General features: G+C 41.0%; 1 protein-coding gene across 1 annotated transcript; it reads left to right on the forward strand.

Annotated features, from left to right (window-relative positions):
• Window positions 1-49,920: 49,920 nt before the first annotated feature.
• On the forward strand, window positions 49,921-104,421 carry LOC148033868 (uncharacterized). Its single transcript, XM_087681872.1, has 6 exons — window positions 49,921-50,271; window positions 50,526-51,093; window positions 83,773-83,891; window positions 103,489-103,528; window positions 103,623-103,767; window positions 104,009-104,421. The coding sequence occupies exons 1-6, from the start codon at window positions 50,199-50,201 to the stop codon at window positions 104,126-104,128; spliced, it is 1,065 nt and encodes a 354-aa protein (XP_087537998.1). The 5' UTR covers window positions 49,921-50,198; the 3' UTR covers window positions 104,129-104,421.
• The last annotated feature ends 39,758 nt before the right edge of the window (window positions 104,422-144,179 follow it).

Consider the following 144,179-nt stretch of genomic DNA (forward strand, 5'->3'; position numbering starts at 1 on the left):
TGCAGTGTCAAGTCCTTCGACCGATAGAAAGTGGTCATGTCTTTTGTTGCCCTTTAAGCATTCACTTGTGTAGATCAAGCATTAGTTGATCTAGTCACATTAGGTTACACAGGTATACCCTTGGGCTCAGAGATACGGGTGGTGTCATGTCCCACCTCTTGGACATTTGAAAGCTTAGATAGAGATAGAGATTGGGATTGAGCAGCTACACTTGATGACTGCTGTTGTGCTTCCTATGTCCGTTTCGGGAAAGAGGGTGTAGGAGATCTGGGATTCTTAGGTGGACTTGGCACTAGCTGAAAGATTTGCTCATGGCTATTAGGCGATTGTGCCATTTTCTTTGTTGAGCAATCAGTCTTCTTATGAGCAGCGTTGTGCCTGTGGCCCCCATTATCCTCTTGGGAAGTCAAAAGCTCCTTGAGCACTAGTGGTCTTTGTGCACGCTCAACAGTTACATCTAACATCTGCTTATTAAGCATGCTAGGCTGAGGCTCTTCCTTTCGAATACTCATGTTTGGTTTCTTGCCCTGAGATCTGAAGTTCCTCTTAGATTTTCTCATGTGCTTCTTTGCTTTTGATGCAATCTGGCCTTCAACTGATAGAGGTGGTCTAGCAAGGGGTTTTAATACCCAAATCCATCGGTTACCTGCATAATACCCTTGAGCACATAGCAATGCTTTGGATATCCATCACGGCATTGTGCTCACTCTCCTTCGATACCTTTGTCTATAAGGCGTGGGCTTCTTTTATGGTCTTCTACAATATTTGTAAGTTCAAAGCCTGTCCTGGAAATTGCCTCCTGATCTGGGCTTCTTTTGTGGTCTTCTATGATATTTGTAAGTTCAAAGCCTGTCCTGGAAATTGCCTCCTGACCTGGGCTTCTTTTGTGGTCTTCTACGATATTTGTAAGTTCAAAGCCTGTCCTGGAAATTGCCTCTTGACCTGGGCTTCTTTTGTGGTCTTCTATGATATTTGTAAGTTCAAAGCCTGTCCTAGGAATTGCCTCCTGACCTTCTTTTTTCAAGCATGGCCTCACTCACTGGTTCTCGTTGTTCAACCTGTGCTTGTATTAACTCTTTCAATAGGTCCTTGCTCTCATTACTAGGCTTGCCTGTTATGTCAGCACCTTCCTTTCCTTTCCCTCGAGGTTCGATAAGGTCACCCTTCCCTCGAGGTGACTATCCTCACACTTGGTAGTGTCAAGTGTATCCTCTTTGCCACATAGTCGGCGTCGCACTTGGTTGCCCTTTTGAAGTGTCTTCCTAGGAGGGTTTTCTTTCCGCAATTAGTACTATTTGGAGGAACATGAAATAGAATAGGCAAGCTTTCCGTTTCAATTGTTGCAAGGATTTTGCACTTCCCTATAAGTGCTTGTGGGTGTCCCCCATAAGGACTGAGTTGTAATAGTCAGTGTGAGCTCTAGTTGGCCTAGTCGAGTCCATGCTTCATAGGTCAAGATATCAAAATCTACTCCTTTATCAATCAGAGCATCAATAGTGTGCTCTCTTTTCGTGATGAGTTTGACCCTAAGATAAGCATGCGGTACTATGTCTTCATCTTTCGGGTCTTGGCTCATAAATTTAAGCCTTTTAACAAATGCCCTTGAGTCCCCAACTGCACGACCAGATGTGGATTCTGCGCTGATATCTTGGATCGTCTATGCAGTGCTATTCAAGGTGCATCTATCATTAGGACTGTCATATCTAGTCATCCTCGCAATTGTAGCCTGATGTTGTTGCTTTCTGCTTTGACTAGATACAGTCCAAATGCAACACGTACGTGTTTGTGCAATGTGGCCTTTTTGCCCTTATTGACTAGATTGGCCCATTGAGGTTCTAGAGTCTCTGTTTGTCTTTGTTCAGGTATGGGCTTTTGGTTGCTCTTTTGCAAGTGAGAATCCATGCTTGTGTAAAGCCATTACTACACTAGGGTCTAATTTGGAGGACTTATCACGACACGATTTTCTCTCCAACCCACTTGGGGAAGGTGCGGAGGGGACAAAGCCCCCTCTGCGAGGGTCCGGGGGTGGGGGGGCAGTCCCCCCGACCTGCATGGCCATTACAGTGAATACCATGTGTGATTTGAAGGACCGTTTATAGCCAAGTTTTGAACTACTTACTCTAGATTTCAGTCCAGTGATAGATCTATGATGTGGTTTCAGCTCTATGGTCTTTCGGTCAGTTTTAGAGTCTAGACATCAAATTTTGAAAAAATCCAAATTTGGCCCAACTCCAAATTACAGGGGCCAAAAGCCCGATTCGGCCCGTCCGAGTGGGCCGAGGGCCAAGTGGCCAAGTCAGGTGGCCAAGTGAAAGGCGTCCGAGTGTAGTTGGCCGAGTGGGCCGAGTGGTCAGAGGGTCGAGTGGCAAGTTGGGCCGAATATTAAGTTCATTCGAGTGGTCAATTCAGACGGGCCGAGAGGTGGGTGTCCAAGTCGAGTGTGCCGAGGACTAAGTTAGGTTGGGCCAAGTCAGCAGGGCCAAGGGCCAAATTTCGACACGTCCGAGTGTAGTTGGCTGAGTGGACTGAGTCAGGTGGCCCGAGTGGTAGTGGGCCGAGGGCCGATTTTGGGACTCGGCCCTAAATCATCGTCACTGGGACTGGCCAAACGCGGCGTGACTTTGGCCGGTGCAATGATAAATCGCTCGAATCACACGATTCAAGTCACAACCCATCAAACACACCTCTAGATCAAAGCTATGGATGGAGGGGAAGAGTTGTATATACTTGGAATAGCCAATAAACTCCAAAATGCAAATCGGCAACCAAATCAAACCCTTATGCCTTGTTATGACAGCAGAAACCATGATGCTTGTTTTTCTTCTTTTTCTTTGTTTTTTCCTACCCTAATGCATCCAAATCACAAAGCAAATACCTACACTAAATGCTTTTCAAAATCCAAAAAACCAAAAGCCTACTTGCTAAGGAGATCGAATACCTCTTCAAACTCTCTCACTTTCTACCTACCTACCTCAAGCACTGGTTTGGGGAAAACCATACTTCCATGCTCGATTCGAAGCGCGCAAGCACTTAAGGCTTGAATCCATTTTTCCCGACAATAGAACCAAAATGTGGGAGCTTTCACTCGCCAAGACCCACGGACAACTTATTGCTTCAAGCATTCCAAGCTAAGAACTAATGGCTACCTCTCACATAGCCGACGAGCCATCCATATCTATGGGTGTAGTGAGCTCACCTCCATGACGATCAAGTTACCTCCTCTCCTGTGCACTTTGATAGCTCCACGATCCAAGTGCAAGATTCAAGCAAGCTCCATCCTCATGCTCCACGCTCCAAGCTCCATTACCGCGAGTAAGAGAAGAGAATAGAAGAGAAGAAGAGAGGAGAAGATGGAGAGCTTCTCCTCCCTGATCCCTCACCCTCACACAATTACTCCCTCACACTCTCACACTCCCTCTCTCAAGCACAAGCTCAAGCTAGCAAGAAGAAGAAGAAGAAGAAGAAGAAGAAGAAGAGAGCCACTTTTTGCCACACACAAGAATGAGCTTCTCATTTACTTTTTAACTTTATATACAAAACCTTAAATCCCTTTTGGACAGTCATCCCCTTATCCCCTTTTTTACATGGCCGGCCGTGGCCTAGGCCCTTTTTCCCATTGTCCTCCTATCTTCCCAGCTTCCTTCCTACCGCCCATCTACCTTTACAAATTGCATGGGTGAGAGCCCGGCGCTCTTTTAAATTAAATTATTATGCGCTTGTGCTCTTTTATAAAAGTATTCACTTATACTTTTTCTTGTGCGCCTTTTTCTTTTATTTAGGACTTTTCTGCAATTCTTGTGTTTCCATATTTTTCTTGGCGCGTCTTCGTCTTCCGTTTACTTTTGCCCTGGTCTTTGTCTTCTACTTTAGATTTTTTGGATTTTCCACCTTGTTTGTCTAAGGGTTAATAGTTTTATCTTATTATTTTCTAACAATTGTGAATGCTTCAATTGATGTGTAGACCAGGCAAGGTGGCGTTGGGAAGCACCGGGTGATGGTGTGTATTTAGATTATCTAGAAGAATTATTAATTTTGATGGGCGCACGTCTTATCACTAAAGGCGTAGCATCAATATTTACTTAGGTGCATTTATTTATTAAAGCGCTTGACAAATATTTATTATTTTTTATGCGCATAGACGCTCGGTTTAAATATTTCATTATTGGACATTGTATTTGGGCACAATCCGATTTTTGAACGCCCAAACGCTTTATTCTTTATTTGGGCAAAAGTAAACACAAAAGCCAAAGCATGCTAATTGTAAATTGGGCTATTTTTTAGCTTGGAGATTAATAAATTTATAAATACATGCCTTGTGAAGCACTCACACAAGGCATGGGGGGAGATTGTACCCAGTTTGTATTTTTGTCTCATGTCGTGCAAACCTTTCTTCTTGCTTTATGAGCTTTTCTAGAGTTCTTTATCCTTGGGGACCTTCCGGTGATCACTATGCACGCATACAGCATCCAATTTGCGTACCAGTGATATCAAAGCAAAGCTGAGATCAAGGGCTTCCAATCGCTTTACCATCTCTCACAAAGGCAAAGCTCCTGGAATGAATGGGCTCTACAGGTAGAACCGTCACTACCAGCGTGTTCCTGGCGGTGAAGAATCCCCTGCTATGCTGTCGGATCGCGAAGAATCACTCCCAGGAGGTAGAAGACCACTTCTCAAGCTCCTTTATCAAGTCATTTATTCTTAGAGAAAATAGAGAAGAAACCTTTTATTAAGTTTGAGCTTCTAAGCTTAAAAAGCTTAAGACAAAAGCCTTAAGCTCTCCAAAACTCAACGTCAACGGCAGCAGCACGTACTCACTGATGATGAATTTGGCATTAACATATCGTTGTCCTACAGCGAATTTCAAAATCCTTTTAAGCTTTTTAAAAGCATAAAGTTTTCGAGCTTTACTAAAGCTTAAAACTCAATCTATAATCTCCTATCTAGCGGGTACTCACACAGAATCAATCCCGAACTTGTTTCGCAACTCCAACAAGCATCTGTTCCTACATGTGCTTTGGTAGAATTGATTTCCAGCAAGTAGACTATCGCACACAATGTATTACCCATTTGGAATAAGACCGTCATCAATTGCCGTAACCGTGAAAGAAGCAAGATCGTAAAAGCCATTTTTAAAAAAAAGCAAGCCTTGTAAACCCAAAATTGAGCTACGCTCATCCTTCTAATGAGATTTCGAGTGTGTGAGGTTGTTTGAGATTTTTGCAGGATGTCCGATCAAAACATGGAAGATTTTATGGCTGAAGGTGATTTGCCAGAGCTGACTTTGGAGCAAAAATTGGACCTAATCATGATGCAACTTCAAGAAGACGAAGAGCACATCAAAATTTGCAAGCACGATTGGCTACACTTCAATGATCTAGTGTTGGTCAAGACGGAGCACAATCTGAAGATGTTATTCGATGTACGATTGATGCAACACTCGAAGCACAGTCTCTCAGAAAAGAAGCCAAGATAAGTAAAGAAATTTTAAATACCATACTTTTAATGGGCAACATGATGGAAAATTTATTCTCGCTTTCATCAGTCAGTTTGATGATTATTTCCATGAAGAGCAATATGCTGAAAAAGATAAACTTAAATTCATCACTGACCATCTAGCAGACAAAGCATTGTTATGGTGGACTGTTGTTCGCAAGAGTTTTGATTGTCCCTCTACTTGGGAGGCCTTTCAAAAGAAATTTTTGTAGAATTTTCTTCCACCTCAGTTCCATGAAAAAGCAATTAAACAGTGGGATCTTCTGCAACAAAGAGATCATGAATCCATTCCACAATGCACTGAATGTTTTTGGAGTGCCTTATTGCAACTTTGAATGCTTAAAGATGTTCCTGAGGCAATCCACAAGCGCAAATATATGTACGGTTTACTTGGTCACTTCTATGCTGGAGTGAATATGTTCAAGCCAAAGACTTTGGAGGATGCAATTTCTTCAGCGCATAATGCTGAAGAAAACATTCATGGACGAGAAAAGTGACCGTAATAATTTTTAACTAATGGTAACTTTGGTACAAAGCAATTTAATTCTAACTTTCGAAGATTCAATCAAAATCACTTTGTTCCTTCTTCTTTCTGTAAGCCCTAGACTCGATCCCTTGCTTTACCATCAAACACAAATTCAAACCCTAAGCCTTCTCTCTAGCCAAATCCCAACATACCCAAATTTCCAGCCCTTACCAATAATGTTTCCAAAGCAAAGCCTATAGTTTGCTGTAAGTGTCAACAACCTGGACACTTAGCAATGAATTATCAATCTAAGAAGCCAACTGTTCAAATCGATTACTTGGGAGCAATTGAAGACGAAGACAATGAAGATATGACAAACTTTACTGAAGATGATGATGATATCGGTGATGCTTCAGATACTCTACCAGGTATGCCAAATCTTCATTTATTATTAACAATGAAATGTTTTGTGCATGGTCAAGAAAAGATTATTTTGCATAATGATGGAAGCATGCATGATTTTATTTCTACAAAGCTGGTAAAAGAATTGATTTTACCTACTTTTCCAACTCATTATCACATAAAGGCTGCATTCTTAGGCACTAGATACAATGGTATACAAGAAGTTCATGATTTAGAAATTAAAATTGGTGATTATGTTGAGCATAAAAATTTCTTGGTTGTGCCTTTGCAAGCTAGTGATATTATTTTAGGAATGCCTTGGCGTCACAAATATAATCTCGACATAGATTATTCCACACATTACATGAAAAATCATTCTAACGAAAAACAAATCACATTACATGGGATGCACACCATTGATAATTTTTCCTTTCTTAATCACACACATGCTAAACATGCATTGAGAAAAGATAGCAAGATTGTTTTGTTGTTGATTTACCACCTGGTTTACCACCTACATGTCCCGAAGATCATAAAATAGACTTAATCCCAGGTTCTCAACCACCATGTAAAGCACCTTATAAACATAATCAAATTGAACAAAAAGAAATCCGAGCACAAGTTGAAAAATTGTTGAACCGAGGACTTATTAGGCCCAGTAGTTCTCCTTTTGATGCACCTGTCCTATTAGTTAAGAAGAAAAATAATACCTATAAGATGTGCATTGACTATCGTTCCCTAAACAAGATCACTGTTAAGAATAGATATTTGATTCCTAGGGTAGACGACCTCATGTATAAACTACAAGGAGCCACTATTTTTAGCAATATAGATCTCAAATCTGGATATCATCAAGTACAATTGGATACACCTGACATTTTCAAGACCGCATTTAGAACTCAATTTGGTCATTATGAATTTCTTGTTATGCCTTTTGGTTTGACCAATGCACCGGCTACATTCAGTCGTATGAAGAATCGAATATTTTTGAAGTATCAGAATTGTGTGGTTGTTTTCTTTGATGATATATTGATTTTCAGTAAGAATGAGAATGAACATTGTGAACATCTATCTTTGGTTTTCAAATTGTTGAAAGAGAATCAATTATATGCTAACCCTGACAAGAGTAAATTTTTCCAAACCCAAATTAAATACTCGGGTCACATTGTTTCTTCTAATGGTATTTGTGTTGATCCTAAAAAGATAGGAGCAATTTTGAATTGGCCAATCCCTAACCATGTGCATGAGTTATGTTCTTTCTTAGATCTTGCAAGCTTTTATAGAAAATTTGTGCGAAATTTTTCATCACTTGCATTGCCTTTGACAAAATTGTTAAAGAAACGTGTTGTATATCATTGGTCTGACAACCAACAAAAGTCTTTTGATTTATTGAAACATGCTTTAACACATACACGTGTTTTGAAATTACATGATTTTAATAAACCATTCTTTCTAGTAGTCACTTTTAGCTGATCAAGAATAGGAGCTGTCCTTATGCAAGATTCACATCCCATAGCCTATTCTAGCATCAAGATATCCAATAGCCATCAAATGAGCATCAATCTCAAGAGAGCAGGTGCTGCCTTGTTTATTACAAATCTGAATACCGTGTATGTTAGACCTAAAGCTGAATGTATATCAGCCCCAAGTGTAATACTACACTTCAATGCTCAATGCTAAGCATTAGATGCAAAGTCTAGAGCACAACCATGATGCCAAATGAGGAGGAGGAGCTGTTGTAGGTCCTAAGCATGCTAAAAATTTGATTTGCATACCCATGCTGATGGCGCCTTCAACCCTGAAGGGATTAGAATGCTGGTCAAGGTGTTGGAGATGATGGGGAGGGTCCCTAAATGGCCAACAATAGCCGCCAACAAGCTCGAATGAAGAGGGAATCTTCAAGCTTCAAGAAGAAGCTTCAAACCTTGCTCCCCTGCCTACAAAGTCTTCACGGTGAACTCTTCTTCAACTTCAAGCTCCTATACCTGAAGAAATTCCAAGTTCCTGATTGCCTGAACCAAGCTTTGATACCAGTTTGTTGAGATAATTGCAATGGAGCTTCTGTGTAGAGATGTAGGTTGAGGGAGAGAGAAGAGATAGAGACACACGATTTGTGGTACTGAAGAGTACTAGTACCTCAATAATGATTTTAGATAGGTATATGTACTATGTATAGCCTAGCCCTTATGGGCGGACACGAGCACTGCCCTTTATCCTAACAGTATTAATGGTTTGACATGGAAGTAGTAATAATTCATACATAGTTTGAAAAAGTAATGACTTGATATGCTCTCGTGGGCTAATTATGATCATTTTCTCTGAGTTTCATTATTTCATTGGTCTATGAATAGAAAAAAGTTAATATAAAAAATATTTGGAAAATAAAAGAAAGGTTTTGTAAATAACAATAATGAGGGGAAAATTAGAAAAATGCTTATGAATCTATTTTGCATCATAAAACACATAATTTAATTCAATAAAAATTTTATTACTAAAAATTAAGCATATAGAAAGCGGATTGATAGCACGAGGGAAACGAGGATTCTTTTTTTTCTATTCTTTTATCATTTTTAGGAGTGGTTTTGTGTCTTCGTGAAACCTATGATAACACAACAAGGAGATCTCAATACCTAATGGCATGTTCGAAAACCAAACAGTGAACAGTCACATTTGTGAAAAGAGTGAAAAGAATGCTTTCATACAAGCACATTGACTAATTTAAATTTTTTTGGGAACAAGGCATCTACCTTTTGCATTGTGTTTCATTCTCATACAGTATTGCATAGCAATTGTTTGATATTTGGTTGAGTATATGAGGTCTCCTGAGCTATAGGTTAGATTCAGTAGATTCTAGTTTGAGGCTCGGAGAGGAAGAGTGGAGCATTGTTGTGTACATTAAAAATGTGAGACAAGAATGATGTGTCCTAATCTCTCAACTATGTAGAAACAATTGTTCTTAGGAGTTATAGCTAGAGACTCGCATTTCTAATAAATACTCCAAAGTCAAGCATGTGCCTAATTGAAAAGGGAGTTTGATTAAAAGTCCAAAGGTTTAGTCACATAAGACTCTTTTGTGAGTGAATCCCTTAACTTGTGTGAGGGATTGCACCTAGAAAGGGCCAATAGAAGAATACATTATGGGTGTATGTTTAGTGTAGGCTCTCTTGGGACCCACCCTCATCAAGACTAGTTAGCATGATTGTCTTTAGAACTAGGCCTAAGGAATATATAATTAGTAATCCTTGTTCCTATTTGTGGCATGTGTTGTTTTATCTTATTAAGGGCTCAAGAGATCCATTCCCCTTTGTTCTAGTAGGAGATGACCACAAGATTAGTTCTTAAGAACGAAGGGAGTGAGTTTTAGCTATATGACATCGTGATTGTAGTGGATTGTTTTATCTCATTAGGTCAAGAGGACTCTTTGGTTTTCTCTTTAAGTGTAGGTGCCTAATCCTTATTGTTTTCATTGAGTTACATGTGTAGGATTTTTGGACCACATTTAAGGAGGTTTCAAGAGCTACTATATGGATCCTCTTTACATAAGGTGTCTCTATCTCTTGCCTTTATATCTATTGCTGTTTTCTTATTGAAGTGAGGGGTAGGGACTCTGTGTTATTACACATGAATTTAATTATGTCATGGGGTTATTTTTGCTTACATCCCTCCCAAGAGGGATATACCTATTGGAGTCTAGTCATGATTTCACCTTGATTTCATCGTGCTTGAATTGCAACAAGGGGTTTGAATTGCAATGGTTTGCTAATCATGCCTTGGCATTGCCTCTTGGCAACATACCCCTAGGTCAGGATAGCAATTTTCCACAATTGCCATGCCTAGACCCATAGGCACAAATGAGAATAAGAGTTAAGAGTATGAGCTCAATGTCTACATTTTCATATGGAGAGTAAAGAGAATTTGAACAATTTCAAAGGAAATGAACATGTACAACTAGTAAGAAAGTAATATAAGAACACAATTAAGTTATGAATGCATGGAAGGTCAAAAGTTTTTGTTAAAATATAAAAAAAATATTATATTACAAATAACATCTCTAAAGAGATGTGTTTAGTGCTACAAGCTTTTTGTGGACTGCTTTATAATCACTACTTTGTTTGGCCAAAATAGTGACATAAAAAAGCATATCATCTTTGGGATAATTAATAGCAAAACAAGAGATAGACTAAGGCCAACAATTTCTCTCAAATAGCAACTTATTACTATAGTTCTAGATGGCTTTGACCATAAGAGCCCATATATCACTAGCCATATCTTATTGTGGGCTAAAAAGGTTGTCATCTAATTTGGCCTCATCGAATAATAAGGCCCATTAAGTGCTATGGTCTCTATTGAGTGAGAGCTTTAGAGTTTTTTTAATGATAAGTTCTATTTTTGGGATAGTATTTTATTCATTTAAGCTATGATTGTAGGGATTTCTACTCTGCTGATATTTGATCTCTTTATTTCTCAATTTGCAAGGATTTTTGGCCATTAATATTTGGTCTCTTTGTTACTTAATTTCCTTTCCTTGCTTAGGTTTCACTTGATTGGTTTTTTAAGTTAGCTAAGTTGTTCTTCTATAGTTTCTTTCTTTGATTTTTTTCCTTATATGTTTTCTAACCCTTTGCATGCAACCTGTCATTTTACTAGCGTGTGCAAGTGTATGTAGGTGCACCATTCACAACCACGCTTTTCATTTTTCCATAGTCAGTGTGACTCAATGCAATGCACCTTTGTGATGCTGGTGCTCAAATAGGTGGTTTGCTTTCCAATTCTATTGTGATGTGCATAAACCAACATGTAGCCACAATTCTTACAATCACACATTGCACAGTCTAGATACTTGCTCTCTTATGATCCACCACTTTTGCGAGTGCTTTTGTTGGTTAGCCTAGGGAAAGATCACATTCTTCTAAGGGTCGGTTGTCTCTTTAGATGTGGTCACTCTTGGTGGTCTAGTTGTGCAAGACCCCAAAGTTTGACTTTACTACCAGTCAACACCTCCACTCAAGTCGTTTTCATGCTTCAAATTTATTCTAAACCTCTTTGGTTGCAATTGATTGAGTCCTAAGTGCAATGCAAAACTTTCCAAGGCCTAATGGAGCTAGTCAAGGTGATGGGATGTGGCCTCATAAGATGGCTTTAATGGGGCCTCATAAGATGGCATTTCAATAGGATTGTGAAGTGCACAATCAAATGATACTATGCTTACAAGGGTAATTGTGTCTCTAAGTCACAAATTTTGACTTGATTGATTGCCAATCTTAGTCTTGTGCTAGGCTCAAGGTTCACCTAGAGCTGCCAAGAAGCTTCCTCTAGAGGTAAACCTTTCATTTGATTAAGTATTTCACTATATATTTGGTTTGAATCTTATTTTTCCATTGGCCAATGACATTCTTTGAGATATATTGGATAATACCCTCTTCATCCATTGGTAACCAATCCATGCATTCATTGAGATGGAATAAAATGAAGTGGTAACATGTGAAAAATCATTCTTACCTAGATCAAATGGTACATGCTCACCCGAGTCAAAAGGAAAGCAAACTAATGGACCATAAAACTATTATTTATTACTTTCCTCCTCATAATCTTCAATTTTAGCATGATTCGTGATATTTGGATCCTCATCCTCATGTTAAAACTCTTCAGTGACAAACATGCTATTAACTTTGCCCTTTTTGTAAGCACATTTAGAGGCATGGTTTGTTGTATATTTCTGTCCACACTTAAAACACAATAGGTCCATGGGAATAAATTTTTGATTGCTTTGAGAAGTTGACTTTTTTAACTTGATGTCCACTTATGTATATTATTCTACTTTATAACTATTTGTTGGTTTGAAATTACTTTGAGGCTAAAAGGCATGAAATTGTGGATAGATCGGTACTCTTGTACTCCTACTAGGCATGGTATTGTTTTCATAAGTGCTATCAACTTAGCCCTACTTTAAAACAATCCTTGGCTATGCATAAGTGGGCTGAAATGTAGAATCTCTTCTATACTTTCTTCCATACCTTTCCATAAGCCCTATAGCCTTGAAAAGGATAATAGAGTTTAGAGCCATGACATACATTGACAAAGTAGACTCTAAGCCATACACGTACTTATGTACTTTTGCATCATCACTTATACTTTCCACATATATAGTGAGGTTAAGAAATTGATTGGTGTACTCATGCATGGTGAGACCCCTTTGCTCCAATCCATACCATCATCTAGCAAGCTTCCCTTTCTTCTACTAGAGAGACAAAAATTTGAGCCATTAGCATCTTAAATGTTTCCTAGAAAGTCCACTAAATTGATTCTCCCTTTTTATGTTGTGTGCAATTATGTATGGGCAAAACCTTCTAAGTGTAAGGTGGCAAAATAAAAAAAATTGGTCATCATTCCTAGGGAAGATATCAAAATAGTATTCCAACTTTGCACCCACTCCTCAAGGTCAGATGGAGATTTACATGTTGTACTTTGCCAAACAATTTTATCCCTTAGCTCTCTTTCGTGAAAAGGTTGCTGTCCATTTATGAATTGGTCATGATAATTGCCCATTTGGCCTCCAATATTAGAATAAACCCTTCCATAAGGTGGGTAAATGCTTTGTTGAAACTTGCATGTAGGTAGAGGACATATTGGTACTTGAGAATTCAGCCCGTGTACTTAAGAATGTATGGTGCTACCAATATAGCCTTCATTATTTTGAGAGGGTTCTCCAACTTTCGATTGACTATTAGGGATGCCCCCATCCAATAATATCTTGGCAGTTTGAGTTGATAGGCCAAGAAGCTCTCATATCATTGCTTTGTTGAGCCTTCTCTTTGTTCTCATTATCCCCCATTTGGAATTGCATCCATTGAGAAAATTGAGATATGATTTGGATGTTGTATTCAAAAATTTTTCAATAAAACCTTTGGTTTGGACATTGGACTTAACAAGTTTAACTATGGATGATTTTGTTTGACTACTACATATAATACCATATGCTCCATTCTTAATAATAGTTCAACATGCCTATGAGCGTGTCTTGTCACATATTTATACATCTTTGATAGGAAGGGAGGGTCACCTCTCTTTTGTCACACTATCTTCCCCAGCATCCACCTTTTTTCTTGGTGGCAATTTTAACATGGCAATGGTATTCTACCTTATGCAAACAAGAATTCAAAATTGCAATGGGAAAGGAAAGAATCGATCAAATGAAGCAAGGACTGGAATACAGAGTACCTCTTGGATGTGACTCATTGTCCATACAATATGCTTACTTTCTTTTATGAGTTTTTATCAAGAATACAATCACATGGGTTATGGATTAGCAACAAAATTTGCAAAGATAAAATCACTCTTAATCAAGCTTTTTTAGGTAAGATTCATGCCCAATAGCAATCCAGAATGCATACAAGAGGCTTCTAATTCACTATTTTGAACAAGAGGCTCAATATAATAATGAATTGAAGTAAGATTTGATGGGAACTCCAATTCTTTGATTTCTCTTAACAAGTGGGTAAAGCTCAGTGAAAAGATGAACGAGAGAGATTAAATATGAAAGAAGAATACCTCTTTCAATTAGTTGGAGGAGGCTTGAATGCTCTCAATGCTTGATAATACGTTCCGATGGCCAATGTAGCTTGCATGTCAATCAATTGTCACTCATTGATAGTCTTGAAGCAATATCCAAGCATCAGAGATAAGAAATTGATGCATTATAACCATTTGCCCCAAATCTTGAATTCATAAGAGACTCCATTGATGAAATCTTGCCAATATTGCTCAATGTCTTTAATTTCTTCAAGAAAGCTTGATGTAGATGAATCACTGAGCTGAAATGAAGTATTTACTCAAGAAATCATTGAATATTTAAAGCTTGCAACCAAACTTTCATGGCTGCCATGTCTAGGGTTTACACGAGCTTGAAGAAAAAGAAGATTAGTAGTCACCTTATTGAGAATGAAGAGGAGAAGCTTTCACAATAGTTCTTGAGTCCTAGAAGGCTAGGATTTGGAAGAGAAGAAAAGATCTATAGATCCCACAATGAAAGCTATGGGAAACCTTGAGTAAAGGAAAATAGAAGCCTTGACATTCAAAAGTAGTGATCACTTATAGCTCTACTAACCTTGGTTAGCCTTCTTTCTCCAATTGTTTGTAGAAATGCCAAAAAAGTGGCCAATGACCTACTATTTTAGCCAAAATGATGCCAAACTTGTTCATGACTCTTATAGAGCCCTCAAAGATAGTCACTAGTACATGTAGAAGAAGGTTTGTAAGTCCCTACAATGTGTCTGATGTACCAACTACCTTGGATTATTTGAAGTAAAACAAGAAAATGGATATGGAGAAATGGAGAAATCAAATGGATCAAAACCCTAAGATTTGACACCACTTGTAAGGAGACTGACAGGAGAGAGAAAGTTTGAATGAGAAGAGATAAAAATTAGAAATATAGAGAAAGACAAGAAGAAAAGAGAGAAAGAAGAGGAAGCCATGGAAATTGCAAACAAGAAGGTTGGAGATGTAATGTTCTTAAAATGATCCTTGTAAAACTTCATAGGGCCTATTGACTATCATGCCCAATCTAGACACAATAGCGCCTCAAGCTCGTTTTGCCAATAGTTATAGATGATCCTTCAAATTTGTTCTTTATTATAAATAGTCAGTATAAACCCTTCAAATCTTATTCTTTAGAAGTTGTCAATTTAGAATCTTCAACTTTTGCTTCCAAATAATGAACTTCCCTCTTTATTTGCTGCAATGGCACCGACCTTTTTTTTCAACATCTACAATTCCATTGACAATTCAACATTGTTCTGTATAAGTAACAAATATTTCTCTTCTAGCTTAGACTTTAACTCAAATTATTGAGTGAAAATTTTATCAAAGAGTTTCCCCAGCATTAGTTGCTATTGTAAATCCTCAATTAGACATTGCATTTTCTCTATCTCCTTTCATGGTCCAATTGAAATTTCTATAAGTATGTTGACAACTCTATAGTTTTAGAGACTTCATTTTCATAACATGTCTTCAAGTCCACAAAGGCTTTAGCATCCCTAGTTGATTTATTGGTTATACCCCATCGAAAATGTAGAGACTTGTTCAACAATACTTAGTGCCATAGGGACTTCTGTAACCTACATTTGTTGCATTATCTACATCCCTTGGCCCATAGACAAGCCATTGATATTTTTATTAGCTAATTTTCTAATAGCAATATCTCTAGTTGAGGTTGATATCACTCTTGCAAATTTTTGCTCAAGATTTAGCTTTCCCCATTTCAACTTTGCCTTTTTCAAACTAGATTTCTCTTATTGGTCCACTTTGAGGCACAGTGCAAATCCAAGTCAAGTAAACTCAACATTTCTTAGAATTTATATTGCCTATTTCACCATGACTTCATGTTGGAATCTAAAATAGCCCCATAGTGGCTCTCTAACACAAAACATGCTTGGGTCTCACACTCTCACACAAGCAACCCCCACGTCCCTATTGCCATGATCAACTAGCTAGCCAACAAAAAGATAAACATTCATATTGCATCCCTGTAGTTCTAACTAACTGCCCATCCCAAACTCCTTAGTTTCTCACCAACAAAAAGATAAACATCCATATTACATCCTTGTAGTTTAACTAATCATCCATCCCGAACTCCAAGCAAGGAGCTTTCCCAACAAATATGATGAGAAGCATCTCAACACACACATATAAAGCACCCCTTAGTGAATAGCCAATACAATTCCTAAGAATGGGCATTTCTACATGGTTGAGGGATTAGAACTCACCATCCCTATCTCACACTTTTAACATATAAATAGCCCACTCTTCCTCTCCAAGCCTCAAACTAGGATCTAGCATATCTAACCTATAGCTTGGGAGACCTCTCACACTTCGACCAAATATCAACTATTATGCAATGATATATGAGAATGAAACATATAATGAAAAATATGGATGTCTTGTGGCCAAACAAGTTTAAATCAGTCAAAGTGCTTGTGCAAAAGCATTCTTTTTCCTCTTTTCATGAATGCAACTCTTCGTAATGTAGTGTTGGAACACGCAACTATAATATCAAAATCTCCTCTCTCATGCTATCATAGTTTCATGAAGACAAAAAACCACTCTAAATATGATAAAATAATATAAAACAAAAATTCCTCAATTCTTTTTAATGATCCATTGGTTTCTCACACACTTTTTGGACACTACAAGTGGCATCGAGGATTCCCACGTGCTATAAAGTTGTTTTTCTACATGCTTCATTTTTAATTTTCAAATGTTTATTAAATCAAAAGATGTGTTTTCTAATTAATAATATATTCATAAGAATTCACCTAAATTTTCATTTTTTTTTCCCATAAAATGTAACTATTTTTTGAGCATTTTTTCTATTTTTCATGTATTCTTCTTATACAAAATAACATTTTTCTACTCATAGACCAAGGAAAGGAAACACTCAAATAAAAAAATCATCAACAGCCAATAAGAACACACCATGCTTTTTATTTGCAAACTTTGTAGGAATTATTCCTCCTTATGTGTAAAATTGCTAATGCTCACATTTTCCCATAAAACTTGAAGATGTTATGAGACAATCGAGAATCATTGGCACTTCTTTTAGCCACTAATGCACTCCTTTGAGTCTCCTTAACATTGTTGTACTTCAATTTTTACTTCTTCTTATATGTCCATCATTGTTCGTGGACTCGTTAATGTAAACAATGTATGCATAAAAATCAGTTTCAACAGAGAGATGGCTTGGGGGGGGGGGGAGAGAGAGAGAGAGAGAGAGAGAGAGAGAGAGAGAGAGAGAGCACGTAGGATAGAGAAAAATAAAATCCTAAATTTGTAAATACTCTATTACATTTATCAAAATTGACATAATCTTGTTCCTCTCATCAAGTAGGATAGGAATCTATAGTTTATTGTCAATAAAGGCGATGATTATGACAACCATGAATGAAAAAAGGAGAAAGGGCACCCTTCTCCCATCAAGTTTTTCTCCTTGGTTGCTCTATTTTTCTTTCTTCATGATGTGGTGCATGAAATGATGTCCCTTTAGGCATCCACCTTTTCAAGAAATCAAGATGTCATTTCGTTTTATCTACTAAATGTGCATCTCATGTTATTTGTATATTCCCCCAATTCCACATTTTCTAAGGTAAAATTGACTTCTTTTTTTTTTTTTTGCAAATGTGTTGACATAGAATTGACATTGTAAGTCTTCGTTGTTGTTTACTACTATGATTAGTGCTCTATTCCACTTCCCACTAGTAAATGCTCTTCAAAACATTCATTTTCCATCTTTGAGTACTACTATGATTAGTGCTCTATTCCACTTCCCACTAGTAAATGCTCTTCAAAACATTCCTTTTCCATCTTTGAGTACATGTTATCTCCATTTATTTTTCATGAGCTTTAGGATTTAACCATGTTGCAAATCCTTCACAATGTCTTCATAACACCATAAAAATCACTATAAAGTGTCTTTAAAATCCCCTCTAATTGGTAGTCTCACAAGATAGGGCGATCCTAGCCTATTGAATCAATGATTAATTTCTACTAGAATATAACAAAATGTGAAAATATATTGACAAAGAATAAATAGACTACAGATATCAAAAAGTAAAAATCCACTCATCCCATATACGTATAGAGATTAGTAGAGCACTTAAAGCTATGGTTCTATCCACCCAAGGGAAAGACACATAACAACTCTCCTCCATATCAAGTGAACCTAAAATCAAACTAGATGACATCTCTCACTATCCCAATATGCACATAGGAGTCATCCCTCCCCAAATAAAGCACTGAAGACTAGGGAAATGCCTAGACAAGCTCCCTACTAGTCAAGAAACCCTAATGAAAAAGATAACACTCAATTCCAATTATTGTCCCTTAATTCTTGCTTTTATTCAATAATAATTTATTTTATCTTTATTTAATGGGGTGGCTCATTTATTGTTTTATTTTCATCATGTTCCAAGGAGACCAAGGTATCAGAGCTTGACCCAAGAACATGCTAGGATATCACAAGGCAACATGTAGATTTTTCTTTCACTTCATTTTCTCCCCACAACTAGGTCTCATCCTAGGGAGGGTAGGGCATCAACCATAGGCCCGAGTCAATAACCCAAGAACCTACCAAGACCTCACAAGGTGATGAGCATATTCTATCTTATACATTTTTCCCCCTTTTAATAAATGGAACATTTTACTTTACTCTTCTTTCACACTTTCCTCTCAAACATCCTCTCCTTATTACACTAAGAGGAACTTTATTCTACTAACAAGAACCTAAGTAGACACACATAGCTAGCCAAGCTACCTTAATAAGGGAGTCAGTTTCCTATTGCCTATTAAGGATAACTTAGAATAAAATTCCCTTTGGCTCAAGAACACCCATAGGAGAGGAAAAGCAAGGCATTTATCTCCTCAATTTTTACACTAGACTTACAAGGAATAATGTTGCCTTGCACTTTTCCCTTGCCTTTCTCCTTGCGCTTATCATTGCACATATTATGGTATTTTGGCCTAATATGTCCCTACTTCCCACAATAATGACAAATAAGAGAGGCCTTACGACCACATGGAGCCCCGAGAGGAACACCAAGGAAAAGGGAATTCTCTTGCAAGAAAATCTATCTTGTAACCTCAACAAGCTTGTTTTTCATATTTCATATGATCACAATGAAGAAAAGAACACCAGGCACAACAAATCTTCATGCAGCATCATGTAGATCTCCCACGGTTTTTAATAGAATCAACCATATTCTTCAATATCTTCATAAAATCCATCAATAGAACAAAGAAAGCAAAGGAGTACACCATCTTTGAATGGAAATACATCACATAGTATTCATCTTCAATATCTTCATAGTCTTCTCTCTCAATCTCTCATATACAATCACTTTGTTTGAGTAGAATTGGTTATCTCTGACTCTCTCTCTCTCACTCTATCAATAATACATCATATCCTCACTACAATCTCTCAAAAATCACCCTCAATAATCACTCTTAGGTCGTGGATACCCCTCCCAAGAGGTATGTCTGATATGAAGGGTCACCAGAGCCACTACAGTGTCTCTTCATAGCTCACTACTATCACTTCACTCTAGTCTTCTCTTGAGTCTTCAACAGCTACTTCTTCCACTTCTTTCAGCTCTTTTGCACTTGTATTCACCTCTTTCCAAGGCTATAAAACTTTCCCAAAGTCACACATACATTCCACAGAACACTTACAGAAGCATACAGAACAGTCTATAGAACAGTACCAGAACAGCTACAGTACAGAACAGAAATAGAACAGAACAGAAGCAGAAGCTCTACAGAAGACCTACAGAAGGTTACAGAAGGTCATCAAAACCACATAACTCATTCTCAAATCATTCCAAACTCTCACAAACCATTCAATAAGCTTTCACAAGATCTCATTCTTCATCAATCAATACTCCTTCCCTCCTTACAGAAGACAATCAGAACAAAACAGACCAAAATAGAGCAAAACAGAACAAAACAGAAGGTATACATAACCAATGAGAACCTATCAGAACATCACAGAATCATCAACAAACATCATGAACTTCCAAAACACAATCATTATCATCTAAAACACTCTCAAACCACTTCCAAATCAATCAATCATCCCATAAAATCAACCATTCAGCTCTCAAAAACAACAAAAATCATCCAAAAAACAAGTCATTTCAACACTCAACACCACATGACTTATTGCAAGACTACTCGTGAGATTGAGATCTCTACGAGTCTCTACCACGATGGTTAACCATCAATGCATGAGAGGTATGGGCTACATCCACCTTCTTTCAGTTTATGTCCTCTGTAAGTAAGGCACTCTCAACATCTTAGAGTTTTAAACCATCCTTAGGCATATTAACACACATGGCAAGAATCTAATACCGTATGCAAAAGTTATGACCAAAATACAATAGTGCTATCAAGCTATCATGTCTGTCCACAACTTCTACAATATGCTCTATATCCACTCAAAATGGATAGAATGGTTGCTTCTTAGCTCAATAAGCACTCAACAAGGCTCCACGAAGCCCTAGGAAGCTCCTTGATAAGCCAAAACAAGTAGACAGAAGGGAAGACTCAAGGCATACCTCATGAGGAAGAAACGGTGGCTACCATGAAACCTTGAGCTAAAGCTTTAAATCTAGGTTGAAGCAAAGGATGAAGAAGCTCTTCAAATGGTTGGCTCTGATACTAGTTGAAAAAGGTAGAGCCTGAGTGGTAGCACACAAGAAAAAGCAAGAGCTATGGTGGATGGAGCAAGTGAGAAAGAGAGAGAGACATTGTACATGTGAACTCCAACAATTACAATGTGTATGACCTACCTTTCCTTATTCAATAGTCACTCAAAGAATAAAGAATAAAAGTGACAGTGATGGGCACCCACCACTTGCAGTATACAAGTGTGCAGTCATGGTGTGTGAAGTAAATGCAGGGCAGCGTAGGGATATGTGTCTTCACCCCCAACAATATATTCCAAGCTAAAGTAGAGGCAAAATCTTCTTTTATCAATAGTAAAGTGCCTCCCTTTCCTTTCTACATGTTGTAAAGAAGAGGTCATACCCATTAAAGGAGAACTCTCTTGCTGAAGCTTCCATGGTATTGGAAGCATAATTGAGGAAAAAATAAAGGCTTTTCTTGAGATGGTGGCAACAGTGGTACTGCCCCTAATCTTCCAAGCTAGAGTGAGGGCATAGTCCTCTTTTAGCAATAGTAAAGAGCCTCCCTTCCCCTCTCTACATGTCTTAGAGAAGAGGGTATACTTGTTAAAGGAGAGCTCTCTTCTTGAATCTTCATCTAGTGTCATTTATTGTAGACCAATGATTTTGGGTTTGTAACATCTTATAATGTTGTAACAAACTTGCTTCCTTGTCTGAATGTGTAGGCTTCAAATGTTCCAAGATAGGATGATGATCCTTGGACTTTCTTTTCTTCTTCTCAATATAGCCCATCTACATTTTCAATCAATTCCTCACCTCCATCAAGAGGAGAAAGGAAATTTCTATCTACCAAAGGAATTTTGGTCTATCTTCTCGAGGGAAATCTTACCTTAGTGTTTCCTTTTTCCTTCTGAGTGTTGCATGTAGGATCAATGTTTTCCTCGCCCTTAATGGTATGCTCTTTGGCATTTTGTTGTGTCTGTTGCTTCGATGCTACCTCTTATATTTCCTCTTTTCTAGCTTTTTGTTGGTGTTATTTCCCATTCTCAAGAACTAGCTAAATGGGGCTCATGTTCCTCTCCTACACCTCCTTCTTCTTAGCCTTTTCAATGTCCTTCTTTTTAGCCTTTGCCATCTTGGGTATCTTCGATTGCGGAGACCTCTTAGGACATAGTCTCCCAAAGTGCACGCTCTCTTTGCAATGGTAGCATGCATCTAGGAAGGGTGAAAAGCATACCTCAAAAGTGAGCTCACACCTATTCAAGTCCTAGATCTCCAGAAAAGTAGTTGGCTCATTGCGCTTATCCCCCCTAGGATATATGCCATGTGCTTTGTTTTGAGCATGCCTAAAGGACTAAAGACAACACACACATACAATACCTTGCCCAAGGTTTTAGCCAACTTAACCACCTTTCATCGAGCCATACATGTAGTTTTGGAAAAGAGGTCCAAAGGGAAAAAGAAAAGCACCAAGCCATAGCATAACTTGGGTTACCGAAACCCAATGGTCAAGGCAAGAATCCAGTCTTGTTTAGCTTTGGAGCCAAGCAACACCATGTAGAAGCCCTTGCCAACAAACTTGAACTATATCAATGAGGCTTTGCTTTAGAACATTACCTTGAATGATTGTACAAACTCTTCTTTAGTGGGCAGGCATCCCATGAAGTATAGATAAAGCTATGTTGGCACAAGACAATATATTACTACTTAATGCATGCCAAGAAGAAGGCCACTGACACTTGCTTGCCTGATTTGACAACTTGAGTCTTTCTAGTGGAATTGTATTAAATGCAAGTCAACTAAGGTGTTTCTCAATCCAAGACAAATTAATGCGAATTGCCTTGGCGCTACCTATAGATAGTCCATGCATTCTTGTTCAGCCCTTTAGGATCTCACTTTGCTTTGCTCTATAGGCCCATTAACTTGTTGATGCTTTCCTTCTTGTAGCATGCAAGCCTACAATGTTGTGTTATTGAATGCCTTACCTACCTATCATAGTCACATCACCCGCATTGTCTAGCTTGCAAGTTACTCTAGCACAATGCCACTTGCCCCCATTGTCATCTATTTTACTTTGTTGTTGATATTGAATCTCAAGTTTTCTTGCAAGAGCTCACATGTTGAAGATTGAGAGATATCACCATGAAAGAAGCCAACGACTTGAACGTTGTGAGTCCTACTAGTTCTTTACTTTTTAGGGGGGGAGACTTACCTCATAGGACTGGACTTGATGATGTAATGTCCCCGCCCTACATTCCCACAGAAACCCCCCCTACAAATTGAAAACAAATGTTAAATGTTAATAAGAATTTATTTATTTTTTGAAAAAAAAATTAACCTCTCCCTCTCCCCGCTGTCGCAAACTAAGAGAGAGAGAGAGAGAGAGAGAGAGAGAGAGGGGCGAGTATTACCATCTTCTAGTGTGTGGGGGGGGAGCCTCGATACCACCACCTCCTCCCCTTCCCAATCGCCCACTCCACCTTCCCTACCAGGTGGACGGCCCATTGGCACCCCGCCGCCATGCTCTCCACAAAGAAAGGGGGGGTAGTCCATACTGTAGCCACAAGGGAGAGGGAGATCACATATCACCTCCCCTCTCCTCCCCCCACTTATAAAAACCCCTCCCCTCTACTCTCATGGTGTTTGCATCGATCTGTGAAGGAGCCATCTCCCCCTTCTTCACACCGCCCAACGTTTCCAAAGGAAGAAGAGGAGGCTCTAGAATCTTCTAGAACAATCTCTTAAGGAGGCTTTCATGCACTATACATCAAAAACTCTTGTGTGCTCTTCTCTCTTCCCCCCCTGTAGTCAATTCAAGTTCATACGAGAACAAAGTACCTTGATCCAACAAGCAAAGAATTTCCTACAAATTTTCAAGCAAGCATCTCTCGAGAAAGAAGACCCGCACTCTAGGATGAATTCTATCTTAAGACCACAACCAAGTTATTCCGCAACCCCGCACGCATCCATGGCCCCCAAGCGAAATATCTCTCCAAATGCTGCAACTCCAACCACAACCAATGGGACTGCAAACCAAGGGACTGCAACTACGGGAAACGCATCTCTTATCAATCAAGTGCACCCCGTTGTATTAGAAAAAGAATTTTGAAGAAAAGAATGTTTACATTAATTATCATAATTTAATTGAGCATGTTTTGATATAGTAAGCATACCGGGAAAATTTTATTCATCATATTCATCTTAAGTGATCTATTAAAATTGCACTTAGAAGCCATTAATTTGCACATAAATTGCATTGAGATTTCATGCTAATATATACTAAAAGTTTCAAGAATACGCATTAAACTGCAATTAAGCCAAATAGATTTTACGCATACGCATCTTGGTTGAAATAATAGGAAATCTCATTACATCTCATAAAATATAGATTGAACTTGTGTACATATGGGGTTAATGCATTTGCATCAAATAAATTCACAAAGTTATGATTTAAGCACTTACATTAGAAAATGGAAAAGAGACTTTTTGCATTGTAAAGTATACAATAGTTTTGAAGGCTTTTTGATAACTCCTTTAAATTTCACTTATATTATGCATTAGATAGAATGCGCTTGTGCAGCTACACCCATGAAAAAGAAAAGAAGATGAATGCATATTCTGCAAGTAGGTGAGATTATCAAAACTTAGAATATTTTAGGCTTAAAATTATGTGTAAACTATGGTGAAATAAACTTACTAGTCAATTGAATAATTGGAATAAGGGTTATGACGTTCAGATTTAAACCTAGATTCCACACCGTACAATAGTAGTTAGCCATTAATCAATGATTAAGAATCATTGGATTCTTTTCCTTGTGAGCAAAACTGCTAGTACCAATTGTGTTAGCCAATATCGCGTGACCCATGTAACTTCTGATAAAGATGCACGGATTGTATTAATTTGTCCTTACTAGGCCTCAAGTTTGCTATGATTTTCTACTATGAAATTAGAAGCGTATTTGGTATGGAAAAACCCTAATTTCAGTCTCCTAGGAAGTTGAGAGGATTACAAACCCTAAAATGTTAGGAGTAAAGGATTTCTTTTCAAGCCCTATCTTTCCTAAAGGTAAAAGGAATTCAAAACCCTTATGTAACTTTATAAGTTACGTGTCAAACCCTAATTCAAGGAATGGGTAGGATTTTGTTGTAGGGAAGCTAATGTCCCAAATTGCAATCATCATTGCAAGGATACTCCTTCATTCAAAATAATGAGGAAATTAAATAAGGCTATCTCTAGAAATATCAAATCATAACAGGAATAAAGCCAAGACTAGATGTTATCGTTTCAAATCGAAATTTTTGTTGGTAGAGAGAATCAAGAATTGTCTAGTACAAATTGTGCACTTCTGCTTATGATTGTACTTACGATCACCTGTTTGGAAAAATGAGATATTTGATAGAAAGATTGATAAAGAATTCTTCAAATTAGATTCATGGTGAACACCTGGGAGAGGTGCGCTGAGCACCCCTAGCTAGCCGCCAACCCTATCCAAGGGGATTTTTGATAGCCATGTCGAGAATGTGGACCGAGCCCATCGTGAGAGGTCTCTCCGTAGAAACATCTATTCCATAGGAGGATGCTCAGGTGTCGAGGGGGCTCTGGCTATAAATTCCCTACCTCCAGGATCTACTCAGATGGTCTGCGTGACTCGGGAATGAATCTCGAGGCCCTGTTACTAGTGCAAGGGCAAAAACTTGGAGGAGAATAAGACGCATCCTTATGGATTGTGAGAATCATCCTATGGACGGGATTTATATATTAGTTGAAATTTACTTTCAAGGAAATTGACTGAACTTTTTTCGTGTCAATGCATAAAATTACGTAAAAGAACATGTGACTAACGGGTTAATTAGGAAGGTGATTGTATGTGTTACCACTAATGTGCCCTTAGGTAAGTAGAAAACTAAAGCTATCAAGGGAAGTGGGTGGGCGGAACTCCCCCTGATGGGTCTGTCCTACGGCAGGGTGGTCCCAGAGAACTGGGAGGCTTCTCGACATTCAAATCACAATGACTATTGACCTTAGATATTGTAGGGTAGAACCTTGGCTCATATTGTTTTAAGGGACCGGAATGGGACTTTATCCTATTGTAGAGAGGTCGAGTGATGCATCCCTCTCGTTTGCCATTCTCTTTGAACCATGTGCAATATGAGTCCGCTTCAATGTAGATGCTCTATGTAAAGCTAGAAGGCTATAGAATGACTTGACCGTTAGAAACCCAAAAAGATTCAAGTCGATCCTAAGAGGGTTGGTCGATATGTTTCGTTGCGGAGTAGACTCGGGAGTCACTAACTAACAAACCTTGTGACATTTCGTAGGAGTGCCAACTTTCAGATCAGACTCCCGATGGACTACTAAAACATGTCACGACCCAGGCACATCACAGTTGGTATTAGAACAAACCGACAAATAACATAATCAAGATAAGAGAAATCAAGTAGAGTGAAGTAATGTTTTCATTAGAAAATATTTTTTTGTTTAGTCACATGAGGATTGTTGTTGCATCTAGACCTACGAGGCATGGAGGAGATTCCTCATATTTCATATCATGTTCAGGACTACTATGAGCTCCTCAAGCTATCCCCAAAGAATCGACATGATGGGGGTCTTGGATTGCCTCTACAACCCTTCACCGTTGTATGTGGAAAGGCATTGGACATGGAGTGCAAGTTACTGCTACATAGATGCCAACTGGTTTGCTTAACTTCAAAACAATTTGAAGAGCTAAAATGGTTGGAGGGCTTGAAGATTATCAAGTTATTTATGTTCCATGAGGCACTTGTGAACTTGATCCTGCACATCGAACTCCGGCAGGTAGAATAGACTAGCTACATCTATGAAGAAGTGGTCAAAGTCTTGCTGGCAGATAGAATTAAAGTAATGGGGGGATACAAATGTCATGGCTATCAAAAGTCGGGAATTCGTGAACTTCCCATGACTTACAACTTCCTAAGAATCCATTCCCCAAAACCATATTACTAGTCTGTCCTTGTAGAAGAATGCAATAAGGAATTGTTCTCTTAGCGTTGATGTATCTTTTGAACCGTTATCTAGCCTATCTCTATCTCCCTCGAATGATTGTACTTGAGGCTTATACCTCTTTGAATAAATGAGAATTTTATGATTATCTAACTTGTTGCACAGTGTTGAAGTATATGTGATTTAATCATAATCTACACATTGAGACAAGTTGTGAAGAGATATGTAAATGCAATCTTAACGCGGAAATTTTAATCAAAATCAAACACAACCCCAAATGTAGAATCAAAATCGTGTTCCAACACTAAGCCCAGTAAAGGCACAAGAGAAGAAGTTTCTTCTCAAACAAATCAAACCACTGGAATTTGATGCGAAAGGGAGGATTGTTGAAGACAATGCTGAAGTATGGATTGAATCCATGGAGGATTACTTCAGTGCGATAAGAACATCACCTACAAACTAGGCGATTATTGCCAAGCTCAAGCTGATCGGCGAAACTAGGCTATGGTGGAGGCAGTGGTGCAAGGACCAAGCAGCAATTGAAAGTACAATAACTTGGGATAAACTCAAAGAAGTAGTGTAAGGGAGATATATGCCACCTGCATATAGGACTTAGAAGATGAATGAGTTTTTTAAGTTAAAGTAGTTTGGTCTATCTCTAGAAGCATACTACTCAAGATTTGTCTCCTTGCTAAAGTACGCCTCGACTATGAGCATATCCCAACAAGTTTCCAAATTTTGCGATGGGTTAAATCCACCAATGAATACCCGATTGGAATCTATGCATCCTACATATTTACAAGACACATTGATAAGACTAGGTCCCATTGCCCAAGAATTTCAGCCCAAATCCAGGAATAATAGATCTTGGTCTTACAAAGACCAGAACCATGGAACAACAAAATCCCAATTTAAAAGGGTACAAGGTCAAGGTCAAGGACAGCGGAAGAAACCAAAGGCAAATGCAGTCAGTGACTTTGTTCCTACACAGAGAAATGATAAAAACTTGTTATGTTTCTACTACAAGGAACCCAAGCACTTGAAAAGAGAGTGTCCCAAACCTTGTGAGGACCACCACCAAGGACAATTCTGTGGGCAAACGAGAGTTGTGCCTAGTCAGGGTCAAGCAGCAATGGGGAGGGCAAGGACTTCCAATATCACCAGCAAGGAAGTAAATGAAGAGGAAGAACCAATTATGGATGCCGCTCTCCATCAAAAGGGATAGAATCGCCAATTTTCGATGATCCAAACCCCTTCAAACTACCAAGGTATGAATTTCAAAACCTTGATTAATTGTGGAAGTGCAAATTCTTTTATTTCTCCTGCTTGTGCAAGGAAGTTAGGAATAACCACAATAAATGCATGCACTTTACTTGTGGAATTAGCAAATCGGTGTGAAATCACTTGTACTAGACAAACTACCAAGTGAGATTCCTACTCGGTGGAAAGCCAACATTTGTAAAATTCAGAGTAATGAACTTAGGGGCTCATGAATGCTTACTTGGCATAGATTGGTTAATACCCAACGATGCCCACATTCACTGTGGAAGGGGCCAAATTTTCTTTCGAAGTTTTGAAGGGGAACTAGTCACAACTCAAGGGGAGGTTGGTAAACCCAAAATCCAATTAGCAAAGCAATCATGAATAGTTAAGGGAATGCATAAGGGTTTGCCCATCTACTTGATCAAGGTAAATAAACTAGAGCAAAGCAAGGAGTCTGACGAAGAACCTTCATGGCTGAACAAGTACACACATGTGTTTCCTGAAGACATGACAGAGCTATCGCCCCCAAGGGAGATCGATCATGAGATCAAACTCATACTAGGCATCACTCCAGTTGCAAAAAGACCTTACAAAATGTCTATTTCTAAAGCCATTGAATTAAAGGAGCAGCTCACACAACTTTTAGATCAGGGGTTCATTCGGCCTAATAGTTCACCATGGGGAGTTCCTGTGTTTTTTCAGAAGAAGAAGGATGGAATGCTTCGGTTATGCATTGACTACAGAGGTCTGAATCAAGTAACCGTCAAGAATAAATATCCTATCCCAAGGATAGATGAGTTACTCAATCACCTATAAGGGGCAAAAATCTTCTTAGAAATTGACTTAAGGCCAGGGTATTACCAAATCTGCATCAAGGATGAGGATATTCCAAAGACAGCTTTCAACACCAGATATGGTCATTTTGAGTTCATAATAATGTCCTTTGGATTAACTAATGCCCCTGCTACATTCAATAGGCTAATATAAGATATCTTTAGACCATATCTTGACGATTTTGTACTTGTTTTCTTAAATGACACCTTGGTCTACTCCAAGGAAGAAGAAGACCATGAACCTCAACTTCTCATTGTCCTTGAAATCACGAGGATGCACAACCTTTACGCCAAAAAGAAGAAGCATGCCTTCCTCAAACGATAGATTGAGTATCTAGGCTTCATTGTATCAGAAGAGGGAATCTCTATGGATCCTGCAAATGTTAAAGATGTACAAAAATGGTCCCCACCAACCACTATTAAGGAAGTGCATAGCTTTCTTGGTCTAATAGGATGGTATAGAATCTCATCAAAGATTACGTCTTAATCGTGGCACCCCTCACAGATCTACTAAAGAAGTAGGTTGGCATAGTGTGGACAGCCACTGAACAAGTGAGCTTCAACCAACTCAAACATAACTTAGTGAAAGCACCAATTCTGAAGCTCCCAGACTTGAGCAAGGAGTTCAAAGTTGTTACAAATGCCAGCTCACTTGCACTAGGCTATGTACTAATGCAAGAAGGTCATCCTATGGCATATTCCTCAAGGAAGTTAAAAACCCATGAGAAAAATTATGCTACTCATGACTTGGAATTGTTGGCTATCATTCATGCCCTCAAACTCTGGAGACACTACTTACTCGGCAACAAATTCTCCCTGGTCATGGACCATAAGAGCCTCAAATGGATCTTCTCCCAGGCTAACCTCAACATGAGGCAATGCCACTGGATCAAGGTGCTACAAGAGTATGACTTTGAGATCAAATATAGACCTAGCAAGGAAAATGTGGTCACTAATGCCTTAAGTCGTAAAGCATTCCTCAACTCTCTCATTATGGAGGAACCTTTGACGATTGGATCACTAGCCACCATGGTGTCAATGCCAAGCAACCCTATCCTCGAATTGGCTAGGGAGGACTCTAAACATGACCCACAATATTGAAAAATGATAAAGGAGATCCTAGAAAAGGACCAAAGTCCCAAACTCAAAGTTAAATACCAAGAGTACTCTGTCTATGAAGGCCTAGCCTACTTCAGGACAAGACTATGTATTCCTTCGAGCCAAAGACTTAAACAACGAATACTCTAGGAACCACATGATTCCCATTTCTTTGGTCATCCAAGATATGCCAAGACTCTTAACATGGTCAAGAAGAGCTATCGTTGGGAAAGCCTTAAGGGAGATGTACTCAAATATGTCACTAAATGTTTGTCTTGACAGCTCATCAAGGCAAAGCATGTCAAGATACCTGGAAAGCTACAACCTCTCGACATCCCTTAAATGAAATGGGAATTTATCAGCATGGACTTTGTTGTTGGGTTACCTCCAGTTCTAGGTGGGTACAACTCAATTATGGTTGTAGTAGATATGCTCACTAATGTTGTGTATCTCATCCCAGTAAAGACAAATTATAAGGATTTAGATATTGCTAGACTATTCATTAAGGAGATATTCAGACTCATGGTCTACCCAAAAGGATCATTGGTGAGATCGAGACTCCCTTTTCACATCTCATTTCTCGAGAGGGATATTTGAAGCTATTAGGACTCAACTATATTTTAGTACAGTCTATCATCCTCAAACTGATGGCAAACACAAAGGGTCAATCAAGTGATTGAAGATATGCTTAGAGCATATTGCTGTCGCAAACCCAAGAAGTGGATCCAATATCTACCCTTGGTGGAGTTCCTCTACAATGCTTCCTTCTAGCAAAGCATTCAAACGACACCTTTCCAAGCATTGTATTAGTGCACAGATTGGATAATATATGCGTGCGCGGTGAGCGCCGGAAGGTCCCCAAGAATAAAAAAACTCTACTTTTACACAAAAAACAAAAGAGAAGACTTGCACAACATGAAGCAAAAGACTAATTGGGTACAATCTCCCCCCATGCCTTGTGTGAGCGCTCCACAAAAGCATGTATTTGATATATTATTCATCTCCAAGCTCAAAAAATAGCCCAATTTACAATTAACACGATTTAGCTTTTGTGTTTACTTTTGTCCCACTAAGGAATTAAAGCTATTGGGCGCCCAAAGAGTCGGGTTGTGCCCAAATACAACGTCCAATAACAAATATTTAAATCATGTGTCCATATGCATACAAAATAATAAATAAATGTTAGGTGCTTCAATAAATAAGCACGTCAAAATAAATATTGGCACCACCCCTAAGATGCACACCCATAAAAAATGATAATTTCTTCTAAATAACTTGAATACACACTATCGTCCAGTGCTTCCCAACGCCACCGCAGCCTGCTCTACACATCAACTGAAGCATTCACAATTGTTAGAAAATAATAAAATTAAACCAACAAAAGTGAATACCTAGCAGTCTTCATTGGTTAGAACTCAATCCTAACCTTAATTTATTACAAGTGCGCACTCTAAACTCATAAACGTCCATTAATTTAAATATGTATTTTGCGAAATCACCTGCTATGGAATCACCCACTTGCACATTAAATTAACAAGATGCCCGAAAAGGACAGGCGTCCCCATCGACTTTTTGCACAAGGAATCCACCTTGTGTATGAGCCCTAGCAACAAATATAATTTTACAAAATCCACCACAAAATCTCACGGAATCCATCGAGGAATATGCCTCCTGGCATCATACCCCCGGGGTGGGATAGCAATTGTCCTCGATTGCTATTAGCTCAATGTGGAGCCAATAGTGAGGGGTAAGCACTTAGGTCTTGAGCGTACATCCATTGAGCCTCTTTAATAGGATGATTTTTAAACTTAACCAAACATCTAGAATATCTACGGCCAGTTCTAGTGGTCATAAAGTCAGTATTAGAATAGTTTCAAGTTCAAGGATTTCAGTTTCTTTTTCTAGCAAAGAAGGGTTTTCATAGACAGGATGTACAAGTAATTAGCCTCTAAAAGGTCGTAACAAACTAATATGAAAAGTGTTGTGGATTTTCCACTGTTCTGGTAATTATAGTTTAAATGCATTGTCATTGATTTTGTGAATGATCTTGAAAGGTCTATAAAATCTAGGAGCTAACTTTACAACAAGATGTTTGTCAACACTTTGTAATCTTCGCTTTTCAATATGTAACCAAACATAATCATCAACTTTAAAACTCATAGCTTTTCTTTTCTTGTTGGCTTGTTTTGTAAATGATTGCTGGGCTTTCACAATCATATCTTTAACTTCATCAAAAATAGTAGCATGCATATTAGCAATATCATCAACACCAGCTTGAACTTTGTTTGACAATGATGTAATAGGTGTAGGTAATCTATATCCATAAATGATTTCAAATGGTGCTTTCTATGTAGTTGTATGTGGTGTGTTATTTATTGTATGCAAATTGAAGTAAATGTAAATGTGTATCCCATGTTTGTGGTTTTGAAATTGTGTATGCACGCAAAAGATCTAAAATGGTACTATTAGTAGCTTCTATTTGCCCATTTGTTTCAAGATGAAATTCAGATGAAAAATCAATCTTTGTTTCTAAATTAGCAAACAAAGTAATCCAAAAATTATTGCAAAATCTAGAATCACGGTCAGAAATAATAACTTTTGGCAAACCATGATTAGTGAAAACAATTTTCAAGAACAATTGAGTAGCTTGAGATGCAGTTAACGTTTTTTTGCATGGAATGAAATATGCTTGTTTGCTAAACCTATCGACAATAGTCTAAATCATGTTGTGATTAGCTTTAGTATTAGGCAAACCAGTGATAAAATCCATTGAGATCTGTTCCCATGGTCATTCTGGAATTGGTAAAGGCATTAATAAACCATATTGTTTACCATGGTGTCTTTTAACTCTTTGGCAAATTAAACATTCAGATACAAAGTTAGATATATCAGATTCCATGTGTGGCCAATAAAAATCTTCAATCAGTGTATGCAAATTGAGTTGCACATTGTTGAGTTGAACTAGAGCAATTAGTGATTGATTCATGTGCATAGTTCTCTCATCCTAGTTAAAAATATTTGTAAAGCAAGATTCCATATGCTAAGGTTAGAATAGTGGGATAGAAGTTAGACTGATATTTGTGGAGAAATAACTCTCCTCTATGCACAGGTATTATGGTGTTATTCTATAAATAAGTGAGACACTTTGTGATAGTTTCCTTTGTAGCAAATTGCAATATTTGGATTATATAGTGCATTGTGTATTCATGACAAAATTAATATTTTTCCTTGGGATTTAGTGCTTCTAGTATCTTTGTAGGTGTGATTGGGATGTCAATTGAGTCTTGCATTGACACCGACAATACACATTAGATGTAGAAATAATTCATCTATGACTTTGGTATGGGGGACAATGAATTTCATGCAAGACAAATGATCAAAATGGAATAGCTACACATAATCTTTTTTCATAGAACATAAATCCATCTATGTAAGACAATGAATCAATGGGAATCTAGTTATTTGCAATTGATTTATTCCAATTAGCTTGAAAACTAGGGTCTTAGTCATAGGTATCTTTCATAAGGAGAAAAGAGTCAAAAGATATCACAAATATATTATGAATAGTGGGTCTTCTACTTAAAGCATTGACAACAACATTCTCTTTTTCGGGTTGATATTGTATGAGTGGATGAAAACTTTGAATAAAAGCAGCCCATTTAATGTGTCGGTCAGATATTTGTGATTGACTAAGGAGATGTTTAATGTTTTGTTGGCCAGTTTTGATCATGAATTTAGATCCCATTAAATAGTGTTTCCATGTCGAGATATCGAGCTCCACTCGTGATATGCCAGGGTGAGCGTTGTGCACTTATGTCATTGACTTGTTAGCTGCAGATGCGGTTGGTACACCACCCATGAATAATAGCTAGATGATAGCTATCCTTATCTACTCTAGTTCATGGCTCAGTTAGTATGCCACCTTAGTTAGTTGAGTTTGGTTTGAGACCCATATATAGGGTTCTTCTATTTCTTTGTACCTGAGTTCTTTTTGGCTTACACAACTAAGAAGAGGAAAACTGTTTTCAGCCTCCACCTTTATGTGTATTCCCCCATTGTGCAAGCAAGAAAGCTACAAGTGAGACTCCTTCCTTCTCTCCCACAATCTTGGCATGGTATCAGAGCCTTGTTCGTGGTAAGGAGCTCAAGAAAGCAAACCAAGTTCACGGTATTCTGGTAAGAGGACCAGTGTTGCTTTCATTTTTCGAGTTTGGAAGCAAGTCTCTACAGGTAGCACAGCCGAAAAGTGCAAGAGTGCATTGTCTCAGATTGAGACGCCCTTCGCGGTGTAGGAAGAGGGCAGTATATGCTGCGGGCAAGGGCTTTAGCCCTTGGTTGCCCTGTTTTTTTTATTCGAGGCCATTTCGGGGCCTGTTTTGGAGGTGGAAGTTTTCCGCACGCACTCAGGAAAATGGCCAGTTTTTTGTAGTGCGACCACTGTTCTATGGGTCGGTGAAAAGTTACCATAGAAATTGCATCGTATGCCTGTTCGCAGAGACATTGTGAGTTACAGAATCATCCTTGTTGCCTGTTGATGCAAAATCGTCACTAGGAAGTGACTGTGTGGTCAAATACCACTTTCATCAGTTTTGCAGGTTTGCCCTTGTGAGGCTGAAGCTGTGTTTTTTACAGTGACAGAATTTTTTGCAGTATTTTGTAATGGCGTCTGATTCTCTTTCACAAATTGTCACTGAAAAGCTTGACAAGAACAACTTCCAAGCATGGAATTTTAGAATGACGAATTTCCTTATGGGAAAAGGATATTGAGAATTCATTGCAGAAAACGAAGAAGAACCAGTTCTTCCTGATGTTCCCAATCAACAACAAATGCAGGCATTTAAAGGATAGCATGAGAGAGCCAGAAAAGTTATGTACTGGCTGTCTATCAGCATTTCAGACTCTATGATTGTGCATATTCAGGATGCAAGTACGGCAAAGGAGGCATGGGATACTTTGTCAAAAATGTATAGCACAAATACGCAAGCCAGGAAAATGCAGCTCAAGCAAGAGTTGCACAATGTGCAAAGAGAAAGTATGAGCATCAATGACTACCACATGAAGGTGAAGAAGATTGCAGATGCACTTGCTTCCATTGGGTCGCCAATGGAAGATGATGATTTAGTTTCTGTGACCTTGAATGGTCTAGGAAAGGATTATGCACAGTTTCGAACATCGATTTCCGTCCGTGAAAGATTCCCTGATTTTGAGGAGTTGATTGCTCTTCTAATTTCTGAGGAGCAGAGAAATGGTGGTGCATCTTCTTCAGGAGGAACTTCAAAAGAAGCTGTCTTCTACTCAAATGCTGGAAGAGGTAGAGGAGGCCGATCTAGAGGCCGTGGTAGAAATCAGAATATGCAACAAACTCAAGAAAACCAGTCCTATGGAGGAGGACGTGGTAACTCTAGAGGTAGGGGGAGCCAAAGAGGTCGTGGTGGATGGCAAAGAGGCCAAAATGCAAACAGCAATGTTAAATGCTACTACTGTGGCAAAATGGGTCATATGGCTAAAGACTGCTATAAAAAGCAGAATGACATTATGAATGGAAAATTACAACAAGGGAATTATGCATCTTCTAGTAGGCAGGGTGATGACAGAAATGAGCATTTATTTATGGTGCAGCACATGACCAATTCTGTGACAAGTGCAGAAGAAAGCAACGATGTGTGGTATGTTGTCTCAGGTGCATCAAACCACATGACAAGTCATGCAAAATGGATGCAGGATGCAAGGAAAATGGAAAAACTAGGATTTGTGGAGACTGGTGATGATACTGCACATCCTATTGTGCAGATTGGAAAAATTCATTTGTCTATGCAGGATGGGAAAAAGAAATACCTATCAAATGTATTTCATGTCCCGAATATCACCAAGAACCTAGTTTCTGTTGGTCAAATGGTTGAGCAGGGCTTGCAGGTCAGATTTAATTCTCATGGATGCTTTGTTGGGGATATGAAAAATAAAGATTGCTTGATAGCAAAAGGAAAGAAGAAGGGCAGAATGTTTACGTTGGATGTAGACATGCCTGAATTGAGTGCAGCAATGTTTGCACATGGGACCGGTGTAGTTGCAGATATTGATATCTGGCATAAACACATTGGTCATATTAATGTACATCGACTTAAATCAATGCAAGCCCAAAATATTATTGCATGATTGCCTAAATTCAAGGTTGCAGAAATGCATAAGATATGTGAAGCCTGTCAATTTGGAAAACAGGCAAGGAAACCATTTCCTAGACATGTTCAAGAGAGTAAGAAGCCATTGGAATTAATCCACTCTGATGTGTGGACTACTAAAGCTGCATTTATTGGAGACTATCGTTATTTTGTCACTTTTATTGATGACTATAGCAGAAAAGTTTGGGTGTATTTTATGAAAAAGAAAAGTGAAGTTTTTGGGCATTTCAAAACTCTTAAAGCTATGGTTGAAAAAGAAACAGGCCTGCAAATAAAATGCCTAAGGTCAGATGGAGGGGGAGAGTACCTCTCAAATGAGTTTGCAAGGTTCTTGCAGAAGCATGGCATAAAGCAGCAATATTCATGTAGTCATAACCCACAACAAAATGGAATTGCAGAAAGAAAAAACAGGCATATTGGAGAGGTATCTCGTGCCATGCTCAATGAAAAAGATCTGTCAGATTTTTACTGGGTTGAGGCAGTTGCTACAGCAGTCTACATAAAGAACAAGACTCCCATTGCAACAATACATGGCATGACTCCAGAGGAGAGGTATACTGGTAGGAAACCAGATATTTCTCATTTGAAATTTTTTTATTGCATTGCCTATGTTCATGTGTCATATGAGTTGAGATCCAAGTTGGATCCAAAAGCTGAGAAGTGCATCTTTATTGGTTACTCTCTGCAACAAAAAGGGTATAGATGCTATAACCCTTCTACTCGTAATTTTACAGTGAGCAAAGATGTTGTTTTTGATGAGATGAGTAGTTGGTATAAACCAGTAAATGTGATTGATAATGTAGATGCACAAAATGGTAATGCTGCACAGAATTCACAGCAGCAGTCACAAGATATTTATGGACCTGGAGCGTCCTCTAGCAGTGGTTCACATTCTTCGCCATGGACAGGCAGATTGAGATCAAAGCAATGCAAATAGTGGTATGCATGTATCACGAAAAGGAAAAGAGAAGGTGGATCAGTCCATGTTTGATGTGAATGCATGTCACTTTTGTGGATGGTGAATCCAGTGGCTTAGAACAGAGCATTGATGATGAGTTGGGTATTCCTTCTATTGTTATACCTGGAGTAAGGAAGACCAGGGATGTTTTGAGAGCACCTGGGAGTGAATCTACTTTGCGTAGGTCTACCAGAGCTAGGTATCCTATGGATAGGCTGAAATATGATGGATTTACAACCATTCACTATGCCTATATGGTTAAAGTGATACAGGAACCAGAACCCACTTCTTTTGAGCAAGCCATGGAAAAAGAAAAATGGGAGAAAGCCATGGATGAAGAAATGGATGCCTTGGAAGCAAATGCTACATGGGAATCGGTACCTTTGCCTAAAGATAAGAATGCAATTGGTTGTAAGTGGATTTATAAGGTGAAACACAATGCAGATGGTTCTATGAATAGATACAAGGCAAGATTAGTAGTCAAGGGTATGCACAAACATATGGCATTGATTATGAAGAAACATTCAGTCCGATTGCAAGGATGGCAACCGTAAGAGCAGTCATTGCTATGGCTGCATCAAAGGGATGGTCTTTACATCAGATGGATGTAAAGAATGCCTTCTTGCATGGTGATTTGCAAGAAGAGGTCTATATGGAGCAGCCACTAGGTTATGTACATGCTGTTCATCCTGAGTTTGTTTGCAGGTTGAAGAAAGCCTTGTATGGCTTGAAGCAAGCACCTAGAGCATGGCCTGACAAGATAAGACAATATCTTGTCACTATTGGCTTTTAGATTTCCAAGGCAGATTTCTCACTTTATATGAGAAAAACAGAGAAATGTATTATGCTACTTGTCATTTATATTGATGATTTGATTATGACAGGTGACAGTGATAAAGATATCCTTCATGTGAAAATGCTATTGAAGCAGAAGTTTGAGATGAAGGATTTGGGAGAGCTGCGTTATTTCTTGGGCATTGAGGTGATTAGATCACCAAGTGGGATACGGCTCTTGCAGAGGCAGTATGGATTGGACATGCTATCCAAATATGGGATGGCTGTAAGCCTATTTCAGTTCCTTTGGAGTAGAATGTAAAGCTGAGCACAGATGCATGTGAGCTTCTGGAAGACCCTACTATGTACATATGCATAGTAGGAAGTTTGATTTATATGACTATTACCATGCCAGATTTGAGCTATGTTGTTGGATTGGTAAGTCAATTTATGCAGGCTCCAAGGAAACCACATTTGGATGCGGCTAAACGCATACTCAAGTATATGAAGTCCACATTGTAGTATGGACTACTTTATGAGACAAGGGTTCAGATACAGTTGCATGGATACACTGATGTTGATTAGGCTGGTAGTATTTCTGATAGACGATCTACTAGTGGATATGTGTTCTCTTTTGGAAGTGCTGCAGTCACTTGGATTAGCAAGAAACAGCCTAAGGTTGCCTTGTCGAGCACAGAGACTGAGTACAGGGGCGCATCAATGGCTACATGTGAGGTAGCTTGGTTGCATAAGCTACTTTACGATATGCATCAGCCTACAGATGGGCCAATTGTCATTTATTGTGACAACATGAGTAGTATACACTTGGCAAATAACCCAATCTATCATGCTAGAACAAAGCACATTAAGGTGCATTATCACTATGTGCGGGAGGGGGTTTTACTAGGTCTTATTGATCTAGTTTATGTCAACATAGAGGATCAGGTAGCTGACATATTTACGAAGGCATTGGGCACAGAGAAGCTGCACAAGTTCAGAGACCTGCTTGGTGTGTAGGAATTGGGATTGAGCTCGAGGGGGAGTGTTGAGATATCGAGCTCCACTCGTGATATGCCAGGGTGACCGTTGTGCATTTATGTCATCGACTTGTTAGCTGCAGATGCGGTTGGTACACCACCCATGAATAATAGCTAGATGACAACTATCCTTATCTACTCTAGTTCGTGGCCCAGTTAGTATGCCACCTTAGTTAGTTGAGTTTGGTTTGAGACCCATATATAGGGTTCTTCTATTTCTTTGTACCTAAGTTCTTTTTGGCTTACACAACTAAGAAGAGGAAAATTGTTTTCAGCCTCCACCTTTGTGTGTATTCCCCCATTGTGCAAGCGAGAAAGCTACAAGTGAGACTCCTTCCTTCTCTCCTACAATCTTGACATTCCATTGACGTAAAGCTTGTACCACAGCTAGCAATTCTTTATCATAAGTAGAATACTTAAGTTTAGAGAGTTTAAGTTTGCAGCTAGAGTAGGCTATGGGATGAGAATCTTGCATAAGGATTGCTCCTATTCCAGATCCACTAGCATCAGTCACTACTAAGAAAAATGGTCTATTGAAGTTAGGTAATTGTAATACAGGAGCAAGAGTTAAAGCATGTTTCAATAAATCAAAGGACTTTTGTTGATTGTTGGACCAATGATACACAATGCCTTTCTTTAATAATTTTGTCAAAGGTAATGCAAGCAATGAAAAAATTTCTCACAAATTTTCTGTAAAAGCTAGCAAGACCTAAGAAAGAACGTAATTTGTGCACATTTTTAGGTATCGGCCACTTTAAAATTGCTTCTATCTTTTTAGGGTCAACTTTAATACCTTCAAATAAAACAATATGTCCTAGGTATTCAATTTGTGTTTGGAAAAATTCACTCTTTTCAAGATTAGCATATAATTGATTCTCTTTCAATAATTTGAAAACCAAAGATCAATGTTCATAATGCTTGTTCTCATTCTTACTGAAAACCAATATGTTATCAAAGAAAACAATGACACAATGAAAATGCTGATGCTTCAAAAATATGCGATTCATCATACGACTGAATGTGGCTGGTGCATTAGTTAAACCAAAAGGCATAACAAGAAATTCGTAGTGTCCAAATTGTGTTCTAAATGCAGTTTTGAAAATATTAGATGTGTCCAATCGTACTTGATGATATCCAGATTTAATATCTATCTTGCTAAATATTGCATATCCTTGTAGTTTGTCCATAAGATCATCTACCCTAGGAATCGGATATCTATTCTTAATAGTGATATTATTTAGGGCACAATAATCAATGCACATCCTATAAGTATTATTTTTATTCTTCACTAATAGGACAGGTGCACCAAATGGAGAACTACTAGGTCTAATGAGTCCTCGGGTTAACAATTCTTCAACTTAGGCTTGAATTTCTTTCTGTTCAATTTGGTTATATCTATATGGTGCTTTACATGGTGGTTGTGATCCAGGAATTATGTCTATTTTGTGATTTTCGAGACGTATAGGTGGTAAGCCAGGTGGTAAGTCAATAGCAAAACAATCTTGAAATTGTGAAAGAAATTGTGCGTGCTTAGGATGCATCTGATTTTCTTTAGCTTCAATGTCATTCACCCATATTAAGTAGGATTTGCTACCTTTTCGTAATGAACGTTTAGCCTATGTATGACTAAGCAATGGAAAATTATCGAAAGTGTGCATACCATGCAATGTGATTTATTTCCCATTATAATGAATCCTCATTGAATGCGTGGAATAATCTATATTGGAATTGTACTGATGACGCCAAGGCATTCCTAAGATAATGTCACTAGATTGCAAAGGCACAACTAAGAAATTTCTATGTTCAACATAATCACCAATTTTAATTTCTAAGTCATACACTTCTTGTGTCCCATTGTATCTAGTACCTAAGAATGCAGCCTTGATGCGATAATGTATAGAAACAGTATGTAAATTCAATTCTTTGACCAATTTTACAGAAATAAAGTCATGTGTACTCCCATCATCATGTAAAATAATATTTTCTTTACCATGTACAAGACATTTCATCGTTAATAAAGAATGGGGATTTGGCATACCTGGTAAAGTATCTGAAGTAGTACCGATATCGTCATTGTCTTCCGTAAAATCTGGCATTTCTTCATGTTCTTCATCTTCAATTGGTCCCAAATAGTTGATGTGAACAATTGGCTTCTTGGTTTGACAATTCGCCGCTAGATGTCCAGGTTGATGACATTTGTAACAAACTATGGGTTTGGCTTTAAATACATTATCGGTAAAAGCGAAAAGTTTAGGAATGTTGGGATTTGGCTGGAGAGATGGCTTAGGGTTTGGATTTGTGTTTGATGGTAAAGCAAGGGGTCATGTCCAAGATTTACGTAATGAAGATGGAAGGAAACGGTTTTGATTGAATCTTCAAAAATTTGAATTGAATTGTTTTGAACCAAAGTTACCATTAGTTTGAAATTGTTGTGGTCGCTTCTCTGATCCTCAAATTTTGTCTTCAGTATCATGGGCCAAGGAAATTGCATCTTCGAGAGTCGTTGGCTTGAACATGTTCATCTCCGCATAAAAATGTCCAAGTAAACCAGACATAAACTTGTGTTTATGGATTGCCTCAGGTACATCTTCGAGCATTCGTAGTTGCAATAAAGTATTCCAAAAACGCTCAGTATATTGTGAAATAGGCTCACGATCCCTCTATTGCAGAAGATCCCATTGTTTGATTGCTTTTTCGTGGAATTGGGGTGGAAGGAAATTCTGCAAAAATTTCTTTTGGAAAGTCTCCCAAGTAGGAGGACAATCAATGCTCTTACGTACAACAGTCCACCATAGGGATGCTCTGTCCACTAGATGATTAGTGATACACTTAATTTTGTCTTTCTCAGCATATTGTTCTTCATAGAAATAATCATCAAATTGACTGATAAAAGCAAGTATAGTCTTTCCATCGCGTGACCCATTGAAAGTAAAAAATTTGAAATTTCTTTTACTTATCTTTGTTTCTTTCCGAATAGATTGTGCTTCGAGTGTTGCATTGATCATACGTCGTATAAGATCTTTAGATTGCGGTCCATCTTGGTCGGCCGTAGATCGTTGCAGAATTGGCTTGCAAAGTTTGACGTACTCTTCGTTCCTCTTGAAGTTGTATCATAATCAAATCTAGTTTTTGCTCCATCGTTGGTTTCGATAAATCACCTTCAGCCATAAAATCTTCCATGGTTTAATCGGACATCTTGCAAAATTCCAAAAGACCTCACACACTTGAAATCTTGTTAGCGGGATGAGGGTAGCTCAAAGTCAGATTTACAAGGCTTATTTTTTTTAAAAATGGCTTTTTGTAGTATCTTTTCTTTGCAAATGCAGAATTTGATATCACGGTCATCTTCCAAGAAGATAATTCGTGCGTGCAGACTGCGAGTAGCAATCTGTTTGCTGAAATTGAATTCTATCAGTCCACAGGTGTGAACAGGGGCTTGCCAGAAGATTGAAGACGAGTTTGTGTTTGATCCAGTGGGAACTGCTGCTATGAAAAGATTGAAAATAGATAAATTGTTTAAGCTTTAGAAAAGCTTAAAGTCTTTAAGCTTTGAAAAAGCTTAATGGCTAAAATTTTTCTCCCAGGACGGCGGCATGTCCTCGTCACGTTCATCGCCATCGACTGCATCCTGCTACTGCCACTATTAACTTTTGGAAAATCAAGCTTTATTAAAAGCTTATTAAGCTTGTTAACCACACTAATTGAAAATTGCTTATCTCTTTCTTCTGAGAATAAAAGACTTGATGAAGAAGCTTTCCGTGTGGTCCTCCACCTGTAGAGGCCTGTCCTTCACGATCCAATAGCATAACAGGGGGTTCTTCACTACTAGGAACACGCTAGTATAGACAGATTGCCACAAGACTGATTGTAGAGCTCGATCGTTCTAGGAGCTTTGCCTTCACACGAGATGGTAAGCGATTGGAAGTCCTCGATCTCAACTTCGCTCTGATACCACTGATGCACAAATCAGATGTTGTATGCGTGCGTAGTGAGCGCCGAAAGGTCCCCAAGGACAAAAGAACTCTACTTTTGCACAAAAAACAAGAGAGAAGACTTGCACGATATGAAGCAAAAGACTACTTGGGTACAATCTCCCCCCATGCCTTGTGTGAGCGCTCCACAAAAGCATGTATTCAATATATTATTCATCTCCAAGCTTTAAAAATAGCCCAATTTACAATTAGCACGCTTTAGCTTTTGTGTTTGCTTTTGTCCCACTAAAGAATTAAAGCTATTGGGCAACCAAAGAGTTGGGTTATGTCCAAATACAATGCCCAATAACAAATATTTAAATCGTGCGTCCATACGCATACAAAATAATAAATAAATGTCAGGTGCTTCAATAAACAAGCGTGTCAAAATAAATATTGATGCCACGCCGCCTAAGATGCGCGCCCATCAAAAATGATAATTTCTTCTAAATAACTTGAATACACGCTATCGCCCAGTGCTTCCCAATGCCACCGCTGCCTACTCTACACATCAACTGAAGCATTCACAATTGTTAGAAAATAATAAAATTAAACCAACAAAAGTGAATACCTAGCAGTCTTCAACTACAAAATAAATAAATTGGTTAGAACTCAATCCTAACCTTAATTTATTATGAGTGCGCACTCTAAACTCATAAACATCCATTAATTTAAATATGTATTTTGCGGAATCACCCGCTATGGAATCACCCACTTACATATTAAATTAACAAGATGCCTGAAAAGGACAGGCGTCCCTATTGACTTTTCACACAAGGAATCCACCTTGTGTATGAGCCCCGGCAACAAATATAATTTTACAGAATCCACCATGGAATATGTCTCTTGGCATCATATGGTGCACAGATTGGATGTTGTATGCATGCGTAGCGAGGGCCGGAAGGTCCCCAAGAACAAAAGAACTCTGCTTTTACACAAAAAACAAGATAGAAGACTTGCACGACATGAAGCAAAAGACTAATTGGGTACAATCTTTCCCATGCCTTGTGTGAGCACTCCACAAAGCATGTATTTGATATATTATTCATCTCCAAGCTCAAAAAATTGTCCAATTTACAAGTAGCACTCTTTAGCTTTTGTGTTTGTTTTTGTCCCACTACATAATTAAAGCTATTGGGTACCCAAAGAGTCGGGTTGTGTCCAAATACAATATCCAATAACAAATATTTAAATCGTACACCCATGTGTATACAAAATAATAAATAAATATCAAGTGCTTCAATAAATAAGCGTGTCAAAATAAATATTGACGCCACGCCTAAGATACGTGCCCATCAAAAATGATAATTTCTTCTAAATAATTTGAATGCACGCTATCGCCTAGTGCTTCCCAACGCCATCACTACCTGCTCTACACATCAACTGAAGTATTCACAATTGTTAGAAAATAATAAAATTAAACCGACAAAAGTGAATACCTAGCAGTCTTTAGCTACAAAATAAATAAATTGGTTAGAACTCAATCCTAACCTTAATTTATTACGAGTGCACACTCTAAACTCATAAACGTCCATAAATATAAATATGTATTTTGCGGAATTACCCGCTATGGAATCACCCACTTACACATTAAATTAACAAGACGTGTGAAAAGGACAGGCATCCCTATTGACTTTTTGCACAAGGAATCCACCTTGTATATGAGCCTCGCCAACAAATATAATTTTACGGAATCCACCGCAAAACCTCATGAAATCCACTGTGAAATATGCCTCATGGCATCATCTGGTGCACAAATCGGATGCTATGCGTGTGTAGTGAGCACCGGAAGGTCCCCAAGAATAAAAGAACTCTACTTTTGCACAAAAAACAAGAGAGAAGACTTGCATGACATGAAGCAAAAGACTATTAGGTACAATCTCTCCCCATGCCTTGTGTGAGCACTCCACAAAGCATGTATTTGATATATTATTCATCTCCAAGCTCAAAAAATAGCCCAATTTACAATTAGCACGCTTTAGCTTTTGTGTTTGCTTTTGTTCCACTAAAGAATTAAAGCTATTAGGTGCCCAAAAAGTCGGGCTGTGTCCAAATACAATGTTTAATAACAAATATTTAAATCATGCACCCATGCATATACAAAATAATAAATAAATATCAGGGGCTTCAATAAATAAGCACGTCAAAATAAATATTGGCGCCACGCCTAAGATATGTGCCCATAAAAAATAATAATTTTTTCTAAATAACTTGAGTACACGCTATCGCCTAGTGCTTCCCAACGCCACCATTGCTTGCTCTACACATCAACTGAAGCATTCACAATGGTTAGAAAATAATAAAATTAAATCGACAAAAGTGAATGCCTAGCAATCTTCAGGTACAAAATAAATAAATTGGTTAGAACTCAATCCTAACCTATTAGGAGTGTGCACTCTAAACTCATAAATGTCCATTAATTTAAATATGTATTTTGTAGAATCACTCGCTATGGAATCACCCACTTGCACATTAAATTAACAAGACGCCCAAAAAGAACAGGCGTTCCCATCAACTTTTCGCACAAGGAATCCACCTTGTGTATGAGCCCCGGCAACAAATATAATTTTATGGAATCCACTACAAAACCTCACGGAATCCACCATGGAATATGCCTCCTGGCATCACACCCCCATATATTATTCATCTCCAAGCTCAAAAAATAGCCAAATTTACAACTAGCACGCTTTAGCTTTTGTATTTGCTTTTGTCCCACCAAAGAATTAAAGCTATTAGGCGCCCAAAGAGTCGGGCTGTGCCCAAATATAATGTCGAATAACAAATATTTAAATTGTGCGTCCATGCGCATACAAAATAATTAATAAATAAAAGTCAAGCGCTTCAATAAATAAGCGTGTCAAAATAAATATTGGCACCACGCCAAAGATGCACGCCCATAAAAAATGATAATTTCTTCTAAATAACTTGAATACATGCTATCGCCCAATGCTTTCCAATGCCACCGCTGCTTACTCTACACATCAACTGAAGCATTCACAATTGTTAGAAAATAATAAAATTAAACCAACAAAAGTGAATACCTAGCAGTCTTCAACTACAAAATAAATAAATTGGTTAGAACTCAATCCTAACCTTAATTTATTACGAGTGCACACACTCTAAACTCATAAATGTCCATTAATATAAATATGTATTTTGCGGAATCACCCTCTATGGAATCACCCACTTGCATATTAAATTAACAAGATGCCTGAAAAAGACAGGCATCCCCATCGACTTTTCGCATAAGGAATCCACCTTGTGTATGAGCCTCGGCAAAAAATATAATTTTACAGGATGCACCGCAAAACCTCACGGAATCCACCGTAGAATATGTCTCCTGGCATCATGTACGGGCATGATTGCCATTCTCCATTAAATTTCTCGAACCCTACTTCAAGGGTAGAGGCTTCCAAGATGATGCTATAAGAAATGGATGAATAGGTTAAGGCCACTAGGCAAGACATCAAAGCCACCAAGGATAGATAGAAGGCTTATGCAGATTTGAACAAGCAAGAGCGGCTCTTCAAAGAGAGGGATATGGTTTTCATTTGTGTACGACCCAAGAAGAGTTCTTTATCCTTGGGAGAGTTTAAAAAGCTTAGTCTAAGGTATTGCAGGCCTTACAGGATCCTCAAAAGCCTAGGACCTAATGCTTACAAACTTCAACTCTCTGAAAATGTAAAAGTTCACAACGTATTTCATGTTAGTCCACTGAAGAAATATGTACCTAATTCTAGCCATGTAATGAATGATCGACAAATTGTAATGCCTAGCCAAGGAGTCCTTGAGCTGCAACCAAATAAAATCCTAGATACTAGGGAGAGACAATTGAGAAGTAAAACTCTTGGGGAATATCTCGCCCAATGGAGAGATTATGTTGAAGAGGATGCCACTTGGGTTGAGGAAGGCTCTCTCAACCAGTAATGCCCCCAGTTCCTTTCAAGATGAGGATATCTCGATTTCTCTAAGGGGGAGAGGATGTAATGTCCCTGCCCTACATTCCCATACCAACCCCCCTACAACTTAACAATAAATGTTAAATATTAATAAATACTTTTTAAAAATAATTTTTTTCTTACCTCTCTCTCTCCCCACCGTCACGAATTGTGAGAGAGAGAGAGAGAGAGAGAGAGAAAGCCAGTTGCCGCCATTGTATGTTGTGGAGGGGAGGGAGAGCCTCAATACCACCACCTCCTCCCCTTTCCAACCACCCACTTCATCTTCCTTGCTAGGTGGACGATCCGCTAGCACCCCGTCGCTATGCTCTCCACAAAGAAAGGGGGGGCGGTCCATACTGTAGCCACAAGGGAGAGGGAGATCACAGATCACCTCCCCTCTCCTTCCCCCACTTATAAAAACCCCTCCCCTCTACTCTCATGGTGTTCGCGTCAATCTGCAAAGGAGCCATCTCCCCCTTCTTCACACCGCCCGACGTTTCCATAGGAAGGAGAGGAGGTTCTAGAATCTTCTAGAAAAATATCTTAAGGAGGCTTTCATGCACTATACATCGAAGACTTCTTGTGTGCTCTTCTCTCTCTCTCTCTCTCCCCCCCCCCCTTGCAGTCAATTCAAGTCCATACGAGAGCAGAGTACCTTCATCCAAAAAGCAAAGAGTTTCTTGCAAAATTTCAAGTAGCCACCGCTCGAGAAAGAAGACCCACGCTCTTGGACGAATTCCATCTTAAGACCGTAACCAAGTTATTTCGCAACCCCGCATGTATCCATGGCCCCCAAGTGAAAGATCTCTCTAAAGCTGCAACTCCAACCACAACCAACGGGATGGTGGACCAAGGGACCGTAACTACGGGAAACACATCTCTTATAAATTAGGTGCACCCCATTGTATTAGGAAAAGAAATTAGGAGAAAAGAACGTTCACATTAATTATTACAATTTAATTGAGCATGTTTTGAGATAGTAGGCATACTAGGAAAATTTTATTCATCGCATTCATCTTAGGTGATTGATTAAAATTGCACTTAGAAGTCATTGATTTGCACATAAATTGCATAGAGATTTCATGCTAATACATATGAAAAGTTTCAAGAAATCACATTAAACTACAATTAAGCCAAATAGATTTTATGCATTCGCATCTTGGTTGAGATAATAGGAAATCTCATTACATCTCATAAAATACAGATTTTACTTGTGTTAGAGTATGTATGGGGTTAATGCGTTTGCATCAAATAATTTCATGGAGTTATGATTTAAGCACTTACATTAGAAAATGGAAAAGAGACTTTTTACATTGGAAAGTATACAATAGTTTTGAAGGCTTTTTGATAACTCCTTTAAATTGCACTTGTATAATGCATTAGATAGAATGGTAAAATAAACTTACTAGTCAATTGAATAATTGAAATAAGGGTAAAGACGTTTAGATTTAAACCTAGGTTCCACACCATAGAATAGTAGTTAGCTTTTAATCACTGATTGAGAATCATCAGATTCTTTTCCTCGTGAGCAAAACTGCTAGTACCAGTTGTGTTGGCCAATATCTCGTGACCCATGTAACTTCTGATAAAGATGCGCAAATTGTATTAAATTGTCCTTACTAGGCCTAAGATTTTCTACTATGAAATCAGGAAGGGTATTTGGTATGGAAAAACCCTAATGTAAGTCTCCCAGGAAGTTGAGAGGATTACAAACCCTAAAATGTTAAGAGTAAAGGATTTCTTTTCAAGCCCTATCTTGCTTGAAGCTGAAAGGAATTAAAAACCCTTAAAGTAACTTCTTGAGTTACACATCAAACCTTAATTCAAGGAATGGGTAGGATTTCATTGTAGGGAAGCTAATGTCCCAAATTGCAATCATCATTGCAAGGATACTATTTATTCAAAGAATGAGAAAATTAAATTAGTCTATCTTTGGAAATCTCAGATGATAACGGGAATAAAGTCGAGACTAGATGCTATTACTTCAAATCGGAATTTTTGTTTGCAGAGAGAATGAAGAATTGTCTAGTACAAATTGATAAATAATTCTTCAAATTGGATTCAGGGTGAACACCTGGGAGAGGTGCGATGAGAATCCCTAGCTAGCCGCCAACCCTATCCAAGGGGGGTTTTGATAGCCATGTTGAGAATGTGGACTGAGCCCGTCATGAGAGGTCTCTCTATAGAAATATCCGTTTGTAGGAGGATGCTCGGGTGCCGGGGGGGCTCTGGCTGTAAATTCCCCACCTCCAGGTTCTACTCAAATGGTCTGTGTGACACCGGAAGGAGTCTCGAGGCCCTGTTACTAGTGCAAGGGTGGAAACTTGGAGGAGAATAAGACGCATCCTTACGGATTGCAGGAATCGTCCTATGGATGGGATTTGTATATCAGTTGAAATTTTAATATAAAGTTTACTTTCAAGGAAATTGATTGAACTGTTTTCGTGTCAATGTATAAAATTACATTAAGGAACATGTGACTAACGTGTTAATTAAGGAAATTGCTTGTATATGTTACCACTAATGTGCCCTTAGGTAAGTAGGAAACTAAAGCTATCAAGGGAAGTAGGTGGGCGGAACCCTTCCCCCTCCCTGATGTGGCTGTCCTATGGCAAGGTGGTCCCAAAGAATTGGGAGGCTTCTCAACATTCAAATCACAATGACAAATTAACCTTAGATAGTATAGGGTAGAACCCTTACTCATATTGTTTTAGGGGATCGAAATGGGACTTTACCCTACAGGTAGAGAGGTCGAGGGATGCATCCCTCTTGTTTTCTATTCTCTTTGAACCAAGTGCGATATGAGTCTGCTTCGGTTTAGATGCTTTGCACAAAGTAGATCACGACGCTAGAAGGCTGTAGAATGACTTGACCGTTAGAAACCCAGAAAGATTCAGGTCGATCCTAACAGGGTTGGCCGATCTGTTTCGTTACAGAGTAGACTCGGGAGTCGCTAACCGACAAACCCTGTGACATTCGGTGGAAGTGCCATGCAGTGTCTTTTAGATCAGACTCTCGATGAACTACTAAAACGTATCACGACCCATACATGTCACAGATGACCACTTGGATACTCCTCTACCACAAATGCATAATGTAATAATAAATAGAAGCCATCTAGGCTATCTCCACTTGCCAAGCAATGTGTTCTAGCATAAGGGTAGTGCCCCAATTTTGATGTGATACCTACCTTTTTTTAAAACTTTAATACAAATTATGTGCAATATTCTGTAAAAAGAAAATTGAGAGATATGTGCGTGGGGATGTATACGTCTGCATGTGTGTGGTGTGTCTTTTTGGGGGGGGGGGGTAAACTTCTCGTGATATGGGCTCTGGGCAGGACGCCAGGACGGCCCCTTTTTCCTCTTGTGGTCACTATCCGTCGACACCAACTTTCTTTTTCCTCCCCATGTTTCCACTTCTAGTCTGGCTGCTCCTGCCAACGCCGATGCCAATGTTAGGCCGTGCCGCCTCCCCCTCCCCTTCCCCCTCCTCCTCCTCCTCCTCCTCCTCCTCCCTCTCCTGCCCCTCTTCTTGTGTTCTAATCGTCGCACCTCACCTGCTTTTTCTTACCTGCACCTACCTACTTTCTGACTAACAAATCCAGACACCGCCTCCTCCAAAGGTAAACCATGTCCTCTTGCTGGATGCCTTTGCTCCATCATCGGCACACTTCCTTCGTCACTCCGCCATTCCCCGTCTCAAGTAAGCTCTCTCTCTCTCTCTCTCTCCATTTTCTATGTCTGTATCTCTGTCTCTTTTTGTACGCTTCAGCTCTGTTCTTGCATCCTGCTGCAATTCACCAGGTTTGGTGCAATGCATTTCACGCAATGCAGTATTTTTCGTTGCTTCTTTCCCTATTTGCGAGAACACAGAGAGAGAGAGAGAGAGAGAGAGAGAGAGAGAGAGAGAGAGAGAGAGAGAGAGAGAGAGCTCATCCATGCGCGTCCAATTCTCAGGTCCCACATGCCTTTTGAACTCCTTGCTTCAGCTTGGCTCTTTCTGTGAGAAGCCATTGTTTGGCATATCCCTCTCTTCATCAAGACATGGTGGCAGGCTTTTGACATCGAGCTTTGTCTCAGTTGGAGGATTTGTGAGTGCCAGCTTCAGCAAACGCTCACATTGGAGTGGCATTTGCAGGAACTTTGGTATGGCACGGTTCTCATTGGGAGGATTTAAGGGGGGTATATCGGCTATCAGATGCCAGTCAGGTATAAACACCAGTGGCTCTGTGAATAAAGAACGATCAAATGCAGCCAAAAAAGTCGCCTTCTTCGATGTGGACGGTACAATCACTCGTACAAATGTGGTGCTTGCCTACTATACACACCGTATCACTGAATTGCCATTTATCTTAAAATTCCTATGGATACCCTGGTTTGCCATCACCTGTATATTCTACCTCATTGTCGATTCTGTCAATCGGGCCATTTTCAACCGGATATTCTACCTAAGTTACAGGGGACGTTCAGTTGAATCCAAGACTGAAATGGCAGAATTCATTTACAGAAACTATTATCGGCCACGGTAAAGGCCTGAATCATGCCATTGATCTGTTTGGTTGCTTGCTTGCTCGTTTCTTGCTTTTTAATATGTTACAGGGATAGAAAAGACAGGTTTAATGGTTGCATAGAAGCTTGAATATAATCATGAAAATCGGCTGAGTATACAAGATTATTAAACGGTACTAGGCAAAGTTGGAATAATCTTGGAGAGCCCCGGCAGAAGGGCATCACATACAAAAAGTATCAGATTTTGTTCCTATTACTCTTGTGAGCCCATTCTTCATGGGCCACAATTGCTTCTGTTACCTGCTTTCTGTCTGTCATCCACAGGAACAGGCAACAGCAACAGCAGAGCTTGGGTGAAAGTCAATTGGATACTGCCTGCCTGCCATTTTGTAATTGATTACTCTCTCTGGAGGGGAAAGCAGCTGAAAGGTTGGGCAACAGGGACCGATGGCACTGAGATTCCTGATCCCACCTCTTGCCAAACATAGGGAGGTAACCCATGGGAGTGCTCTGGATTTCTGAATATGAAATCTCTAATTGTGAACGTTTTGTCAGCATCAACCTAGAGCCATAATAACCCTTCAGCATCTTTGTGTTAGGGGACCTTTTTCTGCCAAGTCTCATGTACAAAGGAGCCAATGGTACATGCTTGAGGATGACATGATTATTCCACCTGCACTCATCATGACAGGCTTCTGAATACGGAATATAAAAGTTTGAGTCACTATCTCTGGTTATGTTTGTCTTGTGAGCATCACCTCTGAGCCATAACCACTCTTCAGCATGTTTATGCATGGGATCTTTCCTGTGCCAAGTCACATGTCAAAAAAGAAGCAAAAGGTAAGCTTGATGTGATTAGTCCACCTTGCCTGGTGCTAGGTCCAGATTAGCAGTTTAGAAAGCAGGGCAAAACAGATGAATACAGAAAGTTATTCCGTTGTTTAGCTGCAAAGCTTAATTTCTTTAAGAAGGGGCTCCCAAGAAGTGCATCAAGAAAGCGATGAAGCTCTCGTGGGGCAGACTCCGTGGCTGTTTTCAAAATTTACTGAGTTGCTTCTGGCCAAATTGTGTAACTTTTCTGTTGAGGCTGAACAAAGTTTTGTTGATTGTGAATGAATCAGGAGTGTGTTCCAATCTCTGTAATAATTGTTGGGGAATGAGGAGTAGATACTTCTAGTCAGATTCTAGTACAGCTCTATGCTAGAGGTCTGAATGTAGAAGCTTCTTGCTGTCACACAATTTTCTGCCTCGGTTCTGTGGATTAGGGCCAGCTCTGGTCTTCAGTATGCCAGTACACTCCAGATACCAATCCGAATTCAGATGATGCGCTTCCAAGTCTAAGTATAGAGAGCTTGATGCAATTGTTATCCCTTTTTTAGTAGTTCAAAAGTCACTTAAAATCAGAACCTGGTTGATCGTGTCAGGCAGAAAGAGCATTGGAAATGATGACCTACTCAAGGTATCCCATTTGAGAGCTACATTGCATCATTGCTCATAGGAATCTTCGAAAAAGAGTGGAGCCAAAGGGAAGCTTTGATTTAAGTGTATCTTTTCAAATGGAGGAGTCTTAAAAGAGGTTGCAGCAGGACTCTGTTTTCTTGTAGCTAGAGGGTTACATGAAAAACTATTTGCTTGAGTAAATATCATAAGTAGATGATTCAGATGTTTCCAGAGCATAGTTACATTTTGGGTCTTCTATTGCCATTGTAGTTTCTTGGGATCTTTTCCTCATATTCCGGCATTGAGTTTTGGTAGTTTGCTGCACTCAGGATCCATTGGAGTATGCCACAGTCCATCCCTTAGCCTGCTCCCACAAGAGTGCTATCAGATAGGCCTCTGGTCGGCACTCCATCATCTATTGTATCATACCTAGTATACTTTGTTTGCTCATTGGTTTCACTTCATTCATTCTCTTTGTCTTCTTGCGTACCTGTGTCTAAGTTCATTTGTTAGTCATGCTTGTACACTCTATTTTCTTTGCGAATCCTAGTGTATCCTTACATTGTATCAAAGCTGGTGTTCTTATAATAGTATCCCGAGCTATTGTGAGTGCTGGTTTAGAGCCGTTCGAGATTACTAAGATTACTAAAGGGTATTTCTTATATTAGTATCGTTCAATCTGAGTACAAAGTAGCTGATTCTGCTTTGAAACCCTAGGTTTGAGCCACTCAGTCTCTAACTTGCAGGTTGTTCTTGTACCTGCTCTTCACAAATTAGTCCAACCCTGCCTGCTCATTAAATCACAAGTTGCTCTTATACGCACTTGCATGTAGACCAAGGATGCTGCCCGCAACAAACTCTAATGGCCTTTGGGGAGAGAGAGTGCTGCACACGGCCTGCATGCAATAGAAGACAACAAGTCTACATTGAATGGAGAAGCTTCAGGTTGTAGTTGTGAGAGTGCACAACGGAAGAGGAACACGAACGTAGATAAAAAAGGAGAAGTGAGAAGACTTGCTGGCAAGAGAGAGAGAGAGAGAGAGAGAGAGAGAGAGAGAGAGAGAGAGAGAGATCTTCACTGAATCTGAATGAATGCTGAATACAATGGCAGATTGATCTGTCCCTTCACGCAGCCCAAATCCTCAATGAAGGTATTGGATCAGGCTGTAAAAGATGACGACCTGAGATGGTGATGGAGACGGTGACAACGACAGAGATGGTGATGGAGAGGGAGTTGTTAAGAAGACTGCTAGGGTTTGCACTAAGGACACACAGAGTGTACGACCACGACAGAAACACAAAGACACAGACACAGAGGGCAAAACTCAAACCCTAAACGCAAAACTCAAAACTCAAACACAAACAGAAGAAGGGAGAGAGAGAACACAACTCTGAAGTGAATGAATGCTGTAAATGAATGCAAGAGTGTACAGTGTGCTCGAGGGCAGAGCAATGTCGGAGTGTGATGTCCACCGAAGACGGATCCCAAGTCTGTGACCACCAGTCGGAGTGTAGGAGTGCTGAATAGTGAATGGCAGCAGGCTGGTCACCAAAACGCAGCAGTCTGGAGGCTGGAAACTGGTAAACGCAGTAGTGTACCACCGATCGGGGGGCTGGAAACTGTGCACAGTTTGCTGTAAACAGCAGGCTGAAACAGTGTCTGAGAGAGTCAGGGCCTGCAATGCTGAAAACACAGGCTGACTGACCCTGGAGATGATGGACAGCAGGCTGAACAGCAGTCTGGGACAGTTTGGAGCAGTCGCCAGCAGCTAAGAGCTGTCGCCTATAGCAATGGACATGCTGAAGATGATGTGGCTGCAGTCGATGATGGCTGCAGATGGAGGTGTGCTGCAGGCTAGAAACTGGGTGCCAACCGCAGTTGAGGGTGTGTGGGTTGGTGTAACTTGCAAAACAAGGATGATTGTTGAATGGAGGTAGCCTATCTATTTATAGATGTGGAAGGGCACCCCAAAAATTAGAGTTTCCACTAAACTTTCTCGAACCGCTCCCCGTTTTAGGGTTTCCACTGAACTCTCTTGAACTGCTCCCCGTTTTAGGGTTTTACTCTAAAATAGTATTTTTAGTGTATTTTGAGACTGTTTAAGAGGCTAGTCATCAAGTAATGCATATTTTAGCTCAACAGGAGTGTGTAGCCAGCAGCCCTCGCAAATGCCGAAAAGGAATGCCAAGTCGGAGTGTGCACTTGCAAGGGGAAGAAAAGGAACGATCTGCCCCAAAGTGACCATTGGCTACATGTAGCCAAAAAGGGCTGAAAAATTGGCCCACTAGCAGCCTAGGGCCTAAAAAATGTAGTCGACTAGATCTATCTGACCTGCCCCCTTTGAAACAAAAAATGTTGCCGCCTTGTGGAAGATAGGATATCCTACTCCAATCATAGACATACTGACCGTTGGCCATTGTGAAGGTTGAGAATTGGCTGCATGCACAATGTGAACACACCTAAAATGGCTAAAAAAGAAATGCATGCTGTAGAAAGAGCTGCTTCTTCGTCAAAACACATGACAGAAATGTTAGAGCTCTTAATGTACCCATTTGACTCAGATTGAGGGTCATAGACAGGAGATGATAGTGCATGACAAACATGACAGCTAACATCCCCTCTTAGATATTGGATGTGGCTAAAGGTCGAAGAAGATGTGGATCCGAGGGTAACAAGAAGAGTGCCAATGCCAATGAAGTCTCTTGATGTAGTTTGGTGATGAAGCTGCTGCTCACGGCCCCTTAGGAATCCCAAGGTGGCATAATGAGTGCTTGGGGGTAGACGCATATACTCGGGCAGGGTAGGAAGCAAAGGTCCATGGTGGCAAGCATCGGTGGAGGTTTCGGTGATGCTAGAAGAGGAGCACCCAACCCAATGATCTTGTCCTTCTCTTGTGGAGAAGTGATAGCACCGGAGTGTCAATCTATAAAAGGAAGGGTGGGTGGGAAAGGAAGAGAAGGGTATCTCTGTCTCTGGTGATGCAGTAGAAATGAAGGGGGAAATCAGTAGATGATGTTGAACCCGCAACTTGTTTTTGCCTTGTCTGATGAACCCAGTGGTCTGTCCATCTGCCTGTGGAGAAGTCATAGCACCAAAGTGTCAACCTACAAAAGGAAGGGTGGGTGGGAGAGAGAAAGAGAAGGGTATCTTTGTCTCTTGGTGATGCAATGAAAATGAAGGGGGAAATTAGTAGATGGTGCCAAACTCGCAACTTGTCTTTGCCTTCTCTGATGAACAAGGTCTTTAGCTCTCTGAGTTCTTGTGCTGTAATACCATGTCAAAACTAACAGGCATGCTCTGATACCATGTCAAAATAACATGTATGCTTTGATACCATGTCAAAATAAACAATAGTGCAGAGAGATATTAGGGTTTGGGGAGAGTAACACAGAATGTGTACGGCAAACACTAAGAGAGAAGAGAAACTCAGAAACACAAGAACATAGTGATGATTCACTGAATCATGCTATGAGAAGAAAAGTTGATACAGTAGAGCCAAAGCTTAAAAGATAATTGCACTGTTCTGTTTGAGAATTAGGTGGTAGCACTCGTGGGGATCTGCATAGTGAAGGAAACAAAATGCAGTCCTTCGGGCAGCGGGCTATTGAAGTAATCACTTGAAGGTGAAGGAAAGTTGTAGAGGGAGCGAACCGCAACCCACTGATGCTATTGGAGATGTGGAAGATTATTACTAGTTGTCGAGGAAGCAAACCGCAACCCTTTGATGTCGGGGAGTGATCTGGGTAGCAAAACGTGAATCCTAGAGCGTTGGAGCTGTCAAATGAAGGGAGAGCAGCCAAGATGCTGATGCTAGGTGGATAATGATGACACAAGATGATGGAAGATGAACTGAGCTTTAAAAACGCAAGTCCTAGTAGCCATTGTGAGAGACGAGTGATGCCATGTGATGGAGGAGGAGCTAGGTTGCAAAAACGCAGGTCTTTGTGATAGACAAGTGACGCCAAGTGATGGAGGAGGAGCTAGGCTATAAAAACGCAAGTCTCAACATCCCTTGTGAGTGTAAAAACGTAGGTCCAAGCAACCCTTGTGATAGACGAGTGATGCCAAGTGATAGAGGAGAAATGAGGCTGCAAAAACATAGGTCCCAACAACCCCTACGATAGACGATAATGAAATCAATGACACTCTGTGATGTAGGCTATTGCCAGAGGCTAGATGTTGATGCCAAGCTGGAGATGATGATGTTAGGCAAGGAGAAGATCTCCACATTGAAAAATGCAAGTGAAGGTGCAGCTTGATGGAGAAGGGTGTTGACGCCAAGTAGATGATGGTGACTATAGGTGAAAGATGCTCGAAACGCAAGACATGATGCTGGAACAAGGCATTTGAAGCAGAAGAGAGGAAGGGTGAAGGAGCCAGGAGTCACAAACTGAAATGTCGTCCTGAAGGGGTGTGAGAGCAATGGAAGTGATTGGTGAGAGAAGGGAAGTGGTGGTGGTGACCGAAGAAGGTGGTCAAGAATGATTGAAGAGAGAGAGGTGGTAATGAATGAAGCGACTGCCTATTTATAGGCATAAGTTGTCTAGGGTGGTGCACCACTGTGTGGGCGCCCACTAGAAAACTGGCCAAAATGTAGACATCGGCCCTTTTTGGAGCTGTTTGTGAGAAACCCTAAATGAAGTGTGTGAATAGAAGAAGTGACTTCTCAACACCCCCTCTTAGGCCCAAAAAGGGATGAAAGAGAAGCGAAGAGAGATACGATGAAGAAGAAGAGGATCTTGGAGATCCAAGATTATCACCTAAAAGGTAACCTGTAGTAAGCAACAGTAGATGAGATGAACTGTAGTATATGTCTCCACCTCGGGAGAGAAGCCATGAGCTCCATAACTCCATGCTAGAAGGAATTCGAAGATCTTGTCACCAAGTTGCCAAGGCTGCAATCTAGGTGGTCTTTGAAGATCCTAGGTATCAATAGGAGAAATGACTATCCCAAGACAGCCATCCCAGAAGAGTAAACGGTGGGAGACAAACTTCATGATGAGTAGGTGCCCTCCCCTTAGTGTGGAGGTGCAAGGATCCCCTCTGAAGGTGAACAACAAGAAGCCCCCTCTGAGGGTAAAGAGAGTGCATCCCCCTCTGAAGCCCCCTCTACAAGAGGGGGAATCTAAAAACTCATGGATCACGGACTCCAAGCTGTGCCGGAAAAGGCATATAGGGGGTCGAACCCTCGGAGATGGCCTCTCAAACCTGAGTAATCGAGGGTTTTGAAAAGGGAGGCTTAGACAGCCAAGGGTGGGCAATAGTCACTGTCTCTCAGTGGAGCGTACTGCAAAGCCAAAGTTATAGAAGGGATCAAACGATCACTGTCTCTCAAAGGAGTGGACTGTGGAGGGGAGGGTATCCAACAATCATTCTCTCTCAAGGGACCGAACTGCAGAAACACAGGTTGTTGAGGTTGTATTCTTGAAACCCTAGAAGAAGTAGAAACGTCGTCTGTAGTGCATTGTGGCGGTTGCGAGGAGGCCGTGGTACCACTTGATTCTCCTGTGGCTTGAAAGGGCTTAATGCACATCGAATGCATCTTATTGCCTTGAGCATAAAAATTTGAAAGTTGGAGCAGAATAAACTCTATGGCCCAGAAGGGAGAGGTGGCACAACGAGTGCCTAGGGATAGACGCATATACTTTGGCAGGGTAGGGTGCAAAGGTCCATGGTGGCAAGCATCGATTGGGGTTCCAGTGATGCTAGAAGAGGAGCGCCCAATGGTTTGTGTATCTACTTGTGGAGAAGTCATAGCACTGGAGTGTCAACCTATAAAAGGAAGGGTGGGTGGCAGAGAAAGAGAAGGGTATCTCTGTCTCTTGGTGATGCAGTGGAAATGAAGGGGGAAATCAATAGATGAAACCGAACCCGCAATGTGTCTCTGCCTTCTTTGATGAACAGGATCTTTAGCTCTCTAAGCTCTTGTGCTCTGATACCATGTCAAAAATAATAGGCATGCTGTGATACTAAGTCAAAATAATATGTATGCTTTGATACCATGTCAAAATAAGCGACAATGCAGAGAGACAGTAGAGTTTGCGGGGAGTAACATAGAATGTGTACGGCAAACACTGAGAGAGAGGAGAAATTCCTAAACACAAAAACAGAGTGATGATGCACTGAATCATGCTATGAGAAGAAAAGCTGATATAATAGAGCCAAAGCTCAAAAGATAATTGCACTGTCCTGTTTAAATCAGGCAGTAGCACTTGTGGGAATCTGTGCAGTGAAGGGAGCAAAACGTAGTTCTCCAAGCAGTGGGCTATTGAAGTAATCACTCGACGGTGAAGGATAGTTGTCAAGGGAGTGAACTGCAGTCCTTTGATGTTGTCAGAGTCGTGGAAGATGATCACCATGTGTCCAGGAAGTGAATCACAATCCTTTGATGCTGAGGAGTGACCTGGATAGCAAAACGCAAATCCCAAAGTGTTGGAGTTGTCAAACGTAGGGAGAATACTCCAGATGTTGACGCTAGGTGGATAATGATGACGCGAGATGATGGAAGATGAGCTGAGCTGCAAAAATGTAGATCCTAGCAACCTCATGAGAGATGAGTGACGCCAAGTGATAGAGGAGGAGTTGAAAGGTGAGAAGGATCGAAGCTTGCACGGGAGAGCTATGGCGGGAGAGCAAGAGCAAGAGAGAGAGAGAGACTCACAAAGTCACAATGTGTGACCAGCCTTTCCTTTATTTATCTGTCACTAAAAGAATAAAGAATAAAGTGACGGTGATAGGCGCTCGCTGCTTGTAGTTTGCAGGTGCGGGTACTGTCAGTGTAGTAATACACGGGCGGCTAGGCAGAGGCGCCTTTATCCCCAACAACCTCCCACTTAGAGGTGAATCTGATAGTACAACATGCACACATGTACAACAAGATGAGGAAAGAGGTCATCTCATCCTAGGCCCATCAATCTCTTGAGGAAGGCAAAGCGCTCCGTAGAGAGGCTTTTGGTGAGCAGATCTATAGGATTTTGGTTAGTCAAGATCTTGATAAGGTCAATAGACTTGTCCTCAACGACCCCACGTATGAAGTGATACCTCACCTAAAAGCGTTTCGTCTTCGCATGGAAGATCAGATTCTTGGCTAACTGAATAGCACTCATAGAATTCGAATGCGATGTAGGGATAGCATCAATACCAAGGTTATGAACAAAACGGCCTAACCATATGGCCTCCTTACAAGCCTCAATGGGTTGCAACATACTCGGCCTCAGTGGTGGAAAGTGCCGTACACTTCTGTATCTTGGACATCCAAGAGACAGCACCTCCAGTATAGGTGAATGCATAGGTGAATACACAGCTAGAAGTGGACTTCCTACTATTTGCATATCCTGCATAATCAGAGTTAGTATACCTTACGACTCTTGTATCCTGGCTGCCATAGCATATGTGCATATTGGAGTACCCTTCAGGTACCTCATGATACCCTTTATGGCATCCCAATGCTTATTGCTAGGTTTAGCCATATAGTGTGCCCCAACACCAACTACAAAGGCAATATCTGGACGAGTGGCTATCATGGCATACATAAGACTGCCCACAGTGGATGCACAGGGAATCTTGGCCATCTCGTCCCTCTGCTTATCTGTTTGCGGACAATTAGCCTGTGATACCTTCATATAAGAAGGCGATAGACAGCCAATAGGTTTCACGGCTTGCATGCGGAAGCGCTCAAGGACTTTATGAATGTACTCTCTTTGTGACAAGTAGAGGAGTCCTTGATGCCTGTCGCGTCTAATGCGCATTCTAAGTACGTGAGAGGCATGTCCTAGATCCTTCATATCTTAAAACCCTTCTTAAGCTAAGCCTTAAGAGCATCTAGCTCATCATGAGCTTTTTGTGCTAATGGCATATCATCCACATAGAGTATCAAAATAAGCAAAGATCCATCATGGGCTTTCTTTGTGTACAAGCACGGATTCATAGCACTACAGCTGTAGCCCTGTGATTGCATAAAAGCATTGAACTTATGGTACCATTCCCTAGGTACGTGTTTCAAGCCATAAAGACTTTTCTTCAACCTGCACACTAGGTGCTCCTTGCTAGGCTCTACAAAGCCCTTAGGCTGCTCCATGTAGTCTCATTATGCAAATCCCCATGTAAAAATGCCATCTTGATATCCATCTGATACAAGTCCAAGTCAAGCTACGCGACTAAGGCCAAAACCAAGCAGAGGGTGGTTATCTTAACCACAGGAGAAAAGAATTCATCAAAGTCAACTCCATGCTCCTGTTTAAAACCCTTAGCAACAAGTCTTGCCTTATAAGTCGGCTTGGGGTGTCTAGGGGTACTCTTCAACTTGTACATCCATTCACATGGTAGTGCCTTCTTGCCACTAGTCAAGGAAACCAAATGCCAAGTCTCATTCTTATGCAAGGAGTCTATCTTAGACTGCATAGCCCTCTCCCAGGAGTGATTGTCACCCCTGCGCATAGCCTTATTCATAAGCAAAAGGATCTCCTGCATCTGTAACCAAGACATAATGCATCGAGGGCTGAAATCTGTCAGGGGAGACTTCTATCTCTAGTGGAGTGCCGCACTGCAAGCTTTGTTGCTTGCCCAACATTCTGTTCAACACCCTGGCCATGAGTACCTGTTGCTACTACTAGCTGTATGGGAGCTCGTGGCTTCTCCTAAAATATAACCCTGCGTATCTCCACCATCTTCTGAGGCTATCTATGCATTTTGTCTTCATGGAAGACTACATCATGGCTGGGGATGACTTTGCGCGCCTGCAGATCCCATAGATGGTAACCCATCTCTCTTGCAACTGCATAGCTAAGGAATATGCATTTAACACTCTTAGGATCTAGCTTGTTACGCTTGTCCTTGGGCACATGGCAAAATGCCTCACATCCAAAGGCACGTAAATGCGCATAAGAGGGAGGCTTTCTTGTCCATACCTTGTTTGCAACCTAGAGATCAATGGCACTACAAGGTGATCTATTAATGATATGCACGGCAGTCGTAACTGTCTCAGCCCAAAAGTGCTGGGATGCTTGCATGGCTAAGCATACTACGAATCCTCTCCTGGATGGTCCTATTCATCGGCTCAACCCTACCCTTCTGGGGAAGGGTGTAGGGGGTGGTCAACTGACACTTGATACCCCTCTCATTACATAAGTACTCAAAAGCACGTGAGACATACTCATCCCCATTATCTGTCCTTGGGCATTTCAGCATATGCTCAGATTGGTTTTCTGTCAAAGCAAGCCATCTTTGAAAAACTGCCAATACATCGGACTTTTGCTTTATGGGATAAGCCCATACTTTACATGAAAAATCATCTATGAAAGTAACAAAATACTTTGTACCACCCATAGACTGACAGGGCATGGGCCCATAGACATCAAAATGAACCAAAGCCAAGGGCTCACTTATGCATGACATACGAGACTTCTTATACATAGACCTAGTCTGCTTGCCATAAAGACTGATCATCACAAGAATTAAAATGAGAATAGTCAAGGGGCGGTAAATACTGCAAACCAGAAAGCATTTTCATTCCCTTAACGGACACGTGCCCCAAATGGGCATGCCAAAGAGATACATGAGGTAAAGATCCCATAGACAAAGCATGATCAATTGTAGATCCAGAAACAAATAAGGGGTAGAGGCTGTCAGCCTTGGCACCTCTCGCAAGCGTAAGCCTGCCACGAGTAATCTTCCATGCAGAGTCTCCAAAAGATATACGATATCCTGTGTCATCAAGCTGTCCAGTGGACATGAGACTGCGTGTCAATGTAGGTACATGACGTACATCATGCATAGCAAAATTGTTGCCAGAAGGAAACTGCAGCCTCACATCACCAATGCCGACAATCTCAAGAGACTTGTCATCACCCAAGCGCACAGAACACGAAACAGAATGGTATGAATGGAACTACTCTTGGCAAGGTGTCATATGAAAGGACACACTCGAGTCTAAGAGCTAACACTGTGCATACATAGAGTGTATCTCTGTCATTTGCGAAGCACTAGATTAAGCTGCTGCATGGATATAATCCCCATCACTATCCTTGGTTTGCATAACATTGATCTCTTCAATTTTAACACTTCACTTAGCAGGTACTATGCTGCGATTAGAAGACTTTTCTTGCACTTTCTCCTTTCATTGCGCAATTCATGACACTCCGGCCTTTCTTCCCACAATGATGACAAGTCAGATTGGCATTTCTCCCCCGAGACTTACTGCGCAACTTGCCACGCGACTTGGACCAAGATTTCTGCGAATCTCGTCCACAGCCATTACCACAGTCATTCTTTGCATTTCCATCATGTTGGCCTCTAAGTATTAAAGCATGAGACACATGAGAGGCATCCGAATTCTTATGGTTTATCTCTTCTTACAGAAGAGAGCTCTTAACATCATATAGCTTCAGAGTATTGGCAGAAGCACATCCTTAAGGCAGTGCGGAATACATCCCAAGACTCATTAAGAGTTCGAAGCAAGAACAACGGAGTGACATCCTCTTTGAAATCAATGCCCTGTGAAACCAAGTTCTTAAGAATAGCATGAAACTGGCTCAGATGAGCTGACATGGTCACATTCTCTTTTATGCGGAGATCTATAAGCTGTTTCAGCCAATACATTTGACTTGTAGGACTTTGCTTGCCATAGAGATTCTTGATCTTATCCCAAAGTTGCCAAGCACTTTGTGCTTCCTCAACCACATTGTAATGCACCTGTTTAGTGAGTGACAAGATGAGGGTGGACTTGCATAACTCATCAAGCTCCATCCATTCGTCATTAGTCATAGTTTTAGGCTACTGCCACTCAATCTTAGTGGCTTTGTCTGCGATTTTTGCACCAATACTTGCCAAACTTGGCTCTTTCAATAGGCATAATTTGTACCATCAAGCTTAGTGATGCTAAAGATAGCATTGTCAATGGAAGAAGATACCACATTGCAAGCTGATATAGTGCAGACAGTTCAAAACTGCTTGTTGTAAACTGTGGAAAATGATAAAAAAACCACCAAAACCAAGGCAAAATGGCGAGAAACGAGTATTTAATGATGCTGCCCACCAAGTACCATCAAAAGTACATCAAATCGGGATGATTCAGCATGAAAAATACATGACATTCCGGAGATATATACTTGCTGTAATTTATGATAGTAGTGTACAATGAGAGTTGACAATAGGCAAAACACCCAATATTCAAAGTCAATCACTGATTGTCAATGCAAAACCAGCATTAAGTAGGCATAAACAAGCATGTAACAGTCAACCTGACATGAGCCAACACCCAAGCACATCAGACAAAGTCCGTCATTACCCCCCAATCAACACGGAAAAATGTACATACCATTGCCAAGACCTGACACAAGTCGGTGTCTGCTTAGTGAATACAAAGCCAAATCAGCCCAAGTACATCTATACGGACCAAGATATATCAACCATACATCATCCACGAGGAGATCCCGGTCTCAAAGATCCAAAAGCTCAATATACATACCCCGCATTGCTCAATGTGTGATAAGCGTACAAAGATGCTCCCACTAGCACAAAAGCTGTAAGTGTTTAACGAATAAGCTCAAACAAAGCATGTAAGAGCACCAATGACGGAGTATCCAAGATCTTATATGTGTAAAACATCGAGCATATGAGCAGTCAAGTATCCAACGATAGCATCCAATGTCATGAAGGCAATCTCAATCAATCTCTGATGAGCCAAAGCAAGACCAAAATAAGCTATAGAATATCCAAAATCAAGCCCAAATGAAGCTCAAACAAAGCATGTAAGAGCACCAATGACGGAGTATCCAAGATCTTATATCAGTAAAACATCTAGAGCATATGAGCAGTCAAGTATCCAACGATAGCATCCAATGTCATGAAGGCAATCTCAATCAATCTCTGACGAGCCAAAGCAAGACCAAAATAAGCTATAGAATATCCAAAATCAAGCCCAAATGAAGCTCCAGTAGCATTCAAGTCCAAATAATGTAACTAACATGTGTAGGTAACATAAGCATCAAGCATGTGTCAATGAGTTATACATAGACCATAGGTATAACCTCTGTCACAAAGCATGTCTGTGTAGACCAATGTCAAGTAAATGCCAACCAATATGGAGCTCAAACAAGGCTCAAAATACATTCTGTAACCATCCAAAGCATTTGCCAATCTTCATTTGCATCCCAATAGTCATATGAAACACCTGGGAAGCACCCGTGACCAATAGGCAAAGCATAAAGTGACTAAATAAGCTTTATCCCTGGAGTATACAGCAGTGATTTACCATGTAAAACTGAGTATTTCAGGCCACTAAATCAGCTCCAAATGATGGCCAATCAATAGGCATACGTTCCCCTAACATTCGGCACCAACCGGGCATCAAATGTCAATGCCAACCAAGCTGTCGCATCAAATGTTAGTGTAACATTGTTTATGATAGCCTCTGGAGTGTTATGACAGTCCCAAAATAGTGCTAAATCAGACCCAAATCAATACCAATGCTCAATGCTTCAATGCCAAGCTCCAAGTTTCCTTCTAGGCATCAAATGAGACCCATTCAAGTGCCCAATGGCTGGAGTAGCTGGAGAAGATCAATGTCAAGCTGGGGAAGATACTCCTATAGGTCAAGTGATGGTGCAAACTGAAGCAGGGCCTATGGAAGGGCTGGGCAAGGTCAAGGCAAGGTTGGGGGGGTAGTTAAGGATCCCCAGGAGCTCCCTCTTGAAGGGCAAAGTCATTGGTAGAGTGTAGGCATCACAAGAAGCAAGTGGATATGGCTGTCCTGCTTTACAAAACCTGAGGACTGAAGTGAAATAACAAAAGAGAGCTCCAATACCTCTGAAGGAATACCTTGAGGGTGCCTAAATGGGCTGGGTAGGTGCTCGGGAAGTCGGGGAGTGATCGGAGCTCGAAGGAGTCGGATTGGTTGCCAAGAGTGAGAACCAACGGTGTAGGGATTCGAATGAATGCTAAAGGAGTCACGGACTAAGCTCGAATGCTCAAGCAACCATACTCTGATACCAGTTGAAAGGTGAGAAGGATCGAAGCTTGCACGAGAGAGCTATGGCAGGAGAGTAAGAGCAAGAGAGAGAGAGACTCACAATGTGGAAACTCCAACAGTCACAATGTGTGACCAACCTTCCCTTTATTCATTTGTCACTAAAATAATAAAGAATAAAGTGACGGTGATGGGTGTCCGCCGCCTGCAGTTTGCAGGTGTGGGTATTGTCAGTGTAGTAATACATGGGCGGCTAGGTGGGGTGTCTTTACCCCCAACAGGAGCTAGGTTGTAAAAATGTAGGTCTCAACAGCCCTTGTGATAGATGTGCCAAGTGATGGAGGAGGAGCTAGGCCATAAAATCGCAAGTCCAAACAACCTTGTGATAGACGAGTGATGCTAGGTGATGGAGAAGCTAGGCTGCAAAAACGCAGTTCCTAGTAGCCCCTGTGATAGACGAGTGATGAAATCACTAATGCTCGGTGATGTAGACTGTTGCCAGAGGCTAGGATGCTGATGCCAAGCTGGAGATAACGACACCAGGCAAGGAGAAGATCTTCACATTGAAAAACGCAGGTGAAGGTGGAGCTTGATGGAGAAGGGTGTTGACGCAAAGCATATGATGGTGATGCTAGGTGAAAGATGCTCTAAATGCAAGACTTGATGCTCAAACAAGGCGCCCGAAGCAGAAGAGGAAGGGTGAAGGTAGCCAAGCCACCAACTGCAATGTCCTCTTGAAGGGGTATGAGGGCATTGGAAGGGGTTAGTGAGAGAAGGGAAGTTGTGGTGGTGACCGAAGAAGGTGGTCGAGAATGACTTAAGTGAGAAAGGTGGTAATGAATGAAGGGATCCAATTTGAATACTAGCATTGTGGTTTCCAAGTAGATCGTAGCTGGGTAGTGTGAACTTGAAACATTGAACCATCTCCAAAGTATCATGGATGCTTTGATGGCAATAGAATAGTTTATTGTCCTTGAATTATCTACTAGAAATTACTACCTTGTCCAACCAATTCAGCACCTTACCTAAGAGTGAAGTTTTGCAAAGAAGCACCTTGCATAGTAGGCATACTTGAAGGTTGTGCAACTCAACATCTGCATATGCTTTTCTTCCTCAAGGTCCAAGCATGCTAGGCTACCACAATGAGAGATTGACCCACTTCTATATCAATTGTGTGATGTGCTGGAAAACTCACTCCCATAATCCATAGATTGGGTGTAGGCAAGTGTCATGAGAACATGTATTTTTGCAAGCCTCACTTAACGTGTGGATTAATTTTTAATCACATGTTTAAGTAAATGTTGCACATGTGAGATGCAATTGAGATTAGTACTAATTAGTGATCCCGGGACTTGAGGGAATCAGTGGATGTCAAAGGCAAAAGTTGTAGTTCGTTATGTTACTCATATACTAAGTGGTATTTGGTCCCCGTTATTGGTCTAAGTCATTTATTTGGCCATAAGTCTCAGTTAGTGACACTAGAGATGTGGCGTTAAATGGTACTTAATGCCAATTTGATGGTTAAAAATGGCACAGGGACACTCGGGAGATGAAGTGGCCCTGCCAATTTAATTATTGACTGGTCAAACTATTTTTTTGGGGACGAAAATAATTGTTGTATTAATTTTCAGTAATTTTAGATTGAAAATTAATATAATAATGTGGATAATATTGGAAGTTTAGTTTAGGAGGCTGCCATTTGGCAAAACTTACCCATGCAAGTTTGGGAAATCTGAATTGGGGCTAAAGGGAGGAGCAGGTCTCGTTTTTGCATTTTAGAGCTGTTGGGAAGAGAGGTTGGGCTACTACTGCCTACTTTTGGGGCCATTTCTCAACCATTGGAGACCATTTTAGTGAATGGGGTTGTATATTCTAGCCAAGGGAAGTTGGTGATGGGAGTTGATGCATTTTCTCCTGAAGATTATAGCCTCCGATGCTCCAGTTGTTGTTGATGAATCCATTTCGGACTGGAAAACCGTGTCAGTAGCTCAATTTCACTAAATTCTCGCAACAAATCTTTGAATTTTCTCTCTCAATAGCATTCTCTCTCTTTCTCCAACCATTTTCTAGCTTTGCTCAAAGTTTTATAGCAATCTAGCCATTGGTGGTGGAGATTTTGGGTGAATCTCTGTTGTATACCCTAATTTACAGCAAAAATTAGGGTTTAGCATTTGCCTTGGGAAATGTACCAGACATTGAAGACTCCAAGATTTGAATTATTCAGGGCTGAAGGTAAATTTTAATTGACATCAGGTGGAATACCAATCAGCCATCAAATTTGAGGTATTTCTACTCTTCTCGAAGTAGATGAAGGCCAATTGATTGCCCAAATCAAGGGGCAAATCAGATTGAAGACTTGTTGGTCACTTTGGACAGCAAGGGGAGTTTGGATTGCGAAGGGGATTGGGAGAATCCTATTGTAAATCAACTTTTACTTTAATAATGCTAAAGAATTACCAATTTTGGGGCCAACCAAGTGTCCATTGTCCAAAGGTTAGTAGGTGAATTTGTATTTTCAGTTTTGCGATAAATGCTTGGTGTTGTAATTAAGTTGTAATTAGGGAATTGCCACCCATCCATTGAAGGACGGCTGGTTTCAACAACAGCCCATCAACATATGCGAAAGTCCCAACTCAAGTCTAGGACTAAATCTTGCAAGGACATGAGCACATGCGTCTTGGTAAGTTGTAACTAATTGTGCATTAGGAGTATATGTCATTTTGCGTTTGCCCTACATGTGATTGTTTCATGACCATATGTGCCAACAACACACAAGATAGCAATATTCTCTAGTGCACGTAGAAAACAAGTATTTTCAAGCAAAGACACCTCTTATGACAATCACATATGCCCTCATTTGTGCCTTTGCAAGGAAGCAATCATCCCACACAATTCGATAGTAGTGTCACATTACTAGGACTTATGTCTCTTGCTTGGTCTTGTAGAACTTGTAGCAAGAACTCAAAAACTTATTGGTGATGCATTAATAGTGCTAGCCAAAAACAAAATGAGGCATGAATTTATATAACCTATACCAATGCTTTCACAAGCACTATGCTCCACTAGATGTCTTGATTACCCTTAATGGTTGCTTTACAAGACTTATGGTCATGGCCATCCCAAAGGACCTATGTTGCTTTACAAGCACACATGGCCATTCAAAAGGATCCATGCTACTTTACAAGGCTTACGTCCATGGCCATCCCAAAGGATCCACGACTAGTGATATATCATAAGCATGAGAAAGCATTCAATGTAAATAAGCATACGCTCAATGCAACCAAGCATGCAGTCAACATACATTAACTTTTATTTTCCTTATATGTTTCTTTTAATGATTTATGCATTGCACATATGTCCATCCCATAGGATCCACATCTAATGATAATAGCAAACCATGAACATATAAAAATACTTGATGTTTCAAAAACTCATATTGCTGAAATTAGATTGAAAGTGTTTGCACCTGAGTAACCATGGACTCATCCCCCTTGAGAAAGTTGATCATATCTTAACAAGGGAACCATAGAACTTGCCTTTTGAAACCGAAGGGTAGTAATCATAAACATAATTTGCAAAGCACTTAACCTTAATCATGAAATTGGCAATAAAATAATTACACACTTAATAGAGGGGAGCTAGAATGCTTCTACTTAGAGGCACAAAACATAGGTTGGTCTTGTTCTAGTATTTCTGTAAGATCTTTGAGGGTTGGACCAAGTGGATACAAAACAACACATAATTGAAAATTTTAAGTTTTAGTCAACAGAGTTCCTTTATCAATACGTTCTTCAATATTGGCTCTCATGGATCAGCTCTACACCATGTGGTTGTGAAGATATGCTAGGGTTTGCACTGAGGAAACATAGCATGTACGGCCAAGATTGAAACACAAAGACAGGGATAAGAAAAACTCAAACCCTAAATGCAAAACGCAAATGCAAACACAGAGACAAACAAAAAGAAGAAACTCTAAAGCGAACGAATGCTGTAAATGAATGTAGTAGTGTACAAAATGCCCAAGGGCAGAGCAATAGAGGGTCGGAGAGTGACATCCATGGGAGATGGATCCTAGCTGAAGCCACCAATCAGAGTGATGGAAAACATCAGGGGCTGATGAGACTGAAGGGTCAGATGACTAAGGTGACAACAAGAAAGGTGCTTGAGACAAGAAGCGGTAGCAAGAAGATGCAAACACAGTTGTAGAAGGGCTGCGAACAAGTAGGAGATGGTCATGAGCTGCTTCTTGGAGCAGAAAAGGGCCAAACGCAGGCTGCACACTGATGCCTGATAGAGAGGGAGGGCTGCCACTTGTTGTCTAGGTGTTGGAGTGTCGAATACAGGAAGGATGAGGCGATCTGTGGGTTGGCAAGGGAAAAGAGAAGTGAGAACTTGCACAAATGAGATAAGGTTGAATGGTGGGCAACTTGTTAATTTATAGATATTGAAGGGTGCCCCAATAAATTAGGGTTTTGGGGGACCACTAAAACTCTCTTGAGTTGTGTACCAAATTTGCGTTTTTATTAATTAAGAGTGTTTTGGGGTTGTTTAAAGAAGCCAATCAATTGTAAAGTGTGTTTTAGCTCAACACCCCCTCTTAGGCCCAAAATTGAGCCGAAAAGAAAATGCCTACAATGTTTATCCTAAGGCATTTTACTCCAAAGTAGCTAGGGTAAGGGACAAAGGGTGTATGTTGGTGGCCTTGTGGCCTACCAAGACACAGAGGCGATGGTTATCTTACCAAGGGTGACTAAGTAGTCACCCCAAAGAGGATAGGGTATCGGACCAAGGGTGCTTGTTGGTTGCCCAGTGGCCTACCAAGCCCTACAAAGGCGGATGGAACCACATCGAACATTTATTTTGTTTTTTTTTTCTTTTTGGTTTATGGGTTGAAAGTTCATTTTATGGATGGTGGTTGATTAAGTAATAGTGACCCAGAAGATAGGAGTGGGGATGGTACACCCAACACATCACAAAACAATACAAACTTACCCATCTACTCGAGGATGCCGATAAAGAGGGAAAGGTGATGAAGTATCATGTAAAGAAAGAGAATGGTGTAATCTAGTAGTGGAAATAGCTTTGGATGCGTCCAGTGGTGCTCTACATAATGGAATTCTTAGTATGCTACATGCTGAAGAATGCTCATGCAGCAAGTGTCATTTGGACAGTGTCCCTCATGGGAAAATTGTTCACTTGCCCAAGCACCCTAGTGCAAAGATGATGAAATCATGCGATGCATAGGGAAAGGTACAACAAAGGGAGAAGGCCAATATCGAAGACAAGTGTTGAAACTTGTAGAATACCAAGAAAGGTAGAAACCCCCTCTGAACCTAGATGTCCATGTCAAAGAAGAAAGAAAAGCATGATGATCTTGGTCTTTGCGTGGTCCTAAGAACCATATGGACGATGAAGTATCTTGATTGGAAAAGCAAGGATAGAAGTCACCGCCATAATAGCATTACGAGAGATGTTGCATGATTCGCTGCGGGAGGGGAATCCGCCATGTTGATTTAAGAGCAAATCCAAGTAAATAAAACCATGAAAGGAATGGCATGTAGCTCTTGTCTCCAACTTAGAAAGGGCTGAAGTGTAAAACCCTACAAAAGAGATTAAAGCATGCAAGCACAGAGGTAAGTAGTGAGATGCTCCAAAAAATAAAACTAAAAATAAAGGAAAGCAAAGCTAGGTGCAATTCAATGAGTATGTAAGTATATAGTGGAAGTCTAAAAGGGAAAAGGTTAAGTGTGTGGCCGCCATTGCGGATGTCGAGGTGGGAAAGAGGCTCTAAAAGGTGCAGTGGATGCCCTAGGAATGGACGCGTAAAGTGCAATATGTGAGCCACTAGCAGACCAATCAACTAATTCTTTAGGGTAATGAAAGATATAGGATGCTCAAGCTGTCCACGTACCACATTTCTAGTAGCCAGTCGTTGGGGTAGATGGAGTAGATGGTACAATACCGAGAGGCGTAGCCCATGGACTAGTTAGTTGAAGTGGAGGCAGTCATAGCAGTTTGCTGTGGTTTTCTAGGTAGAAGACCTTGGGCCTTGGTACGACACTTCTTGCCCACATGACCGAGCTCTGGTAGTATGCAAAACCTATTTTTGTTAGGAATTTGCTACCAAAGGGGTTGTGTTTTTTTGGTTCCGTCGGAGGAAGGGATGCTACCCTTGGTTTGACTTACCTTTGCATCTTGTGAGTTCTTGTCACTGTTGGTTTTCCCTCTCGAAGACGAGGCAACCAACCCTTGCCTCTTTGAATGGATGTGTATGGAGGACTTCTTGTGGACTTGATCTTGTAGCCTTGTGAAATGCAAGAAGTGGTACTTAAACTCATAGAAGGTCGGCAATCTAGGTAGTGAGATAATGTGCTGAATAAAATGGAATTATTTGTCAAGCAACTTGCTCAAGAAGAAGTTGACGTGATCGTCATTTGACTTCGGAGATACAGTAGTGGAAAGCTTGGCAAGTAACCCCCGATATTCAGCCAACTTTACTTTTAGATTACCTCTTAATGGAAAACTTTTGAAGCTCAAATTGAGATTGATATGTCAAGTGTGATCTCAAGCCGCATAGTGATCAATGAAATGACTCCAATGTTGAGATGCGAGGGGAAAGTGCTGTAATTGAGAGTAAAATTCAGGAAGCAATCCCTACATTAACTCAACATTGGATGTGGCATTGCATGCTCTCCATTGATGGATGTGATCAAGGTGAGCTAATGGAGGGTTTGGCATAGGCTGGTGGGTATCAACTATGAGGTCCCAAAGTCCCTGAGATTCAACCACTTGTTACATGAAGTTCGACTAAGTGGTGAAATTCGACCTATTAAAACACATCTTATCCATGAAGGCATTCTTGGCCACCCATTGCAATAGGAGTGGTAATGCTAGGAGAGGGAGACGGTGTATAATGGGGGTAGAGTGGATAGGGGAGAAAAGAGTGGAGTACACTTGGGACGCAATCACAAAGTGCCTACTATGCATACGAGGAGTGTGCACAGTGGTTCCAAATGTGGATATAAGCGTTCCAGGTAGGGTTTGAGTATAGGAGGAACCCATGGTGGAGGAATACGAACACGAGGAGTAGAGGACGGAAATCCTTGTGTAGGAGTGACTCAAGGGATGTGTGATGACAGTCCATAAGCAGAGAATGGACATACCTACGTTTGAAAGGTCGTGTGGAGGGGTTGTGAGTGTTTGGGGCTCATCACAGCCATCCCAGAGTGTAAGGTGTAGAAATTACATAACATAGTGGATAGAATCTGAGCAAGAGAAGAATAGAAACTGCTTTAATTTCAAACGAACTGATATAAAGATGGATTTGTCCATCCGTGGCCTCCACTGTGAAGCTTAGATAAGCTTAGATAGCGATTCAAATAGATGATAGGCGAAGAGCTTAAGGATAGTTGGAAGATCTCTGATTGGGTCAAAGATAGATTGATGATGGCTTTGGAGGGGTCTTCTTTTTATAGCATGAGAAGGTAGTCTAGTTGGCGTGGCTAAGAGATAAAGGAGATGGATCACAAGACGCACGGAATGTCGTGGTCCCTCCAAAATCGGGGAGATGGCTATCCAAATGGAGTAGTAGCATGCATTGGAGGGGTGTAAACTTGATTGTACGTGATGCGCAAGTACTCCTCAAACTCTTCACTGTAAGATGATCAAAAGGAGAAGAAGAAGGTGGTAAAGGTGAAAGTGTGTCTACCTCTTGTTTGAGACCATAATGCCTTCTTAGAGCCTTCAATGACGGAGAAGCTTGATAGGGCGTCATAGGATCCAAAGAAGGTGCATGAGACATATGAGTTAGATTCGAGTTGCGTGAGTCTCGCACAAAGACTAGTCTCCACAATCACTGTAGGATACTCTTTAGAAGAGGTGATACCATGTGAAGATATCCTAGGACTTGCACTGAGGAAGCATAGTACGTATGACCAAGGTTGAAACACAAGGACTCAGATAGAGACAAGTAAAACTCAAACCCTAAATGGAAAATGCATGAGAAGAAACTCTAAAGTGAATGAATGTTGTAAATGAATGTAAGAGTGTAGAATGCCCAAGGGTAGAGCAATGGATTATTAGAGAATGATGTCCACTGTATAGATGGATCCCAAGTGCTATGACCACCAATTGGACGGACAAAAGATAAGGAAAACACCAAACACTAATCATGGGAGGGTCAAATGACTGAGGCGACAGCAACGAAGGTGCCTGAGACAGGATATGCGGTAGCAAGAAGTTGCAAATGTAGTTGTAGGAGGGCTGCAAGTAGGTTGGAGATGGTTGCCAGCTGCCGCCTACAGCAGAAAAGGGCCAAATGCAGGCTGCACACTAACGTGCGGTGGAGAGGAAGGGCTGCCACTTGTCGCCTGGCTGATGGAGTGTCGAGCGCAAGCAGGATGAGGCAATCTGTGGGCTGGCAAAGGTAGATGGACCAAATGCAGTAGAGGAGTGAGAACCTGGGCAAATGGGATAAGGTTAAATGGTGGGTATCATGTCAATTTATAGATGTTGAAGGGTGCCCCAACAAATTAAGGTTTTGGAGGACCACCAAAACTCTCTTGAACTGCGCACCAAATTTGTGTTTTTCATTAATTAAGCATGTTTTGGGACTCTTTAAAGATGCTAATTAGCTGTATAGTGTGTTTTAGCTCGACAATGGTAACTAGCCACTAGTTGCTCTCACCAACTATGACTCTAAGGTATTAGATCTGACCATGTTTGGCATAAAAGCATGCAATTTCTGCACAAAATTGGAAAAAGCACTTGCACCAATACTAGATAGGTCACCAACAGCAACATTAGTGCACTTTGAGAGAGAGAAGCTTGCAACACTAGACAACATCTCTATGTGTTAACCCTTAGATGAACAAGGTGGAGAATCCAGAAAATCTAAAGCAGAAGATAAGGCCAAGGCAAAAGTGAAATGAAAGACGAAGGCGCTCTAAGAAGAATCTAGAAACACAAGAAGTGCAGAAAAGTCCTAAATTAAGGAGAAAGGCGTACGAGAAAAAGTGCAAGTCAATACTTTTGTAAAAAAGTGTAAGGCGCACCATGATTTATTTTAAGAGTACTGGGCTCTCACCAGTGCAATTTGTAAAGGTAGATGGGCGGTAGGAAGGAAGCTAGGAAGATAGGACAATGGGAAAAAGGGCCTAGGCCACGGTTGGCCATGTAAAAAAGGGGATAAGGGAATGACCGCCTAAAAGGGATTTAGGGTTTTGTATATAAAGTTGAAAAGTGAATGAGAAGTCATTCTTGTGTGTGGCCAAAAGTAGCTCTCTTCTTCTTGTTCTTGCTTGTTTGAGCTTGTGCTTGAGAGAGGGAATGTGAGAGTGTGAGAGAGTGAGTGTGTAAGGGCGAGGGACCATGGTAGAGAAGCTCTCAATCTTCTCCTCTCTTCTTCTTCTTCTCTTCTCTTCTCTTCTCTTCTCTTGTCTTGCTCGCGGCAATGGAGCTTGGAGCATGGAGCTTGAGGATGGAGCTTGCTTGAAGCTTGCACTTGGATCATGAAGCTATCGGAGGGCTCGAGAGAGGAGGTAACTTAATCAGGCATGGAGGTAAGCTTACTATACTCATAGGGATGGATAGCGTGTTGGCTATGTGAGAGGTAGCTATTAGTGCTCGGCCTGAAATGCTTGAAACAATAAGCGGTCTGTGGGTCTCGGCCGTTGATCGCCTTTACATTTTGGTTCTGTTGCCTGGACCAACAGACTCAAGCCTTGAGTGCTTGCGTGCTCCGAATCAAGCATTGAAGTAGGGTTTTCTGTGAACCGGTGCTTGAGGTAGATAAGTAGGAATTGAGGGATTTTGAAGAGGTATTCGATCTCCTTAGCAAGTAAGTTTTTGGTTTTTTAGATTTGGAAAAGTATGTTGAAGTAGTATAGGTATTTGCTTTGTGATTTGGATGCATTAGGGTAGGAAAAAACAAAGAAAAAGAAGGAAAACAAGCATTGGGATCTCTGTTGTCGTAACAGGGCAAGAGGGTTTGATTTGTTTGCGGATTTGTATTTTGGAGTTTATTTGCTATTCCAAGTATCCTTCATTAGGGTCTATTCTTACATTTTGGAAGTTCTCATAACCAAAATTGTTAGAATCGAGTTGATTTTTGTCATCTCTGAAACTCGTCCGCAGGGATTGGACACTGTTACTAGAGTTTGATTCCTAGAATTGGACTTCGACTGTCTGATTCCCAGAATCAGACGGTCCGATTTTTAGAATTGGACCAATCTATCCTGTCTGATTTTGAAATCGAACATCCCATAATCGGACGCACGAAAATCGGACCATCTAAAATCAAACGCTCAAAATCGGACTACCCAGAATTAGACACTCCAAAATCGGACATCTATCAAATCAGACGTCCGATTCCTAGAATGGGACACATGAAAATCGGACATACGAGAATTGGACGCATGAGAATCGGATACTTCAAATCGGACATCCCATAATCGGATGTCCGATTTCCAGAATCGGACGCACGAAAATCGAACCAACAAAAATCGGACCACTCAAATTGTCTGATCGGCCGACGCCTGATTTTGATAATCGGACTCCTGAGAATTGGACCCCTGAGAATCGGATAGAAAACTGTAAAAATCGGACAGGTGACCAGAATACAAATTTGACACATCTAAGCCCTGAAACCGACCCAAAGACCTTATAGACCTAAAAGTACATCATAGATCTATCACCAAGCTGAAATCTAGAGCAACTAGTTCAAAACTTGGCTACGAGCGGTCCTTCAAATCGCGCATGGTATTTAGCGTAATGGCCCTATGGGCCAGGCCTGCCCCCCCTGACCCCCACAGACGGGGCTCCCTTCACATCTCCCCCAAGTAGCCTGGAGAGAAAACATGCGATGTGACAAGTCCTCCAAATTAGATCCTGGGATAGTAATGGCTCATAAGCATAGATTTTCACTTGCAAAATAGCAACCAAAAGCCCATACCCAAACAATGACAAACAGAAACCCTAGAACCTCAATGGACCAATCTAGCCAACAAGGGCAAAAAGGCCACACCACAGAAATATGTATAAGTTGTATTCGGAATGCATTTAGTTAAAGTGAAAAGCAACAATATCAAGCTACAACTACGAGGATCATGTTCCAATGGATAAGAAAAAGAGTCTAGAGCAAATGCCCAACCAAGAGCAACTGCCAATGCAATCAGATGAGGAGCTAAATGGAGGGGAATCAGCTGAAGAGCTAGACTTTCCAAAAAGAGAGGCAGTTGTACCCTCACAATCTAGTGAGGTTGTTAAGCAGGCCGCAACTATGTCCCATGATGACATACCAGAAATAGAGAATGTTGAGGCCTGACCAAGCACATCAACAGCTGACCTAGTTCAGGGTCCCAAGTCTTCAAGGGATACACGTCAATTGCCCAAGAAAAAAAGAAGGAAAGAACGAAAACAATGTCAGTTGCAAGTGGCTGTAGACACCAAGAAGATTGAGACCAAGAGTACTGAAGAGCTGAGGAAAAAACATCAAGTCCATCCACCAATGAATCCATTGCCATCTCTCCTAACAACGGTGAAACCTCAGACACATCTGTGTATTTTGATAAGTTAAAGCAACCATTACCATCAACAGTCGCTTGCAATACTCAATCCACCGATAACAGAACTTGCATCGACTAATCAAGAGTGGATACAATACTATCACAACAGGGTGACAAAACTATACCAGCCACATCCGAGGAAAACCATGATGAAAGAGCAACAAAGCCTCAGGAGAAACATGAAAACCCCGAGGATATAAGCAAACCTAGCATTGACCAATCTTGCTCATCTAGGCGTGAGCTCCCAGCTATGCTAAAGCCTAGGGAAACCCCTAGAATCTTGTATAAGATAGTAACCAAGCAAGCCTTCATAGAACATAGAAGTGTCACAGAGTGCTTGGCTGAGTTGGATGCTAAACTCAAAATATTTGCACGTGTCTACATCCTTGCAGACATGGGCACATTCCCTAGGGAGCAACTTGAGGAATATTTGCTATATCCTCTATCCTGGGAAGAGCAAGAATATCTTAACGAGCACTATGACAAGCTTCTACATGAACGCATGCGACTCATCTCTGACGAGGAAGCCGATGAATTACGCTTAATTGTGACATTCAACGATGTGCTTTGCCAACCAATTCTCTTAGAAATAGAGCAACTAAAGCGACAATCAGAGGGTCGAAGTCAATTTGAAAAATGTTGGTGAAACCGTGCTACAATGGCAAAACTTGGAGCCCAGATTATGACAGTCTTAGAGGAGCATTTGGCCAAATGGCGGTCTCAAAGAGACCCAACCTATGTGGGGCCAACTTCCTTTCGAGTATTGACTGCACTCGGGGTATGGACTTAGCCGGAACTGGCCAAGAGAACTCTCTAGTTGATGAGATTCTCATTGAGGAGGAGCTACATATTGTGAGTAGACTCGGACAAGGTACCATGCTACTCGATGTTGCAAAATATCTGTTGTTATTGAGCAGGTTGCCGTGAGTACTGAATGCCTGTGTCACACTCCAGTAAAATCTTGAGTTCTACAATTGGTTTTTATCCTCACGAAGTGACATGGATTTATAAATGTTTACATAAATAAACAATGAGTTTTGTGACTGTGTATAGATAATACCAACATACACAAGCAATGATAATCAAGCGACGACGAAAATTTTGGGCTTGACAGACTGAGCTTCTCAGGTCCTCCTCTCACCACACATCTAGAAGTCGTGTGACCGTTCTCGTCTCCAGGTGGAGGGTATGCAGCCCTCATTGCCGCCAATGGAAGCCCTGGCCAACACCTCAAGGGTGTGGACTGGTTGGTGTTGTCCCCTCCTACTGACTTTCCCCCTTTTCGGTATATTCCTCTAGGGACGAGCCCTGCTCCGCCGTTCAATCACAGCCAGCCCACACAACTTGGCATGAGCAAAGATCTGCTACCAGCTAAAATCCGTCCTACACTTAAGGCGGGACAAGCATCATCACAGGGGCAGTCTCCTCTATAGCAATTATTGCATGCCTCGCCTCACCCCTTGACATATACGCATGTTAACCCGCTATTTCATCTCTCTCATGCAAGTAGCCTTGTCCTGCCTTAGGGTCTAACCCTTGATTCACATTTTGCAGGTTCCTCAATAGTTACCAATCATGGAGTACCCCATGCCACTAGCTTGCAAGAAAGCTCTCCTCTGTAGAAGGGAGCACATGGTGCAAGCTCCGCCGCTGGGACGCTACAAGTCTACCCTGAAGAAGTATTTGCCGAGACAAGGCCCCAAGTGGAAACGCCCAGGATGCAAGCCGAATGTAAGAACTCCTCCCCAAACCAAAAAAAGGAAGGTTCAAAGGAATGCCCAGAGGGTAGCGACCCATGACGTGCGAACCTTCCACAGACGCTTGGGAACTAGATGCTTGAAAGAGGAGAAAGAAGAAAAATCAAGAATGAAATTGTTGAATTGTTCCAGAGCATTCTTAATATGGTAGCGGCTAGGGACCACTATTTGGATTCTAGTCGACGATTGGAGCTCACCACCAACAATAACTCAAGGCAACCCCTCCACAAGGGTTAACACAATGGGTCTACTGGATAGTAACCCTCATGGCATTATCTCCAATAGCTCTCAGGATAGCCCGAATCAAGATGCGCAACTCTCCCCGACTGCTCAGACTCTGGCCCCTCGCATGATGGATCAGGATGAGGGTTCGCATGTAGTACCTTAGTCATCTGGTCACCCGAACTCACCCCGCCTCATACAAATAGAATAGCTCCTATTTTGTATAAGATGCTTACCAAGTACTATTTGGCCATGACTTTTAGTCTTTAGGTGGTTAAAAGGGGCAGGTTTCCCAACTATATAAACTTTCCTTACCTACTTCTAATACATTTCACGTCTTTTAAAAAAAAAGATAATCAAGTGTAGGTGATATGCATCGAAGTCAATACCATAGGATTTAGATAAGTGATGTCTCTTTGCGTTGCACTTGTTCATCATAGTTGAAGCATGTGACTTACATGTACTCTCATGAGTTGTCAAGTGGATGCAGGGTGATACAGGTCGTAGTACAAAAGTGTTAAAATGTCCAAGTTACCACAAGACCACCAACCCCACAAAGAGCCATTACTGAAAAAGCAACAGAAATACTAAGAACAAAGAGCCATGACGGAAGCCTCACTGTTGGAAGAGAAAATCACCCTTGTAGAACGCCCACATTGCATTTGAGCATGGCCCAAAGCATAGTCATTGGCTACTCTCTCTTTCTTGGCCAAACTCTACATTTGGCTCACTGCACTTGCTACCTCAATTGTACCAATATCTCACATGTTACAAAGAGGTTTGCAAAATCTCAAGTATATCTCCCCATCTCAACAACTGTTCCTTTAGCATCAAGGCTAGTAACACAATCATCGTTGTAATATCCATTTTCACAGCCTTTGGATCTTGACATTTCTTAGTCCAAATGAAAGGCTGATAGCCTCAATGTATTGCATTGGTTGTATTCATTTTATAAAAAAAAAAGAGAAAAAAAAGAAAAATAGGGCAATCAACAAAAGAGAAAACAAAAAGAAAAGAACAGAAAAAAAAAGCATTCACGATCACAGCACAGCATCTAGGGATCCTCAAATTAGGTACATCAAGTGACCTTGGTCGGCTGGCTCCGTCCCTAGTCCCCTAGCCCTTTACACATTTCTCACAATTGTTCAGGGCACATCAAGGGCAGGATATACCTAGGAAGCTTGTGTCGCCTATGGTTAGACCTGCCACCCTAAACCATTCGCACAATCTTTTTTTGCACCTCTTCTCAGTACCATTGCAATCAATAGTGGTAAGCAAGGCATGAAAGACCATGGGAAGTACTCTGTATTCTTCGAATAATACCAGTAGCCACCAGCTACTAAAAGCTAAGGCATCAATGAGCCCAATTATGCTATATTGTGTTGACAAAATCATAAATGATGTCTCAAGAAGCCTTCAAGTGTACTTCTTCTCAATATCGACAATTTTTTTCACCCCATTAAACCCTTGCTTCATCCATACATTGCTACGAGGAACCAAACTAGCAGTCTTCTAACTACGTAATATCTAAGTATACACGTATATTCACATAATATCTGCACCACAATCTATACACAGTTTGGGTTCTCAAGTGCAGGACATTACTCTCAGCTTGCCTAGAGTTCGACATGTCTCCCAAACTAATCCAACTACGTTTTGTGCACAATAAGAAGACTAGCACTATCCCCAGGGAGAGACCATATATGAGAGGTTTTCAATTGCAAGTATTGACAACTCTAATGAAAGTACTGTCAGTTCTTCATCAACATTCAACTTTGAACTCTTGTCCTTTCTTATCATGCAAGCCCACCAAAGAATCGTCATGTGCAGAATCCCCACAAACCAACACCTGCGCCAGCCATCAGTGTAATTCCCAACCACGAACAGCTCTATTCCCAGCTCCAACAACCCTACCACCAGCCACCCAAGCCAACAAGTCTCCAACGACCTTCATCCGCACCACCATCAAAACTTCTCCAAGGCAACTATAGATGCCTCTTCCACCCACGTCATCGGTGCATGCCAAAGCCTGCTACCTACAACGGTGAGTGCCATGAGACTGGCACTCGTCTAGGAGGGGGGTAATGTTAAATTTTAGATGAATAAGGTGGAAAATCCAGAAAATCTAAAGAAGAAGACAAGGCCAAGGCAAAAGTGAAACAGAAGATGAGGCGCGCCAAGAAGAATCTGGAAATGCAAGATTGTAGCAAATTCCTAAATCAAGGAGAAAGGCGCACGAGAAAAGTGCAAGTCAATACTTTTGTAAAAAAGCACAAGGCGCACCATGATTTATTTTAAGAGTGCTGAGCTCTCACCCGTGCAATTTGAAAAGGTAGACGGGCGGTAGGAAGGAAGCTAGGAAGATAGGAGGACAATGGGAAAAAGGGCCTAGGCCATGGCCGGCCATGTAAAAAAGGAGATAAGGGGATGATCGCCCAAAAGGGATTTAGGGTTTTGTATATAAAGTTGAAAAGTGAATGAGAAGCTCATTCTTGTGTGTGGCCAAAAGTAGCTCTCTTTTTCTTCTTCTTCTTCTTCTTCTGCTTGCTTGCTTGCTTGAGCTTGTGCTTGAGAGAGGTAGTGTGAGAGTGTGAGGGAGTGAGTGTGTGAGGGTGAGGGACTGTGATGGAGAAGCTCTCAATCTTCTCCTCTCTTCTTCTCTTCCCTTCTCTTCTCTTGTCTTGCTTGGAGCAACGGAGCTTGGAGCGTGGAGCTTGAGGATGAAGCTTGCACTTGGATCGTGGAGCTACAGGAGTGCTCAGGAGAGGAGGTAACTCAATTGGGCATGGAGGTAAGCTCACTACACTCATAGGGATGGATAACGCGTTGGCTATGTGAGAGGTAGCCATTAGTGCTTGGCTTGGAACGCTTGAAACAATAAGCGGTCTGTGGGTCTCGGCGGTTTATCGCCTCTCCATTATACTATCCAAAGTAGCCTAGAGCTGTTACCACCACATCTTGACCTCTTCCAGCTTTGCACTTTGCTGTCCAACTTTGACCCGTTCCTAGGAAAGTTGAGAAAACAGCCTGTCCTGCATGCACACTGCAAGAGGAGAGAAAAATGCCCAGGATGATGGAAAAACAGTAGTTCACTTTGAGGAGAGAGAAACCTGTACAAAACATGCATGCAACACTTGATAGCATCTCTACGCTGTCCAAAGCAGCTCAGAGCTGTTACTATCACATCGTTACCTTTTCCAGCTTTGCACTTTGCTGTCCAGCTGAGAGCTGTTACTACCACATCATGACCTCTTCCAGCTTCGCACTTTGCTGTCCAGCTCTGACCCGTGCCTAAGAAAGAGGAGAAAACAACCTGTCCTTGCATGCACAATGTAGAGGAGAGAAAAATGTCCATGGTGATGGAAAAACAGCCATGACTCCTCTAGAGCATGCAACCGCTTGGCAAAAGCTGCCATGGCTGCTCAAAACTGTATAAAACATGCTCCATGTTCCATCCACCTGTGTTTCCTCTCTTGAGGCTGAGATGCAATTCTTCTTCAACACATTGAGTGCTTAGCCCAAGAAACGAATCAGCCTCTCGCTTCTGTCTAGGTCTTTGGCAGCAATCCTGAAGTGATTTTCATGCCTAAATTGCTCAATTTTTCTCCATTAATTTGCTGCAGTCCAGCTTGGTTTTACTGCTCTTGCGATTCATGTTGATTGCCCTCTTCTTTGTGTGCATCTTGAGGTGAAAGCTAACTGTTACCCCTGCAAACTTCTTCAACAGCTATTGAATTTACTGTTACAGCTTGTTTTCCCTGTTCCCAGTCTCATGGCTTAGGGAGACCTAACTGTTACCTCTGCAAACTTCTTCAACAGCTATTGAATTTACTGTTCCAGCTTGTTTTGCCTGTTCCCAGTCTCATGGCTCAGGGAGACCTGCATGCACTTCAAGGGAGCTTTTCAGCCATGAGTTCTGTCCACAGTCAAATAGGTGAGAACAGGCTGAATTTTGTTGCACCATGTGCCACAGTATCATCTTACCTGTGCATGCAGCAGCCAGCCTGAGGGGAGAGGACAGACATGGCATGGAGGAAAATCTGCAGTTATCTGCTACAGCTATGTCTCGTGGACTTGTTTGTTGCTGTCATGTGTCAACAGTCTGCCATGTGTGGATTGCTGTTTGCTTCAGATTGAAGTAAGGTCAACAAGGCCTTGCTGTTCTGATCGGGTCATATTTAAACTTCTCGATCACAGCTGTTGTAAACTGGTTAATTTAGAAAGCATCCTAGTACTCTTTTTTTATGTGACTTTCATGGCCGAAGTCCACCCTAAAGTTTGATGGATATATCTGCTTGATTCTTGCTCTCTTTGAGTTGTGTGTTTATGGTGTGGGCTCGCAAGAAGTTGTTGTCTAGCAAGTTTGAAAAAGCTCTCAAACTTGTAGGTGCATTATGAAAGCTTCTTGCATTTCTTTTGAAAAAAGTTCAGCAAAGAAAGAGCTCTTGGAGCTTCAAAGGGAACTTTGCCTTTTTTCTTGCTTCTGATGATCTTGTTGCAAGAACAGATGGTTATGTCTGTAGTTGTAAATGTGTGTTAAATGCATATGTCGGATTGTTTGACCTCACAATCTCTGTGTGACAATTGCATCTTCTCAACCTTTACATTTTAGAGGACACCAATTATCATACTTGATTTCTAGCTGGTGTGCCTTTCCTCTCATGTAAGGATCATTTGCTTCATGCAAGGCTAAAGTTTTCAAGATACTGTATCCCTGTCATTAATGTAGCTTCGGCTGTGTATTCAGAATATTTTCTGGTGCAGTGGAGCGAATTCAAAGCCTGAAGAATGAGGGCTATCAAATTGTTTTTGTGACTGGCTGTTTAGACTTCCTTATTGCTCCGTTGGCTCAAGAACTTGGTGCAGGTATTTCTTTTCATTTTCATGTATATATCAGTTCCAATTTATGCAATATATAGATTTCAAGCTCTTCATTATAATGTTAGTGTAATTACATTGGCATGAAAAGTTATTTAGTGGATTTTCTACCAAATGCTTACAGTTGTACATTTGGCTATATTTTGAGTCCGTCCTAAGCTAAGTCGCATTCATTGATCCATCGAGTTGTGGCTTCTGCAATTCAGTGTGATTTCACACTGATTATCATGTAGATTTGGCCTTTTGGTGATGTTACTGAGCTTCCAGACTCTTTTCTCTTGCAATTTCTTTTTCTGATAGGACTTATGTCCCTAAGATAGAATATCTTAAGCTAGCCAACAGTTCCTTTGAGATAGCCTGATTTTCCTGCTTGGTTGTTTTGCACAAATTTTTTTGTGCTTTTTACTCCAATAATGTCAGTGAAAAATTTTGGTGTCTATCTATGCTCACTGGTTCAAGGCAAATCTATGCAAGACTGAAGGTATAAACAATGGACAATTGGGCCGTTAATTTCATAAGGCTTAGGCATAACCTTTAAGTGCGAGGCTTGAATTTACTTGATGAGTTTGCTTGTTTTAGAAGCTGCCAATTGCCCCAAGGAAGTGGCATATGTCAACCATGGGACATATGGAAGGCCACATGGGCACATATATGATCATAATAGCTTTTTCCATACTCATTTGGGTCATGAACCAAATATTTTCAAACATTTGGACAAAAGGACTTATGAAAAAAAAAGCACACTTGACCCGAAGAAGGCTACCTTTAATTTGAATAATTTGAGATTTGATGTTTTACACGTCCTTGTCCTTGCAAAACACCTATGCACTGTTTCTAGAGCCTGTCGCATAGGAAATGAGGCAAAACTGCCGTAGATGAAGCAAAAACTGCCACTAACAGCTATGAACCTGCATCAACTAGCCAGCTTGAAGCTTGTTCAATTTTGTGTTGGCTGTGCATTTGTGAAGAAAGGTCTAGGACATATATTCGCAATGCTTAAGCAGTTGAAGTTGAAACTTAGAAATGTTCATATATTGTATTGTTCAAAATTAGCATGAATGAAGCAAAAACAGCCACCAAACCTGTACACTAGCCATCTTGAAGTTTGTTCAATTTTGTGCTCCCACTTGTGAAGAAGCATTTAGGATATATTTTGGCAATGCTTAACTTAGAAATTTGGAAGTGTGAAAAATTGGTAGGGCCATGTATGGTTCAAGTAGCTGCAGTGAACCAGCTTATTCTTTATGACCATACCTGTATGCACTTGTTGTATTGAAATGTATGGAAAAAACTATGCATGCGATGTTTGTAAGCCCACAATTTTTTTTGTTGCAAATAAAGTGTGGCTAATTATATTACTTCAGAAAAAACTTGAAAACAAGGAAGTGCTCATGCTCAATAGACCAGCTGGAGCTGATGCAAAGTCACAGATATATCAAATGTACAAGCCTCTCAGGGCGGTCTAGGGGGGATGGGGGCAATAATCCATGGAGGGGGGGGGGGTATCGCCATCTGGGGCTACCTGCTTGCATCACAAAAAAAAGGTCCTGGCCACCCCCAGTGCGCATGAAATGGAAACAGAGATCCTAACGAGCTCTAGACTCACCCTGCACCTAATCCCATCGGCCGCGGAGGGATGATGGAGGTCCAGAGCTTTGCTAAGGTCGCCTGTGCTGAAAGTCTCTCTCCGCCAAAAGCCTCTTGATACTGCGCCTTCCAGATGTGCCATCCAGTAAGACTCCCTATGATCTCCTGTACCTCAGAGCAGTCTGCTGTGGGCTCTAGTACCTGGCGGATGGGTAGAACCTCCAAACCGACCACTGCACACGACCTTGCCTCAATAATGAATATCGTGTCTTGCATCGCGGCCTCATACAGAAGGTGGCAGCCCTGGCTAACTGCCTGCCAGCAGAAAGCTCCCCATGAGATACATCTAAAGCTGGGTGCTATACGACGGAGGATGTGGCATACTCCTCTCCACACGAGCTGTGCTGCCTCACATTACCAAAGGTAGTGCTTTGGAGTTTCCAGAGGCTGCTATGTGCAGCCCTTACAACCTCCCTCATTCTGCATCTGGGCTAGCCAATTTCCCATTGCCAGACCTTCATGTGCCACCAGCCATAAGAAATACGATACCCTCCTAGGCCTCCAGCTATCCCATAGGTAGCACTAAAAGGTCCGTTGGAAAGTCTCTATGATGTTGTGCTCTGCTCAGTGCCTGCTACATGATGGCACCCAATCCATGTCCTCCTGCATCAGTACGTGTTTGCCAATCTTAACTTACTCCAAGAACCTCGGTGGCTTCTTAGTGACTGCAGTGGCTGGCCATAGCCACTCTCCCGGATCCCACTCCAGCTCATTAAGTGGCTTGCCATTCAGATCCAGAGACGCTACTCCTTGAGCTCCTCCCAGAAGACATAAGGGTCCAGCCGCGATGTCTTTCCTTGAAGGCCAACCACCCGAATCCTCCTCCATGAAAGGACAGCTATCCCCTCATCCTGCTGCCCTGTCCTTCCACTCCCTGCTGCCGTGGTTGTGTTTGAGGAGCTGACTGTAGCCCCTCTTTCTCTGTCGTCTCTGGACCTGTGTAAAACCGTCAGCTACACGTGCAGGCCTGTCGGTGGAGCGGCCTTGGCTCCGAAACGCATGTAATCTATTGCCAGATGCCCGAAGTCGTGGCAGTGCAGACACTGCTCTGGTTGCCCAGTCACAATGGCCTGCTGCCTAAAGGAGTGACCTCCTACCTCAATCTCCAGAAACTTTGGTATACTCTTTGTGTCTTTCACGGCCACTCGTACCTTTGGGACTCCTGCAGCTTGTCATTGCATCCACGAAGGAGGCAGGAAGAATTGTGCCGAAGAGCCGTCCAAAGTCCTCCACTAACTGGTGGTACTCTACCACCAGTCCAAGGAAAAGTAAAGTGACTGGATGTTTGAGAAACCTCTAATGGAGTGCAAATGTCTCCACTGTGAAGCTGCTGTTTCAAGGAACCATGTAAATGACCCCCTTCGTGGAGGCATAGGGTGAGCTATTTACTAACGAGCTGCGTCCACAGAGGTGAGTCAAACCATGAAGATCCCTTGGCCCATGAGGACTGCCTCCGTAATCTACGCTGTGCCAATGTGCAGCGTGGAGTGGAGCCAATCCCGAAGCTGGGCCCTCGATGGGGAGTGTCCAACGACCTGACCGAAGATCATTGTTTTTTCCAACTCTAGCTCTGTGGTATGGACGGCTAAGAGCTGTTCCTTAGAGAGGATGATGTGCAAGGTGTTTGACTGGGGGGCACTCACAGAATGCACCGGGGTCTGTGACTAGAGGTTTCCATTGTGCATTCTTGCTGAGAACCTACCTATCGCGTTGCTTTGCTACCTATGTGGGGGAAAGTGGTTGCAGAGGAAGGGAGCAACTGGAAGGGGGGGGGGGGGGGTACGGGTGGTGGATCTGCCAGACGGGGCCGTGTGTTGTAGGGCGGAAGCGATAGGGGCAGCGCAGGGGGTTCTTTAAAGCCTTCTTTAATATCTTAGCTTTGCAATCGGCATAGCCATGGCATCTTGGTTCTTTAAGCCTCTTCCTTCATTCACCAAAGGTCCACCCTTGGCAAGGCAAGTGCGGCACTGAGCTGCAGGCTGTAGACAGGGGGCGCAGGCAGGGGGGACGGGCAGGGCAGTTGCCAAGCAGGCAGGGGTGCCGGCAGGGGGGGTGACATGCATAGTTGCCTCCGTACGTGGTATGAAACAGTTTGTATGGTACGATCTGTATGGTACCGTACGGTACGAATTTGTACGTTAAAACAGGCCTGTTTGGGCCACTTGGCTTGTGCGTCCTCATTCCGCGTTTCCTGCACCCTTGGTCCCACGTTTCCCGCATTTTGTGCACTGTTGCACTTTTTGGGGGGGATGGGAAGCCTTGGATATCTCACCCCATCCCCTTTTCCAAATTCCAGCCATGCAAAAGGTGCTCCTCTTTGGATTCCTTCCAGCTTGCAATCTCTTTGGATTCCTTCTCTCTTTGACTGTTTGAACTTTGAACTTTGACCCTTCTCTCATCTCCAAAAGGTGCTCCTCTCCTCCAAGGCTCCATACTTCCACACCATTTCAGCAAGAACTTACAAGTTACCATTCTCATCTTCCTCTCTTGGATCTTGATTCTTGAATGGACTTGTGATTTGTCATTCTCGAATCTCACCTCCTATCCCCTCTTTCCCGCACCCTATCAAAGCATTTGCCATTCTCAAATCTCGTCTCCCATTCCCTCTATTCCGCACCCTATCAAAGCATTTGCCATTCTCATCTCCCATTCCCTCTCTCTCACTCTTGCTCTTTCAACTTTACCCCAACCCTCGGGCCTCTCGAGTCTCCCTCCCTTTTAACTTTCGAGACTCAAGTTTCAAGAGTCGAGACTCAATCATCTCTCTCTCTCTCTCTCTCTCTCTCGCTCTCTCGCGGGTCTCTTTATTTGTCATCGGCACCATGACTCGTGAGAAGCACGAGGCCTTCAATTTGCATGCGATCCATGTGGAGAGGGATACAAAGAAGTCCAACTCCCACCATTTGGACATGCAAGTATTGCGGGAAGTGCTATATAAGTGGTGCAACTCGGCTTCTCTAACATCTTTCCAAGACGGGGGGTAAGTTGCTCCATGCAAGGAGATCACTCAAAAACATTGCGGAGGAGATTCTCGCCAAGATGAGAGGGGGATTCATAAGAGGAGGAGGAAGTGGCTTATCGGCACCAACTCCTATGCCTACTAACGAGGAAGCATCCAACATGGGCGTATCTTCAACTGATGCGGGAGAGGCCTCTAGGATTGGTGGTGGGGGCTCTACATGCGCATCCGGCTCCGGTAAAAGACAAAGAGTGGAGGCTCATGCGGTGCCGGAGAGACAATCGTCTCTCTCTCAAGCTTCCGGTCATGTGCGTGGATCAGTTGCCTTTCTTAGAGAAAGGCAACGACTTGCGGACATTGAAATTGCACGCACAGTGATTGAGTGCAATCTTGCATTCAATGTCCTAAAGCAAGAGCAATGGAAGAAGACGGCAAAAGCCATTGCCAATGTGGGTCCATGTGAAGGATGGACCAGTGTCACATACAATGACATGAGGACGAGAAAGATTGATGAAGAGAAAGAGAGGATTGATAGAGCCCTTGATGCTATTCGGGCCGCATGGATAAAATATGGTTGCTCCATTCTCACCAATGGATGGAGTGATTATAAGAAACGGGGCATCATCAACATACTCGTCTCATGTCCACTCGGCACTTACTTTTTGCGGGCCGTAGATACCGGTAAGAGGGGGAGAAAAACGACGGACGCATTCATCTACCGCCACATTTGACAAGCTATCATTGAGGTATACATTGCAATTTGCGTTTTAAATTTGTTTTACTTTCTTTCATTATGATAATATCATGATTCATAATTGAAATTTGATTTATACATAACTTGTTATTTGTAAATTCTGGTTGTAGGTAGGCCCCTCAAATGTGGTGCAAGTTGTTACCGACGATGCATTAAATTGTCGGCGCATGGGCCATTTGCTTGAGGCCAGGTTTCCTACGATTGTGTGGACTCTATGTGCAAGTCATTGTTTGGACTTGCTCATGGAGGACATTGGGAAGCTCAAGTGGGCAAAGAGGGTGGTCCACAAAGCTATATCAATTGTCACATTTTTCACGGTAAAGGTAAAGGTGCTTGTGATGTATCGTGAGTATAGCATACTGGAGTTGAAGAAGCTTTTTTCAACTCGCTTTGCTTACATGTGGTTATTGCTGTAGCGCTTTTATGAGGTGCGGTCCGCCTTGCGCCAGCCAGACAGTGGTGTCCACTCTATGGAATGAGTGGGATGAATATGAGATAGAGGAGGCCAAAGCCATGCAATGCTTGTGGTTTAATGCGTAATTGTTAGAAAAGGCTGCATGGTTTCAACATAAATCTGATTGCATGTTATAGAAGGATCACTAGGAATTATGCCATAACTTAACTTATGCTTTGATCTTAGTCAGAAAAGTTAGGGATTGTAAAACTACTCATACATAGACAATACATCATGTGGTTACGAAAATGGTTTCGAAAATATCTTCAAGAATAGACAAGTAAATTGATTTAAACCTAAACACCTAAAAACTGCGAGGGACTCGTTAATTCAATGCAACATATCCCAAAGAGCTAACTAGGGTTTAGCACGTTGAGGACATGACCTAATCACTCTTATTACAAAACCTAAAACCCTTATACCCTAAAGACTTGCCCACATTCACTGAATGTAGGGACTCTAGGTTTAATGAGCAGTTTTGGCAAAAAGTCAGTGCCGTTGTCATTGTTGTGACTCCCTTTTATAGGGTGTTACGTATGAGTGATTGCGAGGGGTCCACTATGGGCCTTCTCGTTCACTTCTTTAGAGCGGCATTGACAGAGGCACGTGCTTGTATAGTGATCACAGAGACATGGCGTACACATGTTTTAGAGATAGCAGAGAGGAGATGGGTATGGATGCATACATCCGGTCTACAGGTCACTGGTAGTCATGGATATAGAGAGTTCCGTTCAGAACAACTTGCTTATTTGACTCGTGTGGTCCCTATTGATAACCACAATGCAGTGCTAGAGGAGCTTCGGATGCTATGCAGATCAGAGAGGGCATGTGGCTTTTGCTTCTTCCACTTGTTGAAGGAGAGAGTCACTTGTGAAGCCTTTATTTTGGTGGCAAAACTTTGGATATGCACTGGAGACCCTTCAGGCCTTAGCCATGAGGGTCCTTGCCCAGGATTGCACTTCGGGTGCATGTGAGAGAAATTGGAGTACCTATTCTCTCATTCACACAAAGATTCGCAATTGGCTTAGCACACGACAGTTAGAGCGTCTATTCTATTGCTGCACTAACTTACGCACGATGAGGGCTATGATGAGCATGGAAAGTCTGAAGCAGGTAAAGTTTAAACACTTAACCATAACATTTAGAATTTGTTGTTGTAACTTTTAAACTTTGAACTTTGAAGTTTAAACTTTATACTTTACAATTTAGACTTTAGCATTTATAATGATTAATCATCAATCTTACGTGCATCACTGCATTGTGTAGGTGAATGTTGATACATTCAAGTTGACGGGCGAATCTCTTCCGAGTATACATAAGGAGGTGGACGAGGAGGAGATGATTTTTGCAGAGCTCTATAGAGAGCTTATAGCAGCATATACTCGTGACCCTTGCAGTCAGCGTGCTCGTGGGCGAGAAGTTCGAGTAGGTTGTAGCAGGGGCATGGTCATTCGATGCCCTCCATCATTGAGGAGGGGTGGTTTGAGTGGCTTGCAGACATATGTAAGGCAAGGCTCTAGTAGCTCACATCCTGTGCCTCATGATGGCATTGTTAGATAGTCATTTCCTAGACAATCGGTGGACAGCAGAGTACAGCAGGCTCCACGTCAATGCAGAGGACATTTCAGCAGTACGGCAGGATGCCACGTGGCACTGGGCAGTCGGACAACAATTTTGTCCAGTCGAACTGCACAGTCGGCTAGTTTACTGCAGTTGGCTGCATTTAATGCAGCCGGCTTGGTGTAGTTATTTTCTATTTTTCTGGCTATTTATAGCCGGTTTGTGGCACACTCCAGCATCTATTCACTTCAGATTTTGGTCTTGAGATCTGTTGGCTGAGACAGATTGTGCTCGGGCTGATGGAGATCGAGGTCATTAAGTCAGAGACATGCATATATTTCCTCTGCCCCGTGTATATTTCTGCAATCTTATACAGCATATTACACTGCAGATTTTTTGTGTTTACACTGTCTCCTTCTCTTTTTCTCTCTTCTCTCTGTGTTCACTCTCTCTCAGTCTCTCTGTCCTACGCTTCCGCATCGCTACACTCTAACATGGTATCAGAGCGGTGAAGATGGACTGATTGAGGGTTGAACATATCTGAAGAGGAGATTTCAGCATGACACAAGGCTGCGTTTCCAGGATTCGAGGGCGAGTAGGAGGGTTGCGCATCGGATCAAGGCCGAAGCAAGCGTGGGCGTGCGAGAAAGGAGTCTAATCGGTGAATTTGCTGCAGGTTATTGCTGTTTGAAGGGGAGGAAGGCTGCGTTTGAGGCCTTCCATTGTAGGTTTGGGCAGCGGAGGAACCAGCCCTAGAAGGCTGCGTTTACATAGTTAAAGGGGGCTGATTTTGTGTTTGTGCAGGTATTGCAGGGTAACATGCCTACAGAGACTGATTTGAAGTTCTAGGCGATAATGGACAGGAAGGTGCCTATCCTACCAACTCTTCCATCGGATCAAAAGCTTGATGGTGATGATTACTGCATCTGGCGGGTGATGATGTTGGCCATTTTGGAGTCTTATGATTTGGCGGAATTGGTGATGGAGGAGATTAACAAGCCCTCCGTGAGGGATGAGTCCAAACTCTCTTCCAATACTCGTCTCAGTCTCATTGGGACAAATTGAATGCCAGGATTCGATCTTTTCTGTTTCTGTTTTGTACTACAGCCGTGATAGCTCACATTGAGCACTTGATAGTGGCTTGAGAGATATGGCTAGAGCTCGACCAGATGTACAACTGGATGACCTTGATGAAGAGGGTTTCTTTGGAGGTGCAGATACGGACCTTGTCCGTGAATAAGTCTTCTTTGCTTAAGGAACACATCAACAAGCTTCGGCAGCTTCAGATGCAGGTTCATAATGCGGGGAAGCCTATTTCCTCCGAAGACACGGCGATCATATTACTGTCCCAATTGCCGCTACGATTCGGTACTTTTTATTCCACCCTTATTGCAGCAGGGTGGGAGTCGACTCTTCGGTGGGAAGAGTTCGTTCCTATGGTCTTGGACCAAGAGGAACGGTTGAAGGGACAGAATGCTTCCAAATTGGAGGCATTCGTTAGTCAAGCCTCTCAGAAGAAGAGAAAGAACCAAAAGAAGAAGAAGAAGGATAACAAATCCAAGAAGGACAAGGAGAAGGAATCGACTTGCCATATTTGTGGTGGTCACTGGAAGAAAGATTGCCCCGACAAAGACAAGGACACCAAGAAGAAGGACACGAAGGATTCTGGAGCGGTGACTGCACCCTCATCAGCTGCTTTTCTACACTTAGCATTCATTGAGGACTCTATATCGAAAACTTCTGATGCTGCGATGACAGCTGCCCAGGCTCGAGAGTGGATTTTGGACAGTGGTGCCTCATAGCACATGACTCCTTCTTCCGATGGTGTTGTTCATTTGCGATCTTCATATGGGCAGATTCTCATTGGAGACAACTCTTCAGTGTCTATTGCTGCGCGGGGTGAGATGCAGCTTATTTCAGATGGATGTGGTAGTACCCACACTTTTGAAGTGTTGCATGTGCTAGGCTTGGGATATCATTTGGTTTCGGTCTATAAGATTTGTGCTCTTGGTCTCTTGGTGGAGTTTGATAGTGATGCTATTCGCGTCCTTGATTGTGGATCGAGGAAGGTTCTCTCTGCAGGGTATGAGGAGAATGGCATCTACAAGTTGAAGTCTTCTCCAACTCTTACCTCTCTTCTTCTTACTTCTCAGACACAGTCCGAGCTATGGCATGCTCGGTTTGGCCACCTGAACTACGAGTACCTTTAGAAGGCGTTGCAAGGGTTGTTTGTCCGAGGATTGTTGGACATAGTGGTGAGCCATCAGCCATGTGTCCTGCATTCGTGGAAAATTGCATCAGGATGCGATTCACAACAAAGCTTCTAGGCAGTCTACTTTACCTATGGAGCTTGTATCTATGGATCTTTGTGGCCTGATGAGGACCGAGTCCGCGAAGGGGAGCTTGTACTTCATGTTGATCGTAGATGACTACAACAGAATAACTTGGGCTTATTTCTTGATTTTGAAGTCGGAGGCTTTCTTTCACTTTAAGGATTGGCTTCTCTTTGAGGAGAGCCGTTCTGGCCGACAACTGAAGTCCTTGCGTTCAGACAAGGGAGGCGAATTTATGTCTAATGAGTTTGCTCATTTTTGTGTAGATAGGGGCATTTACCAGGAGTTTGCTAATACCAACATTCCCCAAGAGAATGACATTTTGGAGCGGAAGAACCGAAGTGTGATCGAGATGGTGTGCACCATGATGGAGCACCAACAGGTACCTCAGTTTCTATGGACCGAGGCAATGGCTACTGTAGTTCATATTCTCAATCGATCTCCCATTTCGGCCGTTGAGAGGATGACACCTTTTAAGGCTTACTTTAGGACTAAGCCTGATGTCTCTTATTTTAGGATCTTTGGGTGTGACGCTTATGTGCACATTCCGAAGACGCAGTGTGACAAGTTTGAGGTGGCTTCCCGATGACAGGTTTTTGTTGGTTACAGCACCCAGTCTCAAGGTTATCGTCTGTTTGGTCCCGTCAAGTGGGATGTCTACACGAGCCGAGATGTGCGGTTCGTGGAAGTTCCGGCCACAGAGGGGGGTGAGGAGCACCCCGTTCTTGGAGATCCAGGGGAGAGTTGGGCTCCTGAGACAGTTCCTTTGGAGCGAGAGTCTTTTGATGGAGATTTTTCTTCTGATTCCGAGTCTTCACTTCCACCGGCCACCCCCAAGGAGCTTCCTCCTGTGGATGTTCCCAAGTCTTCAATAGATGGAGGGCGACGGGGAGAGGTTCGGCCTCCTCCTCGTTGGGCCTGTGATACACTCCGAGATTCAGGGATTGAGGGGGTCCCCGAGGAGTGGGAATCGGAGGATGGGCCGCAGAGGTCACGGAGGAACCAGACACATTCTTTGGAGCTTGTTTGCTCCAACTATTGTTTGCCTACCCATGTTATGCAGGATCGTGAGACTACTTCTGTAAAGGAGGCTTTGTAGTCTGATCATTGGTGGAAGGCCATGGAAGTCGAGTTGGAGGCTATTGAGAGGAATGACACTTGGTCTCTTGTGCCTCGTCCCTCTCACAAGAAGGTGATTGGTGTCAAGTGGGTCTTCAAGACCAATTACCTTAGTGATGGTTCTTTGGACAAGCACAAGGCTCGCCTTGTTGCTCAAGGTTTTGCTCAGCGCCCAGGCATTGATTTCCATGATACTTTTGCCCCCACTGCTCGTATGGTGAGTATTTGAGTTGTTCTTGCTTTGGCTGGCCCTAGGAGATGGCCTGTCTATCAATTGGATGTGAAGTCGGCCTTTCTGAATGGTGACTTGCAGGAGGAGATCTATGTTGAGCAGCCTCCTGGCTTTGGCTCCTCGGATGGGAAAGTTTAGAGCTTGAAGAAGGCCTTGTATAGCCTCAAGCACGCTCCTCGTGCGTGGAACGAGAAGATTAACTCGTTTCTTCAGTCGAAGTTGGGATATCGGCGCTCCAAGGTTGATCCCAGCTTTATGGGCACACTTCCGAGGTTGGTCGTGTGTTGTTTGTATTGTATGTTGATGATTTGATTCTGACAGGGGATCAAGCACAGAAGATTCGAGAGACCAAGAAAGCTTTACATTAAGCATTTGAGATGACGGATTTGGGGCTTTTTCATTTCTTATTGGATCACGAGATTTATCAGTCTCAGAGGGGGATTTTCATCTCTTAGCAGAGGTACATTTAGGAGCTCTTGGTGACTTTTGAGATGGAGACTTGTCGGCCCATTACTACTCCTATGGATCTGAATTGGAAGGCTACTTCACACTCAGATTCTCCCGTGATGGATGCTTCACGCTACCGTCTGTTGATTGGATCCTTGATTTGGCTTCTCAAAACTCGTGTTGATCTTTGTTTTGCTGTGGGTCTTTTGGCAGGGTTCATGCCTGAACCCAAACAGGTGCATTGGCAGGTTGCCTTGAGGATTCTTCGGAATTTGAGGGGGACCTCTGACTTAGGGATTTCTTATCCCGCAGGTACAGATGCTTCAGATTTGGTTCTTGCAGGTTGGAGTGACTCGGATTGGGTTGGCGATGTGGACCATCGACAGTCTACTACAGGCTACTGTTTTACCTTGGGTACAGGTGTTATCTCTTGGAGTAGCAAGAAGCAGCCCACGGTAGCCCTTTCTTCTACTGAGGTAGAGTATCGGGCTGTATCTTCCACCACATGTGAGGTTGTGTGGCTTTGGAGATTGTTGGAGGAGCTTGGCTGCCCCTAGACTCGTCCTACTCTTCTATGGTGCGACAATGAGAGTTGCATTGCCTTGGTACGGAATCCTGTATTCCATGCCCGGACGAAGCACATTGAGATCCAGTATCACTTCATTCGGGAGAAGCTTCTGGATGGGACTATTGATGTGGAGTACTGCAAGATGGAGGATAATCTTGCAGATTTGTTTACGAAGGCGCTTCCCCTAGCTCTTCTTCTGCAGCATTCCAGATCCCTCAGTCTTTTGATCCGTCCAGGATCTGAGAGGTGGTGTTGGATAGTCATTTCCTGGACAGTCGGTGGACAGCAGAGTATAGCAGTCTCCATGTCAGCGCAGAGGACACATCAGCAGTATGGCAGGATGCCACGTGGCACTGGGCAGTTGGACTGCACAGTCAGCCAGTTTACTGGTGCAGTTATTTTCTATTTTTCTGGCTATTTATAGCCGGTTTGTGGCACACTCCAGCATCTATTCACTTCAGATTCTGGTCTTGAGATCTGTTGGTTGAGACAGACTGTGCTCGGGCTGATGGAGATCGAGGTCATCAAGTCGAAGACATACATAGATATTTCCTCTGCCCCCATGTATATTTCTGCACTCTTATATAGCATACTACACTGCAGATTTTCTGCGTTTACATCGTCTCCTTTTCTATTTCTCTCTTCTCTCTGTGTTCACTCTCTCTCAGTCTTTGTCCTATGCTTCCGCATCGCTGCACTCTGACAGACATCCCCCCCTTGCCTACACAACTGCCACCTAGGAAGCCATCATTTGATGATGATGGTAACCTCATTAGTGAGGATGAGTATGAGTGTGTCTCGTCATCGGATGCGGAGGAGTCATCTTCAAACTCTCTTGATGAGCACTCAGATGGTTCTGATGATGATGATAGTGATGCCTCATCATAGATTCATCATTCATATGACATAGGTCTCTAAGCTCTCTTTTTTTTGGTATTAGATATACTAAATTGTAGTTGTATTGCATGTTTTACGTAGCCCATGCGACTGCGATGGTCACCCTCATGTATTCATCTTATTCTGTAATGAAATGGCTATTTCCACTTTAAACATGTATTCTATGATCTATCATTTAATGATTTATGGTTTTTGTTATTTAAAAAATCATCTTAATTTTTTTTCATACTAATATCGTACCGTACCTTATAAAATCATAAGGTACCAATTAGTACCGTATTTTATCGTACCGTATTGATTTTGGCAAAGGGATAAAATATTATAATTGAAGACATCCATTCCACCTTCAATATCCTCTAGTAAGGACTTACTCACTAGATTGATTAAGTCTCAACAACAATGAAAACAAAATCCCATGAGTCAAGTTATGATATCAAAGAAAGATACAAAGAACAAGTAGGTTCCAAAGATTGCAAAATTAGACCCTACTCCTACTCTAGATCCAATCCTTAGAGCATCCATGACAAGAAGAAAATGAACACTTCATCATAGGAACTACAAAAGGATAAGCATAAAGTCATGGTGGTTTTCTAAAGCCCTACTTTTAGCTTAAGGCTAATAAAATGGAAATAAAGCTTTGGCTACACTGTTCAATCATTCCAATTTCACATGGCACCAATGAAGAAATAGGAACCAATAATATTGCCATTGGCACTACAAGTTAAGAAATTGATCAAAGCTATGACTAATCTATTTGAAAAAAACAATCACAACCTTGAATGCAAAATTGCACTATTGTACCTTTCATACCTGACAATTGTGGCGATAGGATAGGCGATAGATGGCGTGGATAGGGGCAACGGCTAGGGTAGGGGAGCGGGCCGCAGGCAAGGGAGGGGGGACTTTGGTGTTGGCGACAGAGAGGGAACAGGCGGGCGGGCACGATTGACCAGGCGATGGTGGCGCGGTGAAACAGTCGGGGCGGGGGTAGCCCACGCGATGGAACAGACGGAGTTTTTTTAGTTGTATTCTTTCTATAAGCCCACAATTGAATTAGTAATTATTACTTTATTGACTTTTCATGTGGGATGGAACTCTATTCCTATTGAAAGTTACATAATGAAAAAGGGTCATGTGATTACTATTTTGTGGGATTTTAATGTGGTATGAAACTCTATTCCTATCTTAAGTCACGTTAAAGGGTCATGTGTCTCAGTCCAAGGATGGCATGTGTGCTATACATGGCCACACACTTGTCAAGAAGGGAGATGTGGAAAAGAATAGCAATAGCGAGTTTTTTCATTTGAAAAACGGCTAAAAGGACTCCATTTTGAATAAAAGGTTCTCAAATGAAAGCTGGTAAATATTAAGAAGAAAGGAGGAAGTCAGAGGTTCTCTTGCTGTAACAGCTTCAGAAGAATTTATGTTGCTCTCAAATTAGCACTTATGGAATATACAAGGAGACTTAAAAAAGAATCACTTTAAAGACCACCCCATTCCAGGTACAGGGAGGGAAGTTTTTATCAGAAAATAGGTACAGTTAAGAATTTCTCATTGCTCTCAAGTAAACACTTAAATAAGTATACAAAGACACTTCAAAAGTATCACTTCAAAGACCATATTGCATTGGTAAAGAAAACATGAACAATGTACTATTTTGAAGTGTCTCACTTTAAACTAGATTGCATTGGTAAAGAAAACATTAACTCTGCACTATTATGTGTAGAAGATAGAAGACAAGGTGAAAAAAGTTGTTTAAAAAACAGGTCCAAAAATCCCAAAAGTTTTTATGTCTAGATCCTTGATTGCCCCTTTCCTTTGAGGGCAATAGGATAGGAATGATCGTAATAGGAAATGCTTGTCAAGATTGGTAGGAGAAACATTTCACCAATCAGGAATGCGTTTCCCATTTCCAATCTGTTTTGAAACGATGTTAGTTGTTTGTTTGGCTTTTTCCAGTTAGAGGCTTTTCCAAATGCAACTTTTGTGAGGATGTATACATCTCTCAACCTCCTAATTTAGTTATTCATGGATATGACTTGAAAATATGTAGGTTTAAAAAAGGCTTTTATGGTCTTAAGAATGCTTGCTAAGCTGTAGATGACTATAGCTAAATTTATTGCAAAGGTATTTTGTGTCCTTCGAATATGTGAAATGCCATTTCCACACAAGAAAGCAAATTTTGCTTCATGGCAAGTAAATATTGAGGAGGTCTTCAGGAGAGGAATAGAGGTGGATTTACTAAGGGGGAGTGCTAGTGTGGGTCGATCTACTAAAATTATTTTTATAGGCTTATGGGTTTGAACACCGTTTTATTTACTCCACCTTGGAATTGGCACAGGAGGTAGTTGTCACGAGGACACGAATTTTCAACTTAATGCTTTGTGGACACTTCAGTTGTACATGTGAGGTGCACATGTGAGATTAGGTTGAATGTGTGTCATGGTGACAAGACAATCACATTGGTAGAAGTGGTGCATGGGTGCCCATGGGATACCTAAGTTAGATCTTGATTAGGGACAGTGAATAACCGCTTGGAAAGGACTTTGGGTGTCACAGGGGTTAGGGAATTCAATGATTTAATGTCCTAGACTAAGGTTTGTCAAAGGTTCCAACACTTTGCTTCAAAGAGGTTAGGATTTAAAGTTCCCATTCTGGTGTGGTTTCTGGGCCATACAAGGCTGGAGAAGGCTGTGAAGATCAGTTTTGGGATGGTAGACAGAAGCTGATGCAATCCTGGAGCATTTTAACAGTTGCTGGACCTGATTTTGGAGGATTAGACAGCAAAAAAAGCCTAATCAGCTGTAGTTGACAGCATGCAATGCATAATCTGATGATGAAACTGCTGTTTGGGCATTTTCTACAGGAGAAAATCAGAATTCTCTCTCATCTGCTACTTCTCTCTCCTTCCTCCATGCCAAGTGAAGCCTCATCAGTGAATTTGAAGCATTTCAGCAGTGAATTTACTGATTGCAGACCTGATTTCAGCAGAAGTTAGGGTTTGCATGGTTGTTTGGGTTGCATGCATGAAGGGATTGTTAGAAGTGGTCATATCATAGGTTCACATGTGCCCACGGCCTGGGAGGGAGTGTGGCCATAGTCCATTATCCATTCATGTTAAGTGTAGATTCTTGGTGTGGAGAAAGGGAGCTTGTGGGGAGTGTGAGTTGGCACTCAACCATTGTACTCTTGACATAGCAGATTCCTTTTCCTGGTGACATCTTCTGCATTGTCTGTTTCATTGATCTTGTGTCTTTCATTATTTCGCTGCATGTTTTGCTCTTCTAACATGGTATCGGATATTTATAGTTTGTCGATTGAGATATGCTCATCCTTGTTTTTTTTTTGTGAATTGGGACTCTCTTTGTGATTTTCTTTCCATGTAGTCTTGCACTTTGTTATGCATGGTGGACTTGCTGTTTTGGTGATTGGTCATCAACATTGTTTGTTGACTAGCATATGTACTCATTGTGCTTATCCTATGATATGACAAACCTCATTGCTGTGTGATCCTTGAAGGCTGTTGGCATTGTTTTGCCTTGACTTGACTAGGCGTGCTGATGTGTCCACATGCTTACTGCAGTGTCCTGCATTTTTTACGATTGTGCTAACATTTAACCTTGTGTTGCTCATTCAATTTCCTATTGACTCTAGGTTTGACATCTCATACTTGCACTTGGATGACCCTATTGACTTACGTGGTGGTGGTTGTCGCTTGTGTTGTGTAAAAGAGTGGGGATAGATGGGTAGGACATGGGTTAGCATGGGAATACCTAGTTATCTTGATGGAGTGTTTAAGGTGTTGGGAGATCCAATTAGGGCATCAGTTATCAATAATCAAGTCTCTTTTACCCTTCCTTCCAGCTTTCATGGCTCCCCTTCCCTTTCACTCTCTTTTCCTGTCTTTCTCTCTCTTCTTTCTCTTTCTCTCTCCTCTCTGCAGTCTCTCCCTTCTCTCCTTCTCTCTCCTAGGTCTCCTTCATTACAACTGGTATTAGAGCACCGGTCTTTGATCCTTCTTCTTCTCTCTCTCCTTCCTTCAGAATTAGTTTCTTTTCAGTTTCAAGAACCCTAGTTACTCAGGCACACAGGTACATCAAGATAGGTACAACATTGAAAGACCACAAGAGTCAAGGAGTACCAGAGATGGCAGCCTTCTTGGAGTTTGCACAAAAGCTTTGGGCATATCTGGAGGCAAACCACCAAACTTAGCAAGTTGTTTTTTATTCTCAGGCCGTTTTGAATGTATCTATGTGAAAGAGAGTGATACAAGGGTTAGAGAGAGCCTTCTTGGAGTTTGCACAAAAGCTTTTGGGCATATCTAGAGGCAAACCACCAAACTTAGCAGGTCGTTTTTCATTCTCGGGCCATTTTGAAGGTATCTATGTGAAAGAGAGTGATACAAGAGTTGGAGAGGGCTTTGGTTTCAGTCACTTTTTGTAAAAGAGATTTCTTCTTCCTTCTCTCAAGCTTGGCTCAAGCTTTCATGGTGAAATCTTGGTTCTATCCCTTCCCTGGCTCTCCCATGTCCCTCAAGTCACCTTGAACTTGCTTCTCAAGCCTTCAGTTGGGTGTTGATTCTGTATCAAGCCTTATTCTCTTTCTTCGCTTTGGCTCTCTCGACTTTTGCAAAAGCAGCTATTATCAAGAACATACTCTTCACCTTCATCTTCAGCTTTCATGGCTTCATCCTCCTTTCTCCCCTCTTTTCTATCTTTCTCTCTCCTCTTCTAGTCTTTCTTTCTCTTCTTCTTACTTTCTTTCTCTCTCTTCAGTTCATTCTCCTCTCTCCTCTTAGCTTCATTCATTACATGTTAACTTGTGCCTGCTCCTCTGTCCTTTCCAAGGAAACTGTGCAAGTACCCTTTCTCATTTTTCATATCATCATGTCATCCCCTTGTACTAATAGCGATGACAAACTCAAGAGCTTGGGTAGGTGGTGGTGGGTTTTGAGCCCAAGTGGGAAGGCAAGGATGCCAAGGCCTTAACTACTTTGGTATGCTTGCTTCACCCAACAGTCTCTCCTACCATTCAAACCTTGGAGACCTTCATTGAAGTTTGGGATAAGCTATAGGAGCTTTATGAGCAATCTTCCATGAGGGCTATCGCCCTTCAAGGTCAACTGTATAACATCAAGTTTAATTCTCGAGACACCATGTAGGCATTTCTATTGAGGTTCAAGATTATCCATGATCAATTGCTTACCTTGGGGGTAGCTCTTACCTTCTCTCAGCTATCTATATTGGTTCTTACTAAGCTTTCTCCAGACTACAATATGGTGGCTCAAGCTTTGAGGGTCCGGGTTCCACTCTTGATCTCAATTTTGATGATGTCATGTCTCTTTTGCTTGATGAGGAGTCTTTGCTATAGGGACAAGGCAAGGTTCTGATATACAGTGATGATATTGAGAGAGCATTGGTAGTATCTTCAAAGACTAAGAAGAAGCATGTTTGTTGCTATTCTTGTGGGAAGTGGGACCATCTCTCTAAGGATTGTTTGACAAAGGCTACCAAATCCACAGACAAGGGCAAGAAGACGGATATTTCATCTTCAAACTCTAAGACTAAGTCATTGAAGGCCACTTTGGCAAAAGTGATCCACAAAGCAGTCTTCTAGTGATGCTGCAAGCGCTCACATTTTCTTAGCTAGAGGGGGCAATTGTGAGAGTGTAGAGAGGACATGCTGATGCTCTTTCATTATTGGTGGATTTAATGTGTATCATCAAGTTCACATCTTGCGATCCAAACCTTGGACTAGTGTGTCCAACATCCTCTAATGCTTTTTGTTAATGATTTCCCTTCTATGTAGGATCACATAAACACGATGGAGGACATGCGGGATGAGCTTGCATCCCTTGGCAAGACAATCTCATCGGAGGATATGGCAATGATTCTCCTTAATGAGTTGCCATCTCCCAAGTATGATGTCTTCTACACTAGTTTACTTACCTCGAGGGTTTGGGAAACCCTTCTATGGGGAGAATTTGCTCTACTCGTTTCGCAGCATGAAAAGTGACATAGGTACCAATGAATCTAGCCTTACTAAGGCTTTTACTGCAAGCTCAGGAGGGAGCAATAAGAAGAACAAGAAGGCCAAGAACAAGAAGATGAAGCAGGATAATGTGTCTTCTTTGGACTCTTAACACTGATTCAGAAAAGCCTAAATGGCCACACTATAGGAAGGGTACTCATCCCAAAGAGAAGTGTTGGAAGAAATATCCTCGCCTTCGTCCGTGAGCAAAGATGGAGCTAAATCATCTAAGTCTTCCTTTACCTCTTTCCTAGTTATTACACATGAGTTGGTGTTCCTTCACATCCATGAGATCTTGTTTCATACATAGGCCACCATTGCACATGATTCATAGGAATCTGGGTTTCATCAGTTGGGATCTACCTCACTAACCATATGACTTAAAAATCAAGAGCTCATATTCATTGTTACTTTGCCTTTCATTTGAGACCGTTCACTGAAAAAATGTTACTAGAAATAGGCCTGTCAGTTTCCTTGTTTGATTTCTGAGCATCAATTTCGAATATTTGCAGACAATATTTTCCCAATAGAGAGAGGCAGAAAACTGTCTTCAATCTCACAAATGTTCTGAATTTTCGACTGCAGATTTTGTCTATGCAGCAGAACTTGTTGAAGAGAATGGAAAGTATGGAATCATCTCAGTTCTTGAAGGATGTTATTCACACTATTTTCAGTCTCACCTTTCACTCAGTCCACATAAGCATCTTTTATTTTGCCAGATTTACAGGGAAGCTGAAGGGAATGGCCTCCAGTAATGCAGAGAAAGCTGATCGAGTTAAAGCGTATGCAGCAAAACATGGAATATCACTCGAAGATAGCCTAGCATTTGGTGACAGTGTGGCTGATTTACCGATGCTGGAAGTTGTAAGCTCTACTGACCTAAAGATTGAGGCCACCTTACAATATATGCTGCATTTAGATAAAATTAATACAAAACTCATTATTTATAATGATTTAGAAATCCCTCTCGTAAATCAAGTTAGTGATTCTCATTCGTAGATCTGGATACCAAACTCAAATCTCTGCTGATGTGATATTCAGTGTACTGCAGGTCACCAAAATCATTCTCTCTGAATTTATTGACAGAGTTTTAGTTGTGAACCAGGTTGGTCATCCTCATGTGGTGAATCCTGACGCTCGTCTTCAAGGACTAGCAGAGAAGCGTGGGTGGCCAATCATCAATTGGGGTTTGCAGCCAAGTATAATCTCTGCAGTTGCAGCGTAGGTTTCAGCAGTGGGTGATACTGCACTCGAGTCCTGTGCAGGCAAGTGGTTTGTCTTGTCCATGAATTTTCCTATTGCCTAGAATATTTGGGCAGACCTTTAAAACAATTCTCTCTTGCTACTTGCAAGTCTACTCTCTGCGTATTGGTCCATGAGGGTCTTTATTGTGTCGCATTTTTCATGTTCATGTATCATTAAGGAAATGTACAAGAAGCACCCATTGTTGGTGGTGATAACAGGAGAAAAGTTTACCAATTTATTATTTGGTACATTTGTCAAGCCATCTACAACTGTCTCTCATCTTTAGTCCCTTGTTTTACCATGCTGCATGATTGTGCACCTTAATAATTTGTGTCAACCGTTTTGGCCAACAAATGTGATAGATGATCAGTTGATAGGACGAATATATATATATATATATAGAGAGAGAGAGAGTTAACCACCTCGTATATGCCTCAAAATGTGCACAATACAAAATGACACATCAAGATTTTAGTTATGATTCACTTCAGGGTGTGGTGCCTTTGACACAAATAAAAGAAAAACCAATTGTTAAAGCTATTCTTTGCTTCGAAGTCACAAACATGGTAATGTAGGCGTTTCTCCCATGGATTCGTTGCAAGAACATGAGAAAGTCTTTGGGTATATACCCCTATTAGTGTAAGGGCTAAAGCCTAACCCTCTTCCCTAGATGTTGCCCTTGCATTGCAAGGAGAGGTGATAAATAAAATTATATACTTGAAGAAGCTTTTGCATGTGTATAGATTAGTATGTAATGGATAGAAAAATTAGGGAATGAGGAGCTAACCTATTGGGTGGAGAGAGAGAGAGAGAGAGAGAGAGAGAGAATTTAACAATGAGGTTGATGTAGATGAATTGGAGGTGACCTAGAGAGGTGGTTTGTGGGTGGGTAAGATGGAACAAACTATGTTGCGATTGGTTTCAATACATGGGAAGGTGGAATCTACAAGTTTACTTTTTGGAGATAAAATCACTGGCTTATTCTCAATTCCATGAGTGGAAAACCTTAGACAAAAGATATTCTAATTGTTTGAAGGGCAAACAAGAATGGGCACCTATATCCCAAGGTGTCCACTCGAATCTACTTTTTGGAGCTACAATCATAGGCTTATTCTCAATTCTGTGAGTGGAAAACCTTAGTTCAAAGATATTCTACCTTTAGGGTTCAAGCAGTTTGAGCCGATCTTGGAGGAGAGTTTACTCTAAGGAGTTGACAAGTTTTGTAGGCAAATTGACATACAACATGGAGTTTACCAAAACAAACGCACCATCAAAGAATGGTGTCATCATGGAGCAACAAAACTAGACTATATTGGATGTGGCTCGCTCCATTCTTGAGCATCAATGGTTATCCCATATCCTTTGAGTTGAAGTAGCCATACTTAGTGGGTGAAGTGTACAGATGAGATTCTAAGATAGGAGTGTGATATATTGACTTAGCATCCTCCGCTCCTTTCTTGGTCTTGAGATCTGCTAGCTATTGGTACGGTATCTTCAATTTTTAGCACTGGTACATCTTTAAGCTCTTGATAGAGTTTGGCATGACTTCTTATAAGCCTATTTATTTCCTCGTGAACCTTGAGTCTAAACTTTCCATTCTAGGTCATTATTTTTATCAAATATTACCCTCTATTAGAGCCTTGTTGGGTCTCTTTTTTTGCTTATCCACACTAGATGCTCGACATTTCATTATGTTTGTTCATGAAGACTACCCTATATGCTCACTAGAGAGCCACTCTTTGTGTGTTGTGATATCTTTAGGGGACCAATTCTACATGAAAGGGGGCCACTCTTCCAGGTTGGAGTGACTCAAATTGAGTTGGCAATTTTGATACTTGTCACATGATCCAATATGCTTTCTCTCTTGGCTTTGGTGTGGTATCTTGAGTAGTAAGAAGCAACCTACCATTTCTATGTCATTGATAGAGGTAGAATATTAGGCATTGTATTCTACTACTCATGAAAAAGTATGGCTTTGCCACATGTTGCATTACATCAGGAATTATATTCTAATGCTCAATGGTGTTACTTTGGTTTGACAAATAGAGTGTTCTAGCCCTTGCAAAGAACCTTCTACTTCATGCTCACACAAAGCACATTGAGGTTTGGTGCCAATATGTTTGAGAGTACTCCGGACTACTATCCCACTACATGTAATGCAACAAACATCTTCATGAAGCCTCTTCCATAGTCTTCCATGCCTCATCAAATGCACATGGCCTTCAACAACCACCCCTAAGATTTGAGAGGGGGTGTTCTCATTTAGTGTTTTTATGCATGTCATTTCTTAGTTGTGAGCTCCATTAGATTATGACAACAAAGATGGAAGAGCTCCATGCTTCATCAAATGCACATCCTTGGCCTTTGATGACTACTCCCAAGATCTGAGAGAGGGTGTTCGCATTTAGTGGTTTCATGGATGTCATGTCCTAGTTGTGAGCTCCATTAGAGTATGACAACAAAGGCCAAAGAGATTTGAATGTTTGTTTTCTTAACCCATAAATTGCATACATTTACATTTCAATTTTCAATGCGTGCATTTCATCTAATGCTTTTCATTTGCATTTCAATTTCCAATGTGCACAATTCACCTAGTCCTTTTCACATTATGCATGACATTACTACAATAGTGCATATTTTGCCATGTTACAGTTAGGTTGGCTAGTTCAACATTTGTAACTCGAACCATTTTTTCACCTTGCTATGTAGCAATTTGCCAGTTCTTTTGGTGTTGCCTATTTATGCTACTATTCAACATCAAGGTTCATCATTGCTAGGGTTTCATACCTCCATTCTCATTCTTGTGGCACATTTTGATATCCCCATTGATGAAAATAAATAGCTTGTAGGGGCTATTTGTAGTATTCTATTTTAGTTCAATGAAAATTTGTTTCTTCTCTCATTGCATTCTCTCTCTCTCTCTCTCTCTCTCTCTCTCTCTCTCTCTCTCTCTCTCTCTATGTTCACAATCTACTTTCCTCACACCTTAGTACCACCATTTATGCTTACATTCAAATGCTTGTTGGTAACCATGTTTTGTTGTCCATCATCAACTAGGGTTGTTTGTTGCAATTCCAATCTCTAATGATTGGCATTAAAGCCTTAATTTGGTTTTGCATGTTCAAACCTTATCTAGGTTTTACATAAGCTATATGCATGCTACATATTTACTTATTTGGAAAACACGACAATATTGGAAGACCTATTTAATGGGTTAGCAAGATGGAAGGGAGCCTTTTCAAGAAGATACTTCTAAATGCAATACTACAATATGAGTCTTGTTACCAATAGTATTTATCCTTGCTTGGAATCAAACCAAGCCTTGGGATTTGGCCTAGCATGCACTGGCAAATAAAGTTTGAGCCCACCAAAGTTCTAACAAAGGTTCAAAGAAAACACAAGTGACACTAAAGGCGGTACTCATGCCAACAATTTCAGGTTCAAGAAACATATGCTAGATGCACAAAACATACACAAGCTAACATATAGTTGATATAGAATTGTTAGAAGAAGACTTGAGTGATCAATGGGCCAAATCCTCACTAAGAAGGTCAAGAGTAGAATATGGGAGCATAAAGAGATGGGTAAGAAGGCATGATGATATTTGAAATTTCATACCACAGTGATAAGAAGCTTAGACGTTTCAACATTTTGTATCTCTAGTTCTATTTGAAGAGGATGCCAAATCCAAAACATGAGAAATAGTCATCCCATAACCTATTTAATGTAGGGGGAGAGCCATTTTTGACAAGGACTAATTTATTGCCCTTGCATCCATGGAATGCTTGCATGTAAGATATGTGTTTAACCATTATTGTGGATAATCATTCTTCTTTCTATTTTCCTAATGAAGGAATGTTTTAGAATCTTGGTCATCATATTAAAAAGCCACAAAGTCAAAAATGCAAATTCCAATTGTGTATTTAGACATTTGTGTATATGCAAGTGGTGTTGTAAAGCTCATGTTGATATAAATTTAGCTTTTTTAAAACAAGCTTTTGAGGAGTTGTCTTGTAATTAATGAATAAATGTACTTAGTCATCAATGGGTACATTTTATTTCAAATATCTATGTAAAATTTCTTTTAATTTGTTCGTGCATTGAACTGTATCCTATTTTCATTATTCCAAAAAATGTAAATCAATGTGCTGTACAATTCATGTGTATGGTTACTCATGAAGCTATGTTATATACAAAAAAAATGTTCTCTCTTAGATTCAAATACTTAACTTCTTCAATACACATTACATACAAGTAGGCAATGATTGAACCATTGTTTTTTCTCATTCCATAAAGCACAAAACCCATTTATCATACAATTAACGTGTATGATATCTCAGGGAGTTTCATTCCATACAAATCAATACAATTTTCTAAATGCAAAAGTTGAACTTCTTTAACAAAAAATATGGATCAATAGGCAATGATTGAACAACATACGTAGAGAATGTGCACAACCTTTTGGTCACATGGTATGTACATTTGTACATGTCAAAAAGCACTGCATACAAAACAAACATAACATATTGTTAACAATGGCCTTCTCTCTGAAGTCATGTGTGGATGCTCTATCATTACATCTTCCCTTTTACAAGTTATGGATCATGATCAATCCGAGGATAGATTCCATCTCTCAAAGGTATCTCTAACCTTCTCAAATATCCCTCCCTTTTTTGTGTATATACATATGTGTATGTGGGGTGGAGACTCCATGTCTTTGTGTATCTTTCAACCTAAGACAAAATGTGAGTGAATAGTGGTTACATTGATGTATACATTTGTAGATAGAGGAGAATACCACAAGTGGTTGGTTGTGGAGGGAATGGCTATCACATTGGTGTTCTCACCTTTGAGAAAATGAGAGAGAGAGAGAGAGAGAGAGAGAGAGAGAGAGAGAGAGAGAGAGAGAGAGAGAGAGAGAGAGAGAGAGAGAGAGAGAGAGAGAGAGAGAGAGAGAGAGAGAGAGAGAGAGAGAGAGAGAGAGAGAGAGAGAGAGAGAGAGAGAGAGAGAGAGAGAGAGAGATTTATTAACATCTCTAGAAGGCCGGAATGGCCTATGAGACCGTAATTGATACAATTGGTATCATCATCTCTGATTGGAGAAGAAAAAATTAATGTCTAAGTCTACATGATAAATTGAAATGGACAAAGAAAAATATAGAAAACTAAAAAACTAAAAAACTAAAAAAACATTGTAGCTTTCTCTATTGGGATGCCACTTGATGATGTCCCTCAATGGTTTCTGTCAATAGGAGATGTAGTGTCTAAGGTGGCCGTGGTTATGGGGTCAACTATAGAGAAAAATTCTGTAATTGCTCTCTGGAGGGGTGGATGTGGTTGGAGTTGCCTCCAATCATGTAACAATGCTGCCCTGCGTCATTGGAGCTCCAATAAGTAAAGGCCCATACATCCCTGGTCCTCATAATCCATCACTCGTCTCAATGGTCTAAAGCTTTCCTTAAAGAGGCAATGGTAGCGGCCTTAGATATCATAGTATACAATGCATCTAGAAATGTAGTGTTCCTCCATCTCTCTGGATCTCATCAACAAAGCTAGCACATCCTCTCATTTACTAGAACATGGATCCATTGACATGTCTCAATCATCAGCTGATGTGATGAGGTGCAGATCTACCAATAGCAACTTGAAGCCCATGAAAAAGTTGAGCATCCTTATATCTCGGCCTCACTATGAAACCATCATGGGAAAGTTGCAAGAAGTGACACTGGTATTGTGCCATCTTTGTGCCTAATGGGAGAGGGGGCTTGGACCAAGTCCTCTTTGTCTACACTTTAGTGATGTCTACTCTAATCACTCTATTCAACTCTGAATGGCTATGACTCAAAGTGGGACAATCAACACTATAATTGAACGGTGGGAATATGTCTACAACCACATGTTCATATGTGCATACCAACATTGTCTATCTCCCTTTTTTGCAAGTTTCTTGAAGACTCCAGAGCTAGCCTAGGGTATTGATCTTTAGGTATCTACCATATCCTTTGGAGGAAGGTGATTTCCTAGAATAGTGCCTCCACTACCATGGGTGTTGCACCCAACTTTGCTAAGATGATCTCTTGTGGTACTGAGGCTTTTGCCCTTATCATATGTGCTATCGTCATGACCAGTGGTCTCTCCATATGTTCCCAACCATCATAATTTTGTGCTTTAGGTCCATTACATTCCATGAGAGGCACACCTCTAGTATGATAAAGGCTTGGGCCCCAAATGGCTACTCCATAGAGTAGTATGGGCATAGCTAAAGTGTCAAAGAGCCACAATTTGGTATGGGGCTCCTAGAACTGTATGTGTGCACACTGTTGTGCTAGAGTGCCCAAAGCTACATATGCCCATGAAAGCCTAGCCTTTGAAGTCTCCTTCCATGAAAACTGTGGCCCTTTGAAAGTGACCCCAAGGTATACATATTGTCTAATCATTTCCAGAGACTGACCGTCATACATAAAGTGATGCTCTGAGCATGTCACTCAAGCTATCAAGGTGTTAAAGAGCATAATTTTAGTCTTTCCAAGATTAACCTTGAGGCCTTTCTCTTCACAAACACATGGCATGCATAGAGATGTTAGTGTAGCTCCTCAGGTGAATTTGAGATGAGCACAATATCATCTACATATAACAAAATTGGTATCAATACCCTAGCCAAGTTGGCTCCCATACCACCCCATCTTTGTTTGTAATCTAAAATCTCCTCAATGAACAATCCAAATAGCAAAGGAGAGAGTAGACAGCCTTGCTTTACACCAACCATGCTAGATACTAAGTCTGTTGTGCCTCTAGGTACTCGTACTCTACCTGCTACTGTCTCATACAATGTATAAATACACCATTGAATATCCTCTAGGATCCCAATGGTTTGTAACCTCCTCTACATGAGTCTTGCATGTGGTATTGTACCAAAAGCTTTGTGGAAATCCACAAACCAATAGTAGATTTTTTGCCTTCGTGACCGTCCCTCCCTTAGCATGAATATATGGTCTAATGTATTGTATCATTGGTGAAAGCCAGCTTGTCCTACAGATCGTATCCACTTTGTTTCAGCCCACCAACTCAACTCATGCTCCACATGGCCAATCATAATATTGTGGTAGTTTTTAGCGACCAATGGATCTCTGCTCTTAAAAATAAGCACTATTGTGTGGTCACACCAACTTGCTGGAAACCCCTCACATACAACTCTATTGAAGATATTTGATGAGATAGGGGACAATGCATAATATGCATGTGCAAAATGTTCTGCCACAAGGCTATCTTGATCATGTGCTCTCCCATTCTTTAACCTTCAAATGGCATACCTTACCATTTTTTTCGTAAAGAATCCACATTGTGTTGACCTAGAGTTTGATGGATAGGGAATCTCCTCTTGTGATGGAACATCATATAGTGCACTAGCATATTCATGCCATACTGTAGGTGATGTCAACTGAATTGGGGGTTGTTTACCATGAAATTGTCTCCATGCCTTCTTGCTATCCCTTCCCAAAAAGAGCTGATACATCTCAGACTCTAGTTTGGCTAGATAATCCCTCTTCTAGTGTGTGCATGTCCCTCATGTAACATCCCTTTGTATTTGTGTCCTAGTCTATCTAAACTCATCATCATACTAAGCATATTGGGGGCAGTGCATTTGTGTGGTGCAGTAGAGCCCATCTTACATGGGAATGCCTTTGTAGTTTTGATGTATGTAAAGCCTTCTCTAGAGATTTAGTGACACCCTCCAATGGTTCATGTTGGTCTAGCTAAAGCCATCTCGTATTGTATCACTATGTATATGCAAAGTTTGCTCTAGAAACTCTTAGTGGGAGAATGTGTGTACCTATGTGCATGTTTCCTGTATTTGACCACGTGTTAGGGTGAATTTTAGGATTGCATGGTCGGCTGATCTACTTGTCAAATATCTCAAAATGCTTAATTTCTAGAATTAACATTGGCAAGCCCATTACATAGACCACAATGTTGTCTCCCTTTTTGCTGTTCCAACAAGTGAAAACATCCGCTCTCTCGGCCATCTCGATAAGGCGTTGAATGTAGCTAATTTGTGAGCATTCCTAATGGTAGCTCCCTTTTTGCTATTTCAACAAGTGAAAACATCCGCTCTTGACCATCTTGATAAGCCATTGAATATAGCTACTTTGTGAGCACTTCCTAATGACAGCTCCTTTTTTGTTGTTCTAACAAGTGAAAACATCCACTCTTGGCCATCTTGATAAGCCATTAAATATAACTAATTTGTGAGCACTTCCTAATGCTAGCAAATGTGATGATCCAAATGCTGTCATCTTCTTATCTTGAGATGTCAATGCCAACTCCTTAAACATCTCATGTTCAGTATCATAAAAGGCAAACTACTCACTTCCTATTCAAGCATTAAAGTCTCCCATCAGTAGTATGTCCCCAATACTTGCGTTCCTCATAATGTCCTCATGTAGTACTTCAAATGGTGATCCCTCCTCCTAGGGGCAAATATTGAATAGGCAGGTGGGAAGTAACATTTGCAACATATAGATCCCTCGAGCATCCTATCCTTAGCCTTACCCACATATATCTAGCCTACACATCTCATGACACCACATGAATCATGACTTGGAGGCTCTCATGATAAACAATAGCCACCCCACCCAACCCTCAGGTTCCCCCTAGCCTACAAGGCTGAGGCAGGCTGTAAACACTCTTCCATTTGTATCCCACAACATATGGTAATCTAGAACTTATACATTGATATGTCCCTATATACATAGCTGTGACTATCCCACAAAAAAAATCCTCAAAATAACTTGCATTGAGTCTCATTGAACGATTACAATTCCAAAGGGACATCCTTAACGTCTCATAGTTTGTGTACCATCATTGTGACCTTTGTTCTACTATGATTACTTTGCCATCTCTATACACATCATACTTGCCTTCTTTACGTGGCTCCAACACTGTTGGCATTCTAGCCCTTCTATGCTCTAACTATGTGGGTGTGAGATCCTCATCGAGATAAACCTTTTTGCCTTTCAAAGCCTTTCTTTTTGAGAGGAAGGCCCTCTTATTATCCATGTCCTCAAATTTTAGCATTAGGATCTGACCTCTTTTGTCACTTGGATCACCCACCCTCTAAGCATCCGTAATGCATGTCTTATTTGTACCCATCTTAGCACAAAGTGTTTTAACATCCTCTAGGGGGGTTCCTTTTTCAACCCACCCCACTACACAAACACATAATGCACATAGTTTCCTTTTTGCTTCCTCTTCTAGTGTTGCATTCATCATTTCTACTTTGTTCTAAGGCATCCCTTTGTTTCTTTTGACTACCTCAATCCATTGTGTACTTTCTTTCATTGTATGCTCGACATTTTCTACATTCTTCTGAGCTCTGAGCTCTACCACATTCACCCATGTGTGCATGTCCTTTTTTAACCTTTCCACCTCTTTCTTTAATTCCGATGCAATTGGCATTGTTGTTTGTGCATCCATCATTGACTTGTGTGTCACTAATTCTTTCTTACATGCCTCTAAGTGCCTTTTTAACTCAACAATCTCCATATCCTTAGCTCCTATGCATGCATTTGTATTAGATTTCAATGCATCCATATCTACTTTGCAGGCATCACTTACTTTGTTCAAGTTATTTGTCATACCAACTTGCCAAACTCTCCCTTGATTTGCCATAATATTTGATAATTGCTTCTCCTTAAAACCTAGAAACAAATCAAGAATTTTCTCAAGAGCTAGTTGTAAGGGAGCCTTGATAATGCTCATATGAATCAAAACTTTCTTTCGAGCCACTCTATTGCTACACAGCTTGCTACTTTTTTGTCAAATTCTTGATTCTCTCGCATTTCCTTTAGCGGGTTTGGGGGGCCTAGTTTACTTCTCTTTTTCTTTGCTATCTTTGCACTTCTCTTAGAGCCTTTTCTCTAGGCTTCTCTTGTAGATCCTAGTCTATCTTTTTCTTTACTTTGGCTCTTGTCCTAGTCAAGACTTTAGTATCCTTTGGATAATTTTCTACAATCATGCAATTGAGGCAATCACACCCCACATGCTAATCCAACTCCTGCTATCTTATAACCTTCTCTTTCTTATATGACACACCTCAAAACTACCCATAACAACGTGATCCCATCATTTGCTACAACGTGATCAACCAAGAGAATGAGAATGCTTCTTCAATCCACAGCTTAGAACTACCCATGCCACAAACTTCCACCCATTAAAATGAGTCTTACTACTAAAAGCACTCTTGGTCATCGAAATGGGAATGTGATGTTGAATGGTGAGTAGGGAGGGTAGGGTGAGGGACTAGAGTACACTAGAGGAATTGCCCTAAAGTGCCCATAAGGCATTGAGGAAGTGGTCACATTGGCTCACATATGTGAACCAATGTGAGTAGGGAGGGTAGGGTGGGGGACTAGAGTACATTAGAGGAATTTTCCAAATGTGAGTAGGGAGGGTAGGGTGGGGGACTAGAGTATATTAGAGGAATTTTCCAAAAGTGCCAAATAAGACATCAGGGAAGTGGTCACATTGGCTCACATATTTGCATTTGGGATGACTAGGCATTGGTATGGTGACCATATGAGAAGCCCATGGAGGATGGATAGGTGCATGATAAGTAGAGGATGGGTATCCCTACTTTGGAGTGGCCCATGGGATGAGTGAAAGGGCATCATAAGTAGAGCATGAATATAATTGCATTTGAGAAGGTATGGGTAGAGATCCAAGGGGAGTGAGTGGGATACCCAACACAACCATCCCATAATGGGCAAGTGTGCTCACTTGTGAGTAAATGTGAGGTACTATGTGTGTTTTTGTGGCATTGCCAAGTACTAGGGTGCAAAGTGGCATGCACATGATGGACGCTTTCTCTCTCAGCGGATCAGATGACTCAACATGCATGGGCATCAATGCATCGATCATTGCCTCCATCTAAGGCTCCAAGTTTGGAGGAAGGTTTGAAAGGCTGATTGTCTCCTTTGGTATCGAGGGTGTAGACTAAGTTGTGCCTTCCAACTGGTGTATTGGCTCAGGCACTCCATCCATCGCACACCCACAAACTCTTCTAATTGGCTGCAATAGGTGCATTACTCCTTGGGATGAGACGTCACCTCCATGTATAAATTTTACGGGCACATCAAGATAACTAACATATAGGACTAAAAATCAAAATAAGCCAGGAGCTGAAACACAAGATCCTAAACCTATTATGCTTGACGTAGACAAAAATGAACCTAACATAGGTGATGCAAGTGTGGAATCTATCCTATGCTATTGAAAGAAAAAGAAGAGATCCTAAACTATCATGTGAGGAGAGAGGGAAATCATGATTGATTAGCGCCAAAACCATGCCCAAATGAAGTTGAAGGTAACATAGTAAGTATACTTGACAATGTACCAAAGGTAATATAATAAGTATACCTAACAATGTACATCTACGTCTAGGGCCTCCTCTATGGACATTCATATGGTGATACTAGCCATGGTCATTATTGGATGACATGCGCTCAACATCTTGGGACTGTTGGATACACTCCTATTGTTTCAAGAGTTTTAATGCATGAAATCCATTTGGCTAGCTCTCACCTAGTCTCTCACATATTGCAAGAAATCTAAAACCATCCTAGTGAGCTCCCTTGGCCCTTCTTCAAGAATGAATGTAGTTCTTAGAAGGCTCCATGATTCATGCATGTTCCTACTCTCTCCTCACACCCTCTATAGTCTTCACATGCAAAGAGGGAGGATGAGGATAGGCATGAGGGAGCACTCAAGAGAAGAGATGGGAGCTTGACCATTGGTCCCTCACTCTCTCTCACACACTCTCTCAAACTCTCACTCGCACACTCTCAATGCAAAACAAGAAAGTGAGAATAAGAAATGAGCACACACATGAGTAGCCTTTTCCATTCTCTTTCATTCATTTTATATAACTTTTAAGGGTTAGAGTTTTCCCATCCCCTTGGACATCTAGTCCACTTTTTGGAACAAAGACCGATCTTCCCTCTAAGCATGCACTCAATTCCATGTTCTTGTGCTAAGTGCTACTGGATTTAATTACAATTTTCATGGGAGGGATCCCGGTCCTCATTTACAATATTGATTTCTTTCTCAAGGCCTAGTAATTTCAAAAATATTTGTGGCTCTCATATTCTTCTTTCTTTTCAAGTCTTGTTTCTTCAATCGGCTAACATTTGTGCCTCTCCTAGTAGGGTGCCAGTCCCATAGCACTCACTCCATTCAGAGTAGAATAAAGTTGGTAGAGTGTGCTAGGATGATCGATGCAACAATCCTGGTGAAGGAAGTGCTTGGATGGTGATGGTGGAAGTTGGGTAAGAAGACAAGGAGGGTGGTGATTGTCATTGGTGGAGGAGTTCATAGGAAGAAGAAAATGCAAGCCATTGATTGTTGAGGGAACTTTAAGTGCTCTATGTACATGCCATATTGTTGTGTGCTCCCTAAGGGGCGTGTCTAGTTGTCCAGTGTCATGTGGAGTGCACTTGCTGTGCAATTGGAAGATGGGTCAAGTTTTGAGTATACTTAGAATGTTGCCCCACTCTTGAGCACCCAGTTGGTGTAGGGTTGGGTGCAATGTGACACTCAGGGTAACATCTCTATGAAGCATGCTCGAGTTGTCATGCCCTTAATGTACCCTGGGACTATAGTGTGGTGACATGGGCTAGGGGGTGGACCCCTAGGTTCCACGAGCATGTCACTGTGCTTCTTTTCTTTTTCTTTTTCTTTTCCTTTTTTGTTTTTTGGGTGAATAATTTTGACAAGTAGTCATGCTACTCAAGAACTGGCCCTGAGTGCATGTTGTGAAGACATCCCATATTGACCACGTTTTCTTAATGAATTTTGTAGCTGCAAGTGCAACTTAGAGTAGAAGGGATGTGTACGCAGTGCAAACCAACTATCCACCATATCTGCTAGTAGCTCAATACAATCCTTGTATTCACATTAAAAAATAGTGGTGGAAGTCACTCCTTATATGGTGTGATTGGTTGTGGGAGTAATGTAACGAGAAGGAAAAGATAGTTGCAAGTGATGACAAAAGAAGGATTTGGATAGTTAGTGAATCTTCTCACAAGAACGGTAAAAGATGGGATGAGGTCAAGGGGATGGAAGGGTAGTTATTTTTCTTGTCATGGGCTCTTACTACATTGGGAATTTGGGAAAATTCATAGCTACCATGTTCTCCTTGTATTCTTTGTTGTGTCGACGAGGGTCAGGGCCATGGAATGGGTTCACCTTTGTGATGTTGCTTGAGTAGACAAAGGCCTGCCAAGCTATCTTGTCATTTTCTAGGATGGGGTATCTCCATTCTCGTTGTCTTGGCTAGGCTTTTTGGGTTTCATGGTAACGTATATGCTTTTGCTTCTTGTGGCCTTACAAGATTCCTTAAAGGCTTCTATACCATATTGCCTTGCCCATTTTTCTACTATGCTTTTAGCTCCTTGGATGATTACTTGCACTATGCATGGGGGTAGTTGCTCCTTGAACCTGTTTCCTTTATCTACTTTGAAGTACAAAATTACTACATTGCTAAACTCTTCCTATGCTTGATATTTCTATACTTCTTGTGTAGGGTTTACTTACTCTGAATCAAGTATGAGTTCGATGGGAGGGGAAAATCTACGACCTTCTATGGCTATACTCTCAACTCCTCAATCATGGACTCATAGGTTTCTTTTTGTTTTGGATTTTCCTTCATTGGTTGCTCTATTGATTTCCCAAAATCAAAGTTTCGCATGTTGGGCAGATCCATGGATGGTGTCATGGCAACTGGTGGCTCGAGGACAAGGGGAGGCTCTAAGGGACTTCTTTATGATTGCACGAGGCCTACTACTTTTAACTCTCTCTCCATGTACTCTTTCTAGTTCAAATGATAGATCAAATCTTCTTTAGTGTGCTCTATAGTAGTAGTCAATAGATTGATCCCTTGAATCTACTCTAATCCTTCTAAGGCACCAACCACCACCAAGCCTTGTTAGGCTTTGAGTTCTTTGGTGTCCTCTATTTGTGAAATGTGAGCCAATAGGGCAACTTCTTTGAATACTTCTTGTTGCTTTGCCATGGCATCATTGTATGGTTTAATTTTCACTTTGTATTAGCTTTGACCATAGAGTGTAATGCCCAAGTTAGTGGACATGTTCATAACGTTTTCTTCATAGAGCTTTTGAGTATGATTTTCCACTAAATTCACAGCTTTGGTTAGCTGAGTGGCTATAGTTTCTTGGAGGCTTGCACGTGCAAGCTTCCATTGTCCTTGCATATGCTAATATTCCTATTTTTCTCTTTCTCATAGTACTATTTTTTCTACCTCTTGTGATACTCAAAGCACGGTATTAGTAGGTTGGAGGTTCCTCTCCTATAACTACTATCACAATTCCATCATTTCTATGGTTTTCTCGTGAAGCATGGAATTACTCTGTTGAAGTTGATTTTGGAAGTCTTTTTCCTATTCCTTTAACAAGATGATGAACTTCCTATATGTTTCCTATGTCTCATTTAATTTCTCTTGAAGTTCTTGCCTACTCGCAAAGAGCATCTAGTTTCTCCTCCATGAGCTATTTGCATAGCTTTTGCAAAGCTTCTAGTCCTCCTTTTGTGCTTACTTTTGTAATATGACCTTGAGCTTTGGTGAGCTCATCTTTGTGAGCTTACTCTTTGGTCTTCTTAGGAATCCCTTCCATGGTCTTTGCCTTGGCCAAGTCTGCGACCTAAGTTTGTAGTCCTTTTATGGTTGTTATGAGATTCTGAAGTATGGTTGCTTCAACAGTTTGTGAGGCTTCACCAATCTTTTCTTTACCCTTTCAGTCCATGTTCCTTCTTGTTCTTTTGCAATTAGGAGCTCTCTCCCTCATCTTCTTTGTATCCTTCTTATACCACTTGTGGGCTAACCTAATAACAGATCCTCGATCACTTGTCTCCTTCTCGTCAAATGTTTCAGAGTATGAGCTAGAATCTGCTTCTTCTCTTGCCTTCCTTTTCCTACTTTCTTCAATGTAACTTTCAGATTCCTCGCTTGTACTTCCTTGGGGTAGTAGTGGTTGATCAACATATCATGGAGGTAGGACATCCTTGAGAGAGACTTGTAAATTGTTAGTTAGAATTTTTATAATAACCCCTCCGCAGTTGATGAGACCTTGCTTTCCCTCTAAACTAAGCTTTTCACTAGGGTTCTTTTGGAGGATTTTGTGGATTTTGGCTAAACATTGTGTGATGCACTCTAGACATAACACATTTAAGTCTTGATTGACTAGATTATCCAGAAGAATATCCTCCCTCAACCATTTTGGGCACTTGGATGGGTAGGCTATGGTTTTATGGTAAGTGAACGTATGATGGAGCACATGTGCTAAGATTCTTAGTTCCTCCTCTAGGATATTTTTCAAATTAACCCCATTTGTAGCTATTGTTGATTCCCCTAATTCTTGAGTCACTTGTGTCCAATAGGATGCTCTAACATATTTTCTTGATGTTTCCCTGGGGTTTCCTCAATCAATTTTGGAGAAAAATCAATGGCAGCTTCTGTCTTCTTAATTCTTGCCATGCTACACTAAGTACATGAACTGGCTAGTTTGAGTATTGGGGTTGTATTTTTTATGAGACCATCACATGTCAGGAAATGAATGGGTATCTTTGTAGCTTTGGCATACACAACCAGGCCACACTAGATGACCAGATTTCAGATAGCTTGATGCCTGGTTACCAAGTTTGTGAGATTGCTTAGTACTCTAAACTTGAGGTGGCCTACTCCCATTTCCACATATGGAGCAAAGAGCACAACTTTGTCTTCATTGAGGGCATCCTTGATGCATATGGGGATTGGGATAGGTTTGAGAGTAGTTGGGCCACCATCAACAAAATAGAAAATTCATTAAATTTTGTCATAGAAAGGATTATAATAAAATTTTACTTACTATATTTTTACTTGGTTAAACCTTTTATCATACCAAGAAATTTTATTACGGGTAGCTTGGGTCCTTTGTTGGTTGATTGAGGGTAGCACTTCTCAAGCTTGATTAGGGTTAGTTGTCAATTTTCCTCCCCTTGCATAAATAAGGCAAACTTTGGAGCTTGGAGACTCATGTTCTATGAGTGCATCTATTTTTGAGTTTTCCCGTCATTAAAATGACCATATTATTTGTATATACCATAGGAGCCATTTATTGAAGGATAGAAGTGTTTGGAACCCACTAGTCATAGAAGTCTAGATTGTACTCTAAGTGAGCAATAACATCTAGGTTATCAAGGCAAACAAGAATCTCACAAATATATGATATGAGGTCATCCAAGAGTAAATTTTCATTGAAGCGACTTGCGACATCCACTTTTTCTTTAGATAGTAACTTGTCGAGGAGTGGATGGTGAAGCAACATAATGATGGTGCAAAGAGATGAAATCTCATATTATGTAGGGTCATACTTTAGGAAGCTTACAATATTTCTATGTTCAACAATGGTGATGATCTAGCTTTCAAGCATTGTAGCTTGATGTCAAAAGGAATACCATTTATTCAAGAAACAAGTGGCAGATCCACATAATTGTTCTAAATTGTTGACAATGGGAGGGTCCTTGAGAATTGTATTTCTCACATAGGATGGAAGTATTCTTCCCATGTAAGGTGCCACTAAGAGGCTAGCAAGAGCATGTTAGGGTTGGATAATCCAAGGTCCACAAGAGTAAAGATTTTGGCAAAAGTGCCAAAGGTGGAGTCTAGTTGTACAAAGCAATTCATAATTACCTTGTTGGAGATTACCGATAAAAATTTAGAGTCATTTTGTAGATTAAGCATCATTGGTGTGGTCTCCAAAGGGTGGCTAGTGGTGGGGGTCGGTACTTACTAATTTGATATGGAGTATACATATGAAGATTAGAAAGAACATCCTCTTCTGAAGATAATTTATCATTTTCCAAGTATGTAGGTAAGATGAGTGCTGACAAGTCAGGTTTAGGTTCTCTTAAGGGGGTAGAGTATGTGGAGAAGGAGAAGGAGAGGTTAAGGGGGAGCTCTGTTTAGTGATAGGCATGTGGTGCATGGGCTCTAAAAGAGTTGGACTGGGAGAGGTAGTATAAGGGATTAGTCTAGGTCCGCACATGGGTACTCTAGACAACTAGAGGCTTCCAAAAGCCTCATAGTAGCTGTGTGCTTATAGGAGGATTTTAGGAACCCACCGTGGTGTGGTGCACGAGTGGCAGCACAACTTACAATGTCTATGGGAGGACTAGTGCTTGTGTTTCTATGATGTATGAGATGTGGAGGCTTAGAAGGATGTTTTAGGTCACCACTACCATTGTGGGGTGTGCTAATAGGTTCTTGGTTGCACCTGTGTTTGTGGAGGAATTGAGTCAAGAAGGTAGTGGTTTGGGGTGATCAACTAGATTGAAAAGTGCATTCGGTCTTGGCGGTCTCAAACTATGCTTCCCTTGAGAAAAAGGTGGTGATTACATAGGCATTGGCTAAGTGGAGATGAATGTGTTTATCAACGTAGTTGACGTTACAGTTGGTCAAGTACTTGAAGGTGTATCCTAAGAAAATTTTCAGAACTGACTCCTTCTATGTTTGGAAGAACATAGGAGCGAGATACTTTTAGTCTCGATCATGACTGTTACATTACAATGACCCAAAAATGTGTAAGGTCATCCTCCATAGGGATTCAACTTTGCATTCGTTGATTGTAGTGATAGTTTCCCTAGCTTGTCCTAATAGTAGTATGGCAGAGTATTATAGTCTGATCCTTCATCAATGAGAGCATCAGTCATCACTAAGGGAGTGGAAGGGAGGTGAATGTGAAGGTAGGTGGCTCAAATGAGAGGCTAATTAGTGGGCTCTAGGTTGCTAATTGTGACAACCCTAATATTTATAATGGTGGATTAAGGAGTGGAAGGCGGAAAGGTTGGGTATTGGCACCGCTCATATTGTTCATAGAACGTTTGTTCTACATGTAGCATATGACTCTCCATACTTTCCATGGGTGGTTCATGTGATGGATGGCTAGATGGATAGTATTTATTGATTTGGATGCCATTAAAATGTCTGACGGGTTGGCCATCTAGGGTTTCTAGCTCAACATTTCCTATTTTTCTCATCATATGGATACAAAAATGTTTGAGACCTCATAATTTTAATTCGTGCTTATGGCCTTTAATTGAATATAGCAATACAAGATCATTCTTGTCGAAATATCTTTGTTTGACATGTTTGTCAAACGAGGCCTTGTGTTGGGCCTTCTCAACAAGCAATGCATGAGTTGTGAGGAGTCGAGTTGTCACGGGTCTTCGTCAAACACTCGAGTTCTTCCAAGCATTGCTGCGAGGCCTTGGTGCCTTCTCATTGCTCTTGGACCGCAATGCGTAAGGTAGGAATCAAGAACTCTACTGGCATAATGGCATTACTATCGTATATAAGGCAAAAAGGAGTTTTACTTGTGACATAATCTTGTAGGCTGTGTGATGGGCCTAAAGTCTTGTAGGCATGATGGCATTAGTGTTGTGTATAAGGCAAAAAGGAGTTTGACTTGTGATAGTCTTGTAGGTTGTGTGATAGCCCCAGAGTGATGCCATGAGTTTGTGATCCCAATCAGATCATGAGGCTAAAACCATTTTTGTCAAGACATTAATGATGATCTTATTTGTAGCTTCTACCTGGTCATTTTCCTGAGGGTAGTAGGGGTTGTATTTCCAATGAATAATGAAGAATGTGGAAAGCAGATGCTAAATTACCTCATTGGGAAAGTGCATGCCTTGATCATTGATGATCTCTAAGGGAGATTCAAAACGTGAGAGAACCTATTCCCAAAGAAATCATGCCCCCCAACACCTTGCCCCAAACCACACCATATCCATCTCTCTAAACCCCCCCCCCCCCCCCCCCCCCCCCAATCACCATTTTCACCCTCTATCGATACATGCTCTTGTTGTGATAGAAGCATGCCCTCATGGCTTTTGCATAAAGCCAAGTCCAAGACCAAATTCACCCTTGACTCTATCCACTTCACCCTTGTTGTAGTCCACGAGTAAGGAACATATCTTGCGAGGAAGATTTCACAAAAAATTATTTGTCCCTTGCACACGCAAGCACACATGCAAATAGGTCATTGCACATAGGCAAGTGCATACGTGCACTTGCACATACACCCTCATACGTACACATGTGCACATGCCCACACATGCATGTGCACATATCCCTTTGTATTAAGACCCTTGCACATAGTCCCTTGCCCAGACATACAAAAGTGTACATGCACATAGGTCATTGCACATAAGCACTTGCTCACATACCCTCAAATGTGCACACATACATACATGTACGCATGCACACACACACAATCCCCTACATTAAGACCATTGCACATAGTCCCTTGCATGCACACACACAAGCACATGTGCACATAGGTCATTACACATAAGCACCGACACATGTGCACTTGCACATATACCCTCACACATGCACACTTGCATGCACACACAACTCCCTCGCTCACAGTCCCTGCACATGCACATAGACATGTGCACATAGGTTCCTCTAACTTATACATGTGCATGTAAGACCTTGCACACACACCCCCATATACGTGCACATAGATCCCTTCACACAGACATATGCACATGCACATAAATCCATGCACAAAAACATGTGCCCATTGGCCATCACACATGCACATAACCCTTGTGCAAATACGCGACCCCTACATATGTGCACACCATCTTTAGGACCCCTACACTTGCACATCTACCCATAGCTAGTCATACATAGCTTCCCTCATATGTACAAATGCACCTTCACACATGCACTTGCATACAAGCCCTTGGACTCACACATGTGCACACACACTAGTGCATGTGCACATAGGCACTAACACTTAGGGCATTGCACAACACCCTCACACACGTGCATGTAAACCATTGCATGTACACACATCTACACACATGCACATGGACCATTTCATGTCCACATGACACCTCCGCATATAGATGCATCACACACCACACTTGCACATATTTATACCCACACTCACATGACTACAAGTTGGCCTCACAAGCACATATGTGCATTGCAATTCGAAAGCACTACATGGTGCGTTGTGCATACACACATCCACACAACGTCTCTATGCACACTTGCACACCTTAGTTACACTCACCATTACATTTACATCATCTTATGCCTACAAGACCTAGTGCTCGCTCATTACATGTTTATCTTAGCCTCTAACCAAGCACACTTTAGATACATTCATATGCACACTAAAATATTTGTGTGCATTCTAGTGCACACAAGTGTTCATGTGCACATGTAGTGCACTAGTGCACACTACATGCTTGCACGCCTCCTTACACTTCGGATCCATTCACAAGCACTCACATTTTGCATGACACCCACCGATACACTTGCATGTTGCATATCAAGGTTTTGAAATGAAGCTCTTTTAAATCTCCTTTCAAAGAATCAAAACTAGAAAAAGATAAAAACCACAAAACCAACAAACAAAGTAACAAAACATATTGGCACAATCTTAACCCATGGTCTAGGATCCATGATGTTGAGAGTCAAGCTCATAGTCTTTGGTTTAGTTGTCTACCTTAGTTGAATAAGGTTAAGTCATACTAACTTAACCATGGTTAGATCTAGGTTACTTGATCTTTGTATGTGTGTGTTGTACTATACTTGACTTGATTGTGTGAATGATAATGGACTGAGCAAGGAGCATGGCTACTACCCCTAATGGCCTAGTCTTTGTCCATCTCTCTCTCATTGGTTTCATACATGGTATCAGAGCACGTTATTGTCCTTTTCTCAAAATACACTCAAGCTAGCTCTACGTGAGCTATTGAGCTGCCACTGTTAGAATCATCAACAGGTGTAGACAAAGGCCAGAATTTGGAGAGCTTGGACGAGAAGATGCATGTAAACTGGCAGCATTGAGTTGAATTGATAGTGGCCCCTTTCATGGGCTCCTCATCATGGCCTGTGCAACAAAAAGATGGTCACGAGCCCCCATACCCTCTATGGATGATTTTCTCATCTCATTCAAGTTTGATGATGATGATGCTTAAACCTGGATTGATTTTGGTTCCGCCATAGGTGGTCTATACTACTCTCAGGGATTACATGTTCAGGTAGATGACATTCGTGTTGGTAATTTGGTTGATGGACAGGCATAATGAGGAGCATTTGTGTTGGTGGGCACTCTTGCGTGCTTCTGCTCCCATCTGTATGGCTAGGATGCAGTTACCAAGCTTATGGGAGTGCCTAAAATAAATAGGCAATAATGCCATAAATGATGTCAGGTTAGCCAGCATTTAATGTTGGTTGACCAGCATAAAATGCTAAAATGACCATAATAAAATGCCTAAATAATCTAGGAAATGTCCTAGTGCCCTAGCCCACTAACATGCACAAACTCTACCATGAACTAACATATCTACTAACATGTGCAGCTTATTTATTGATAATTTGCCCCAAATTGGCTCTGCAAACAATTCTAAATCTACCACATCAGCATTGCGCACTACTATATTAGGTGCAGCCGGACTACATTTATGCAGTTGCCAAGTTGCAATTGGCCAAATTCAGCATTTTGTGGTTGGTGGATGAGTGCCTGAAATAAATACGCAAAATAATGCCATAAATTATGTTAGGTCAACTAGCATTTAATGCTGGTTGGCCAACATAAAATGCTAAAACAGCCACCATAAAATGCTAGATAAAATGCCTAAGTAATCTAGGAAATGTCCTAGTGCCCTAGCCCACTAACATGCACAAACTCAGCCATGAATTGGCATATCTACTAGCATGTGCAGCTTATCTATCGACAATTTTCTCCAGATTGGCTGCAAACAATTCTGAATCTACTGCATCAGCATTGCACACTACTATATTGAATGCAGTCGAACTGCATTTATGCAGCTGTCGAGCTGCAATTGGCCAAATTCAGCATTTTGCAGTTTTTTACAGCCATTGTTAGGCATGGGCGAATTATCATTTTGTCTTCTACAATAGCAAGTGTTCTAATAGATTGCAGCATTTTTCTCGGTCTTCGTCAGTCTAGTCATCTGTTACAAAATGCTACCAAAAATATGGATTGAAAATCCACCCATGTTTCTAGCTTAAGGCATTACATTGCTCGCCAAGCATATGCCTCCCCCTATAGCATGTTTTGTATCTATCCGATATGTTGAGCGTCATCGAACTAATATAAATCAAACTATATTGTCCATTTAGCCATGAATCGATGTTCATCTCATCGCATAATGAAACATCACCCTAGGACCCAACCTACACACAAGATACGATACAAACAATGTCTACAAATAAAAGGGATAAATGGAACCACCTATTGGCCAAATGTTACCTCAATTTACAATGGATGGCTTGACAATTGAAATCTGTGTCAATTCCATGAATTTCAGGCGGTGCTAATTTCAGTGTACGATGCTTTGTTTTATTGGCATGGGTCCCAAGGTGACTGCTAAACCCTAATTTTTACAAAAATTTAGGATTTACAATAGAGATTGTCTTTGGTCCACCAAATTTGGCAGAGATCTACTCAAAATGGTTGAGAAACACTGAGATCTCTTGAGAAACACTCAGTTGAAAAGTGTCATTCCATGATCCAAGCCAAGATCTCCCTATGCAGATCTGCATCTAATTGCATACCACCTTACAGGTGGATCAGACAATAGCATTAGATGCACTTGCAACCTTGGGCCACAAATCTACAATAGGCATGTTTTAAGAAGGCAACTTCCTCATCCACTCTCCAGTGATTCATGTGTGAGTTATTCTCTTCTTTGGTCCCATATTCAGTATTAAGCAAAGCAGGAATAACACTAAAGTGGTGAATAGCATAGCATCTCTGAAAGGTGCTTTGCTCTCTTGATCAAGAGTAGCCCCCTGTTTATCCATAAATAGGCACCCTGTTTATGGGTAGCAAATACAAGAATGATGCATAGACAGTGTTCTCCTTGCAAGCTACAAAAAGAGAGGCAATAATAACCTCTTTACCAAGATTTGTAGTCAGCATATCAGATTGGAATGCAAAGTTTTTGGAGGCATTGTAATTGTAGTTGAATGGGAACAAAAGACATGTATTGGCTGAGAATGCAATAGTGGTCATTGTTGCAAATTTTTAGTGAAAATTGGTTGCACTACAGGGTATTGAAGTACATTTCTTGCTAGCATTTTGGAAAATTGACTCCCTACATTAAAAACTTGCTTTGCAAAGCTGAAGACTTTGGAATGGCAAACACATGAGAGAAGGACACTATCATGCAGATAGTAGGTGAGAAGCTAGACTACAACAATTTTGTTATGTGGGAATTCATGAATTTCTTAATTGGAAGAGGCTATTGGGACCTAGTCATAGGTCTTGAAGATGAGCCCAAGCTACGGGAGGATAGACCTCCAACACACAGGATCAATTAAAGGCACATAGGACATGGTTGGAAAAGGCTAGCAAGGTCTTGCATTGGCTGTCCTTATGTGTTTCAGACACAAAAGCTATGCAAATTACAAACTGTACTTCACCAAAATCTGCTTGGGACTTATTGATGAAGAATTATGGGCATGTCACTCATGCGAGAAAAACACAATTGAAGCAAAAATTTAGCCACATATCCAGGAATGGAAGGTCTATTGAAGACCATGTGAGTGAGATTAGAACCATTGCAGAACAACTAGGCTCAATTGGAGCTGAAGTTGAGGATGATGACTTGGTGGCCACTACCCTCCATGGCCTCGGAGAGGAGTATAAGCAGTTTGACACTTCCATATCAGTACGTCAAGAGCACCCTATGACTTTGATGAACTTGTGGCACTTCTTTTGCATGAAGAAGTGAAGCTTGGACTCAATACAAGTTCTAGTGGGTCTAAAAATAGCAGGGACAATGTCTTCTACTCAAATCAAAGGGGTAGAGGTGGAAGAGGAAGGTCAAAATTTAGAGGAAGGGGTACTAGAAATGCATATGCAGCCCGTGGATAGAAAAGTACTGCATGGAAAAATAGGCAGCCTCAACCAAATAGAGGTGCCTCAAATGCTCGTGGAAGAGGGGGTTATTCATCTAGAGGAAGCGTCACTTGGCAATAGCTCCAAATGAGTCATGGACAACAATCAAATGCAAATAAGGATTGTCATTATTGTGGCAAATACGAGCATGTAGCTAAGGATTGCTACAAAAAGAGGAATGATTAGAGAGCAAAATGAAGGCAACATGGTAATCATGCCTCTTCTAGTGGTATGCAGGAGGATGACAGGTTGTTTTCTATGCAACATGTGAAGAAAGGGTTGCCTACACAAGCAAAGCAGATGATGTATGGTATATAGACTCAGGGGCATCTAACCATATGACTCCTCATGGAGAGTGGTTTGGCACACTGGTAGAAGGTGCTCATGGATATCTTTGCACAAGGGGATGATACGCAATATGACATTAAGCATAAAGCTATTATTCCCTTGATGATGCATGATGACAACAAAAAGAGTCTCTATGATGTGTTACATGTACTCTCCATAACCAAAAACTTCATTTCTGTGGGACAAATGGCTGAACAGAATCTACAAGTTAGATTTAATAGAGATGGATGCTACATTAAAGAGTATGGTCAAGGATGCAAACTCATTGCTAAAGGCAAAAGAAATGGCAGGATGTTTACATTGGATATAAAAATTCCAACATTAAATGTTGTTATGTACTCACATGACAATGCTGCAATAAGGGACATTGAAATATGACATGAAAGGATTGGCCATGTAAATGTTCAAAAGCTAAAGAATATGCAGCATAAGCAAGTTGTAATTGGACTCCCTAAGTTCAAGCATGTGGAATTGGGACATGTATGTCAGTCGTGTCAATTTGGGAAGCAATCAAGCCTTCCATTTATGAGGCATGTGGAATTGGGACATGCATGTCAGTCATGTCAATTTGGGAAGCAATCAATCCTTCCATTTATGAGGCATGTAAGCACTACTACTAGACCATTACAGTTTGTACATTCTGATGTATGGGGATCCTCACAGAATGCATCTCTTGGGGGATCATGTTACTATGTGTCATTCATAGATGACTTTAATAGGTACACATGGTTGTATGTGTTGAAGCACAAGAGTGATGCCATGGATGCTTTTCAGGACTTTAAGAGACATGTGGAGAAACAATGGGCTTGCTACATCTCATGCTTGAGATCTGATAGTGGTGGAGAATATGTCTCTAAAGACTTTGATCACTTCTTGGTAGCCCATGGGATAAAAAGGAAATTGACATGCAAATACACACAACAACAAAATGGTGTGGCAAAAAGGAAAAACAGGGTAATCATGGAATCGGCTAGAGCCATGTTGAATGAGAAGAGCCTACCAAATCCATATTGGGCAGAGGCTGTAATGATTGCTATGTATGTCATGAATCGTACACCAATAGGAGGGATACCTGAGGTGACTCCTCATGAGAGGCTTTATGGGATAAAGACGAACATTAGCCATCTAAAGGTCTTTGAATGTTTAGCATATGTACATGTTCTAGATGAAAAGAGGAAGAAGCTTGATCCAAAGGTAGAAAAGGCCATCTTTATTGGGTATGCACAAGATAGGAAAGCATATAAATGCTACAATCCTTCTACGCATGAGACATTGGTCTCAAGAGATATAGTATTTGATGAGATGAAATCATGGCATGAGAAGAATACCATCTTGATGAATGATGATGATGTTTGTTAGGAAAATTATGTAAATGTAGGTACAAATGAGAGTGCAAAAATTTCCGGGCCTTTAAAAGATGATACTACATACGTTAGTCCTTGGATAGGTAGATTGAGGACTTCAACATCTTTGTCCACTAACACAGGTATGTTAGTGAGGAGGAGAAATGTGGATAAAGGAAAAAGGCAAACTTGATGATGTTACAGGGCCACTCACTTGTGGTTATGATTCACCTAGCATTGATAGCTTGGATAGTGAGTTTGGTATTCCATTAGTTGTGACTCCTGGTGTGAGACATAGATACGTACCACCTCATGAGAGAGGAGAGTCTCATACTACACCTCAGTTGAGGAGATCAGAAAGAGTCAGGAAGCCTAATGATAGGCTTACATATAGTTGGCTACATAGTGAGGCACTACACATATATGGCAAAAGCCACAAGCTTCAAGGAACCCACAAAGTTTTCTAAAGCTATTTTCGATGATCATTGGTGTAAGGCAATGGATGAGGAATATTCAGCATTGGCTAAAAATAACACTTGGGATTTGGTTGATCTTACTGAAGGCAAAATGTCTATTGGTTGCAAATTGGTATACAAGGTGAAGTGCAAATGAGATGGCACATTGGAAAGATACAAGGCAAGACTTGTGGCAAAATGGTATGCACAACAATATGGTCTTGATTATGAGGAGACATTCAGCATCGTTGCTAAAATGGCAACAGTGAGAACAATGATTGCATTGGTAGCATCTAGAGGATGGAGTATGTATCAGATGGATGTGAAGAATTCTTTTCTCAATGGTGATTTGGTTGAGGAAGTATGCATGGATCAGCCCGAGGGCTACGTACATCTAGATTTTCCTACACGTGTGTAGATTGAAAAAAGCATTGTATGGGTTGAAGCAAGCACCTAGAGCTTGGAATGCTAAGATAAGTGTATGCTTACAGAAAATTGGTTTCACTATGGGAAAGGCCGATCATAGCCTATTCACAAAGAAGACAAGGGCTGGTTATGTGATATTAGTTATCTATGTGGATCACTTGATCATTACAAGTGATGATGTCACGGGAATTGGAGAGATCAAGGAAATGTTACATGTTGAATTTCAAGTCAAAGATTTGGGTGAACTGAAGTATTTCCTTGGGATTGAGGTTGTCTCTACACCTTATGGTACTTGGTTGTTGCAAAAGCAATATGCACAAGACATGTTAACCAAGTATGGTATGATGGATTGCAAGTCTTTGAGCACTCCATTGGAGAAAAATGTTAAGCTACTTGTAGATGTTGGACATGAGATTGAGAATGTCACTATGTATAGACAAATGGTGGGTAGTCTGATTTACCTTACCATTACTAGACCAGATCTTAGCTATTCAGTTGGACTAATTAGCCAATTCATGCAAAAGCCTATAAAGCCGCACTTGGATGCAATGAGGAGGATCTTGAGATATGTGAAGGCTACATCAAATTATGGTCTATTCTATGAGCATGGTAAGCCTTTGGAGCTTACAAGATATATAGATGCTAACTGGGCAGGAAGTGCCTATGATAGGAGATCTACTAGTGGGTATGCATTTTCCCTTGGTAGTAGTATGGTCAGTTGGAGCAATAAGAAGCAACCTACATTTGCACTCTCTGGTGTACTAAAGTAGAGTATAGAGGTGCTGCATTAGCTGCATGTGAGGCAACATGGCTCATGAAGCTTCTTGATGATTTGGGCATGTAGGAAGTCAGGCCTGTCACACTCTATTGTGACAGCATGAGTAGTGTGCTCCTAGCCAGTAATCCTGTCTATCATGATAGGACTAATCACATTGAGGTACATTGTTACTTTATCAAAGAAAAAGTGATTGCAGGTGACATTGATTTGGTCCATGTGAGGGCAGAATACCAAGTTACAGATATCTTTACCAAGTCATTGGGTAAAGATAAGTTCATGCATTTTAGAGAGCTACTTGGAGTGAGTACCACACTTGAGCTTGAGGGGGAGTGTTGAGAGTCAAGCTCATAGTCTTTGGTTTAGTTGTCTACCTTAGTTGAATAAGGTTAAGTTATCCTGACTTAACCATGGTTAGATCTAGGTTACTTTATCTTTGCATGTGTGTGTTGTACTACAGTTGACTTGACTATGTGAATGATAATGGACTGAGCAGGGAGCATGGCGGCTACCCCTAATGGCCTATCTCTATCTCCCTGGTTTCGTACACATGAGAGGTGTGTGTGCTTGAGAAGCGGTCTTAGTTTCATACTCCACCTATCAAGAGAGACCCGAGCCCTAGTCGTATTCTTGACTTAGAAATCATGCATGTGCATGACCACATGAATCACATCATCAACCTAATCGGTTTGGAGACCACGGGGACCACTATAAGCACTATGGATAACTCAGCAAGAAATTCTAATGACTTCCAAGCCATAGTCAATAACTTCCAACAAGCTATGAGCTTTGATGTTTCAAGCGTGAATTTAGAAGCATTACAATGAAAGCTCATAGAACTCAGGGGACAAGATACGCTTGCCCTCAATTGTCCGGTTGATCTCGACAATGACACCAAAGTTGTAGCTTGTCACTATGTAAGCAAAAATGGATAGCATTCGTAGGATGTTATTCAATGCGGGAGCAAGTGGCTCATTACAATACTCTCTCTCCGATATGGTGCAATGAAGACTATTTGACCATCAAAGATGCCCCGTGCAGTTAGAACACATATCACACAAACCATCTTAACTAGAATATGAAGCACACTGATCCATAGAGACCAAGCTAGAATCCATGTAGTGGCCAAACACTTAGACAAATATCAAGCTGGTGACAACCCTTACAGTTTTATAGAATAAATTATTAAGTCTATGAGGCAAATAACCTTCTGGGTGATGCCAAGCATGCTTGAGCATCTGGACTTTGCCTAGGTGAAAAAGAGTGCACTTGATTCACAAGTCTTGATGCCATAGAGAAAGTCTCCTTCGCATTGTTAAAAGCCTTGTTTATCAAGTGCTTCATTGAAGCTGGTTATGGGGACAACCTCATTGTCTGACTAATGAATGTAGAACAACAAGAGGGGGAGACCATAAGAGATTACATCTCTAAGTTCAGGAACCTATTCAAGCGCATACCCCTCGCAAAGAGACCCATGCCCAAGATAGTCACAAAAGCCTTCATCAAAGGCACTACGATGAAAGGATTTATGAGACCTTAGGCCAAAATTCTAAACTATATTGGTCTATCATCAATGATATCCTCGATGAGACTATCTATGTGGATAATCTACACAAAGAGCATAGTAGGGACAAACAAATAATGGGATCCCATCTAGAAAACCATGTAGGGCAAACATAGATAGAGAATAAAGAAACACTAGAATTAATGGTTGATGTCAAAAAACAGCATCAAGAGTTGCTTAAAACGGTAGTCCCTAAAAATCTCAAAATCATATCGCCAAAATGTGTTGATGCCAGGAGGCATATTCCACGGTGGATTCCGTGAGGTTTTACGGTGGATTCCGTAAACTTAGATGACCGGGGCTCATACGCAAAGAGGATTCTTTGTGCGAGAAGTTGATGGGGACGCCTATCCTTTTCGGGCGTTTCATTAATTTAGTGTGTACATGGGTGATTCCATAGCGGGTGATTCCGCAAAATGCATATTAAATTAATAAACGTTTATGAGTTTAGAGTGCGCACTCGTAATAAATTAAGGTTAGGATTTATTTCTAACCAGTTGATTTATTTATGTAGCTAAAGACTGCTAGGTATTCACTTTTGTCGGTTTAATTGTGTTATTTTACTAACGATTGTGAATGCTTCAGTTGATGTGTAGAGATAGCAGCAGTGGCGGAGGGAAGCATTGGAGTCTAGCGGGTTTTCGACCTTTGGACTATATTTTGATAGGCGCCACGCCTATATTTTGTTGTGTCTATAGAGACATTGATTATTTATTATTATTTTGTATGCGCTTATGCGCCTGGATATGTCAATTCTATTTGGACATTGAGATTGGGCGTGCCAAACTCTATGGGCACCGTCCATTAGCTTTATTTTCCTATTTTTGGTAGAAAGCAAACTCAAAAGCTAAAAGCTTGTCATATTTTTGTAATTGGGCTATTTTTGAGCATAAAGATTGGAAATATACATTAAATACATGCTTTGTGAAGCGCTCACACAAGGCATGGGGGAGATTGAACCCAATTTGTCTCTTGTCTCATGTCGTGCTTGCTTTTACATGGGTTTTTGTGCTAAAAAGTAGAGTACTTTGTTCTTGGGGACCTTTGGGAATTCACCACGTGAGCTATCTGCAACCGATCTGCGCACCAGATGATGCCAGGAGGCATATTCCACGGTGGATTCCGTGAGGTTTTACGGTGGATTCCGTAAACTTAGATGACCGGGGCTCATACGCAAAGAGGATTCTTTGTGCGAGAAGTTGATGGGGACGCCTGTCCTTTTCGGGCGTTTCATTAATTTAGTGTGTACATGGGTGATTCCATAGCGGGTGATTCCGCAAAATGCATATTAAATTAATAAACGTTTATGAGTTTAGAGTGCGCACTCGTAATAAATTAAGGTTAGGATTTATTTCTAACCAGTTGATTTATTTATGTAGCTGAAGACTGCTAGGTATTCACTTTTGTCGATTTAATTGTGTTATTTTACTAACGATTGTGAATGCTTCAGTTGATGTGTAGAGATAGCAGCAGTGGCGGAGGGAAGCATTGGAGTCTAGCGGGTTTTCGACCTTTGGACTATATTTTGATAGGCGCCACGCCTATATTTTGTTATGTCTATAGAGACATTGATTATTTATTATTATTTTGTATGCGCTTATGCGCCTGGATATTTCAATTCTATTTGGACATTGAGATTGGGCGTGCCAAACTCTATGGGCACCGTCCATTAGCTTTATTTTCCTATTTTTGGTAGAAAGCAAACTCAAAAGCTAAAAGCTTGTCATATTTTTGTAATTGGGCTATTTTTTAGCATAAAGATTGGAAATATAAATTAAATACATGCTTTGTGAAGCGCTCACACAAGGCATGGGGGAGATTGAACCCAATTTGTCTCTTGTCTCATGTCGTGCTTGCTTTTACATGGGTTTTTGTGCTAAAAAGTAGAGTACTTTGTTCTTGGGGACCTTTGGGAATTCACCACGTGAGCTATCTGCAACCGATCTGCGCACCAGTGGTATCAGAGCGGAGCAGAGATCAAGGGCTTCCAATCGCTACCAATCTCGGGCGAAGACGGAGCTCCAGGAACAAACGGCCTCTACAGTCAATCTCGTCGCGAACCGTCGATACAGGCAGACTTCTGGCGATCAAGAACCCCTGTTTCCACTGTCAGATCGCGAAGGACCAATCTCTGTCGGCGGAGGACCACGCAATCATCTTCTTCACTAAAATCGTGGATAAAACAGTAAGAAGCCATATCTATTTCTTCAAAAAAGCTTAGTCTTCAAGCTTAAAGACTTAGGAATTGAAGAAGCTCCACGAAATTCATCAACGAAGTAACTGAGTGGGTTCGAAATTTGCGCGACGTCATGAAAGATATATTTTTGTCCTCCACGAATCGCGCCGTTTTCTGACGGCTCTTCATTCCCTCATAAGTCTAATCTACTAAGCTTATTAAGCTTAAGCTTAATTCATTAAGCTTAAGTCCTTCCATACTCTGCAAGTCAGTGAAGGCAAACAAGTCTGCAAACTTCGGGTCTCGCACTCCAGAAGTCAAGTTCAGTAAGTCGACTCTAATCAAGTACTGCAAGTTCTGCAAGTCGGCCTAAGTCCAGCAAGTCAACAACCCTGCAAGTCTGTTAAGTCTGCAACTTTGCAAGTCAGACTAAATCAGAACTGACTAGTGCTTAAAACTCATAGAAGACTTGTTCGTTTGCAAAAACTCTGAACTGGAAAGTTGTTCGCAGCAAGCTGTTTTACCTATCTGCAAGTTCGTTGAAGTACTTTCAGCAAACAGAGACAGAAATATTTCAGAATTTCTGAAAATTGAAGAAGAAAATACCCAAAAATACATAGCCTTGTAACCCCAAATTTGAGCTACGCTCATCCCGCTAACTGATTTTGAGTGAGAAAGGTTTGTTGAGTTTTACAGGATGACTACCCCACATATGGATGATCCTATGGCTGAAGACGACCTACCCGAGCCTACCATGGAACAAAAGCTGGATCTTATCATGCTGCAATTGGAAGAAGAGCGAAGAGCTAGGCAAGCCTTGCAAGCGCAATTGACAAAGCTACAAGGAGCGTCCACTGATAAAGAAGAACCTCAAGCTGAAGATTTGATTCGCCGTACCATCGACGCCACTCTTGAAGCACAAACCATTCGCAAGGAATCCAAGATAAGTAAACGAAGTTTCAAGTTTCGCACTTTCAATGGCATAAGGGAAGGAAAGACTGTTTTATCATTCATTAGCCAGTTTGATGACTATTTCCATGAGGAAACTTATCCTGAGAAAGATAAAATCAAGTGTGTTACTAATCATCTGATAGATAGAGCATCACTTTGGTGGACTGTAGTCCGCAAGAGTATAGAATGTCTTGCTACATGGGAAGATTTCAAAAAGAAGTTGATGCAAAATTTCCTGCCACCGCAATTTCATGAGAAGGCTATCAAGCAATGGGATTTACTTCAACAACGCGATCGTGAGCGTATTCCACAGTATACAGAGCGTTTTTGGACTGCACTCCTACAGCTACGCATGCTTGAAGACGTACCAGAGACGACCCATAAGCGGAAGTACATGTCTGGACTTCTTGGACATTACTACGCTGAGGTGAATATGTTCAAGCCTGCTACCCTTGAAGATGTCATCTCCTTAGCTCACGACACTGAAGATAAGTTACGCGGAAGAGATCGACGACCACAGCCATTCCAAGTAAACGGTAATTATGGATCTAAACAATTCAATTCAAATTTCAGAAGGTTTAATCCAGGTTGTTTCTCATCACCATCTTTCCGCAAGAATTGGCCTAAACCACCTGCATTACCATCCACTGTCAATCCAAATCCTAAGCCTATTCCACAAGCAAATCCAAATATACCCAGACTCCCAGCCATTGCAAATAATGTGACCAAAGCTAAGCCCATCGTATGCTACAAGTGCCACCAACCAGGCCATCTCGCAGCAAATTGTCATTCAAAGAAGCCATCAGCACATATCAACTACCTTGGAGCTATGGACGAAGACGAGCATGAGGATATGCCATATTTCACTGAAGAAGAAGATGATCCTACTACTACTTCCGACACTTTTCCAGGTATGCCTACTTTACATTCATTGTTGACTATGAAATGTATGGTGCATGGAAAAGAAAGAATTATATTGCATGATGACGGTAGTACGCATGACTTTATTTCAGCAAAATTGGTAAAGGAATTGAAATTGCATACTGTACCTACGCACTATCGCATAAAAGCTGCATTTTTAGGCACTAGGTACAATGGCACACAAGAAGTTCAAGATCTAGAAATTCAAATTGGTCCATATATTGAAAGAAGAAATTTCTTAGTTGTCCCATTACAGTCTAGCGACATTATTCTAGGAATGCCATGGAGACACCAACATAATCCCAATATAGATTATTCCACACACACAATGAATATAAATTTTCAAGGAAAATCTATTACATTATCTGGTATGCATGCATCTCATATGTTTCCACTGCTTTCGCATACTCAAGCAAAACGTGCACTACGCAAGAACACTAAATCATATCTCATTTGGGTGAATGAATTGCACGCAAAAGAAACTCATATGCACCCTAGGCATAAGGAATTTCTTGCATATTTTAAGGATTGTTTTGCAGAAGACCTACCACCAGGTTTACCTCCATCACGTCCAGAAGACCATAAGATTGACCTAATACCTGGCACACAACCACCTTGCAAAGCCCCATATAGGCACAATCAAATAGAGCAAAAAGAAATCCAGAGTCAAGTAGAAGAATTACTAAATAGAGGTTTAATTCGACCTAGCAGTTCTCCATTCGGTGCACCTGTGCTCTTAGTCAAGAAAAAGAATAATACTTATCGGATGTGTATTGACTACCGAGCATTAAACAAGATCACTGTAAAGAATAGATACCCTATACCTAGAGTTGATGACCTTATGGACAAACTGCAAGGATCTTCTATATTTAGTAAAATTGACCTTAAGTCTGGATATCATCAGGTGAGGTTAGATAGATCCGACATATTTAAAACTGCATTCAGGACACAGTTTGGCCATTACGAATTCTTAGTTATGCCATTTGGATTAACTAATGCACCTGCTACTTTCAGTAGAATGATGAACCGCATTTTTCTAAAATATCAATATTGTGTGATTGTTTTCTTTGATGATATTTTAGTGTTCAGTCAAAGTGAAAAAGAGCATTATGAGCATTTATCATTAGTTTTTCAATTACTGAAAGAAAATCAATTGTTTGCAAATCCTGACAAGAGTGAATTCTTTAAGACAGAAATAGAATATCTAGGTCATATTGTATCAAAAGAAGGAATAAAAGTTGATCCTAAGAAAATTGACGCAATATTGCATTGGCCTGTTCCTAAAAATGTATATGAATTACGCTCATTCCTTGGTCTTGCTAGTTTCTATAGGAAGTTTGTACGTAATTTCTCATTACTTGCTTTACCACTGACCAAACTTCTTAAGAAAGGCATTGTTTATCAATGGACTGAAAACCAGCAGAAATCCTTTGATTTACTTAAACGTGCATTGACCAATGCCCCTGTCCTACAATTGCCTGACTTTAATAGACCATTCTTTCTAGTTGTGACAGATGCTAGCGGATCAGGAATAGGAGCCGTGCTAATGCAAGATAACCATCCAATAGCATATTCTAGTTCTAAGCTGAAACCCTCTGAGCTTAAATATTCCACTTATGACAAGGAACTCTTAGCAGTTGTACAAGCATTAAAACAATGGAAGCATTATTTAATGGGTTCAGAATTCATGATAAAGACCGACCAGCAAAGCATTAGACATCTACTTAGCCAACCCCAAATTTCTGACCGTCATATCAAATGGGCTTCATTCATTCAAAGTTTCCATCCTATCATTCAATACCAACCTGGAAAAGAAAATGTAGTTGCTGATGCATTGAGTAGAAGACCTGCAATTCATAACATTTCTATCATATCTTTTGATTCTTTAATTGCTATGAAAGACACATATCACCAGGATATTACTTTTCATTCTGATTGGCAAAAATTAGTTCAAAATAATTTCATTCCTGTTGATTCATTATCATATAATGATGGATTCATGTTCTTTGAAAAGAGACTGTGTGTTACTATTCCATTCCGATCTTTTGTTTTGAATGAAATTCATTGTCCCCCATATCAAGGTCATAGAGGTATCATCTCTACATTACGCATGTTAACTGAAGATTTTTATTGGCCGCATATGGATGCAGATGTATCTAATTTTGTCTCTGAATGTTTGATTTGTCAAAGAATAAAAAGACATCATGGTAAACAGTATGGGTTATTAATGCCTTTATCTATTCCATCTAAACCTTGGGAACATATATCTATGGATTTCATTACTGGCCTACCAAATACTAAATCTAACCATGACATGATTTGGACAATTGTAGATAGATTTAGTAAGCAAGCATATTTCATTGCATGGAAGAAAACTTTAACAGCATCACAAGCAGCACAGTTATTTTTGAAAACTGTTTTTACTAACCATGGATTGCCGAAAATGATTATTTCAGATAGAGATTCTAGATTTTGTAATAATTTTTGGATTACACTGTTTGCAAATCTAGGCACAAAGATTGATTTCTCATCTGCATTTCATCCAGAAACAAATGGACAAACAGAAGCCACAAATAGCACTATTCTAGATCTTTTACGTGCATACACTATCTCTAAACCTCAGACATGGGATACTCATTTGCATTTATTACAATTTGCATACAATAATACACCGCACACATCTACAAAGAAAGCACCTTTTGAAGTTATTTATGGACATAGATTATCTACACCTGTTGCTTCTTTGTCTAATAGAATACAAAGTGCCAATGATATTGCTGTTATGCATAACACTATTTTTGATGAAGTAAAGGATATGATTGCTAAAGCCCAACAATCATATACCAAACAAGCCAACAAGAAAAGACAAGCCATGAATTTCAAAGTTGATGATTATGTTTGGCTTAGAATAGAAAAGCGTAGACTGCAAAGTGTAGATAGACATCCAGTTGTCAAATTAGCCCCTAGATTCTACGGACCATTTAGAATCATTCATAAGATTAATGACAATGCATTCAAGTTAGAACTGCCATCACATTGGAAAATTCATAATACATTTCATATTAGTTTATTGAGACCATTTAGAGGACAATTACCTATCCACCCTGTCTATGAAAACCCACCTTTACTAGAAGAAGAGACTGAAATACTTGAACCAGAAGCCATCATAGACACTGACTACATGACTACTAGAACTGGCCGAAGGTACTCTAGATATCTCGTGAAATTTAAGAACCATCCTGTAGAGGAAGCACAATGGATGCACGCTAGAGACCTAAATGCTTTCCCCACTCTGTTAGCTCCACATTGAGCTAATAGCAATTGATGTCAATTGCTATCCCACCCCGGGGGTATGATGCCAGGAGGCATATTCCACGGTGGATTCCGTGAGGTTTTACGGTGGATTCCGTAAACTTAGATGACCGGGGCTCATACGCAAAGAGGATTCTTTGTGCGAGAAGTTGATGGGGACGCCTGTCCTTTTCGAGCGTTTCATTAATTTAGTGTGTACATGGGTGATTCCATAGCGGGTGATTCCGCAAAATGCATATTAAATTAATAAACGTTTATGAGTTTAGAGTGCGCACTTGTAATAAATTAAGGTTAGGATTTATTTCTAACCAGTTGATTTATTTATGTAGCTGAAGACTGCTAGGTATTCACTTTTGTCGGTTTAATTGTGTTATTTTACTAACGATCGTGAATGCTTCAGTTGATGTGTAGAGATAGCAGCAGTGGCGGAGGGAAGCATTGGAGTCTAGCGGGTTTTCGACCTTTGGACTATATTTTGATAGGCGCCACGCCTATATTTTGTTATGTCTATAGAGACATTGATTATTTATTATTATTTTGTATGCGCTTATGCGCCTGGATATGTCAATTCTATTTGGACATTGAGATTGGGCGTGCCAAACTCTATGGGCACCGTCCATTAGCTTTATTTTCCTATTTTTGGTAGAAAGCAAACTCAAAAGCTAAAAGCTTGTCATATTTTTGTAATTGGGCTATTTTTGAGCATAAAGATTGGAAATATACATTAAATACATGCTTTGTGAAGCGCTCACACAAGGCATGGGGGAGATTGAACCCAATTTGTCTCTTGTCTCATGTCGTGCTTGCTTTTACATGGGTTTTTGTGCTAAAAAGTAGAGTACTTTGTTCTTAGGGACCTTTGGGAATTCACCACGTGAGCTATCTGCAACCGATCTGCGCACCATGTGTAGTGTGTGCATTGTGGTGGTGACCATCTCCCCTCAATATGCTCTAGACCACTAATAATGTGCACAGATTGTGGACATTTCAAACATGAAGCTACATATATTACAAAGCCCCATGAAGAATTTTGGGCCCTAATTTGCCTATCCACATTATAAGCGTGGTGTTGCTTACCCTAAGCAACCCCCATTTAGTCCACAATTGGCTTTACCAACTCCTCCAAACCATAGAGCAACCACCCAATGCACTGAGATCAAGTCCTCTAGTATTTCTAGGCTCCCGAGGTCCATTATTACATTCTTGCCTAAGCAATGCCCCAGTCCACTTCATTAAAGAACTCGATGAAGGGGATGGATATATAAATCCTTTTTTTGTAATGATTATGAAGGACATGCCAATTATGATATTGGGATGAGGCGGTGGCCAAGGAATGCCTGCAACTCAAGAACCCATTGCATGTTGGACTTGTGGGCCAAAGCCATCAAGGTTGATGCCTATAGAAATAGGAGCAAGTAAAAACTAGCAAGGTTGATTAGCATTGTCTTGATGAATGTGGAATTACACACATGTGCCTAGATTGTCCCCACCAAAAGCCTAGCATTAGCCAAACTATTGTATTGTTAGTACCCTTAAGCTTATTTGCCATAGAAATACTACATGATGAAGAAATCATACCCATTCTAGTGCATGCTATCACTCACACTCAAAGAAAACTAGGGGGAATCAACCTTGAGGGACCCAGAATGATGAATGAAATAGCAATCAGTATGAAGAACTTGAAAAAGAGACGAAAAAGCTCAACCTCAAGAGGAAAGGGCTTATGTTCCACCCCAAATCGTTTGCTATTTCTAGCATAGTGAGTGCTACGATTGTATCCCATACCACTAATAAAACCCTCACTAAGGATAATTCTTACTCTAACCCCATGCAACAACTCACCACAATCGACAAGGTTCAGGAATGGGTAATAAGGGAAATACAAAAAGAATTGCAAATCAATCAAGCTAATGAAAATCTCAACATTCCTAATTTGTCCCCACTATCTCATGTTTCTCTCCCAACGAGGCTACGATAGCCTCACAAAATCTCCACATAGCCACGAATCGATATTCAACACCATAGACAAGAGATTTCTCTTTATGTGTATACAAGTCACTCACCTTATGGCCATAAGAATGTTATACCCACCATTATCATAGCCCTTGCATCAACTAGTATTATTATTCCACTCGAAACTCTACTTAAAGGCAGTTCCATGATTTGGCAAGAATTGAAAAACTAGATGGAAAGCCCAAACCTTGCAAACCCAATCTGATCACACTATACAACACCACTCAATGCTAGTATCGCTCTAACCCTCATTGCCTTAGGTGTTAGCACATTCTGGGAAGGCATTGAATCACATGTTGTGCTTCCATTAGAAACCCTTGGGGACACTACACAATGAGGAATAGTGGACAATGGAGCTGGTGTAAGTATTTTCAATAATAGTGTAATTTGACAATGTCTAATGGATTCAAAGTCAAATCCTTAGGAGTATTAAGGGAGTGGCCTCTTAAAATTGCTGAAGTACAATTCAAAGTGAATTTTGTTATCATGAACGGTGTAACCTATGACCTATTGCTCAATCGACCTTGGATGCACAATTCACATCTCATGGCAATATTTTAGTCTTTCTTGGAAATCAGAAGGAGATAGTTCGCATTGAGATGGAGCCTTGGAAAACATCCTCAATCGACTTGGATGCTATCTCTAGGCTATTGCATGGAGACGAATGATCCACCAACCACATGCTCAATGACCATATACATTTTCTCCCCTTTGAAGATGAGCAAGATTAGATGCACATACTTGCAATCCTTGAATTGCCATTCATTGAGGAACTAGAATATCATTTGACCCACATATGCTTGAGCCAGCAAGATTCTCAACTTTACTACAACTCTTGCTATCAAGCCTTCAACAGAGTCCATTTCAAAGCCCCTTTTCATGATAACCCTTGACTCACCCACCACCACTTTCAAGGGCTACCCAACCCCCACATACAAGCTTGCATTTCATAAAATCCTTAACTAGTGGTGGCCATGCTTCCATAATAGAATAAACATCAATTTAAGTATCTTTGAAGAACTCATGATTAGCTCCACATGGCAATGGACTAATTTGCACCATTAATTTACACCAAGTCTTGTTTGACTTCACAATGACATTTTCATCTCACTAATGCAAGAACAAGAAATCAATGCTAAGGAACTAAGTAACTCCAAGGACAAACCATCAATTTAGGACATTGAAGATTTTGATTTTGGGTCCATAGATTATAACACTGACATCCACACCATTGAGCAAATCTGCTTGGATCCCAAGCCCTCTCAAATTGAGACTTTTCTCATTGATGTTGGGGTCATCAAGGTAACATCCAAATTGGAATGGCTTAAATATCTTAAATTTTTGGACTACGAACAAACAGGACATCAAAGCAATAACCCATATTCCCACCTTAAGGTATTGCTCATAAAAAGTGGCAATCATAAAGCTTGGGAGACCTCCCATGACTTTGACATAAAGGTTGATAGTGATTCTAATCTAGAAATTCCCCAACCCACCCAATCTATGAACTCTAAAATGAAGCTTCCAGTCCATCTACAAAGAAAACATTTGAAGAATGAGACACGTATCATTACATAAGAATCTCACATTCAGAAAAACCCTAGAGATTTACCTTTGCGCTTCACGAAATTCAAGAAAAGTGATAGAGTAAGCATATAACTTGGAGCTAAGTGAGAAGAAACATCAAATAATCATATTACTTGGAGCTAAGTGAGAAGAAACATTTGGTGAACCCATTGAGG

This window comes from Lygodium microphyllum, chromosome 7 (genome assembly GCF_053477565.2).
Source record: "Lygodium microphyllum isolate KBCC chromosome 7, Lygodium_microphyllum_v1.1.10, whole genome shotgun sequence".
Classification (NCBI taxonomy): domain Eukaryota; kingdom Viridiplantae; phylum Streptophyta; class Polypodiopsida; order Schizaeales; family Lygodiaceae; genus Lygodium; species Lygodium microphyllum.

What these genes read in the sequence shown, in the direction of transcription:
- LOC148033868 (XM_087681872.1), top strand. Translation starts at nt 50,199, where the DNA reads ATGTCCTCTTGCTGGATGCCTTTGCTCCATCATCGGCACACTTCCTTC. An exon ending in AGAAACTATTATCGGCCACG is followed by an intron (nt 51,094 to 83,772) that starts GTAAAGGCCTGA and finishes CTGTGTATTCAG; the next exon opens with AATATTTTCTGGTGCAGTGG. An exon ending in ATTTACCGATGCTGGAAGTT is followed by an intron (nt 103,768 to 104,008) that starts GTAAGCTCTACT and finishes GTTGTGAACCAG; the next exon opens with GTTGGTCATCCTCATGTGGT.